Source organism: Mesoplodon densirostris, chromosome 3 (genome assembly GCF_025265405.1).
Source record: "Mesoplodon densirostris isolate mMesDen1 chromosome 3, mMesDen1 primary haplotype, whole genome shotgun sequence".
NCBI lineage: Eukaryota > Metazoa > Chordata > Mammalia > Artiodactyla > Ziphiidae > Mesoplodon > Mesoplodon densirostris.
The window spans coordinates 138,957,007-139,086,818 of NC_082663.1; the positions used below are offsets into that span (position 1 = coordinate 138,957,007).

The 129,812-nt window shown below is 43.5% G+C and overlaps 2 protein-coding genes and 1 pseudogene across 9 annotated transcripts; 2 read left to right on the forward strand and 1 right to left on the reverse strand.

Annotated features, from left to right (window-relative positions):
• The first annotated feature begins 34,766 nt into the window (after window positions 1–34,766).
• On the forward strand, window positions 34,767–48,677 carry ZFP62 (ZFP62 zinc finger protein). The gene is made up of 2 exons (XM_060093744.1): window positions 34,767–34,847; window positions 44,836–48,677. Coding segments are annotated over exons 1-2 (2,718 nt in total). The 5' UTR covers window positions 34,767–34,846; the 3' UTR covers window positions 47,553–48,677.
• MGAT1 (alpha-1,3-mannosyl-glycoprotein 2-beta-N-acetylglucosaminyltransferase) lies at window positions 44,874–110,304 on the forward strand. 8 transcript variants are annotated; one of them, XM_060093768.1, is made up of 5 exons: window positions 44,874–44,963; window positions 56,459–56,538; window positions 90,982–91,025; window positions 92,732–93,164; window positions 107,746–110,304. In XM_060093768.1, the coding sequence occupies exon 5, from the start codon at window positions 107,871–107,873 to the stop codon at window positions 109,212–109,214; it is 1,344 nt and encodes a 447-aa protein (XP_059949751.1). In that variant the 5' UTR covers window positions 44,874–44,963; window positions 56,459–56,538; window positions 90,982–91,025; window positions 92,732–93,164; window positions 107,746–107,870; the 3' UTR covers window positions 109,215–110,304. The 8 variants fall into 8 exon arrangements, with proteins under 8 accessions (XP_059949751.1, XP_059949753.1, XP_059949752.1 ...); XM_060093770.1 differs by lacking the exons at window positions 44,874–44,963; window positions 56,459–56,538; window positions 90,982–91,025 and adding an exon at window positions 91,764–91,781; XM_060093769.1 differs by lacking the exons at window positions 44,874–44,963; window positions 56,459–56,538; window positions 90,982–91,025 and adding an exon at window positions 91,932–92,133.
• Window positions 110,305–122,314: 12,010 nt separating this feature from the next.
• On the reverse strand, window positions 122,315–124,876 carry LOC132485569 (inner centromere protein-like; annotated as a pseudogene).
• Window positions 124,877–129,812: the final 4,936 nt, after the last annotated feature.

Genomic DNA, 129,812 nt, shown 5'->3' on the forward strand with positions numbered 1-129,812 from the left:
GTTGGAAGATTTTTTATCACAGTTTCAATTTCAGTGCTTGTGATTGGTCTGTTCATATTTTCTATTTCTTCCTGATTCAGTCTTGGCAGGTTGTGCATTTCTAAGAATTTGTCCATTTCTTCCAGGTTGTCCATTTTATTGGCATAGAGTTGCTTATAGTAATCTCTCATGATCTTTTGTATTTCTGCAGTGTCAGTTGTTACTTCTCCTTTTTCATTTCTAATTCTATTGATTTGAGTCTTCTCCTTTTTTTTCTTGATGATTCTGGCTAATGGTTTATCAATTTTGTTTATCTTCTCAAAGAACCAGCTTTTAGTTTTGTTGATCTTTGCTATTGTTTCCTTCATTTCTTTTTCATTTATTTCTGATCTGATTTTTATGATTTCTTTCCTTCTGCTAACTTTGGGATGTTTTTATTCTTCTTTCTCTAATTGCTTTAGGTGCAAGGTTAGGTTGTTTATTCGAGATGTTTCCTGTTTCTTAAGGTGGGATTGTATTGCTATAAACTTCCCTCTTAGAACTGCTTTTGCTGCATCCCATAGGTTTTGGGTTGTCATGTCTCCATTGTCATTTGTTTCTAGGTATTTTTTAATTTCCTCTTTGATTTCTTCAGTGATCACTTCATTATTAAGTAGTGTATTGTTTAGCCTCCATATGTTTGTATTTTTTACAGCTCTTTTCCTGTAATTGATACCTAGTCTCATAGCATTGTGGTCAGAAAAGATACTTGATACAATTTCAATTTTCTTAAATTTACCAAGGCTTGATTTGTGACCCAAGATATGATCTATCCTGGAGAATGTTCCATGAGCACTTGAGAAAAATGTGTATTCTGTTGTTTTTGGATGGAATGTCCTATAAATATCAATTAAGTCCATCTTGTTTAATGTATCATTTAAAGTTTGTGTTTCCTTATTTATTTTCATTTTGGATGATCTGTCCATTGGTGAAAGTGGGGTGTTAAAGTCCCCTACTATGAGTGTGTTACTGTCGATTTCTCCTTTTATGGCTGTTAGTATTTGCCTTATGTATTGAGGTGCTCCTATGTTTGGTGCATAAATATTTACAATTGTTACATCTTCTTCTTGGATTGAGCCCTTGATCATTATGTAGTGTCCTTCTTCGTCTCTTCTAGTAGTCTTTATTTTAAAGTCTATTTTGTCTGATATGAGAATTGCTACTCCAGCTTTCTTTTGGTTTCCATTTGCATGGAATATCTTTTTCCATCCCCTTACTTTCAGTCTGTGTGTGTCTCTAGGTCTGAAGTGGGTCTCTTGTAGACAGCATATATATGGGTCTTGTTTTTGTATCCATTCAGCCAATTTGTATCTTTTGGTGGGAGCATTTAGTCCATTTACATTTAAGGTAATTATCGATATGTATGTTCCTATTCCCATTTTCTTAATTGTTTTGGGTTCGTTATTGTAGGTCTTTTCCTTCTGTTGTGTTTCTTGCCTAGAGAAGTTCCTTTAGCATTTGTTGTAAAGGTGGTTTGGTGGTGCTGAACTCTCTCAGCTTTTGCTTGTCTGTAAACGTTTTAATTTCTCCATCAAATCTGAATGAGATCCTTGCTGGGTAGAGTAATCTTGGTTGCAGGTTTTTCTCCTTCATCACTTTAATTATGTCCTGCCACTCCCTTCTGGCTTGTAGAGTTTCTGCTGAGAGATCAGCTGTTATCCTGATGGGGATTCCCTTGTGTGTTATTTGTTGTTTTTGCCTTGCTGCTTTTAATATGATTTCTTTGTGTTTAATTTTTGACAGTTTGATTAATACGTGTCTTGGCGTATTTCTCCTTGGATTTATTCTGTATGGGACTCTCTGTGCCTCCTGGACTTGATTAACTATTTCCTTTCCCATATTAGGGAAGTTTTCAACTATAATCTCTTCAAATATTTTCTCAGTCCCTTTCTTTTTCTCTTCTTCTTCTGGAACCCCTATAATTCGAATGTTGGTGCGTTTAATGTTGTCCCAGAGGTCTCTGAGACTGTCCTCAATTCTTTTCATTCTTTTTTCTTTATTTTGCTCTGCAGCAGTTATTTCCACTCTTTTATCTTCCACCTCACTTATCCGTTCTTCTGCCTCAGTTATTCTGCTATTGATCCCATCTAGAGTATTTTTTATTTCATGTATTGTGTTTTTAATCGATGCTTGATTCATCTTTAGTTCTTCTAGGTCCTTGTTAACTGTTTCTTGCATTTTGTCTATTCTATTTCCAAGATTTTGGATCTGGGAAATAGAATCTTGGATCATCTTTACCATCATTATTCTGAATTCTTTTTCAGGTAGACTGCCTATTACCTCTTCATTTGTTAGGTCTGGTGGGTTTTTATCTTGCTCCTTCTCCTGCTGTGTGTTTTTCTGTCTTCTCATTTTGCTTATCTTACTGTGTTTGGGGTCTCCTTTTTGCAGGCTGCAGGTTCGTAGTTCCCGTTGTTTTTGGTGTCTGTCCCCAGTGGCTAAGGTTGGTTTAGTGGGTTGTGTAGGCTTCCTGGTGGAGGGGACTAGTGCCTGTGTTCTGGTGGATGAGGCTGGATCTTGTCTTTCTGGTGGGCAGGTCCACGTCTGGTGGTATGTTTTGGGGTGTCTGCGGACTTTTTATGATTTTAGGCCACCTCTCTGCTAATGGGTGGCGTTGTGTTCCTGTCTTGCTAGTTGTTTGGCATAGGGTGTCCAGCACTGTAGCTTGCTGGTCGTTGAGTGAAGCTGGGTGCTGGTGTTGAGATGGAGATCTCTGGAAGATTTTCGCCGTTTGATATTACGTGGAGCTGGGAGGTCTCTTGTGGACCAGTGTCCTGAAGTTGGCTCTCCCACCTCAGAGGCACAGCACTGACTCCTGGCTCCTCAATTTGGGATGATGTGTTGTCTATTCATGTATTCCACAGAGGCAGGGTACATCAAGTTGATTGTGGAGCTTTAATCCGCTGCTTCTGAGGCTGCTGGGAGAGGTTTCCCTTTCTCTTCTTTGTTCTCACAGCTCCTGGGTCTCAGCTTTGGGTTTGGCCCCGCCTCTGCGTGTAGGTCGCCGGAGGGCGTCTGTTCTTCGCTCAGACAGGACAGGGTTAAAGGAGCACGGGGACTCTGGCTCACTCAGGCCGGGCGGGAGGGAGGGGCACGGAGTGCGGGGCGAGCCTGCAGCGGCAGAGGTCGGCGTGACGTTGCACCAGCCCGAGGCGCGCCATGCGTTCTCCCAGGGAAGCCGCCCCTGGATCCCGGGACCCCGGCAGTGGCGGGCTGCACAGGCTCCCGGAAGGGCGGTGTGGGCAGTGACCTGCGCTCGCACACAGGCTTCTCGGCGGCGGCAGCAGCAGCCCCAGCGTCCCACGCCCGTCACTGGGCTCCGCGCTTTCAGTCGCGACTCGCGCCCGTCTGTGGAGCCCCTTTAAGCAGCGCTCTTAATCCCCTCTCCTCGCGCACCAGGAAACCAAGAGGGAAGAAAAAGTCTCTTGCCTCTTCGGCAGCTCCAGAGTTTTCCCGGACTCCCTCCCGGCTAGCTGTGGCACATTAGCCCCCTTCAGGCTGAGTTCTCGCCGCCAGCCCCAGTCCTCTCTCTGCGCTCTGACCGAAGCCCGAGCCTCAGCTTCCAGTGCCACCCGCCCCGGCGGGCGAGCAGACAAGCCTCTCGGGCTGGTGAGTGCCACTCGGCACCGATCCTCTGTGTGGGGATATCTCCGCTTTGCCCTACCCAGGTATGTGGGGAGTTTCTTGCCTTTTGGGAGGTCTGGGGTCTTCTGCCAGCGTTCAGTAGGTGTTCTGTAGGAGTTGTTCCACGTGTAGCTGTATTTCTGGTGTATCCGTGGGGAGGAAGGTGATCTCCGTGTCTTACTCTTCCGCCATCTTACCCGGAAGTCAGCAGTCAAACTTTAAAAGTGAAGGCATGGGAGTTCTCTGGTGGTCCAGTGGTTAAGACTCTGCGCTCCCAATGCAGGGGGCCCAAGTTCTATCACTGGTCAGGGAACTAGATCCCGCATGCCACAACTAAAAGATCCAACATGACGAAATGAAAATCTCACACACAGCAGTGAAGATCCCAGATGCCATAACTAAGACTCAACACAGCCAAATAAATAAATATTTTTTTAAAAAATAAAAATGAAGGCAGGGTAGTGTAGTAAAAAAATATGGTGGAACAGGACGTTCCACTTCTCATTCCTTCAAAGAGACACTAATTTAACAACAATATATGGACCGCAGTACATTTATAGGAACTCCAGAAACCAGCTAGGAAGTTGCAGTACCACAGGTGAGTGCAAAACTGAGCACAGCTGTTTTGAACTGGAGAAGAAAAACAGTTGCATTTTAGCTACTACCACCCATCCCCCTGCCAGCAAAGCACAGTTCAAATGGAAGAAAGCACCCAAACTGTGATTTCTCCTTTGGGAGGGAGGGGAAGAGGGAAACATGTGTCCAATATTCTGGTTCTTTGCGGGATAGACTGAGGAACTGGCTTCTGTCTCTCCTGACGTGGAGAACCAAAGGGAACCAGCATAATCTGGATGCCTAGGGGCTTCTGAGAATGAAGAAGGGGGCATTTGGCAGCAGTGTCATAAATTCTGAAGTGCTGCAGACAGACACCAGAGGGAGCAAGAGATTATAAACTCCCGAAAAAAGAAACAGAAACCTTCCTAACTGGGGAAATACAAACACAATCCCAGAGAAGAAACCACCAGAAAAAATTTGAGATGCCCCAGACTCCATAGCAGAGGTGACTGGTGAAGGTCTTCCCCTGCAGGAAGTCAGTCTTCAATTGTCTCTGTTTGCAGATAACATGATCTTATATACAGAAAATTTTAAAGACTCCACCAAAAAAAAAAAAAAAAAAAACACTGTTAAAATTAATAAACAAATTTAGTAAAGTTGCAAGATAGCAAATCAATATACAAAAGTAACTTACATTTCTATACACTAATAAACTATCTACAAAAGAAATTAAGAAGAGACTTCCGGGTAAGATGGCAGAAGAGTAAGACGCGGAGATCACCTTCCTCCCCACGGATACACCAGAAATACAGCTACACGTGGAACAACTCCTACAGAACACCTACTGAACACTGGCAGAAGACCCCAGACCTCCCAAAAGGCAAGAAACTCCCCACATACCTGGGTAGGGCAAAGCGGAGAGATTCCCGCACAGAGGAGCGGTGCCGAGTGGCACCCACCAGCCCGAGAGGCTTGTCTGCTTGCCCGCCGGGGCGGGCGGCGCTGGAAGCTGAGGCTCGGGCTTCGGTCAGAGCGCAGGGAGAGGACTGGGGCTGGCGGCGAGAACTCACCCTGAAGGGGGCTAATGTGCCACAGCTAGCCGGGAGGGAGTCCGGGAAAACTCTGGAGCTGCCGAAGAGGCAAGAGACTTTTTCTTCCCTCTTGGTTTCCTGGTGCGCGAGGACAGGGGATTAAGAGCGCTGCTTAAAGGCCCAAAGACGGGCGTGGGACGCTGGGGCTGCTGCTGCCGCCGCCAAGAAGCCTGTGTGCGAGCGCAGGTCACTGCCCGCACCGCCCTTCCGGGAGCCTGTGCAGCCCGCCACTGCCGGGGTCCCGGGATCCAGAGACGGCTTCCCTGGGAGAACGCACAGCGCGCCTCGGGCTGGTGCAACGTCACGCCGACCTCTGCCGCTGCAGGCTCGCCCCGCACTCCGTGCCCCTCCCTCCCGCCCGGCCTAAGTGAGCCAGAGTCCCCGAAGAGGCTGCTCCTTTAACCCTGTCCTGTCTGAGCGAAGAACAAACACCCTCTGGCGACCTACACGCAGAGGCGGGTCGAAATCCAAAGCTGAGACCCGGGAGCTGTGAGAACAAAGAAGAGAAAGGGAAATCTCTCCCAGCAGCCTCAGAAGCAGCGGATTAAAGCTCCACAATCAACTTGATGTACTCTGCATCTGTGGAATACATGAATAGACAACAAATCATCCCAAATTGAGGAGCCAGGAGTCAGTGCTGTGCCTCTGAGGTGGGAGAGCCAACTTCAGGACACTGGTCCACAAGAGACCTCCCAGCTCCACATAATATCAAACGGCGAAAATCTTCCAGAGATCTCCATCTCAACACCAGCACCCAGCTTCACTCAACGACCAGCAAGCTACAGTGCTGGACACCCTATGCCAAACAACTAGCAAGACAGGAACACAACCTCACCCATTAGCAGAGAGGTGGCCTAAAATCATAAAAAGTCCGCAGACACCCCAAAACATACCACCAGACGTGGACCTGCCCACCAGAAAGACAAGATCCAGCCTCATCCACCAGAACACAGGCACTAGTCCCCTCCACCAGGAAGCCTACACAACCCACTAAACCAACCTTAGCCACTGGGGACAGACACCAAAAACAACGGGAACTACGAACCTGCAGCCTGCAAAAAGGAGACCCCAAACACAGTAAGATAAGCAAAATGAGAAGACAGAAAAACACACAGCAGGAGAAGGAGCAAGATAAAAACCCACCAGACCTAACAAATGAAGAGGTAATAGGCAGTCTACCTGAAAAAGAATTCAGAATAATGATGGTAAAGATGATCCAAGATTCTATTTCCCAGATCCAAAATATTGGAAATAGAATAGACAAAATGCAAGAAACAGTTAACAAGGACCTAGAAGAACTAAAGATGAATCAAGCATCGATTAAAAACACAATACATGAAATAAAAAATACTCTAGATGGGATCAATAGCAGAATAACTGAGGCAGAAGAACGGATAAGTGAGGTGGAAGATAAAAGAGTGGAAATAACTGCTGCAGAGCAAAATAAAGAAAAAAGAATGAAAAGAATTGAGGACAGTCTCAGAGACCTCTGGGACAACATTAAACGCACCAACATTCGAATTATAGGGGTTCCAGAAGAAGAAGAGAAAAAGAAAGGGACTGAGAAAATATTTGAAGAGATTATAGTTGAAAACTTCCCTAATATGGGAAAGGAAATAGTTAATCAAGTCCAGGAGGCACAGAGAGTCCCATACAGAATAAATCCAAGGAGAAATATGCCAAGACACATATTAAAAGAAATTAAGAAAATAATTGCATTTACAATAGGATAAAAATTAAAATATTTTAATAAATTTAAGCAAGGAGGTGAAAGATGTTAAAACCATATGATATTGATGAAAGAAACTGAAGAAGACACAAACAAATGGAAAGATATCCTGTGTTCTTGGAGTGGAAGAATTAACATTGTTAAAATGTCCATACTACTGAAGTGATCTACAGGTTCAATGTGACCCCTATAAAAATTTTAATGGTATTTTTCACAGAAATACAATAAACAATCCTAAAATTCATATAAAACCACAGAAGACGTTGAATAGCCAAAACAATCTTGAACAAGAACAAAGCTGGAGACATCATACTTCCTGATTTCAATATACACTACAAAGCAACAGTAATCAAAACTCAGAACACTAAGGGAATTGCCATGGCTAGACTACCTAGGAACATCCAGAAACAAACAAACAAACAAACAAATGAACTAGGTAGTTAGTGGTCTGCTCACTCAGATCTTGGTGATAGTTTCATGTCCTCTGTGAGTGGCCATGCTGAAATGTGTCCCCTGCCTAACCACAGAGTCCTTCCAGCTAGCCTTACCCAACCGTGGAGCCAATCCCACTGACCCTGCCAGCAGCCCTGTCTGACTAGAAAGACATGCCAGCAGCCCTGCCCAACTGAAGAAACTATGGCTGGTCCTTCCCAGCCATAGAGCACCAGTAATGGGCCCCACTTGACCATGGACCCCACAGACCCCACCATTAGACCCCAATTACCTAAGGATGCTACCAGCTGGTCCACCTAGATTCCCAGGTGAGGCTGACTGGTGAAGGTCTTTCTCAGCTGAACCAGCCTGGAACGACTGAAAGGGGTGATTACTTCCTCAAATGACAGACACCAATGCAAGGATACACAAATCATGAAGAATCAGGCAAACATCACATTACAAAGGAAGCTAATAAAGCTTCAGTAGCAAAAAGTAATAAAATGGAAACCTACAAACTACCCGACAAAGAATTCAGAGTAATTATTTTAAAGTAGCTCAGTGCACAACAAGAGAACACAGGTAGACAACTAAATGAAATCAGGAAAGCCATACATGAACAAAATGAGAAGATATTACAAAGAAATAATACCATTAAAAAAGCACAGAAATTCTATGGCAGAAGAACACAATTACTGAACTGAAAAATTCAGTAGAGAGCTTCAACAACACACTTGATCAAACAGAAGAAAAAATTAATGTCCTCTAAGTAAAGTCATTTAAAGTTATCCAGACAGAGGAGCAAAAAGAAAAAAGAATAAAAAATCATGAAGAAAATCTGAGACTTATGGGATACAATTAAATGAAACAATATATGCATTATTGAAATCCCAGAAGAAGAGAGTGAAAGGGGGCAGAAAGCCTATTTTTAAAAAGAATGGTTGAAAACTACCCAAATTTGGGGATGGAAATGGACATCGAAATTCATGAAGTCCAAAAATCCCCATATAAGTTAATCCAGTAATCTACACTGAGACAGATTATAATTAAGTTGTCAAAGCTCAAAGACAAAGAGAGATTCTGAAAGCAACAAGAGAAAGTGATTCACCATATGCCAGGGAACCCCCAGGAGACTATCAGTGGATTTCTCAGGAGAAACCTTGCAGACTAGGGAGAGTGAAATCATATATTCAAACTAATGAAAGGAGAAAACTGCCGATCATGAATACTACACCCGGAAAACTGTCCTTCAAAAATAAAGAAGATACAGACTTTTATAGATAAACAATAACTGAGGGAGTTTGTCACCACTAGAAGTGCTAAAGAGAATTCTTCAAGTTGAAATGAATATACACTAAACAGCAACATGAAATTATATGAGGGTACAAATTTTCCTGGAAAAGGTAAATGTATAGACAAACACAGAATATTATAACACTGTAATCGTGGCATGAAAACTACTTTTAACCCTAGTATAAAAATTAAAAGAAAAAAGTATTAAGAATAACTATAACCACAAAAAATGTTAATGGATACACAATATAAAAGGAAGTAAATTCTAACAGCAGTAACATAGAGTATAGGGGAAAGAGGAGTAAAAATGTAGAGTTTTCATATGTTATTGAACTTAAGCTGTTATTAGCCTAAAATAGACAGTTATAACATTAAGAAGTTCTTTGAAAGCCTCATGGTAACCTCAAAGTAATAATTAAAGAGAAAAGAATAAGGCACATCACTACAAAAAATCATCAAACTACAAAAAGTAAGAAAGTAGGGCTTCCCTGGTGGCGCAGTGGTTGAGAGTCCGCCTGCCGATGCAGGGGACACGGGTTCGTGCCCCGGTCTGGGAAGATCCCACATGCCATGGAGCGGCTAGGCCCGTGAACCATGGCCGCTGAGCGACGGGAGAGGCCACAACAGTGAGAGGCCCACATACTGGAAAAAAAAATCTCCTACAAATAATAAGTGAGTTAATCTAGATCACTGGGTACAAGATAAGCATACAAAAATTAATTGTGCAATGAACATGGGAGCACTGAAATTTATAATACCATACCACTTATAATTGCTCAAAAAAGGAGAAATACTTTGACTTAAATCGCTTGAAACATGTACAGGACTTGCATGCTGAAAAATACAAAATACTGATAAAAGAAATCAATGAATATTCAAATAAATGAAAAGACATAACTGTTTTCATGGATTGAAAGAATCAACATAGTGAAGATACCAATTCTCTCCAATGTAATATATGAGTAAACCTGTGCATTTGCATCAAAATCCCAGAAAAATAACTTGTATACATAGACAAGTTTATTCTAAAATTTATATGGAAAATCAAAGAATACCTAAAATCAGTTCAAAAAAGAAGAATGAAGTAAAAGGAATCAGTCTACCCAATTTCAACATTTTGTACATAGCAAGAGTAATCAAGACTGTGTGGTACATAAAAATGTGAGGAACCCAGCAGGTTCCACCTCATACCAGAGGGCCCACACCAAAAAGGAGATGGGAACCAGGCACGAGTGACCTCACACCATAGGGCACATGTCATAAAGGGGGTGGGAATCAGGCAGGAGTGACCTCACACCAGAGGGCCCACATCACCAAGGGGATGAGAACCAGGAAGGAGTGACATCACACGAGAGGTCCCTCATCAGCAAGGGTATGGGAACCAGGAAGGAGTGACCTCACACGAGAGGTCTCTCATCACCAAGGGGATGAGGCACCCAGCAGGATCCACCTCACACCAGAGGGCCCACAACAACAAGGGGATGGGAACCAGGCAGGAGTGACCTCACACCAGAGGGCCCACATCATAAAAAGGTGAGAAACCCAGCAGTTGTGACATCACACCAGAGGACCCACATCACCAAGGGGATGAGGCACCCAGCAAGATCCACCTCACATCACAGGGCCCACATCAAAAAAAGGTGAGGAACCCAGCAGTTGTGACCTCACACAAGAGGGCCCACATCACCAAGGGGATGAGGCACCCAGCAGGATCCACCTCACACCAGGGGGCCCACATCACAAAGGGGATGGGAACCAGGCAGGAGTGACCTCACACCAGAGGCCCCACATCATAAAAATGTGAGAAACCCAACAGGAGTGACCTAACACCAGAGGGCCCACATCACCAATGGGATGAGGCACCCAGCAGGATCCACCTCACACCAGAGGACCCACATCACAAAGGGGATGGGAACCAGGCAGGAGTGACCTCACAGCAGAGGGCCCACATCACCAAGGGGATTGGAACCAGGCAGGAGTGACCTCACACCAGAGGGCCCACATCATATAAAGGTGAGGAACCCAACAATTGTGACCTAACACCAGAGGGCCCACATCACCAAGGGGATTAGAACCAGGCAAGAGTGAACTCACACAAGAGGTTCCACATCACAAAGGGGATGGGAACCAGGCAGTAGTGACCTCACACCAGAGGGCCCATATCACCAAGGGGATGAGGCACCCAGCAGGATCCACCTCACACCAGGGGGCCCACATCACAAAGGGGATGGGAACTAGGTAGGAGTGACCTCACATCAGAGGGCTCACATCATCAAGGGGATGGGAACCGGGCAGGAGTGACCTCACACCAGAGGGCCCATATCATAAAAAGGTGAGAAACCCAACAGAAGTGACCTCACACCAGAGGGCCCACATCACCAATGGGATGCGGAAACCAGGGGGATCCAACTCACACCAGGGGGCCCACATCACAAAGGGGATGAGAACCAGGCAGGAGTGAACTCACACCAGAGGGCCCATATCACCAAGGGGATTGTAACCAGGTAGGAGTGACCTCACACCAGAGGGCCCACATCACCAAGGGGATTGGAACCAGGCAGGAGTGACCTCACACCAGAGGGCCCACATCACCAAGGGGATGAGGCACCCAGCAGGATCCACCTCACACCAGAGGGCCCACATCACCAAGGGGATTGGAACCAGGCAGGAGTGACCTCACACCAGAGGGCCCACATCACCAAGGGGATGAGGCACCCAGCAGGATCCACCTCACACCAGAGGGCCCACATCACCAAGGAGATGAGGCACCCAGCAGGATCCACCTCACACCAGAGGGCCCACATCACCAAGGGGATGAGGCAACCAACAGGGTACACCTCACACCAGAGGAACCATGTCACCAAGGGTATGGGAACCATGCAGGATTGACCTCACACCAGAGGCCCCACATCATAAAAATGAGAGAAACCCAACAGGAGTGACCTCACACCAGAGGGCCCACATCACCAAGGGGATTGGAACCAGGCAGGAGTGACCTCACACCAGAGGGCCCACATCATATAAAGGTGAGGAATCCAACAATTGTGACCTAACACCAGAGAGCCCACATCACCAAGGGGATTGGAACCAGGCAGCAGTGAACTCACACCAGAGGGCCCACATCACCAAGGGGATGAGGAACCCAGCAGGATCCACCTCACACCAGGGGGCCCACATCACAAAGGGGATGAGAACCAGGCAGGAGTGACCTCACACCAGATGGCCCACGTCACCAAGAGAATTGGAACCAGGTAAGAGTGACCTCACACCAGAGGGCTGACATCATATAAATGTGAGGAACCCAACAATTGTGACCTAACACCAGAGGGCCCACATCACCAAGGGGATTGGAACCAGGCCGGAGTGACCTCACACCAGAGGGCCGACATCATATAAATGTGAGGAACCCAACAATTGTGACCTAACACCAGAGGGCCCACATCACAAAGGGGACTGGAACCAGGCAGAAGTGACCTCACACCAGAGGTCCCACATCACCAAGGGGATGAGGCACCCAGCAGGATCCACCTTACACCAGAGGGCCCACATCACCAAGGGGATTGGAACCAGGTAGCAGTGACCTCACACCAGAGGGCCCACATTACCAAGGGGATTGGTACCAGGCAGGAGTGACCTCACAACAGAGGGCCCACATCACAAAGGGGATGAGAACCAGGCAGGAGTGACCTCACACCAGAGGACCCATGTCACCAACGGGATTGGAACCGGGCAGGAGTGACCTCACACCAGAGGGCCCACATCACAAAGGGGATGGGAACCAGCCAGAAGTGACCTCACACCAGAGGGCCCATATCACCAAGGGGATGAGGCACCCAGCAGGATCCACCTCACACCAGGGGGCCCACATCATAAAAAGGTGAGGAACCCAAGAGTTGTGACCTCACACGAGAGGGCCCATAACACCAAGGGGATGAGGCACCCAGCAGGATACACCTCACACCAGAGGAACCATGTCACCAAGGGGATGGGAACCAGGAAGGAGTGACATCACACCAGAGGGCCCACATCATAAAAATGTGAGAAACCCAACAGGAGTGACCTGACACCAGTGGGCCCACATCACCAATGGGATGAGGCACCCAGCAGGATCCACCTCACACCAGAGGACCCACATCACAAAGGGGATGGGAACCAGGCAGGAGTGACCTCACAACAGAGGGCCCACGTCATCAAGGGGATGGGAATCGGGCAAGAGTGATCTCACACCAGAGGGCCCACATCATAAAAAGTTGAGAAACACAACAGGAGTGACCTCACACCAGAGGGCCCACATCACCAATGGGATGAGGCACCCAGCAGGATCCACCTCACACCAGGTGGCCCACATTTAAAAGGGGATGAGAACCAGGCAGGAGTGACTTCACACCAGAGGGCCCACATCATAAAAATTTGAGGAACCCAGCAGTTGTGACCTCACACCAGAGGGCTCATATCACCAAGGGGATTAGAACCATGCAGGAGTGACCTCACACCAGATGGCCCACATCACCAAGGGGATTGGAACCAGGCAGGAGTGACCTCACACCAGAGGTCCCACAGCATATAAAGGTGAGGAATCCAACAATTGTGACCTCACACAGAGGGCCCACATCACCAAGGGGATAGGAACCAGGCAGGAGTGAACTCACACCAGAGGATGTTATCTCATCTGCGTGATCTGTCTGCAGGATTGCTAAGGGGGCTTCTGGGTGTAGAGAGCTAGTCATACTTTATTTAATTCTTCATTCCTACTTCTTTAATTTTTTTAAATTTAATTTATTTTTTATACAGCAGGTTCTTATTAGTTATCTATTTTATACATATTAGTGTATATATGTCAATCTCAATCTCCCAATTCATACCACCACCACCACCATCCACCCCCTCCCCACTTTCCCCCCTTGATGTCCATACGTTTGTTCTCTACATATGTGTTTCTATTTCTGTCTTGCAAACCGGTTCATCTGTACCATTTTTCTAGATTCCACATATATGCGTTAACATATGATATTTGTTTTTCTCTTTCTGACTTACTTCACTCTGTATGACGGTCTCTAGGTCCATCCACGTCTCTACAAATGACCCAATTTCGTTCCTTTTTATGGCTGAGTAATATTCCCTTGTATATATGTACCACATCTTCTTTATCCATTCATCTGTCGATGGGCATTTAAGTTGCTTCCATGAGCTGGCTATTGTAAATAGTGCTGCAATGAACACCGGGGTGCATGTGCCTTTTTGAATTATTGTTTTCTCTGGGTATATGCCCAGTAGTGTGATTGCTCCTACTTCTTTTAATCTAGGGAAAGAGTCAACAGATTAGGCAAGTTATTGTGTGCATTTAGTGGAGCATAAGTCAGGAGTTAGGTTAACTGTTACCTAGTGATCTAGGCAAAAAGGAAAGGGGCAAAAGGGCTGCTTATAAATCTCCACTGTTAGACATCATTCCATTTCTATAGAATTAGGGGCAAAGATCCATCTTCTGTAACTTCTTCACGCTAACATAGGGCGCCAGACACTTAGAGTGGAGATGTCGACCTGGGTCTGTAGCATCTCTTTGCTGACAATTTTAGTTGTTCACTTACATATATGGGCAGAGTAAGCTGCAGTTATTTTGATGCCCACAAAGATATAGGTTATTATGACCCATAATGTTAATCCCATTCTCTTGAGGCCAGTTCGTGGAATTGTGCTAGCCACAGACCCCGTACTGTTCAAGATAGAGCAGCTTACGTCACGGCTACAGTCTGGTCATCGTGCAGTTAGCTTTTTCCCTCTGGTGGCAGTTATAGCATCTGTAAAACAACTCAGGAATGTGTATCAGACACTGAAAGATTCTGTGACTCTATTGTCCTAATCATTAACTACTGGAGCCTGCTCTTTTGTGACTCAGGGAGGCCTGGGAGATTTCAGCTTTTCTACAAACAAGAAGCAGGGGACACGGAGGGGCCTCTGTACTTGGCAAAGTGGGGGAGGGTTTTCTCAGTTTCAAGATGTTGGATATTTTTTGATGCCATTATCAATCCGCGGATTTAAATTTATTAGACGTGTTTGGTCCACTGCAGTTACAATTCTCACTGAAGTGCAAATCAGTTTGCCCAAAGCGGGTAGCTTCAGGTTGGCCCCGGATTCCTCTTGCCTGGCCCAGGTGTTTCAGGTTCACTCCCTCCCCAGTCAGCCATTTCTCCAAGGACCCCTAGTTTCTCTGCTTCACTAATGGGATTTATATATTTACCAGCCTTTTTTGTTCCTGGCCCCGACTGGGGATCTCAGAAAATGCTTGTTTCATTCTGCAGGAATTTCAGTTCATTCCTAGAAGTCTACAGCCACCCCTGGTTTTAGGTTTAACTTTGAAACATGGTAAACTAGAGCTCCGAAAGAAAACTTAAATTCTGTGGGTCAGCAGGGCGGCCAGAACCAGTGAGACGCGGTCCTCCCGGCCTCCTAGAGCGAAACCAGAACTTCACCAGAGGGCCTGTAGAGCGCAGCGCCCGGGTGGCTTCTCTGTCTTGGTTCCCTTTGCTCAAAGGTTGGGGTCACGGCCGCAGTTGTTGGGGGTACAGGGCAGGGGCCAAGCAGTTGTAGACTCCGGGACGTCAGATAGGTGCGCAGAGGGAAGGGCTGGAAGAGAACGTGTTCCCCTGCCTCTGGATGCTGCGGAGGGAAAGGGTGGGCAAGCGCCTGTTCATCCTGCGCGGTCCACTGGCTGCGGGAGGGCGGAGCGAGCGGTAGCAGAACTCGCTTAACCCCAAGGAGAAGTGACAGGGAAGCGGTGGGAGCTTGGCTAAGAGGCTTTCTCTGCGCCCTCTCGCAGTCTCCCCGGATGGGATCTGGGAAGTCACACCTGCAGCGTGAGCAACACGGTGTCCTCTCCAGAATCGAAATTTCCGCGTGGCATGGTGGATTTCTTTTTTCCTGGAACGGTGAAGAGTTATTTAAGTGGGGGTAAAATGTAGGAAAGATCATTGATTAACCCTTCTTTGCGTGACCCTTACTACCTCTGGCAGGGACCAGACTATGCCATCCCGAAATAGGCCCCTTCCGCATAAGGTTCGTTTTGAGCTAAAGGCAATTGAGAATCACCAGGTACTAAAAACAAGGCATACATTTCCCCATGGGAAGGTGGTGCTCTGTTTGTGGGTACCTGGAAGAGGAAAGCCACTCATCCCCAAAGACAGAGTCTGCACCCCAGATAAGTCTGCAAAAATAAGCCTTACTAAAATAACCCTTATCTTCTGTTGGTTCCCACATACATTTCCTAGTCACCTATCCAGAAATTGTCCTTTGAGGAGTATCAAGGAAAAGAGGAGATTGAAACTGAGCAGGATGCTGCAGGGCCTTTCTTGTGCAAAATCCCTGCCAGACTGCACCCCCCACCCCTTGAGTTTGTAGGAAAAGGCTTTAGTCTCCTAGCCCTTTCCTGAGTTCCAAAGAACAGATTCAAGCAGTTACTAATTAGGAAAGTGAGGGAATGCAGAAACAAAGGAAAAGCAGTCCAGAAATAATAGTTCAGCATAGAAACAGTACTAATTCCTTCTCAAGTGATATACATATATATATATATATATATACATACATATATATATGTCAATCTATATGTATGTAATAATCTGATACATATCTTTGAATATTCAACAGGAACTAAGGCCCCTACTCAGGGGGCCTTAATTTAACTTAACTACATGCTGAGACCCCAAACTGGTCCGAACCAGAACGTTGATGATTGAGATTCCTGGAATACCACCCTGTTACCTCACCATCAACCAATCAGAAGAAAGTCCTGCACCCTGAAGCCCTCACCCCAAATGTTGCCTTTAAAAAAATCTTCCCTAAAAGCTGTTGGAGAGTTTGGGTCTTTTGAGTACAAGCTGCCCATTCTCCTTGCTTGGCCCTGCAATAAAACTTTCTCTGATCCAAACTTCAACATTTTGGTTTGTTTGGCTTCACTGTGGGTGAGGCATATGAACTTGGGTTGACAGCAGTTTCTTGTCTCTTCTGTGAATTCCTGTGCATGTAAAATTTTAATAGAATTATATACCTTTTTTTCCTGTTAATCTGTCTTTTGTTAGTTAAATTCGTATGCCCTTAGTCATTGAATGTAAAAGGGTAGAGGGAAAGTTATTCCTCCCTTACACTTCTAAATAAATACCAGTTCAAAGTGAGTCTTAATCCTTTTTAAGCTCATGGGATAACTCTCTCCCTTTACAATGCTACTGTTGTCCTAAATCAGAAATAAATCCCAGTAAAGGGTCATGGTTGTCTTAAAGCAAAAGGACAGCTTTATTGTTTGAAAGGTTTGCAAACGAGGGATATGCAGCCTTTGGCTGTGACTGAAAGTACATTTCCCGGGAGTGGAGGAGGCGATGGATTTTTAAAAGCAAAAACCACAGAAGCCACAGTTGGGAGGCTTGTAAGAGACTTGGATGGCTCTTGAAGCCTGACCACAAGTCCTTAGAGCTTGACTGAAACTCCTCAATGATTTGTTGTCATTGGAGCTTCTTGTTAGGGGCTTTCCAGGCAGGATCCTTAGCAGAATCAGAAGTCCTTATAGCTGTGTGATTGTGGTTTTTCTAGGAATACAGAATATATGACTGAACCCCCAGCCTGTCATAACCACCTGGCTCCATTTTATTTTGGGACCCTGTTAGCCACTCTGGGTCCATTTTTTATGTTCCTTCCACAGAGGATTCCTCTTTGTTTTACTTTTCCTTAGGGGATTTTATTTTATCTTTACACTAAGGAGCCCCCCTGTACCTGCAGAATCACAGGCTGCATTTCCCCCCAGAACCTCTGTCCAGTCCCTAAACACTTTTTGTTTCTGTAGCTTTAACTTTTCCTAGGATATTTTATCTTTCTTTCCACCCGAATCTGCACCTATGAGTTGGTGTTCCTAATAATTACACCTAGATCCATCCTCTCTGTTCCTCCTGGTTTTTGTGCCAACAGTATTTACCTCACAGGATTGTTCTGGGGATTAAATGAGATGGTCTGTGAAGTGCTAAGTCCCGCACTTGGCACACAGTAGGTGCTTAAAATGTTGGTTGCAGTTAATGTGGGTGCTGGTGTGTAATTTTCTCTTTATTGGTCCTGCCAGCCCTGCCAAAGGGCCCTGCCACAAGCCAGGGTCTAGATGACACAAAGTCAGTTTTGTCTGTCTTATCTGATTCACATTATCCAGGCTCACAGTTGACAGAACAACACAAATGTTAACTTATTCATTTACAATGGGAAATCTTATGTGTCAGGGACTGAAATATGCACATGGACAGGCATCATGAGATGCCTTGGTAACCAGGAAGCTGGATTCATAGTCAGAAGATCACCAGGATGGGCAAGGACAACTAAGAGAAGGATGTTCTTTTAAGTACATGTATGTTCTCCCCCGCCAAAACTACTAAGGCAGGCTTTGTTTACCGAAGTTTTGAAAAGTTTTGAAAAGCTAACAAACAAAAATGTCAAAATCCCACCACTAGAAATGAATTTCTTTCTAGCCTTTTTGCCCCACTGTAGAGAATGTTCTTCTGCATGTCTCTTTAAATAGGTAAATCATTTACAGTATAATGCTTTTTATCCTGCTCTTTCTTTCAATAGGAGTATTTTCCACGTTACTATTGATATTATGCCTACTGCCTCCCTATTTTCTGCAGTTCAGTGTTTCTCAGAACCTAATAGAATTCCTTGGATGCTTGTGACAAATACAGTCTTAAGTACCACCCAGAGCTATTAAAACAATTTCTGGAGGGTGGATCTTCCCAGGGTGATTATTTTGTACACTGGAGCTGAGAATGAAAGACAGTTCATATCCATTAACCAGGACTATTTAGGAATGCTTTTGCTGCAAGTAATGAAAGACTGACTAAATGGCTTGAACAATGAGAACATTTCATTTTGTCATGTGTCAAGAGCATGATGATGCAGACCAACATCAGGACTGGTGCAGCAGACCAGTGGCATTGATGGAAACTCAGGCTTACCCCATGTATTAGTCAGAGTACTCCAGAGAAACAGAAACAACAGGGGGAGAGAAAGAGAGAGATTGACTTATTATAAGGAATTGGCTCTCACAGTTATGGAGGCCAGCAAGTTCTAAGATCTTCAGGGTGTCAGCATGCTCGAGACCCAAGAGAGCCAATGTTTTAGTTCCAGTCCAAAGACAGGAAAAAAGCCAACGTCCTAGTTTGAAGGCCATCAGACAGGAAGAATTCTCTCTTACTTGGAGGAGGGTAAGACTTTTTGTTCTATTCAGGCCTTCAATTAATTGGATGAGGCCCACCCAAATAAGGGAGGGCAACCTGCTTTACTCAGTCTATCAAGTGTGAATCTCATTCAGAGGTAAAGAAAATGTGGCATATATATACAATGGAATACTACACAGCCATAAAAAAGAATGAAATATTGCCATTTGCAATGATATGGATGGACTTGGAGGGTATTATGCTAAGTGAAATAAGTTGACAGAGAAAAACAAATACTATATGATATCACTTATATGTGGACTCTAAAAAACATTTTTTTTAAACTAATGAATATAACAAGAAATGAAACAGACTCAAAGATACAGAGAACAAACTAGTGTTTACCAGTGGGGAAGGAGAAAGGGGGAGGGACAATATAGGGATGGGGGATTAAGAGGTATGAACTATTATGTATAAGATAAGCTACAAGGATATATTGTACAACATGGGGCTTGTAGCCAATATTTTATAATAACTATAAATGGAGTATAACCTTTAAAAATTGTGAATCACTATGTTGTATACCTGTAACTTATGTAATATTGTACATCAACTATATTTCAAGTTTTTTAAAGTTTTTAAAATGTGAATTTCCAGAATAGAAATATCTGAGCACCAGTCAGTTGACACAAAATTAGCCATCACACTCTATCTTCTGCCCTGCACTCATCAGCTGTTTGCCTTTGGATTCTCCTGTGTGCTGCTTCATGGTTACAAGAAGACTGCAGGTGCTCCAGGCATCATACGGACCTTTAAGCAGGAAGAAGGAGGAACAGGCAGTATCAGCCAGCTTTCTTCTGTGCTGGTTTCCTTCTTTTAATAAAAAACAAAATCTTTCCTAAACCCACAGCAGACTTCCCCTGAACACCTCAATGGCCCAAATTGGTTACCTGGCCTCCTTTGGCTACAAGGGGGAAGGCTGGGAAATTGAGTATCTGAAAAAACAATAAGAATCATTACACCAATCCTGAACAGTCTGGGCATATTGCTGTCCCTTATAATTTGGGGGCTCTGTTAGCCAAGAAGAAGGGAGGTAGAATAACTACTGGGGAAGCGTCCAACAGTATAATCCACAGTCCACAAACTGAAATCCCATCCCAGAGTGCCTCTCTGAGACTGCACTCTTGGCATCATTGGGATTTGGGATATTTATAAGCTCAAACACATTTGTATAGACAATTTCTTGGCTTATCTCCTCAAAACTGATTCTCTTTATTATACTGAAGTTTAGTACTTTAATTCCTAGATGGTAGCCTTCTTCCTCCTGTTTCTGTGTCTTTTGGGGTTGAGAGAGGGTACCTTGCTGTGGACCCCATATGTGGCCAGATTGAAACTTCTCAGGGTAGAGGATGGAGGTCCTGGCACTGACGATCAGCATCGGTGGCCATGTGGTGTCCAGATCCCAGGGGCAAACAGCTCAGTTCCAGAATAGCCTCCCACCCCTTCTGCAATCAGAAGCCTCCCCCTCTCCCCTTCTGCTGGTTCTGACAGATGTCCTGGATGTGCTCACAGGTGATGCCTGTGCCACCTCCCTCCCCCCAACAGCCCATCTTCTGACCCAGTGCCCCATGCTGTGCCATCTTGGATTGGGTGGAGTGGGGGGGGAGTGCACATCTCTACAGGATGCAGATGAGATGTTGCCGCTTCCATGATTCAGTTCTTTCAGCAGATGGTACCCCATGCCTGCAGAATGAAGTCACAGGACCTGAGAATTTGGGATTTCTAAAAAAAAGATGGGATCCAGCTACAATTCTTACTGCCACCTCCCCCCATTCTGATCTGTAAGGAAGTTCTTGTTCTTGAACTCTCCCTTCAAAATACACACACACACACACACACACACACACACACCCGGTTTACCTCACCCTCAGCATGATCACTGCCTAGGCTGAGACAGGGTCTCTATCACGCTAGTTGCTGCTCCCTCAAGGATAGATGGTGTCAAATCCTCTTTTGAGGAGACTTTACTATCCACCCCCACACCCCAACCACTTTATTGTTACACTTAGTAGAATATACTGTAATCATTTATATGTCTATAGTCTGAAGCACTAGGGAATTTGTGGCTTAGCTTTATGATCACTGCAATAATTAATGCTACTTGGACATGGGAATTGCAGACAGGCCATTGCAACTAAATAGATGCCCCATAGCAGAACTTTTTCTATGTAGTAATTTATATGATAAAGTATTACAGGGACTTCCCTGGTGGCACAGTGGTTAAGAATCCGCCTGCCAATGCAGGAGACACGGGTTCAAGCCCTGGTCTGGGAAGATCCCACATGTTGCAGACCAACTAAGCCCATGAGCCACACTACTGAGCCTGTGTGCCACAACTACTGAAGCCCGCACACCTAGAGCCTGTGCTCCGCAACAAGAGAAGCCACTGCAATGAGAAGCCTGTGCACCACAGCAAAGAGTAGCCCCTGCTCCCCGCAACTAGAGAAAGCCCGCGCGCAGCAACGAAGACCCAGTGCAGCCAAAAATAAATAAATAAATAAAGTATTACATATCAACTGGGAAGGTAAATGAGTAAATGGTAGTGGGACAATCAGTTCTTTGCAGGGGAGGGATATTTTCTCTCTTTTTTTTTGGCCATGCCACACAGCTCGTGGGATCTTAGTTCCCAGACCAGGATTGAACCGGGGCCCATGGCAGTGAAAGTGCCGAGTCCCAACCACTGGACCGCCAGGGAATTCCCAGGAAAATCATATTTTAAAATAAATTCTAGGAAGACTGTTGTGGTTTTAAAATATGTCCACAAATTCTTTTATATTCTTCCTTTCAAGAGATGGGGTTTATATGCAATATTTTGGTATGGTGACATATAATAACTAGACTTATCATAGTGATCATTTTGAAATGTATAAAAATATCAAATCACTATGTTGTGCAACAGGAACTAACATAATACTGTAGGTAAATTACACTTCAAAAACAAACAAAAAAATCATAGAAAAAAGATCAGATTTTTGGTTACTAGAGGTGGGATGTGGGGGAAGGTGGAACTGGATGAAGGTAGTCAAAAGGTACAAACTTCCAGTTATAAGATAAATAAGTACTTGGGATGTAATGTACAACATAAAAAATAAAATTAACCCTGCTGTATGTTATATATGACAGTTGTTAAGAGAGTAAATCCTAAGAGTTCTCATCACAATGAAAAATTTGGTTTCTATTTCTTTAATTTTTTATCTGTATGAGATGATGTTCACTAAACTTATATGTGATAATCATTTCATGATGTATGTAAGTCAAATCATTATGCTGTGCACCGTAAACTTATACAGTGCTGTATAATTGTATTTCAATAAAACTTGAAGAGAAAAATAAAGAGATGGAGTTTAATTCCCCTCTCCCTGAATGTGGGCCGGCCGTAATGATTGCTTCTAAATAGCAGGGTGCAACCAGAGACTAAGGCATTAAAAAAAAAGCCTTCAGCGACTAGGGCACTGTGGCTTCTGCCTTGACCTCTCTCTTGGATCACTTGCTGCCATGCCATGAGGACCTTGGAAGGGAAAGCCCCCCACCCCCAAACTTTAAGGGAAGACTCCTGTGTCAATTGAATATAAGTTTTGCCAACTTGTGTAACAAGTAAGGCCACGTTTTGACCACCTCGTTGGATCATGCCAAATGATGGTGCAAGAGTTCAGTGTGGCCATAGAGCCTTTCTCTTTCCCCCTTTTTGAGGTTCCCTGACTATGACAAGACTATTAGTGTTCACCAAATATCCACAAGCTCCCGCACTTCCCCGCCGCCTTTGCAGTTAGAATGGAGCTTTGTGACTTGGTTCTCTCCAAAGAAATGTGGGCGTCAGTGATGTAGGGCACATCTAGGCCTTCCCCTTGAAACACTCCACAGGATCTTCCAGCTTTCTCTTCTTTACAGTGACAACTCTGAAGTCCATGTATTCTAGATGTTATGGCTACAAGATGAAGGAGGGCAGGCTGATCTACACTGAACTTTACATGAGCAACAAATAAATCTTCTTATGTTCAGCCACTGGGATGGAGGATTTATTTGTTAATGTATCCTAGTCTAACCTATCCTGACTAAACCATTGTCTCTTTCTAGTATCTCTCTCTAGGTCTTTGGGATATTCCATGTATTCTCCAGGGCAAGTCCAGGTTGTATGTGTGTCTACACTGCTGTTCCCTCCAGCTTAGTTAGATCGCTTTGTACAAACAGATCATCTCCAGAGTTTTAGGAACACTGGTGCCCACCACGCAGGTAAAAATATGGACCTCAGCCTTTTCTGTAATTTTCTCTAACCCAGCCAAGAACAGGCCATGATGTTTCACAAGACCTCACTATTGGGAGAAAAACCTACCACTGGCTACACTTGATACCCACAGATCCTAGGCAGTCTGGGTCCCTTACAGATACCCCCCTGCTAGAGGCAGGCCTCTCCCTTAAGTGCTTCTCTGGGCTCCAAGAGAGCCAGACCCAGGGAGAAGGAGTCAACATTTGACCCTGCATAAAGCTGCACTTCTAAGACCTCAGGTCCTGTCTCAATATCTTTCTCTTCACTGGGGAATGAAGGAGGACGATCTACTCCCCTCAGGAGCTAATGCCTATAGGAATGTGACCCCAGTAACAATAGTAGTTAATACTGATATAGTGCTTATTATATGTCAGGCCCTGCTCTAACTGCTTTATATATACTAATTTATTTTTCACAACAATTCTATGAAGTAGGTACTGTTATTACCTATTTTCCAGATGAGGATGCTGAGACCCAGGGCAGTTAAGTACCAGCCCAGGGTTACACAATTACCTAGAAACCCAGAGCCCAACACTGATTCAAGAGAGATGCCTTGGAGCAGGGTTCCATTTTCTAAGGGCTGGCTCTCCAAATTAGGGAAATAAAGAGCTCCTTTGATTTTCAACTTCCCCAAAGTCTTATATAACTGTGAGTTAATCCATGTTTACAACAGGAAGTCTAATTCTCTCTCTTTTTAAAAAAAAAATTGGCTCCTACTTGGTCTTGGTGTCCTGTGGTCTGTGAGCGACAAGTGGAGAAAAATGCATCTCCAAGAGGAGATCAGTCAGCTGGGCTTGGACCAGCAGGTGCCAAAGATGTTTTCAAGACAATGTTTCAAAGATGTCAAAGATCATAGCTTCTAAAGTGCCCAGCTGTGTATCCTTGGGTGATTTGCTTACCCTCTTTTTTTCCTCATCTATAGGACGCAGGGTGGTATATACAGTGCCTTCATCATAGGGTTGATGAGAAAATTCAATATATCAATATATGTAAAGCACTTAGAATAGTACCTAGTACAAAATACACACCATAAGAGTGTTCAATATTGTTGATTATCACTGCAGATACAAGTTTCAGCCAGGACTTCTGAAAAAAAAAGATACATCTACTTTTGCCCCAAAAATGAGAACAGTAGGAGAACTACTGTCCCTTCCAGATCTTTTTCCAGGGATTGTGAGTTACCCCTTAAGAGACCCTGATAACTGATGTTTCTGCAGGTTCTTCCCTGTCTCTCTTGCAGCTCAACAGTGCCACATAGGAATTTTACACATCCATTTAAATCTTCCATGTGTGAAAGGAAATCACTGACATTAAAAGGCAAACAGCAAGGAGAATAGCAACATTTATAGCAAATTCAAAAGGTAAATTTCTTTAATACATAATGCTTCCTACAATGTATAAAAACTCCGCAAAAGGTGTCAAGATGATACTTGATCTAAGAAGAGCCAGTGGTCAAAGGAGGAGATCACTATAAGGGTAAGCAAATTAAACAAAATATGATTTTTTGCCTGGAAATTTAGAGAAAAAAACACACCTGTTAAAACCTAATCCTGGAGAGGTGTTTGTGTAAAGGGCTCTGTATTTATGGCTGGGGGCCTCGTAAATTGATATAATCCTTCTTGAGAGTAGTTTAGCAGTCTGATTCCATTTAAGTTTTATTAAGCTTAAATTAAAAATTTGAATAAATACTACACTCTCATGATTCAAAATGCAAGGAGTATAAGAAGGATATGCACTGAAAATTCTCCTTCCCACCTATCTCTTCCAACAACCCAGCTACCTCCCCACAGACAGCCAATGTTAGTGGTTTCTGGTGCAAACTTACAGGGATATTTTTATGTATACAAATATGTACATATTCTTTTCATCCTTTCTTACACAACGTATAGCATATGATAACTTGGAACATTGACTTCTTGCATCTTAGATATTTCCACACCATTTCATAAAGAGCTCCCTATTTCTTTTTTATGGGTGAATATTAGTCTGTTGCATGGTGTTAAGGGTTGTTTTGTATCCCCTTGAAAATTCTTCTGTTGAAGTCCTAACTCCTGACCCTGAGTAGCTCAGAATGTAATCTTATCTGGAAATAGGGTCACTGCAGACATAATTATTTAAGGTGAAGTCACAGTGGAGTAGATGTTTCCAGTTCCAAGCCTGTACTGCTTATTGCACGACAGGCCAATAAATTGAGAGATAAGTTGTTGGGGCAAGGAATAGCGACTTTATCTGAAAAGTTATCCGACCAGGAGGGTGTGGACTAGTGTCCCAAATAACCATCTTAGTTTTCAGGCTTCTTTTATACCAAAAGGAGGGTGTGTGGCTGATGGTTGCAAACTTCTTGGCACTGGAATCCTTTGTTCATGCAACTGTCCAAGTAGGTTTGGTCACAATGTTCCTATAAACCTCCAACAAGACAAAACTTGTTCTCTGTTCTGCAACTTTTTAATGGGAAAATGTTATACCTTTAAAGGTCAGAGCCTTAAGAATGGGCTATCCTGTATATTTCAGGCTATAGGCAACATTTTTTTACAGAAGGTAAAAAATGTGCATGACTTTTACAGAAGGTAAAAAATGTGCATGACTAAGCACAGGCAACAGAGCACAAAGTTTAGAGCTAAAGGAATAGATCCAATGTGGAGTCAGATTTGTTCTCTGTTACATAAGTTGGGCCCTAATCCAGTGTAACTGGTTTCCTTACATAAAGGGGAAATATGGATACAGACATGCGCACAGGGAGAATGCTATGTGAAGATGAAGGCAGAGATGGAGTGATGTGTCTACAAGCCAAGGAACACCAAAGATTTCCAGCAAATCACCAGCAGCTAGGTGAGAAGCATGGAATAGATTCTCTTTCACAGCTCTCAGAAGGAGCCAACCCTGCTGACACTGATCTTGGACTTCTATCCTCCAGAATTGTGAGACAATAGATTTCTGCTGTTGAGGCACCCCAGTTTATGGTACTTTGTTATAGCAGCCCAAGCAAACTAGTACATGTGGATGTACAAGAATTTATTTAATTACTTTCCTACTTTGGACTTTTTAGGTTTTCTTCAATCGTTTACTTTTAAAAGTGCTGCAGTGAATGACTTCTTCACACACCATTTTATGAGTGCATGACTACACCAGTATGGTGAATTTCTAGAGCAGAGTCACCAAGGCAAAGGATGTATGCATATTACTGTATGATATTGCTTATATGAGGAATCTAAAAAGCACAACAAACCAGTGAATATAACAAAAAAGAAACAGACTTACAGATATAGAGAACAAATTAGTGGTTACCAGTGAGAAGAGTGAAGGGGGAGGGGCAAGATAGGAGTAGGGGATTAAGAAGTACAAACTAGTATGTATAAAATAAGCTACAGGACTTCCCTGGTGGTTCAGGGGTTAAGAATCTACCTGCCAATTCAGGGGACACAGGTTCGATCCCTGGCCCAGGAAGATCCCACATGATGTGGAGCAACTAAGCCTGTGCTCCACAACTACTGAGCCTGCACTCTAGAGGCTGTGAGCCACAACTACTGAGCCCATGCACCACAACTACTGAAGCCTGTGTGCCCTAGATCCCGCATGCTGCAACTACTTAGCCTGTGCTCTAGAGCTCGCGAGCCACACTTACTGAGCCTATGCGCCACAACTACTGAAGCCCGCTTGCTCTAGGGCCCGCATGCCACAGCTACCGAGCCTGTGTGTTGCAACTACTGAAGCCCACGTGCCTAGAGCCCTTTCTCTGCAACAAGAGAAGCCACTGCAATGAGAAGCCTGTGTACTGCAATGAAGAGTAGCCCCTGCTCACCACAACTAGAGAAAGCCTGTGCACAGCAATGAAGACCTAACACAGCCAAAAATAAAAAAAAAATTTAATTAAAAAAAATAAAATAAGCTACAAGGATATATTGTACAGCACAGGGAATATAGCCAATATTTTATGAAACTATAAATGGAGTATAACCTTTAAAAATTGTCAATCACTAATTATATATCTGTAACATATAATATTGTACATCAACTATACTTCAATTTTCTTGCAGGTATTGACATTGACATCCAATGTTATGGTCAAGCCATAGCTGACTTGAAGAACTAGTTCTCTCTCTTTTTTTTTTCTTTAATTTTTATTAGAGTGTAGTTGACTTACAATGTTGTGTTAGTTTCAGGTGTACAGCAAAGTGAATCAGTCATACACATACATATATCCATTCTTTTTCAGATTCTTTTCCTATGTAGGTTATTATAGAATATTGAGTAGTTTTCTGTGCTACACAGTAGGTCCTTATTAGTTATCCATTTTACATATAGTAGTGTGTATATGTTAATCCCAATCTCCCAATTTATCCCTCCCTGCCTTTCCCCCTTGGTAACCGTAAGTCTGATTTCAAGATCTGTGAGTCGGTTTCTGTTTTGTAAACAAGTTCATCTGTATCATTTTTTATTAGCTTCCACATGTAAGTGATATCACATGATATTTGTCTTTCTCTGTCTGACTTACTTAGTATGATAATCCCTATGTCTATCCATGTTGCTGCAAATGGCATTATTTTGTTCTTTTTTATGGCGGAGTAATATTCGATTGTATATATGTACCACATCTTCTCTATCCATTCCTCTGTCAATGGACATTTAGGTTGCTTCCATGTCTTGGCTATTGTAAATAGTGCTGCCATGAACATTGGGGTGCATGTATCTTCTCGAATTACAGTTTTCTCCAGTATATGCCCAAGAGTGGGATTGCTGGATCATATGGTAGTTCTATATTAGTTTTTTAAGGAACCTCCATACTGTTCTCCATAATGGTTGTACCAACTTACATTTCCACCAACAGTGTAGGAGGGTTCCCTTTTCTCCACACCCTCTCCAGCGTTTATTGTTTGTAGATGTTTTGATGATGGCCATTCTGACCAGTGTGACGTGCTACCTCACTGTAGTTTTGATTTGCATTTCTCTAATACTTAGTGACTTTGAGCATCTTTTCATGTGCCTCTTGGCCATCTGTATGTCATCTTTGGAGAAATGTCTATTTAGGTCTTCTGCGCATTTTTGGATTGGGTTGTTTGTTTTTTTAATATTGAGCTGCATGAGCTGTTTGTATATTTTAGAGATTAATCCCTTGTTGGTCACTTCATTTGCAAATGTTTTCTCCCATTCTGTGGGTTGTCTTTTCATTTTGTTTATGGTTTCCTTTGCTGTGCAAAAGCTTTTAAGTTTAATTAGGTCACATTTATTTATTTTTGCTTTTATTGTCATTACTATAGGAGGTGAATCAAAAAAGATCTTGTGATTTATGTCAGAGAGTGTTCTGCCTATGTTTTAGTCTAAGAGTTTGATAGTGTCTGTCCTTCCATTTAGGTCTTTAATCTATTTTGAGTTTATTTTTGTGTATGGTGTTAGGGAGTGTTCTAATTTCATTCTTTTACATGTAGCTGTCCAGTTTTCTCAGCACCATTTATTGAAGAGGCTGTCTTTTCTCCATTGTATATTCTTGCCTCCTTGTCATAGATTAGTTGACCATATGTGTGTTGGTTTATCTCTGGACTTTCTATCCTGTTCCCTTGATCTATATTTCTGTTTTTGTGCCAGCACCATACTGTTTTGGTGACTGTAGCTTTGTAGTATAGTCTGAAGTCAGGGAGCCTGATTCCTCCAGCTGTTTTTCTTTTTCAAGATTGCTTTGACTATTCGGAGGGGGGGGTTCTTTGTGTTTCCATACAAATTTAAAAATTTTTTGTTCTAATTCTGTGAAAAATGCCATTGGTAGTTTGATAGGGATTGCATTGAATCTGTAGATTGCTTTGGGTAGTATAGTCATTTTGACAATATTGATTCTTCTACTCCAAGAACATGGTATATCCCTATATCTGTTTGTGTCATCTTTGATTTCCTTCATCAGTATCTTATAGTTTTCTGAGTACAGGTCTCTTGCCTCCTGAGGTAGGTTTGTTCCTAGGTATTTTATTCTTTTTGATGCGATGGTAAATGGGATTGTTTTCTGAATTTCTCTTTCTGATTTTTTTGTTGTTAATGTACAGGAATGCAAGAAATTTCTGTGTATTATTTTGTATCCTGCAACTTTACCAAATTTGTTGATGAGCTCTAGTAGTTTTCTGGTAGCTCACTATACCTCAATTTAAAAAAAAAAATTTTTTTTTTAAAGGATGCATGCATGGTGATCCGTACTGCCCAGTGCCTTCCTGGGCATTAGGAGAGTCTGCACTTCCTCCAGCACAGCAGGAGAGGGCTGCTTCCTCCCTTTTCCCACCACCACAGTGTGTTCTCAAACTTATGGATCTTTGCCATTCTGATAAGAGAAAAATGGCATCTCCGTGAAGTTTGGGTTTGCATTGTTATTATGAATCATTTGTACATACGTTTCTGTGAACCCACTTTTCTATCAGATTGTTGGTCTTTCAGTTTTGGAAGAGCTCTTTGTGTAGCAAGGAAATTTACGCTTTGTGATACAAAATGCAAATACTTTTTCCCAGTTAGTCATTTGATTCTTCACTTTTCTTATGGTGGTTTTAAAATAAAATCTATTTGTGTGTATTTGAATTGATTATTCTTCACTTTTATGGTTTCTGGATTTTGTTTTAGAGCAACAAAGAAAAAAAACCTTCCTCATTCCAGTATGATCTAAAAAATGTCCTGTGTTTCTTTTTTCTAATATTTTTATGGAGGTGCTAGCAGCAGCAGTGATGGTTAGTGTGGGCAAGTTTTACATTTAATTCTTTGACACATCTGGAGTTTATCCTGGTATAAGAACAGAGGTTTGAATCCCAACATGCTTTTTTTTTTTTTTTTTTTTGAGGTACACGGGCCTCTCACTATTGTGGTCTCTCCCGCTGCGGAGCACAGGCTCCGGACACGCAGGCTCAGCGGCCATGGCTCACGGGCCCAGCCGCTCCGCGGCATGTGGGATCTTCCCGGACCGGGGCACGAACCCGCATCCCCTGCATCGGCAGGTGGACTCTCAACCACTGCGCCACCAGGGAAGCCCCCAACATGCTTTTCTAACGCTTGACAGTTGTCCCCACACCGTCTTTTCCCCACTGATATGAAGTGCAACATTTATCAGACTCTAAATACCCATGACTCTTTAGGTCTATTTTCAGACTTTATGTCTCATAATTACACCAACTTAATTGTTGATATTCTGTAACAGTGCTCCCCCATCACATTTTCTTTTTCTCAGGCATTTTCTAGCTAGAAACAAACAAGTAAGAGCTTGTCCATTTTCCCACATGAACTTTAGAATAAATGGTATGTTGCTAAAGAAGATTCTACTGCTATTTTTTTAACATCTTTATTGGAGTATAATTGCTTTACAATGCTGTGTTAGTTTCTGCTTTATAACAAAGTGAATCAGTTATACATATACATATGTTCCCATATCTCTTCCCTCTTGCGTCTCCCTCCCTCCCACCCTCTATTGCTATTTTTTATTGGGATCATTAGTTACAGATTAATTTACAAATGACATTGTTCTGATGCTGAATCCATGTCTGTGAATGGTGCATCTGAGAATCTTTCCATAAGTTTAGCTAATCTTTTGTGACCCCGGGAGCAATGTAACTTTTCTTCACATAGGTCTTCACATATCTTGTTAATTTCTGGGTATTTGGCCTTTTGTATATTTGTTTCTACTGTAAACATAATCTTTCCTTCCATTATTCTAATTCTAGTTTGTACATAAGGAAATGATTGGTTTCTGTATGTTAATTTGGAACCACACCCCTTACAGAATTCTCTTCCTGTTTATTCTAGATTTTTTTTTTTTGGCTGAATCTCTAGGGCTTTTCAAAATGAAATCTTTTAATCTACAAATAGGATAATGATACCCCTGCTTTCCAGTGTTTATATTCTGCTTTCTTTTCCCTTATCCAGCTGCAGTGGGAAATAATGGTAGGAGGGGGTAACATCTTTGTCCAGTTCTCTGCTCTGATTGCTTCCAATGCTCCTTGACTCTTCTTACTAACTATTCCAAGGAAAACATAGAAAAGGCTTTTGCACACTACTATGTATTACAGCACCGATTTATGTTTTTTTTAAAAAAGACTTAGTAAGAACTTAAATTATTAAAAGCAGAGAAGGAAGAGATTATAGGTCAGTAGAATATCACAAAGAGTAACAACACGGAAAATGATAATGTATAATTTTATTTGTAAAAACGCTATCTAAAAATTGGAGATATAGTACAATTATAACTATCTAAAACTGAAAATTGGCGATAAAAAGGGAAAGAAGTTTACCAAGATGTTAACAGTGGTTGCCACTGGGTAACAGGATTAAAAGTGGTTAGTTTTCCTAATTTTTCTTTTTTTTCCAAATTTTACATAACGAGTTGATATTATGCCATAGTGGAAGAAGGACTTTTGACCAAATTCAAGGACTAAAAGTGGAGTTGTAAGCAAGCTCCTTTGGGCATAGCTCAACATTAATCTCTACTTGAACCACTCCAAAGGGGGCAGATGAACCCCAAAGGAAGGGCAAACTCTGGGCAGTCATTGCCGTACCTTTTGGCCTTCTAGAGCAGCATCTAGAAACGTAATCTAGAAATGTAATGCCAGCCATGTATGTGATTTCTGATTTTCTGGTAGACACATAAGTAAAAAGAAACAGGTGAAAATTCATTTTAACAGTATCTTTTATTTAACCCAATAAAACAAAAATATTATCATTTCATTATGTAATCAACATAATAATATTTTACATTCTCTTTTCCTACCAAGTCCGAAATCCAGTATGGATTTTACATTTACAGCACATCACAATTCAGACTAGCTGTTTAATATGCTTACCATATGTGGATAGTGGCTAACATAGTGGACAGGGGAGGTCTAACTGCTCTGATTTGTAGATTTACAGAAGAGACAGGTGTTGGAAAAGGTGCGCGCCTGCGTGTGTGTGTAGACACAAGGCCAAACAAAAGGTGCCTGGAGTATAGCAAAACTCACAGAGGAAAAAAATTACCTAAAATGAAAATCAAGATTATGCGGGCTTCTCAATGATCCCTGTCTCCCACTCCCCACCCCACCAAATACCTTTCACTGAGCAAAGCCACCCAGCCTGGACATAAATATTTTTCTACTTTGCTACATAAAGGATAAAAACAGTCTTCCTCTGCCATGTATGGTAGGCAAGCCCAACATAGCAACCTTCAATCTAGAGTGTGAATCTTTCTGGAGGCATGTGAGGACTGCCCAAAGCAACATCTAGAGCCTTGCTGTCCAGTAAGGGGCTATTAGCCACATGTGACTATTTAAATTAACTGTAATTAAAAATTCAGATGCTCAGAGAACTAGCCACTTTTCAACTGCTCAATACCTACATGTGTTCTAGGCTACTTTTGGGGGTAGCTAAAAATCCCAGTCCTCAACATGTGCATGTGCTTTTGCCTAAAACCACGCAGCTGAAAAAGTCCTGGGACTCTGCTCCCAGGGTTTGAAGCTGCCTGGGTCTTTTCTATGACAGAGCACACCTCGTACTGATATGGAGCCAAATGGATCAAAGACCCATTGCTACAAGGAATCCCCTTCTATTCCCACTATTTACCTGCATCTATAAAAAATGTAAAAGAAGTGTGGAAATGATGCTGAACATTTGCTCACTCAGAGCAGGCAGATAGCTAGATATGATCACAGAAAGGAGGGGCACAGGCCAAATGGCAGGAAACCATATATCTTCTGAACACCGGGGCTCCTTGGGCAAAGAAAAGCAGGAACCTCCAGACTGACAGGAAACCACATATTTTGGGGTGATGTGTCCTGGAGGCAAAGAAAGGTGAGAAAAGGTGGGAATTTCCAGTGTCCAAATGTAACTTTTTGCTCAATATGCCCTCATTACAATAAAATTAGCCTTGCAGATAAAAAGTTCCCATCATGCACCAAAGCCATGACACTACCATCAAGGCTAAATAAGGACAAAAATCACTCCTCTCCTCGGGAAGGTGGAGCTGGGATGAAAATCAGGAAATACGACCCCAAACCTCTCCCTCCCCAATGAATATTCCTTCCATTCATTTCTGCACCCCACATCACCGGCTTGCCAAAGAAACTCAGGGTAGCTACTCACCTGCGTCTGCCCGCTCTTCCGTTCAGAGCCTACCAGCTAGCGCTTAAATCCTCACTTTCTTTCTTGACCTCCATGTCTCATCTCTGAATTTTTTCTGCCGTGAGGCAAGAACCTACTCTCCTGTAACAACTACAGCGGTAAGTAACATCCATCCAAGTAACTTGCATATATTGAACTATTAAAAAATCCATCTTATTAAAAGTTGTGCTTCCAAAGCATTTCACTTTTTGTCTAAGAATTGATAGTAATATTGCGCAATAGATATACTTTTATTAATAATTCAGAAAATATTTAACACGAGAAAAAATTGTAAACTTCTAATTTTGTTATGGAAATGCATGCTAGGGTGAACGATAAGACTTAAAGCACAAAACTATTTTACATTAGAATCAAATTCAGTGATGCGGGCTTCCCTGGTGGCGCAGTGGTTGAGAGTCCGCCTGCCGATGCAGGAGACACGGGTTCATTCCCCGGTCCGGGAAGATCCCACATGCCGCGGAGCGGCTGAGCCTGCGCGTCCGGAGCCTGTGCTCCGCAGCGGGAGAGGCCACAACAGTGAGAGGCTCGCGTACCACCAAAAAAAAAAAAAAAATTCAGTGATGCACATAGAACTGAAATATTTTAGATTAGGATAAAAACCCTGTGAGGGACATAAAGATATAGGTTCAAGGAAAATACTCAAAAAGATGTAAAATTCCTGACTGTATAAAGTGGATAAAGTATCAAATCGTCACGTATAATAGCTGGTAATAGTATCAAATCGTCACGTATTTAGAGTCCTTTGGATGCATCTTAAAGAATGAGAAGCAATTTGGTGGTTGTTGTTTTTTTTTAATGTCAGTATTCACAATGTGCCCTCAAAATGTGTTCTGCAATTACTTAAACTTAAAAGATATTTAGATGCTACTTTAAAGAAAGGATCGCTTTTCAGTCATTTCAAGCTGGGGTTTCAGAAGCCGACACCGGAGGTCACTGCCCTGCTGCCGCAGCTGCAGAGTTGGGGTCAGGTCTGATCCCTGAGCTGCCCGTCCGGGAGCGCTTCGCTTCGCTCTGAGGGCAAGAGCTCTCCAGCCGCCGCGCCACCCCTGTTAAGACCCTCAGGGGCCCCAGTCCCCGCCCTCTCCTCTGCCCTCATTCCTCCCTCCCGGGGTCGCCCACGCAGCCTCACTTTGTAACAAATTACGTTTAAATAGAGGTCTTCGGGTGTTTATTCTACCGAGCCACTTATTTGCTTTATTGTCTGCCCCATCCCAGAACGTAAAGTCCTTGAAAACTGGAGCTTCGCCAGTTCGCCCCTGCTCGCGCCACAACGAGCACTGGATTTATCTTGATAGTAAAGGAACAACACTCCCTCTGCGCCCACGCAGTCGCGAAGCACCTCGGGTCACGTGCCCGAAACGGGAACTATCATCGAGTCAGTCCTCCAACCTCCCAGAGAGGACTCGGAAGTGCCCCAGAGCCGGCGTGAGTTATTCCGGCCGGGCCGTCAGCGCTTTTGTCCCGCCGGCGGCCGGGCTCCCGCGGTGCCCCCACAGCCAGTACGTGAGTCCGAGGCCGCCCGGGCTCCCGCCCCCGGCCCTAGCCTGCCACGCCCTTCCCTTCTTGGCAGGGTCTTAGCTACCCCTCGGGTCTCGGGCGGGATCCGGGAGGAAGCGCGCCCCTTCCCCACACGTACATCAGGAAGCGCGTTCGGGGAAGTGGAGGGGAGGGAAGATTTCGGGCCGGCCGAGGGGTTTAGGGCGCGCCCCTGGAATATAATGGGCTCCTTGCGCGCCCCACCTCCGGCTGTCCGAGCGGGTCAGCGCCGGGTTGGGGCTGCCCGGTGCGTGCAGAAGGGCTGGGGCCTCGCACCCGTGTTTTTCAACTCTTCGCTGCTGTTTCGGGCGGGAGGGGAACCCTGAAAATTAGTGCTCTAAAATAAGCCCCTGTGGCAGTTCAGTTTGGCCTTGGGATTTGAGAGTGAATACAAGAGTTGGAGGGACCCCCCCCACACACACCTTTATTTTTCTTTGATGGGGCAGTGATGTTGAGAGACTCTTACCGCAGGTATGGATCGAGCTGCTGGGAGGCGCTTCTCGGCCTTCGCCCTAGGGGAGCTCACCTGTTTTACAGACAGGGGATCAGGCTGCCTGTAGCTGCCTCTCTCAAGATGAGAAGGAATTGACTAGGTCCCAGGGAGAAGAAGGTCGAGGGGGCTCCTAGACCTGGGGACAGCCTGTGGGAGCCCAGGCGTGGGGATGTGAATTAGGAATGGGGAATGCCGGGGCTGGGTGTGCTGCTCTAAGACTTTTGGACTAGGAGGCCACCAGGAGTGTTTTCTTTTTGAAAGCACGAGGATTTTTTCTTAAATAAGTTTTTGACTATGTAATGTATTCATATGGTTCAGATATTAAAAATATGAAAAGATGTCAGTGAAAAGGTTTTCTTCTGCCCAACCGTCTGCCTAGGCCCAACCCCAGTAGATAACCAACCACATTTGTTAGGTCATTTGAGTGTATCTTCCCAGAGTTTCTTTATGCAAACACTGGCAGATTTGAATGTAGTTAGTTCCTCCTTTTTTTACACAGGTGGTAAGGTACTGTTCAGAGTTCTGCCCCTTGCTTCTTTTGGTAAATCTATGTTAGAGGTCATCAGAACACAAAGAGCCTTTTTTTTTTTTTTTTAATACATTGCTGTGGTATTGGACTGGACATTGTTTGGATGTTTTGGATGTCCTGTAATTTTTTAGATCTATTCAGGCCATTTGCGTTGTTTCCAGTTTCTTTGTTACATCAAACAATGGCACACCCGGGGACATTGTACCAGGGCTTATCTGAGCAAGGGTTTTTAAAGAAGGGATTAACAATGATAAAAAAATTTAGTTTTACATTAACTCTGCCCGTTATTGGTAGATTGTTAAATATGTCAATACATTATTATCATAAGTCATGTAGAGTGTTTAAAGAACAAATTAAACCAAGTAGCTTTTCTCTCCTGAGACTTGTGTTTATGATACTTAGCCTTACAGTAGCCTAATCAACCATCTATTAATGACTGTCTTCAAGCCAGTCTTTGCCCCTTTAGCTTCAGAAAATCTCCTTTTCTTACCTTATTCCTTAGGATGACTAGAAATCTCTTCTCCCCTACCAAGTTTGAGGCTGCTCTATTTCATTCTTTACTTTAAGGAAAAATCACCTTTAATCATAAGGATTAAGCAGTAGAACCAACTTACGTTAACCAATTACAATTCTGATACTCGTAAGCTTAATGCAATAACTAAGTCACAAATCGTACTCTCTCTTTCCATCTGCATATCACTTTTCTCACTCCTTAGTCTCATCTTTCATTTGTCCCATACTCCCACTTTTGTCTTCTGAGTTGGTAAGCATTTTGCCCTCACATTCCCTCTTATTTTCTCTTTTTCTTTCTCTGGTCACCTCCAAGTCCAGTATAATATCCAAGAACTTAAGACATAATTCACATGGTAGATTGATTTGTGGAATATGGTTGGTACTCTGAAAATCCACGGTAGCTGCAGGTGTTGCACCTGTTGCTTATTGAAGTCTGTTGTTAAGGCAGGAATTTTCAACCAGAGTGAGCCACAGTTCCTCTCTTGTGAGTTGTCTACTCTCTTGAGAAGTGGCTCCTGACTCTCCTGGGCAAGGATAGTAAGAATTACAAACAGATTCTTACTATCTGCATGTTCTTTTCTAGGCATTGGTGGTAGAATATGAACAACATGAAGCACACATTTGCCCAGAGGTGTGGGTCATGTGTAATTTGGAAGGAGTGGATGGCTTTCTGTGGGTGAAACTTTTAACTGATGTAACTAGGTTATTAGGATGTAACCAGTTCTCTCTCTGTTGAAAACTGATTAGAGAGGAGTTCCCCATCATCAGCTTTGAGAACTTTTAAGAAATTAAACCTGTCTGTCCCTCTCTCTATGCAGGAGTTGTGCTTTTGGAGTGATTCCTTTCTTGTGTCATAGGGGACACATGAGCTAGCCACCACATCAGTCTTGATTGGATTATAATAACCTCCTTCTAGACTGCAGGACTCAGTTCTCCCCCAGCCCCCCATCCATTCTCCCATTGCAACTAGTATGAGTGATCTGTATTTCTTTTAATTTTATATTATGAAAAAATGTAAACATTACAGGAAAGTAGAATAGTACAGTGAACTCCATACATCCATCACTCAGATTCAACAATTATTAGGATTTGGCTACATTTGTTTCCCTTTTCCCTTTTTCATTTTTCTTTGTTGAAGTATTTTAAAGGAAATTCCAGACATCATGCCATTTTATCCTAGCATACTTTAGTCTTAAAAAAAAAAAAAGATAATGGCCACAGTGCCATTATCTCATACCATCCTAAATTAATTCTGATTCCTTGATTTTATCTAACAGAAATTGGTAGACTTCTGGGTCTGTGGTCTGTTTTTGTATGGCCTGCAAGCTGAGAATGGTTTTTACATTTTTTAAGGGATGTTAAAATGCAAAGCAAAGAGAAAAAAAGGAAAAGAAAAACAAGTAATAGAGTTGTATGTGGCCAACAAAACCTAAAATGTTTTCTGTCTGGCCCTTTACTAACTCCTGATTTGATCGAATAAGTGATCTTTCAAAATGCATATCCGAGTTTGTCCCTCTTTGCCTAAAACCCCTCGGGATCAAGTCTGGACTCCTTAGTATGATGGGCAGGGCCTGGTGCAGCCCTTATTTTTGCCCACTTATCCAGCTGTGCCTGCCAGCTTCTGTTCCAGATGTCCAGAGGGTGGTGGACACCAGCCCCTTTGCACCTGCTCTTCCCTCTGTTAGAACTATTCCTCTCTTCTTGAAGCTCTTCCTAGTTCTTTGAAGCAGAGTCTATCCCTACCCCTTCTTCCCTCATCCATGACTAGTGTCTGCCATTTTTATCGTGTGTTGGTTGTTTTCCTGCCAGACTCTCATACTAGTTTGCAAGTCCTTATTGGCCAGGACTTGTTTTATCCATCTCTGTGTCCCTAGGACTAGCCCAGTGGCTGGAGAGAAAAGTAGGATATGGATCATTATATAAGTTTGCTGGGAAACACTCAGTCGCAGAGATAACTGAGATACTAGAATGTATCTTCAGTATTGTTTGTAAGGTTAACTTAATATTTTGTTATTCTCTTGACTGTCTTTACAATTTAGCAGCTGTCTTAGTCCTTGTGGGCTGCTATAACAAAATACCACAGACTAAGTGGCTTATAAACAACAAATTTATTTTACATAGTTCTGGGTGCTGGGAAGTCCAAGACCAAGGCCCCAAGGGGTCTCTGTGGTATCTCTTTTCTAAGAACACTAATCCCATTCATGAAGGCTCCACTCTCGTAACCTAAGTATCTCCCACAGACTTCCCACTTCTAATACCATCATTATGTTTTAGTGCTTTTCTGCCTGTGTTTTTGACTGAACTTTTCTTAGTCTTAGTATTGATTAATATGAATTTCATTGCAAACCATCTGTTTTCAATGAAGCTACACATTTATATTGCTCTGTTTTGATTTGTCATTATAAGGGGATTGGATGAATTACAGTCAGATGATGGGAAACTCTGCTTCCACCCAAACAGAGGAGGTTAAGCAGGGCTAGAACAGGGAGACTCCTGGAGTCTGCCTAGGTTAGAGAGGTAAACAGTGAAGTATTTGTGATTTCATGTAGACCCGGCCAGTCAGCAGCCAACCAAACAAGGAATCCGAGAGGACATGAAGGGAACTGAGAATTAGCCTGTCAGAGAGAGGGGAAAGGGTCCATCTGGGTCAAGCATTAGTAAGTGTGGTGTCAGCAAGGGGTGAATTAGCATGGCCCCTTTGGTGTTTAGCAAGTCATTGCAGCTGGCCAGATGCAGAAGGCTTCAAGCACACTAGGTAGCCTGGGAACACCCACTGGGGAGTGTTCACGTGTGCATTTTACAAAATTCTTGACAGTTATTGGAAGAGAATTGGAAAGGGATAAGAACGAAGGTAGGGAGAATATGGCAGGAATTCAGAAGGGAATTTAGGAGGGCTTAAACTAAGGCCCTAGCCTAGCAGTGGGAATGGAGTTGGGGTGGTGACATGAGAACTGTGTAGGCAGTGGAATCAGCTGGTCTTAAGCGGTCTTTTGGATGTGGAGTGGCGGGGGAAAGAGAAGTGCCCGAGACGGTGGACATGAGGCTCTATAATTGAAGAGAGGAGTGTGGGCCAGAGTTGAGGTTCTACAAGACAGCTTGTAGGAGCCACGCATATATATGGGACTGCCCAGGGAGAGCATGTAGAGTCACAAGAGGAGAGGTTCAAGATGGAACAGGGAGCCAGGAACATCCAAGGGCTAGCAGGAGGGGGAGTCAGCACCTGGCCCTGAAGAAGCTAATGCAGCATGGTCTGAGTGGAAGAATTCAGATTAAATAGATGAGGCATGAGGGGAGACGGGACGTGAAGACCACTTTTCCAAGACACAACTGTGAACAGGAGACAGGATGGCGAAAGCAGTACCTGGAGGGGAAGATATAATTGAGAGAATTTTAAATTTACATTTTGACATTTTAAAACTTTTTATTTGGAAATAATTTCAAATATATAGAAAAATTTCAAGAGTAAGAATAGTGAAAAAAATACCCTTTACTCATTTACCTGTGGTTAACATTCTACTTCATTTTGTCTTCTCTCTCTTGCTCTTTCATGCATATCTATCCATCTGTCTATCTATCTATCTATTTTTTTCCTAAACCATTTGAGGGTAACTTACATACATCATGCATGGCCCTTTATCCCTAAACACTTCAGTGTATATTTATAGGGATATTCTCTTGCATAACTACAGTATAATTGTCAACTTGAATAAATTTAAATTTGATATTACTTTTGCCTAACTTATCATACATACTCCAGTTCCATCAGTTGGCACGATTATTTTTTATAAAGCTTGTCCCTTCACTACATATCCAGGTGAGGTCAGGTATTGAATTTGTGGTCAAATCTCTGCAGCCTTCTTTCATATGGAACATTTTTGTAGCCTTTCTTTGTCTTTTATGAAAATGACATTTTTGAAGAATACAAATAGCTTTTAGTAGAATGTTCTTTATTTTGGATTTATCTGATCTACCTGATGTTTCCTTGTTTCATTTCAGGTAATGCATTCTTATAGGTGATGTGTCCTTCTCAGAGCATCACTTCTGGAAGCACATGATGTTTATCTGCCCCCACTGGCAATATTAACTTAAGACCCCTAGCCAAGACTCTCCACTGTGTAATTACTATTTTACCCCTTGTGGTCTATGGGGGAATATTTTAAGACCATGCATATATCCTGCTCCTTGTCAGAATTTCCCCCTAGATTTAGAATCCATTGATAATTCTCCCCTGATCCAGTCTTTACCTTGATAGTTGCAGAATGCTGAGTTTTTTCTTGCAACTCTACTACTCCCTCCACATTTATCAACCAGCCCTGGCATTCTGCTCTCAGCAAGAGGCCTCCCTTTCTCCCCTATGTGTGCCTGTATGGACTCATGAAATCCTATTTTCAATGGCTTACAATTCTTTACATAATTATGGAGCCTAAATTCGATGTTGAAGCTAGATCTTGTGCCCACATTTTTCTTTTGTTTTAAGCATCTCCTTATTTGCTGGCGTAACAGGATGTCTCAGCTCCTTTTGTACCTATCCTGCCCCCAGCCTGGAATCCTCCTGCTTCCTTTTACTAGATTATGGTAGTAGAGACACAGAACAAGGTGCTAGATGTGTGCTCGTTAACTCAGGTATTTTTGCTTCTTAGCTGTCAGCAGACAGAGCTAGAGAATATATGTACATTTACACATGTATACATACAAATTTAAATACATGTGACTATACATTTATATGATGTGCACATTTATATATAATTTAGAAATCATGAGTTTACACCAGTACCTCCAATTTGTCCACAAAGGGTTCTTTCTTATCTTCCCCTGTTCCATATTTTTATATTCCTTCTTCCTCCAGGAGGGCCCTGGCTCTCAACTAAATCAACACATTTACTCAGTCTCATAATAGATCTAAAATTGTTTGTGAATTGCTTTGCCCATTCCACTACAGAAAGCAAACCTGCTAAAAAGGATTGTTTGCAGCCCTTCCCCACTTCCCCCTCCAGCCTTCCCAAGACTGAGAGTATATAGTATAGTCACATACTATGTACCCAAGTGACATGGGTTAGTTCTTTGTTTCTTTTTGTTTCCTTCTTGTTATGGTATTCATGTGAAACACAAATGAGTTAATTTGTTTCTGTTCACTTTCTGGTTTCACTTTCCCATTTTCTCACTGATTTAATTTTATTCTTTGAATCTGCAGAACATGATCATGCTTCCATGAGTAAAGACTATACAAAAAGCTGTACTCTGAGCATCTCTCTCCCCTCTCCCTTCTGTTCTGTTCCCCCGCCCTACCCCTTATAGGTAACAGGCTTCACTGTTCTGTGGATTCTCTCATTACTGAAAAGATAAGCAGTTGTATGCTTGGTTTTTTTTTTTATTTTCTTACGTAGAATGTAGCATATATGCTTTTTTTCACTTTACAACCTATCATGGAAATTGCTTCCTATCAACTTATAGAAATGTTCCTCATTCTTTTTTAGTTCTCCAGCGTGTATATGTGCTGTAGTTTATTTAACCAGTCTTCTGTGCATGGACGTGTAGGTAGTTTTCCAAATTTTGTAATTAAAAATAAGGCTACGATGAGTAACTTTGTGCATATATACTTTTGTATTGTTGGAAGTGTATCTTTGGTTTGAATTCCTAGATGGGATTTCTCGATTAGAGAATAATGCATAATAGTTGTGTAGACATTGGCAAATTTCCTTCAACAGGGGTTATGCCAGTTTGCATTCCCAGTAATGGATGAGAATGCGTGTTTCCCCACAGCCTCACCCCCAGAGCATATTGTTAAGTTTTTGAATATTTGCCAATCTGATAGATGAGAAAGGGGATCTTTGTATAGTTCTTATTTGCATTTCTCTTATTACGAGTGAAATTGAAAACATGTTTAAGGGCCATTTTAGTTTTTCTTTTTGTGAATTGTCTTCATGTCTTTTGCCCATTTTTCTGTAGGATTTTTAGTCTCTTTTTCTTCAACTTTTAAAAATTCTTTGTATATTAGAGATATCACTTATATAAGCACTTATATATGATGTATGTTGCAAATATTTTCTTCCACCTTGTTATTTATGTGTTGATTTTGCTTATGGTATTTTTGCCATACAATTTTACTTTTATTTCTATATAGTCCAATTTATTAATCTTTTCATTTATTGCATCTGGGTCATAGAAAACTTTCTCTATACTTAGGTTATGAAGGCATTCGCCCATGTTTTCTTCTAGCATTTGTATAGTGTTTTTAATATTTAGAGATCTGCTACATTTGGAGTTTATTCCTGTGAATGGTGTAAAGAATAGATCTAATTTTATTTTTTTCCAAATGGCTTTATACTTGTTCCAACACTATTAAAAATACCGTTTTTGCCTCAATAATTTGATATACCATCTTTATCATATACTTGATTTCTATGTGTAATTGGGATTATTCTGAATTTTTATTCTATTCTGTTTATTTATATACCAATACCACACTGTTTTAGTTATAGCAGCCTTTTGGCATATTTAGATATCTAGTATGGTTAGTTCTCCTCCCTTGTAGCTCTTCCTTTTCTTTTTTTCCCCCTGACAAATTTTGTGTGTTTCCCTGGCAGTTTTAGGGGATTAGTTTTATGGCTGTAGAAACTTGAACATCTTTCTCTTCTCGGGGCTGAGGGTGAGTAGAGGTGGAGGGGCCAAGGCCAAAGGGAATGGATGGAGCAGGGTCCCTGATGTGATGGGAGCAGGATTCAGATGAAAGGTGTGTTGCTGTTGATGGTCTGGAATTCCACTGCCCACCCAGTAGCACTCACATTTTAAATGGCATGGACTGCTCTGCCCAAGGAAGTAAAGAAAGGGAGCAAGGAACTAGGTCATGCCAGCATTCCTCAGTGACTTCTAATGATCTCTTACCTAATATTACTTAATAGTCATTTTGTGAAGCTTTCTCAGATGAACCACCTTTTTAAAATGTCTACTGAGTGATTCTTTGTTTTATCTTCCTGGTGATATTCTGGGTTTCTAGCTCCTCCTGTTCTGTACATTTTCATTCAGAGTCCATCATTCCAATCCCATGAGAATAAGTTCGATCATGAGTGTGATTCTTTATATGTGTCTACTCCAGAGTATATATCTTACTTTTAGTGCCCTTGCTTTCTCGTCACATGTTCACATATAGTTTCTAAGTAGAACTACAGAGTACCAGCCAAGAGGGTCTGATACCCAGGGTAAGAGGGAAAGTCTGAATTTTAACTAAGTCTAATCACAAATGTCTAAAGTTGGGGAACAACTAGTTTAGAAGTGTTTCTTTTGTTCTCAAGAGTTAGTCTTTTAGCAGGTGGATGCTGATGGAGTGCCAGCTGTGTGTAGAGTGCCTTCAGGGGAACAGAGAGTCACTGCCTGGGCCCTAAAATCTGCTTTGAGAAGGGGTTTACCTTTCCTGAGTCCTGTGGTTTATCCTCAGGTTCTAGCCCTGATCCAGTAACCTGACCTTGATTAAATAATAAAGTAGATGGTATAGCATATAGAACTACCCAAGTGACTGGCATTGTTCTCCATACCTTATATATGTTATTTATTTAATGTAATACTCAAAACAGTTCTGTTGCCCTCATTTTACAGATGAGGAAACTGTGGCATAAAGAGGTTAAATACCTTTCATACAGGTCATACAGCTAGGTATTTGAACCTAGGCAGTATTACTATCCTTTGCTTGATGGTTTGTGTTTTAGCTTCTGATCTTTGATATGCTCTGACTGCAGTTAGCCTGTTCATAAAGTAGGAGTGAAAGCCTCTGCCTGGCAAGCCAGAGTGTGTTCTTCCATATAGAGTTCCTCCCTGACTAACTGCTCTCCAGGGTCAGTGTTTTCCTTGGAAGGGAAATCTAGGAGGGCCACACCAACGACAGGCAGCAGCAGCTTGTTTTCCTTCTCATGTCTGACATGACTGTCCTCATGATTTCATAACCAATTCCCCAATACCTCTACACATGTATTGATTTCTCCTTTAGTTTTGCTTGCCTGCCCTCTGCTGATTATGTCTTCTTGGCTTTTGTTTTACTACTCTTTCAGTCTCCTGTTTTTCAGAAATTACTTCTACCCACTGTTTGTTTTTCCAAGACTAGGTGGCATTTTTCAGAAATTGATCAATGTTGCCTTTGGTTCTGTGCGTCATTCCAACCCGTTTCAACTTGGCTTCATGCTAAGCTGTTATGCAAGAATAGAAAAGCTCTCTGTTCCATTGACAATCCAGGGCTCTAGCATTTTAGCATTAGCTCCACAGGGACAGAAATTTTGGCATGTCCACCACTGTATCCCCAGCAGTTAAAAATGGTACCTATCACACAGCATGTAGTCAATAAACATTTGTTGAGTGAATAAGTGAATTTGGATATAATTCCTTCAGTTTCTTCTAAAGTGAAGGTATCATTTTCATTTTCTTGGTTTAGTGTCACATTTGAAGACGAGGGGCACTGAGGATGAGGAATCAACTGAAAAGTGTGAAAATATTGGAAATGCAGAATCTGTGTGGCCAAAAGTGGAAGGTCTTCACAAGGATCATATGCAGAAATCTAAGGTTGGTGAAACTTGTGATTGGGATAGCAAGGTAGAGAATCAGATGGAAAAGCCTGAGGGAAAAAGAATGAAGGAAGACAAAAGTGGCATCAGGGAAAAGATTGGCAAAACCAAGAATACAGCAAATATAAAGACAGAACAGGAAGATGAGGCATCTGAGAAAAGCTTACATCTGAGCTCAAAACATGTTACACACCAGCCTGTCTGTATAGAACAGAAAAGCAGTGAACAAGGCAAATGTGTGGAGAGCATTAATGGAAACTCTCATCCCATTCTACAGCAGAAAACCAGTGCTGTTAAGAAATCACATAAATGTGATGACTGTGGGAAATCCTTCAAATATAATTCCCGACTTGTTCAACATAAAATTATGCACACTGGTGAAAAACGCTATGAGTGTGATGACTGTGGGGGGACTTTCCGGAGCAGCTCGAGCCTTCGAGTCCACAAGCGGATCCATACTGGGGAGAAGCCGTACAAGTGTGAGGAATGTGGGAAAGCCTACATGTCCTACTCCAGCCTTATAAACCACAAAAGCACCCATTCTGGGGAAAAGAACTGTAAGTGTGATGAGTGTGGAAAATCCTTCAATTATAGCTCTGTTTTGGACCAGCATAAAAGGATCCACACTGGGGAGAAGCCCTATGAATGTGGTGAGTGTGGGAAGGCCTTCAGGAACAGCTCTGGTCTCAGAGTCCACAAAAGGATCCACACAGGTGAGAAGCCCTATGAATGTGACATCTGTGGGAAAACCTTCAGTAATAGCTCTGGCCTTAGAGTCCACAAAAGGATTCACACAGGGGAGAAGCCCTATGAATGTGATGAGTGTGGGAAGGCCTTCATTACTTGCAGAACACTTCTAAATCATAAAAGCATCCACTTTGGAGATAAACCTTATAAATGTGATGAGTGTGAGAAATCATTTAATTATAGCTCTCTCCTCATTCAGCATAAAGTCATCCACACTGGAGAGAAACCTTATGAATGTGATGAATGTGGAAAGGCCTTCAGGAACAGCTCAGGCCTTATAGTGCATAAAAGGATCCACACAGGAGAGAAACCTTACAAATGTGATGTCTGTGGCAAAGCATTCAGCTATAGCTCAGGCCTTGCAGTTCATAAAAGCATTCACCCTGGGAAGAAAGCCCATGAATGTAAGGAGTGTGGAAAATCATTCAGTTATAACTCACTTCTTCTTCAGCATAAAACGATTCACACTGGAGAGAGACCTTATATATGTGATGTGTGTGGAAAAACTTTCAGAAACAATTCAGGACTCAAAGTCCACAGGCGGCTTCATACTGGGGAAAAACCATATAAGTGTGATGTGTGTGGAAAAGCCTATATCTCACGCTCTAGCCTTAAAAATCACAAAGGAATCCATCTTGGGGAGAAGCCCTATAAATGTAGTTATTGTGAGAAATCCTTCAATTACAGCTCTGCCCTTGAACAGCATAAAAGGATTCATACAAGGGAGAAACCCTTTGGGTGTGATGAGTGTGGAAAAGCCTTCAGAAATAATTCAGGTCTTAAAGTACATAAACGAATCCACACTGGGGAGAGACCTTACAAATGTGACGAATGTGGGAAAGCCTACATCTCACTCTCAAGCCTTATAAATCATAAAAGTGTACACCCTGGGGAAAAGCCCTATAAGTGTGATGAGTGTGAAAAAGCCTTCATCACATACCGAACCCTTATAAATCACAAAAAAATTCATCTTGGGGAGAAGCCCTACAAATGCGATGTGTGTGAGAAATCTTTTAATTACACCTCACTCCTTTCTCAACACAGAAGGGTCCACACTAGAGAGAAACCTTATGAGTGTGACAGGTGTGAGAAGGTCTTCAGAAACAACTCAAGCCTTAAAGTGCATAAAAGAATCCATACTGGTGAGAAGCCCTATGAATGTGACGTGTGTGGAAAAGCGTACATCTCACACTCAAGCCTTATTAACCATAAAAGTACCCACCCTGGCAAGACACCCTACACATGTGATGAATGTGGAAAAGCTTTTTTCTCAAGCAGAACTCTTATAAGCCATAAAAGAGTCCATCTTGGGGAAAAACCCTTCAAATGTGTTGAGTGTGGGAAATCTTTTAGTTACAGCTCTCTCCTTTCTCAACACAAAAGGATCCATACAGGGGAAAAACCCTATGTGTGCGATAGGTGTGGGAAGGCATTCAGGAACAGCTCAGGCCTCACAGTGCATAGAAGGATCCACACAGGTGAGAAACCCTATAGATGTGATGAGTGTGGGAAGGCATACATCTCACACTCAAGTCTTATCAACCATAAAGGTGTCCACAGTGGGCAGCAGCCGTATAATTGTGAGTGTGGGAAATCCTTCAATTACAGATCAGTCCTTGACCAACACAAAAGGATCCACAGTGGAAAGAAGCCATACCAATGTAACGAGTGTGGAAAGGCTTTCAATATCAGATCAAATCTCACCAAGCATAAAAGAACCCATATTGGGGAGGAATCTTTAAATGTGACAAATATGGGAAGTCATAGTAGCGCATCACAGAAGAGAACTCACGAGGGAGGGAATGCTCTGGATGGGACCAGGATGAGCATGTCTCTGTAGGAGGCAGAGCTTATCTAGCATTAGAGAACCCAAATGGAAGAAAAATCTTATGAGTATAAGAGTGTCTGAGGTCCTTGTTCATGGCTTATAATTTACATAGTATAAGTGAAACCATGAGTAATTTTTTTCTCTGTGATTTTCAATCATAGCCAGCAAGGAAGGTTCCAGTGTCAAAGTAGTTGAGCCCTTATGGAATATAAAATAGTTCGTACTGGGGATAAAACCTATCAAAGTTACGGAATATGAGAAAACCTTCAAAATAAGTAGGTGTTTCTGGACATAAAAGACACAGATGAGAAAAAGACTTCAATTAGAAGTCCCATAGTCACCATCAGAAAGTTCTTATTTGGGTAAATTATGTGAATAGAAATGTAAGAAATTCAGGTATAGCTTTGAATTCCAATCACCATTGGTCAGTGGAAAAGATTCAAGAAGGACCTCCAGTAGGCAAATTCAGGGAGAGGCAGGCTTCAGGGAATATAAATTAATATCGTAGTGATCATGAAGAATAACTTGGATTTAACTGATTTGCTGGGAGTGATGACAACTTCTGAAACAAAATTTGGATTTCATTGCAGGAAATGTAAAAAGTGTAGACTTATAAATCTAACAGGAGATGGGAGAGAGTCACTCATAAATAAATTCAAGTTGATTGGACTGTTGTAATGTTGTGCTATACATTATTGAATGGGTGAAACTTTAAAAATTTTCAAAGGAACCCTCTCAATGAATGATGAATGTGTGATAAGTGAAAACCTCACACATTATGCTACAAATGAAGAGTTCTACCATGGACAGAAATTCAGCACATTCAATAACTAATGGAACACATCTTCAACATGACTTTGTACCTTACACAAAAAGAATTGATTCAGGGATTCCTATGAATAGGAATGATGAGAAGGAGAGCATTTTATTGCAAGAGCTAAAAAGCTAAGTAGCTACCAGTAATGGAGGAATAGGAGGAAATTCATGCTTCTTAATCCTGTTAAATGTTTGATTGTGTTACTGTAAAGATTCCATGCACTGCGTGTGTGTATTGTCTGTTGTAAAATGTTGTGAATACTTTATTCAGGGCTCACTCTCGGCCATGAAGAGCCAGATAGTTGTGGCAAGGTAAGGTGAAACTCCAATAAAGGAATTCTTCAAAAGTAAACAGGCTGTGACATACTTTAGGTGGAGTATCATACAGAGAGAGCCATTTGTGTTTCTTATCTTTGGGGGGTAAGTTATACCAGATCCAAACCAAGGAGTGCCCAGAGGACTCATCCCACAGGGCTAGTAGCTCACATTTCATGAGAAATTAGGTTGTGCCTCCACCAGGAGAAGTGCAAATTGGATTAATCCTCATACTAGGGCTGGATCATAACCCCTGGGAGTGGACAGGCTGTGTGAGTGAGGAGTCACAACATAGAAACAGTTCTCTTGGGAACAGATAGAATTTAACAAAATATTGTTAACTATGTATAAGACTATTAACTAGGTAACTCGAAGAGTGAAAAGCGAGTCTTCTGAGAATTAAGTAACCTGTCTGAGAATACTCCACATGGGGCTTATCAGTAGAGACCGAGTTGTAAGTCAGGTCTCTCTGGCTCCAAAATCCACTCTTTACAAGAGAATAGTCTCTGGTCAGATAGTTTTCTGATTCTCTCTAGGATTCCTGTTTCCATACATACAGTTTCCATGCCTCTTTTTAGAAGTATTTCTTTCACTTTGCCTCCAAACAAGGTAAGTTTTGATGGAGGAGGGTGGAGGTGGGGGAGGGATGGTTGTAGAAAAAGGAGAGGGAAAGAGCATTTCCGCCACTCAATTCCACTTTGAAATGTCATGACCACACTTGCTCTTTGTCCTTCTCTACATGCAGCACTGGCAAACCTGACCCTATCCACAGACTTGTATTAGTTTATTCAGCAAATCCTTGTTGAGGATCTGCTAGGCGCATCCATTGTCCTAGGTACTAGGAAGCAGGAGTAGATAGAGGAGAGAGACCACAGCAAAGCCACCCTAATGGATGCTGAACTAAACTGGGGGCTTTCCAAGGAAAGTGACTTCCACCTACTGGGAAGGGAGGCACTGATGACATCTGAGCAGGATGTTGAGTTGGGTCCTTTTAAGAGAAGAATGGGAAAAATAGGATGGCCTGATCAAAGGGAGCGTTGGAAATGCTCATGCATTGTCCAGAGTGGCTAGTCCCTGGCAGTTCTGGTGTACAGTGGGCAGAAAGGAAAGAGGCCATGGAGTATTGATTCCCAATAGTCACTGAGCATCGACCAATCTTTTCATTGGCTGAATATAGGGCCAGCTCTAACTGTTTTAGATGATCAGGTTACTTAAGGTTTCCATGTGGCCTGGGCTGTTGGTGTGCCTGTGGCTTGAAGTCCCCAATCCCCTCACACACACACTCATCTACATGAGCTCCATGTGGACCTAATGCATCACCTACTTTTGAAAGAGACACAGGTTAAATAACAAGGGAGAAGACAGCTACCACAGGAATGGGGATTCTGAGTGCCCCAGCCCACTGAGCACCTCCTGGTGCTCATGTTCCTATTACAGCCTCCATTGACTTGGACACATGGAAAATGGGCCCACAGTCTACCTAGGGCCAGATATGTAGTGCTTGGACTGATCCCAGATGAGGAGGGGTCTTCAGGTGTCCAGCCACTCCAGGCAGACTGTGAAGAACAGATCCAGTGAGCTGGTGCAGCTGCATCTGTTCAAGCCCACCTCAGGACTTGAGCTAGTTTAGGGACCACCAGCCACCACCACCTCCCAGAGGACGTCTGACATGCAAGAAGAAAAATAAAATTGCCAAGGTGTAGGTAAATTGAAACACTGTGTTTTTTAAAATGCCATGTCTAATTCTCAAGGCTAAAAGATAAGTAGAATTGGAATATTGGACAATAGTAGGTAAATTGGAAGCTGGGACATCTGTGTGAAAGCAGGCTAAAGTGCTTGTATTATTTAGGAGGAGGGTAAAGATGCTGTTTAACTCTAGATTTTGTTGAGTTAAATATGGTAAAATGTCATGGGCAAGCACTAGAAGGATAGAAACAAAGTATATAAATCTAAAAATCTGGACTGGAAAATCTCAAAGTCTAGAAAAGAAAAAATGATGTTGAAAAGATGAGACAGTACTTTGTTTCTGGTGAAGGTAGTCTAGGTTCTTTGGATCAGTTTCCCACCTGTTTTTTAAAATGCAGGTGGTGTGCCCTCCCTTCCCCTTAAAAGAACATGGAGGCTGAAAAGACTGCAGTTTAAACAGGTAGAGCTGTTTTAAGATGGGATCTCGTCATCAGAGGTGAACACCAAAGCAGCTTAGGCCACAGACTGTGTTGATGATGCAGCGTTAGGCACCATTTCACCAGCCACAGAGTGAGAGAGAGAGAGAAGGATGATAGGGCCAGGTTCACCCAAGATGATGAATCTTATAGGTGACTTTTCTAAAGTTAAACTGGGTTCCCAGAGTACTACACCCTCAGGACAAAAAATCCAAATCTAGACCCATCCCCCTCCCCATCCCCAGGGTACCTTAGAGACTGACCTCGTTACTGAGTATAGCAATAGGATTGAAGAAAAAGAGAACATCCTGACAATTTGTGGTCCCTGACCAACCCTTACAACCCAGGTAAACACAACCTGAGGCCTGGCAGAAGCAAATAAAACTTCCTCAGAAGAGGACTCCTTCAATTTAGACCTCAGGTAACAATTTTTCAGGGGAAATAGTCAGCAAGCAGTCAAAGATAATCAGGCATATAAGGAAAAAGGCAGCATGACTGGAAACCAGCAGAAAAACAGACTCACGCAGATGTCACATTAGAATTATTGGGTGCGTTTGTGAAAACGACTGCTTAAAATATTTAAAGATGTATTTGGCAACAGATGGTGAAACAGGAGGAATGAGAATTGGTGAGCTGAAAGATAGGTTTGAAGTTATCCAGAATGCAGCATGGATATAGAGAAATATGGGAAAACATAGAAAGATGGGATGGTCTCACTAGGAAGTTTTAACATATATTTAACCACAGTCTTAGAAGGCAAAGACAGAAGAAAAGGGACAAAGGTAATTGGGCTGAGGATATTCCAGAACTGATGAAAAATAACAGGTCTATAGATTTAAAAGCTCAAAGAACACAAATAGGATAAATTTACAAAGTTATATCTATGTGCATCATAGTGCAACTGCAGGAAATCAAAGAAAAAAAATTAACAGCCAAAGATTTAAAAATTACCTTCAAAGGAACAGACTTCTCAACAGCAACAATGGAAGCCAAATGAGTGGAATGAAAATGTCAGTATAAAGGTAGAAAATAACTGTCAACCTAGAATTTTATACCTGATGAAGATACCTCTTGTGAATGAGGACAAAATAAGCACATTTTAAGACAATTTGTTTCATTCATTCCCTGCTGACCCTCACTAAAGGAAATTTTAAAGAATGCACTTTAATATAGAAGGAAAGTGATCCCAGGTGGGGTTTTGAGATGCAAAAAGAAAGAACAAAATATGTGAGCAAATGTAACAACATTTTATACCAAACAATAAAAATGTAGAGTTGTTAAGATAGGCTTAAAATACCAGACAAGACTGATAAATAAGAGAGAGTAAAAAGGATTGCGGTATTAGGGTGAAGGTTTTGGTTACTTTCGTGAATATTGTAAAATCTAGAGGAATCATAAAAATACAACAGATTTCAATACTAGTAGAATATTTTAAGCAAAAAGGTAAATTTAAAAAGAAGGGTGACACTACTGGGCATATACCCTGAGAAAACCATAATTCAAAGAGACATGTACCAAAATGTTCATTGCAGCTCTATTTACAATAGCCAGGACATGGAAGCAAGCTAAGTGTCCATCATCGGATGAATGGATAAAGAAGATGTGGCACATATATACAATGGAATATTACTCAGCCATAAAAATAATTGAAATTGAGTTATTTGTAGTGAGGTGGATGGACCTAGAGTCTGTCATACAGAGTGAAGTAAGTCAGAAAGAGAAAAATACCGTATACTAACACATATATATGGAATCTAAGAAGAAAAAGTCATGAAGAACCTAGGGGTAAGACAGGAATAAAGACACAGACCTACTAGAGAATGGACTTGAGGATATGGGGGAGGGGGAAGGGTAAGCTGTGACAAAGTGAGAGTGGCCTGGACATATATACACTACCAAACGTAAAATAGATAGCTGGTGGGAAGCAGCCGCATAGCACAGGGAGATCAGCTGAGTGGTTTGTGACCACCTAGAGGGGTGGGATAGGGAGGGTGGGAGGGAGGGAGACGCAAGAGGGAAGAGATGTGGGAGCATATGTATATGTATAACTGATTCACTTTGTTATAAAGCAGAAACCAACACACCATTGTAAAGCAATTATATTCCAATAAAGATGTTTAAAAAAAAGACCAAAAGAAGATGGTAAATCTTCCACAAAATACCAATATTTACATTTAATTTAATTTCACTAAATGACAAAGATTGTCAGACAGTGTCTGTTCGGGCTGCTATAACAAAGTACCACAGACTGCGTGGCTTTTAAACCACAAAAATGTTAATTCTCAAGTTTAGGAGGCTGGAAGTCCAGAGTGATTGGAGATCAGCATTGTTGGGTCAAGGCTTTCTTCAGGGTTGCAGACTTCTTGTTGCATCCTCACATGGCAGAAGGGGCTGGGGAGTCAGGTGGGGTCTCTTATAAGAACACTAGTCCCATTCATGAGGGCCCCACCCCGATGACCTAATCACCCCCCAAAGGCCCCCACCTCCTAACACCATTACACTGTGTATTAGGGTTCCAACCTGTGAATTTTTGGGAAACACAAACATATAGACCATAGCACATAGGGCGAAAGTACAAAACCCCACTATGTTGCTGCTTACAAAAGACTCAAATATAAGGACACAAAGTCTGAAAGTAAAAGAATGGAAAGAAGTTATATGAAGCCAGTAGAAAACTGGTGTAGCTCTACTAATATTAGATGGAACAGGGACTTCAAGGCACAAACCATTCCTAGAGATAAAGGGAGGTGTTACATTAAGACAAATTTTCAGGGAAGAAAAAACACTGGGAAGATAGAACAGTTATAAGTTAGTATCTACCTAATAAATATGTAGAACTCAAAGGAGAAATATAAAATCCACACTCATGATGAGAGATTTTTTTTCACCTCTCTTTAGTTAATAGGACAAGCAGACTACAAATTGGTAAAGACACAGATTTAAACAATAAGATTAACAAGCATTCTAACACATATGCATGGAACTATGCACCAGTGTATCAAGGATGCATATTTTTTGTCAAGAACACATGAAACATTTTCAAAAATTGATCTACACAATGGCATGTGTCAATTATATTCCAATAAAGCTGGGGGTGGGTGGGGTTGACATATATGCTGGACCATAAAGTAAATCTCAACAAAATTTAAATAATTGAAATTAAATTAGAAAGTAATAATAAAAAATAACTAGAACATGTCTATTATATTCAGAAATTTACAAATACACTTTAAAATCATGGTTCAAAGAAGAAAGTATTTTCAACTGAAGGACAATGAAAATACTACATATCAAAAGCAGAGGGATATTGCTTAGGCAGTGCTTAGAGAGAAATTTACAGCCTAGAAAGATATTTCAGAAAATCAGAAAACCTGGTAATCACCAAAGCAACATCTCAAAAAGTAGAACAATCAAAATAAATCCTAATGAAAGTTAAAATAAGGAAGTAATAAAGAGCAGAAAAAAACAAAATAGAAAAATATAGAGAACAGAGCCAAATGTCTGTTTCAAATCTGGTGAGACTGATCATGAAAAAAAGAAAGCATGAATAACCAAAGTCAGGAATAAAAAGGGGGAATGCAGAGAACTGTAAATTTTTCTTCTCTGAATATACAGTGACCTCCTTGCTCTCTGCTATTCTGAGAGAATAGCTCACTCCTAAATTCCTGAGTCAACAATTCCGGGAACAGGATGTAACAGGCACAATGAGCCAAATCAGGAAGTAAAACTAATTTCTGTAAGATTGCAATACTGACCTGACCAAAACCCACCCAAATCGCAGTGTTCAGTGCTGCTTTTGTTTCTTTCCCCTATAAAACCGCTTTCATTCCTCAAGTTTGATGAGACATTCCCTTTAAAACTCCCTGTTGCAACAGTTTGAAAAAATTCCCTTTTAGTTGAAGTCTCAGCAAATTTCTAAAGTTTTATGTTACAAATGCTACAGACATTAAAACAATAAGATATTATGTCACATTTTTTTTGCCAATAAATTAGAAATTTTATGTGAACTGAGAAAATTCCTAGGGAGGGGAAAAACTTAACCAAAACTTACTAAAGGTCTCACAGCTTATGGATGTGGGGAGTATGGGAAAGACTCTGAAATGAGTTCAGTTCATATGGAATTCACAGGAAGGGCAAGCGGAGGGAGGAGCAATAAAACAGGAAGAGAAAACCTTAATAAACAGTGAGTTTAGAAAAGGCTTCCATAGGAGTGTGCTCTCTATTTCTAGCAAATTTGTCGGAAAGTGAAAGCCTGAAAAATAATTTCATCTTGGTTTATGTACAGAGACACTAAGGGTGAAATGGTACTGAATACCAGTCATGCAATGCAAGGAATTTTTCCCTTATGAGATTCAAACTGAGAAATGGTCACCTGAGGATCAGTTAGCTGAGGACAGACAGTGGGGACGTGAAGTCTGCATCAGGAACTTAAGGTTTCCCATGGAGTTCCCTGGGAGGTCTCTCCATGCCTCTTCCCCAGCCTCAGCTGAGGGCCTTGGCTGGAGACAATGCAGAAGGAAGTCAGAACACTTAACTCGATTCTTCTTTCCTTTGAGTGTTCCCATTTAGACCTGGCAGTTCTTCTCAGGCTATGAATAGTATCAGTTATGCTCAGGAAGGAGTTTGTGTGAATCCCTTGTAGAGAGGTGACATAGTGTAGTAGCCAAGAGCACAGTCTCTCCGCCATGAAGCCTGGGTTCAAATAAGGACTCTTTCACTTATTCCCGGATGACTTAGACAAGTAACTAAACCTTCTGTTTTTTGCTTGTGTGTCCTCATCTACCTCTTCTTGGGATAATAATAGTAACAACCTCAGAGGTTGTAATGAAGGTTGGAGAAGTTAGTGTTATTAGAGCCCTTAGAAATGTGCCTGTACTGAGAAGCATTTGTAGAAGGGTGTGGGAAGTAAGTCTGGCAGTGTGGTGACCCCTGTCCAAGGACTCAAACATCTGGACACTCAGGCAATGGACTCTAGGCCCTTCCTCAAGCCAAGAAAATCCTCCAAGGGCCACCCTACACAATATTTGAGAAAAAAAATTTTCTTGGATAAGTTTACTCAGTGGTATCTTGCTTCTAAGCAAGAAATCCACTGTTTCTAAGCAAACATGCTTTGTCTTTTTTATTCTGGAAAAGGGGTCAACAGGAGGAGCCTCCAGCTCTAGTCCAGTGATCAAGAGTATGGGTGGGTCAAGGGCAGCTTCACACTTTCCTTGCTGGCTAGGCAGCCTGCCCACTCATGTTGTACACGCTTTGCTCTCCACTTCCTCCCCACCTCTATGTTTTCTTGGCAATAGATGTGCTGGCGATTACTGAAGTAAGGGTTGGTGAGAGCCAAGCTTCCACCATCTTAACCATGGGGTAAGTGTTCCTTAAGTTCTCAAAGAATAAAAGGAGGCCCTGGGATGGGCAGGAGAAGTTCCTCTGGTCTTGGATGCAAACCTTAGGGCCAGTATTTCAGTGAATGCAATAATTATGTCTATAATTTCCCCATCTGTAAAATGAGGGAAAAGACCCAACTCACAATGTTGCTCTGAGGATTAATTAAAAAGCACTTTGTATTTTTGTAAAACTTCATAAGAACATTATTGTCAAGTTAACTAATGATCTATCCCATTTTTTTTAAAGTTAAAGGAAGGTAATAACGAAGATGAGAGCAAAAATCAATGAAACAGAAAGCAACACAACAGAGAGGATCAAAGGTCAAGGTTGGTACTTTAAAAAGAGAATTAAAATTGATAGACCTCTGGTGTGATAAGAAAGAACAGAAAGCACAGATAATTACAACAGATCCCATAGGTTTTTTTTTTTTTTTTTCTGTATGTGGGCCTCTCACTGCTGTGGCCTCTCCTGTCGTGGAGCACAGGCTCCGGACGCGCAGGCTCAGTGGCCATGGCTCATGGGCCCAGACGCTCCGTGGCATGTGGGATCTTCCCGGACCAGGGCACAAACCCGTGTCCCCTGCATCGGCAGGCAGACTCTCAACCACTGCGCCACCAGGGAGGCCCCCACAGGTTATTTAGAAGTATATTTTTAATTTCTAAACATATAGGGACTTCTTAGTTATATTTTTTGTTATAACATTGTGGTCAGAAATCATACTCTATATGATTGCTATGCATTGAAGTTTGTTGAGATTTGTTTATGGCCCAGTGTGTATTTGACCTTAGTGAAGGTTTCACAGGCACTGGAAAAGAACATGTGTTCTGCAAATGCTGGGTGCAGTCACCTAGATAAAGACATTAGATCAATTTTGTAATGTATTGTTCAGATCTTCTCTGCTCATGAATTTTTATCTGCTTGTTCTATTGATTAATGAGATCATTGTTGAGTTATCCATTTCTATTTATAGTTCTGTGAATTTTGCTTTATATATTTGAAGTCGTTATTAGGTGCATGAAAATACAGAATTGTTATATCTTCCTGGTGTATTGAAACTTTAAGAAGTAAAACTCTATCTGTAGTAATGCCTTTGGCTTATTTTGGCTATTTTTTTCTGGTATTAATAACATCAGCTTCTTTTTGGTTATTGTTACCTGGCATAGCTCTTTCCATACTTTCACTTTCAGCCTTTCTGTGTCCTTATTTTAAATGTGCCTCTTGGAAATAGCATATAGTTGTTGCTGTTTTAAGTTTGATAACTTTTTTTAACAAGAGCATTAGGCCTTTAATATACAACTTCTGTTATGTTTTGCTTTCAATCTTATTCACTGATTTTATTTATCCCACATAATCTTAAGCCCTGTTATCTCTTTTCTTGCTTTCAGATTGGATTAGAATTATTCTATTAGAATTCTATCACAATTATTCTATTATTCTATTTTTCCCTCTGTTGATTTGGAAGTTGTACACTTTTTCCATTCTTTTAATGGGCAAGGAATTAAAAGATCCATTCTTGACTTATCAAAGCCTAGTGATAATTGATACTTTTATCTTCATCCTAGACAATGCAAGGATCTTAGAATACTTTAACTATTTATCTCATCTTATATGCTATTGTTTTGTGAATTTTAATTATGTATGTATAAATGTATAGATATGTATTAAAATACATTATTATTTTCTACACCAAATATTTATTTAGATTTATCCATATATTTACTGTTATAATTACTTTCCATTGCTCTTCATTCTTCTCTCCCTCCCTAACTTTCCTTGTGCAGTCATTTTCCTTGTGTCTGAAAAACTTTCTTTAAAACATTCTGTCCTGTTAGAGGTAGAACTTTCCAACTTTTGTTTGCCTAAAAACAGCTTATTCCACTTTTGTTCTTTTTTTTTGGAATTGAATAATGCCATTTATTTATTTATTATTACTTAATTAATTTGGCTGTGTTGGGTCTTAGTTGTGGCATGCAGGATCTTTCGTTGTGGCACACAGGCTTCTCTCTAGTTGTGGCACAAGGGCTCCAGAGCATGCGAGCTCAGCAGTTGTGGCCCACAGGCTTAGTTGCCCTGCATCATGTGGGATCTTAGTTCCCCAACCAGGGATCGAACCCACGTCCCCTGCATTGGAAGGCGGATTCTTAACCACTGGACCACCAGGGAAGTCCCCCACCTTCGTTCTTAACAGTTATTTTTTCTGGGAATAGAATTCTAGGTTGAGCATCACATTCTTTTGTCACATTGGAGGCATCAAGCCACCAATTTCTGACTTCTTCTCTAGCTGTTCATCTGCCTGTTTAATATGTTCTTTTGTTAACGGCTTCTTTAAGATTTTTTCTCTGTCTTTAGTTTATTCCAGTTTTACTATGATATGTTTAGGTATGGATTACCTTTTTAGTAAGTAATCCTGCTTGGGATTCTTAGGGCTGTTAAATTTGTAGATATGTATCTTTCTTCAGTTTTGGTAAATTTTCAGCCACTGTGTGCTTGAATATTTGTTCTATACCATTATCTTTCTCTTTCCTTCTGGGACTCCAAATAAAGGTATGTTAGACCTTCTCACTGTAACTCTTATGCCTCTTAATCTCTCATTTCCATCCCTTTGTCCCCTCACTCCCTACCCAGGCTTCATTCTGGATATAATTTATCTTCCAGTTCACTGTGTAATCTGCTATTAAATATATACTCTATTTTTCAGTTATGGACTTTCCATCTCCCTCCTTTCTTATAATTTGCCAAATTCTCAAATTTGTCTTTTATTTCCTTGAGCATTGTTATTTTAAAAGCTGTATCTGTATCAGCTTTCTCTGATCCCTGAGTATGTCACCAATCCCTTGCATTAGATTCCCTCCATCCAAATACTTAGAGTGGTTTATATGTTCCTGGTTGGAACCTGACTGTCACACTGCTATCTGCCAAGCTCTCAACCCTGCGCCTTATAACTTTCTACAGAATTCTTTCACAGCCTTTCCTTAGACTTTTTAAATCTTTTAGCAAAAGGGAACTTGGTTCAAGACCTTTAGAAGTTGTGGTCTAAAGCCAAGTAACTCACTGCATATTTTATACCATAATTTATTTAACCAGTCACCTAATGATAAACACTTCAGTTGTTTCCAGTTTTTTTCTAGTATAGAGTACTGCAATAAAATATATTTCCTTACCCTCAGCAGAATTGTTAAGAAAAATTTGCTTTTAAATTTTTGATAGATATTGTAAAATTGCCTTCCAAAAATATTACAACTTATAATTCCAACCATGGTGTGTGAAACTTTCTGTTTCCCATACCTTCACCAACACTAGGTGTTACACATGTTTTTCACCTTTGCCAAGCTGATATTTGACAAATGGTATCTTGCTGGGGTTTTTTTTTTCAAAATTAAAAAAAAATCTTGAAATAGTCTCAAAGAAAAATGGAAATTATAGTTTAAAACTGTTTTTTCCCTGAATCATTTGAGAATTAAGTTCCTAACAAGGCACCTCATTACATCTGAATACTTTTAGTGTATATTTCCTACAAGCAAGGACCTCCTACATCACCACCACACAACCATCAAAATCAGGAAATTAACATGGATTCATTACTATGAATGCTCTGACTCCATCCAGATTTCTTTAATTGTTCCAATAATGTCCTTTGGAATAAAAAGACCCAGTTTAGAATTATGTGTTGCTAATTCATTTTTGCTTCTTTTTAGTTTCTTTCAATCTAGAATAGAGCCTTAGTCCTATTCTCAAACTTGAGCAAATGTCAGAATCACATGGAGGGCTTGTTAAACACGGACTGCTGGGCCCCAGAGTTTCTGATTCAGTAGGTCTGGGTTGGCTGAGAATTTGCATTTCTATAAGTTCTTAGGAGAGGCAGATTCTGTTGGTCTGGGGACCACATTTTGGGAACTGCTGTTCTAGAACCTCTCCACATTAAAGTCCTCCAGCCCTGACTGGTTCCCGAGAGTTCATGAGGCAGTCAATAGGCTTGTGCATAAGGTGGAAAGTCAACACATAGTCTTGTCTTCTTAAAATTTAAAATAACGCTTCATACCATTAATAGGTACTTCTTTAAAAAAGGAATTACCGAATTTGGTTGTATTAGTTTCCACTTGCTGCTGTAACAAATCTCCAAAATTTGGTGGCTTAAAACAATATAGATGTATTATCTTAGAGTTCTGGAAATCAGAAATCTGAAATGGGTCTGAAATCTGAAGTTGTGCTAAAGTCAAGGTATCAGCAGGAGTTGTATTCTTTTTGGAGGCTTTAGAGGAGAATCCATTCCTTGTCTTTTTTAGCTTCTACAGGCTACCTGAGTTCCTTAGCTCATGGCCCCCTTCCATCTTCAAAGCAAACAATGGCCAGACAAGTCTTTCTCATGCTGTATCACTCTGATACTGACTCCTACCTCCCTCTTTCACTTACAAGGACCCTTGTGATTACACTGGACCCAGGGGGATAATGCAGAATAACTACCTCATATCAAGGTCCTAAACATCTGCAAAGTCCCTTTGCCATGTAAGGTAACATATTCACGGGTTCTAAGGATTAGGATGTAGACATCTTTGGGGTCCATTTTTCTGCCTACCACAGTGGTGAAAACCACTAGCTGTGTATCAAACTCTGTTCTCTCCTGTGGGCACACAGCTAGACTAATATCTTCCAGCCCTTTTTATAGTTGGTTGAGGACACATGACTAAGATCCCTCCAAAGGAATGTGAACAGAAATGTGTGTTCCTTCCATGCCAGGTCCATGAGAACCTCCTTTGCATGCTCTGCATGTTCTTCCCACTTTCTCTAGACCTTAGAGGATGGTGGAGCCTGTGTGCCTTAATGATCAACAAGAGGGGAACTACCCACTGACCTGAATACCCATCCTGGACTGCTAACGGTAAAGAATTAAATTTCTATAGCATAGAGGCTACACTGTAGAGCCATTGTATTTTGAGTCTACTTGTTATAGAACTTAGTCAGTCCTAACTAATACACTAACAAATGAGCATATTTCTTTTTTTTTGAATTTTATTTTATTATTTTTTATACAGCTGGTTCTTATTAGTTATCTCTATTATACATATTAGTGTATATATGTCAATCCCAATCTCCCAGTTCATCCCACCACCAGAGAATATTTCTTGATTCTCAATGCCCATTTTTCATAAGACCTACCCTCCTATTTCCCTAAGAAGACTGAGGTCATCTGAAATAGGCAACCACAATTTTTCACCTCTCCCCTTCAAACATTTATTGTGCAACAGGTACAATACTACAGGGCAGGTACACTACTAAGACCTGTGATGCCTGCTTTTTTATGTCTCTTTGAGCATACTTTACTTTCTTGTTGCCTTTTCTAAACCAGGTCCCCTTCCTTCAACTCTACACCCCTCCCCACCTTCTCAACTTTCTCCTCTCCACTGGCTCCCTAGCTTCCACTTTCAAACATGCTGGCTTTGACCCCAGTGTTAAGTCAGCCTTCCTTTACTCTGTTGTACCCTGAAATACTTCCCTTTTCACGTGCTTCCTTGCACTGTCAGACTTCAGGGAAGAGTGGATGGCAGCTGGGGCCTCACTTTTCTCCCGCTCTACACCTCTTTTCCACCATTCAGTCAGGTTTCCACATCTGCTTATCTAACTGAAATTTCCTGAGTCCCTCCTTGGTGCTAGAGATGAGGCAAGAATGAGAGGGTTGCTACCTTTATGCTGCTTCATTCCAGTATGTAAAACCATTAGATGGTCATGACAGTGACAGGGAGACAGGTAAGCAATGGTGGCAGAAATGATAGAAATCCAGAGTTAGGAGGGAGTGGAGACTGACCTGGTTTGGAGGTTCAGGGAAAGACAAAATGAAGAGGCAGTGTTCAAGCTGACAGCTGAGGGCTGATGGCTGAGGTTGAGTAGGTGTTAGCCAAGCAAAGGAGGAGGGAGAAATTTACAGGTAGATGGACGCACAGCTGGAGAAAGACTGACTTTGGAAGGCACCAGCAAGCACACATGGTAATTGGGGTCAAGGACGGGTGTGAAAGAGAGGAGAGTACTCTGGGGATGGGGTAGGGGATGGGAGCTAGGAGTTGGTGGTGGGGTAAGGAGAGGAGTTGTTAGGGAGCAAGATGAGGCATGGGGGGTCTGGGGGGGCGCTCCTGAAGTCATAGCTCAGACCCCGATCTCTGCTGCTGCGCTTTCGGAGCCTCCAGAAGTGCAATCCAGACCACCCTCCTCCCTGCTCCACAGCTCAAGGAAGCAGGGGACTCAGATTTTGACTAAAGGCCCATTCTAGCTTATCAAACCATGAGAGACACCAAGAAGAAGGATGAGAACTGCGGCTCCTTTTCTCCTAGCTTGTTTTCCAATGATTTTTCCCCTGGCTGCCCTGTCTCCAGCAGAGGAGAGGGCCTGCATGTGCGGGGCTGCTAGCCAGGAAGCCCTGGATCTGATTCGCTCTCCGGAGGTCCTAAGCGCCAAGCTATCCTGGGGCTGCCCCACAAAGATCCCAGATATGGGAGTGAGGTGGACTGTGAGCACTGCAGAAGGAGGTCTTGGTGCATAACGACTCCACCCATATCCTGCATTTAGAGACAGACAAACACTAGCATAGTTTTTAACAGCTCAAGGCCATGTCCCTGAGGATGACTACTCCAGCCCCCTGAAGTTCCTGCCTGGGAAAACTCAAAAGAATGTTCTGTTTGTTCCAGCCAACACTTGAAGATAGGGTCCCTGTCTCCCAGTCTCTGTAGGAGGGTAGGAGCCTAGCTTCCGTAAACGTCAGTTAGCAAATCCCAATGGCTTAATCCCGCTTTTTGTTTGTTTCCATTTCCCTGACTCTGCTCCCACCCTTCCTCATTTCCTCCTCCCTACTCCCTCATTCTCCCTTTAAAACGCCCAGTTTTACACAAATTGAAATAGAGTTTAGTTTACACTGGACCCTCTTCCCTATTGCAATAGTTATCGAATAAAATCTGTTCTTACTGCTTTGATTAGTATCTAGCTTTATCTTTGACAGCTGGAAAGTAGTATTTCACCCACCTCCCCCATCACCACCAATTAGGATGGTGATGGATGCTTTAAGTGAGATCTTAAATGAAGGTAGCTTAGACAAGATGAAGGTCTGAAACAGCAGCTCAGGGCTGCTATGGTGGCTCTGCAATCTTCAGGGACTCAGGCTCCCATTATCTTGTTACTCAGCTTTCTCTTGTGCTGCTTCCTTCCTGTGGGCCAAGGAGGCTACCCCAGATCCAGCCTGCATTCCAGTCAGCAGGACCTTCCTGGAGGAGCAGGATGTGACAGGCACACTTGGCTCAAGGGGAGATCAGCATTTGCCTTGAGGGGAGTCCTGGAAATGGGGTGGGGGCAGCCATGACACCTGACAAATACTATTCTCATGTCAGAAGAAGAGCCAAATATGGGGATAACTAGCCCCCCTCCCATCCCACCTCACCTAGTACCTCCGAAGACACTGGGTGAAGGGGGACTTTGGTGGTAATTACTGGGGGAGAGTGAAGATGTAGCACATCCATTGTGAAGACATTTCATGAGGAAACCCAGTAACTGCCCTTGAAGCAAAATGGAATTTTTCAATCTTGGTATTCTTGGTATCTTCTCCTGAGGTTGAGAACTGTTAGGTATGAGTGTGGGAGAGAGATTGGGTGGGGGGAGGGTGGGAAAGCAGATGAACTTCCTATGTGAGGAGGTGGAGCCTGGCTGTGGACAGTCCCACCACCACTCACCTCAGATTCCTCTGACTGAGTCAGACTGGCCATGGCCGGGGGTTCAGGCATAGTTCCAAGTTGTAACAAGTGCTTTTGGCTGAGTCACCTCACTGATTTGAGCGTCTCTCTTCTTTGTAAGCAGAAAAACGAATTTCTCAGATAGAAATTTAGATAGAAACCTCAAATAGGTGATAGGGGAGCTTCTCAGATAGAGAAGAGAAAACTGGGGTGTTGCCCACTGGGTCAGATTCTTATGAAGGATTTGAATAACCTCCAAAGAATTAGGTATGGCAGAGACTCCTAGCTACTCAGAGGCACCCAGTCTTGCCTTCTTCCATGTAGTAATCAGATCCCTCCCTGCAGTTTTTGGCAGGGCATGTGCCCAGCTTCCCTTCAAGCTTTTGGACAAAGGGATGTGAGCAGAACTGAAGGACAACTTCCAGGTAATGTCCTTTAAAAAAAAGCTTTTTAGCCCTCTGCTCGTTCTGCCCCTTCCACCTGGCTGGGAAAGGGGACAACTGAAGTGGCACTGGAGTGACATCTTGGATCCACAGGTAGACGCCATGTATTGATGATGGCAATGCCGACATTCCTGCCTCCGTACCCAGTGACCTTGTGGAGCAGTTCAGCTAGTACTCTGTACCGTCTACCTGCCCATCTCTGTACTGTTAACTAAAAGGGAAACGGAGGCCTGTCTTGTTAAAGCCAATGTGTTTGGGGTCTTTTTGTACAAGTGGCTTAGCCAGTTGCCTAACTAGGAAACCAAGTCTAAAAGGAGCACTGTTTGATACCCTCTACATTACTTACTCCAAGCCTTCAGCAACACTCAACTTACGAATGACGATGTTGCTTATTATGGCACATGTCCCCATGTGGCTTTGGCCCACTTTTAAAGCTTCCTGAGTTCCATCCCAATGGAGAAATCTGTAGCCTGGCTGGATGAGAGTATCAGAAAAGTTGGTTTGTCCAGTCAGTCAGATGCTAATTTATAAACTGACACAAGAACACAAAGAAAATTAGTAGAAAATATGATTTCTGTTCCTTTTTCTCCTTGCATCATTTCCTGCCAACTCCCACCTTTTCTTTATTCTTATCACTCTTCCTCACTTCTCTTTCCCCTTGGTTTTTCTCTGGAGTACCTAAATAAGTTGTTCAAACATGTGCCATTCCATGGGTCATCAATGATGGCTCATGGAAAATTAGGAAGGCAAAGCATCCAGGACACAGCTGACTGCTGGCAACTCAAGCACCAGGAGATGGCAAAACCACATGAGAACTATACACTGTAGCAGGGAATTTTCTTCTTGTTGATACACTGCTCAGTTTCAGAAGGAAAACAAAAAGGGCAGAGAGTCACCTGCAAATAAAAAGCGTCAGTAAAAATACTGATACATAGAGTGTTCAATAAACCTTCTTTTCAAATTGAAAACTTAATAATTGTCACCATTTGTCAGGCGTAAGTCTAGGTGTCTCACATATATGATCTCTTAATTTTTACAGATCCACTCAAGGTAACCATTCTTATTCCCATTTTACAAATTAGAAAACTTGAGTTCAGATGAGTAAGATTTGGGATTTGAACCCACCCTTTGACTTTTTCCCCCCATATCACTCTGCCTCCCACTTTAGACAAGAAATATAAAGTGTTAAAAACTAGCCTTGGAAGATGTGATGTTTAATTTCATGTGTCAGCTTGGCTGGGCCACGGTGCCTAGATATTTGGTTAAACATTATTTTAGATGTTTCTGTCAGAGTCTTTTTGGGTGAGATTTACAAATTGATTGACTTTAATATGTGTGGGCCTTGTCCAATCAGCTGAAGGCCTGTATGGTGCAGAAAGACTGACCTCCCCTGGGCTAGAAGGAATTGTGCCAGCTGTGAGCCTTTGGACTTGAACTGCAACATCAACTCTTCCCTGCAGCTCTCCAGCCTGCTGGCCCACCCTGCAGGTTTTGGACTTGCCAGCCTCCATAATTGCATGAGCCATTTCCTTAAAATCAATCACTCTCTTCTCCTTTTCTTCCTCCTCCCTCCTCCCCCTCCTCCTCCTCCCTCCTCCCCTCCTCCCTCTCTTCCCCTTCTTCTTCTTCTTCCCCTTCCTCTTCCCCTTCTTCTTCCTCTTCCTCTTCTTCTTCTCCTCCTCCCACTCCTCCTCCTTCTCCTTCTTCTTCTTCCTCTCTCTCTCTCTCTCTCACACACACACACACATGCACGATAAGTAGATAGACAGACAGACACATGCTCTTTATTCTGCTTCTATGGAGAAGCCCAACTTACGAGGAGGAGAGAGAATTATAAAATGGAGGGAAGAAAACAGTGTTCTCAGAAATGAATGGTGGTAGATTGGAACCGACAAGAATCAGAGAAAGTGAAGGAAGTTGATTTACCGCTGTATGCTGCTCTGAACTACTTTCCTGCAAATTTCAGGGATTACTCTGAGAATGGCACAGCCACACACATACTCAGGAGGTAAGTGAGCTAATCTAAAAAGGCTGAGGCCAGAGCAGAGTCCTCTCCTAGTTTATAACTATGCATCTGTGGCAGAGTTCCTCTTCCTGGCTTTGTAGGAGGACTACTATTCCCACTTTCCTTTGCAGTTAAGGGTGATCATGTGACTGAGTTCTGGCCAAGGAAATGTGGATGGTGTGATATAAGCTACTTCCTGGCTTGGCACGTAAAAAATTCTGTAATCTTCCAGCTCTCTCTTCCACTGTTCCAGAAACCTGGGAAGTTTATATTTCAAAATTAGTTGACTAGAAGATGTAGGAGGGCCACCAGCACCATATTAGACTTTGCATGAATAAGAAATAGACTTTTAAGCACATTAACTCACTGAGATTTGGTGTTTATTTGTTCCCTTCTCTAGGCTACTCTGTCCTAAGGAAGGCAACATCCATTAGTCTCTGTCTTGCTTTTGCCCATTGTCACTTCCTCCAAGGCCTAGCACAATGCTTGACACAGAGAAGACACTCAGTAAATACTTGTTGAATGAATGAATGAATGGTGTACTAGCTAACTATGGTTCTAAGATGCCGTAACAGAGATGCAAAAATCCAGCAGTGTAAATGACATATGTGTAACAGTCCAGAGGTAGGACTGGCTGTGCCATCTGCCTCTGGGCCAGATGACTGCCGCAGTCCCACCATGCCCCCAGGTGATGGGCAGGGGAAAGACAGGGCATTTCCGATCCTTACAAGGGGAAGGCTGCACACATTGCTTCCCCTCACATCCCTTTGGCCAAAACTTAGTTGCAAGGACACACCAAGCTGCAAGGAAAGCTGAGGTCAATTGAATGATCTGCCTGCAATTCTTCCTCTCCTCCGCGCTCTTGGCGATGTTCACCCAGATGGAGAGTACTTCCCTACCCCATTGATTTTGGGCTTCGGCCAGAGGCATATGTGGCAGAAGTGACAGCATATCAGTTCTGAGCCGAGGCCTTAACTGGCCCCTTGTGTTTCTGTTCGCCCTACGGGCACAGCTGTCACCCTACATTCAGAAGAGCTTGCCCTAGGTAGCCATTGGTCCAGAGGATGAGAGACAAGTGGAGCAGCCCTAAATCAGTTAGCCTCTGCTGATCTGAAAGAAAAATAAATGGCTTTTTTGGGGAAACTACTGAGATTTGGGGGTTGCTTATTATGCAGCATTAATGCAGCAGAAACCTAATGCTGTGGTCATGAACTCAGCCTTAACTGAAGAGTTCTACTATTAAATAGGGGGAAATGAGCATTATTAGTGTACTATGACCATTCTGTGGGTATAAGAAGGACACCTCCCTGGATGGAGCAGAAACAACCTGACCTGTGGGGGACTCCTTTATGAGTCCAGAGCATTGCCTAGCCAGCCTAGTTAGCATGAATATAATGTGAGGTGGCACGCTTTCCTGGGACTCTGTCATGGGTGGAGGCACTGAAGGTTGGCTAACCTGGGGCCAGTCACCTTGGTGAGAGCAGAAGAGGGCGTGGGGGTAGCAATTCTGTCTGGAGGCATCTTGGGAATAAAGTGCAAGTTGTGGGTAGGAGGAATGGTGATAATAGAAAATTCTGTCAAAACAAATGCAATAGTCACATTAACAAAACAAGTTTGGGAGGAGTTTTCCCCATGAGTCAAGAGGTGGTGCGAATAATAGAAGCCTGAAATAACTGTGTATATTACTATATTTGTTAATTCGTGTCTATCTGTTGCCAATACAGCTGTAGAGAATGATGCTATTCCTATCTGAATCCTATACGAGATTTGCAATGCATGGAAAAGATGACTGATACCTCTATCAGATCAATCAAAATTTACGTCTAAAATACATTTTCTCCATGGTGCCTCAGTGCCTCAGTACTCACAGTTTACGCCCTGGAAAGGTTTTTCAAAGGAAGCAGCTCTGTACTGCTCGCTGGTTATTCTGCCAACTAAGAATTGAGGTGTGCGTAATGGCATCAAATATTTTCTCCTTGGGAAATTGCTAGAGACCTGCAAGAGGTAAAAAGCTTTTGAAAGCATAGCAATTTGGGTGTGACTGTCCATTTTGAGGTGGATGAATTAATCCCTGATAAAGTATTGGCTGCTTACTGGAAACTGAGGAAAATAAAACGTGGTTTAAAACATTTCTTCAAATGTGAATATATCCTACATTTTACCTAGATTTTTTCGGTGTTTATCTCCCAACATTTTATTGTGAAAATTTAAAAACACTTAACAAGTACGTTATGCCTTCCATCTAGATACAATGTTTATTTATTTATTTATACAGCAGGTTCTTATTAGTCATCCATTTTATACACATCAGTGTATACATGTCAATCCCAATCTCCCAATTCATCACACCACCACCACCACCAAGCCTCCGCCACTTTCCCCCTTTGGTGTCCATACATTTTTTCTCTACTTCTGTGTCTCAATTTCTGCTCTGCAAACCGGTTCATCTGTACCATTTTCTAGGTTCCACATATATGCGTTAATATACGATATTTGTTTTTCTCTTTCTGACTTACTTCACTCTGTATGACAGTCTCTAGATGCACCCACATCTCTACAAATGACCCAAGTTCGTTCCTTTTTATGGCTGAGTAATATTCCATTGTATATATGTACCACATCTTCTTTATCCATTCATCTGTCAGTGGACACATATTTAAATATTTTTAATTGTCCCTTAAAGACTTCTATGCAGTTTCACCTGTGATCTAATCAAGGTTTGTGGGGTCTATCTGGAGGTTAACCTAGAAAATCTCCCCCACCTTAACTTCTGTTTGGTTTTGACTTATGACATCGACTTTTGAAGAGTCCAGGCCAGGGGTTTATAGAGAGTTGCACATTCTTCATTTGTCTGATTGTTTCCTGACGGTGTTCTTTAACTTTTTCTTTTATGCCTGTATTGCCCTTAAAATGGAAATTCAGTCTGGAGGCTTGATTAGTTTTGGGTTAAACGTCATTTGCAAGAATGCTTCAGAGGCATCTCATGAAGAGGTTAACATGTTGGGTTTTTCCACTACGAGTGATGCTAAAGGTGATGACTGGGTTGAGAAAGTGACTGCCATACTTCCATGGAGAAGCACTTGCCTGGGAACAGAGACCGAGGCAAAGTTTACATGCTAGTGTTTTATGATGGGTACGATCCCATGGGAGCCAAAAAGGGGAAAAAGAATTAAGGCAGAAAAGGAGGAAAACGAATAAAAGGTGGTTCATTGCTGAGCTGGCAATGGCTTCATAAGCAGCCTGGCTGGTCACTTGGTCATGTGCGACATCTTCAGAGTTGCCGTGTGACACTGTTACATCCTGGAGGACTCCTCCAGGATAAAGCCTGTGGGGTGTTGATGTATCTGTACTTCTGGACTGTGTTACTAGGTGCCTCTGGGCAGCCACTGGAAAAACCAGGGCCTCCATGGGTCCTGCTGCATTGGACCTGGCCATGGGAGCAGCTGCAGCTTCGGCCCTGGAAGGTGTAATGGCAGCCTTGCCAAAGCAGAGACGTCTGTCATTGTAGGAGATGAGGTGACAAGGTGGAGGCCGAAACTTTACAACCATCACTGAGGCCAGCTTATCCAGCAATCAGGGCAAGTGGGTCCTGAGGGACAGGCAAGGCCAAATGCATCTGTGGGGGTGGGTGTACATTGCATCGGGTACCAAAGGAACATCTTTCCCTTTGAAATTAATAATGATCTGTGGAGTAGTACTTCGCCCCTGTGGGAATAACCTATTGCCCAACCACCTTTCATGTAGTGATTGTAGTACCCATTTGATTATTCTTGCCTGTGCCAGTTATTATATTGGGAGAGGCAAGACAGGGGGGCTAGTTGGACTCATTGCCACTAGAGTGTTTTTTCTAGGCTCTTTTAGGAACACAACTAGGAGACCATATATACATATATATATGGGGGGGGAATATGAATTGTATGAGTTCATATTGTCATTGGCATTCAACATAATTTTTTTTCTTAAATTCTCTTTTATTTTATTTTTAACCTCTTATACTGGAAATTCCTTGTTCCCAATAATATTACTGTATGTACAGTCAGAGTAGATTGTTTAGGTTACCTCAAATAAGTTTCTTTTTCATTGTTGTTTGAATAACCAGTTTCATATAGAATTGGGCCATTTGTTTCTTTTAAGGTCCAACTTTAGGGCAGCCATTTGTTTCTTTTAAGGTCCAACTTTAGGGCGGCCATTTGTTTCTTTTAAGGTCCAACTTTAGGGCATTTTTCCTTTATGATTTACTCTTATTTCTGAATATGTAAACTACATGGTTCAAAAACCAATATTGTATAAACACGTTTAGTCAGAGAAGTCTCACTCCCATGAATATCATGTCCACCCTGTTCCAAGCTACCCCTTATAGATAACCATTTTTATTAGTTTCTGGTTTCTCCTTTCCTATACTTTTTTTTTGCAAAGATAAGCAAATACATATGTACATCTTAATTTCTGCTTCTTTCTTATACAAAATGTGGCATAGTATATATTGTCTTGCTTTTTTTCTCTTAATATATATCAAAGGACTCATTCCATACTTTAAGGTTCATAGATAACTTAAATGCTAAAGTTTACTAGCTGTTTACTATCTATCTATCTAGTCTATATCTCTCTATATATCTCAAGTGTATTAGTCAGAGTAGGCTAGTCAATGCTGCAGTAACAAATAAACCCCCAAATCTTAATGACTTTACAAAGAAAGGTTGATTTCTTGCTTATATAAAGTCTTATGTGGGTTGGGCAATCTTCCTTTGTCTTGTAGCCACATGAGCTAAAACATGTGCCCCCATAGTAGCCAGGTTAGGTAGCCAGGCCTAGAAATAGCCCACACCACAGCCCAGTCACACGGCCCCAAACTAACTACAAGGGAGGTTGAAAATGTGGTGTCAAGTTCATAAAGAGGAAACAGAAATGGAATTTGGTGAATGTATAGCATTGTCTCTCCCATGCCAGGCTTTATATTTATTCTCTCATATAAACCCACAACAGCTCTACAGGTTAGGTACTTTGGTTTTTCCCATCTTACATTTAAGGATGTTGAGGCTCCAAGGCCTTATGTGCCTGTCAAAATCACAGTGTTCCTGTGTGTTAGAATTAGTTTCAAATCCCGGTGTATCTGCTTCCGAAGCCTGTACATTCCATGGCCAACCAGTATTGTCCACTGAAAAAAGCATGGCAAATCCATTTCATCCACACATAAATGTAAAATTTGGAGAAACAGAGGTTGGAGCAATTGGTACAGGACAATAAGTATTGATACTTAAGATTTATAAGCTATTTTCCTACAAAAGAGCTCAAGATAAAAATTAAATCCCTGGAACAATAAAGACTAAAACATCACAGGACACAATGTTTTAGTAACAGTGGATGATAAAATAGCTTTATTTATAATTTCTGAATCAAGAGCTAATTGTTATAGGAATTTTTAAAAATTTCAAAGTGAAACTGCAAACATTTTTTCTTCCTCTTTCTAAGTAAAAGCATCATATATTCTTTGCATGAGAGAAATTATGACTCTTTCAAAACAATTTAGGGTAGCTTTGGGGAATTATCCTAAGTAATCTCCATGGATTTCAAAGTCGAAAAGCCTTCCCTTTAGAGGAGGAAATAAAACAAATGTGAAAAACCACTATGGCCATTTGGACAGTGCCTTTAGTTCCACATTAACACTTATATTTAATGCCTAAGATTGGGTACAACAATATATGATTCCAATGTACGCTTTTAGTAAGCGATTACAGCAAAATGAACAACACTGGGAACTCTTAAGTGATTTAAATGAAGGATTGGCCATCTATATGCAGAGACTGCAGATTCCATGAAAAGATAAGGTGGTTCCAGAGGGTGATTTTTCCAGAACAAGGCAAAGCTTACCCTATCCTGTGAGTGTGAAACTAAATCATCCTGGCTGTTGATCCAATACAGTTTTCACAATAATGCCCTGCAAGTCTCAACATCATATCAGTACCTTTCAAACATTTTGGACCATGACCACAGTAAGAAACATCATTAACTATGTACATGCACAGTGACTCACAGATACAGAAGATTTTTTTGAGATAAACTGCAGGCAGTACACTCTGATTGCCTCCCCTAACCCACCCTACCCCCTACTCAAAATGCTGGCATGACCTGGGTTCACAACCTGTAGGAGTTGTGACCCGCAGTTTGAAACCCCTGAGCTATTGCCTATTGCTTTGGCTGGCCAATCAAACTAGGCTGTGTAGAATAGTTCTTTTCTCTTTTTGTCTCACAGCTCCCAGAGGGAAGAGGGACCCAGTGCTTAGAGAGGGAACTGTCACCTGGGAGTTAGTAACCAAATCCCAGAGCCTGGAGAAGTCAGCACCATTTGTGGAAGCTCCCACCTTTGCCAAGACATGACAAGACCCTACTACTTTAATACCATCCTCAAAATGTTGAGGTTCACTTAGCATGTTGTCCTGTTACTAGAAATGCCAGATTTAGCAAAACAAATTTTTTTAAAAAAGGACACCCAGTTAAATTTGAATTTCAGATAAACAAGGAATAGTCTTTTTTAGTGTAAGTATGTCTCATACAATAGCAATTATTCCTTGTTTGTCTTTTTTTAGTGTAAGTATGTCTTATGCAAAAACAATTATTCCTTGTGTGATGTTCAGATTTAACTGGTTGTCCAGTATTTCATCTGGCAACTCAACTGGTTGCACGCCCTGTCCCTTTACTTTGAAGGTCCTCAATCTGATGGATGGATCTAGGCTGGACAGGATGTGGGCACTGCTGCTGGGAGGAAGGGGGGACACCTAGTTCAGTCTCCTTCTGCTCCCCTCAATTTTCATTGCTGGCTTCACACCCCGCAGCCCCTGAAGGGTTCCCTCATCTGGAGGGCAGTGTATTTCAGTGGATTGGCAAGGTGGCACAAACCCTGCTCCTGCTGTGTCCACTTGACTCCTCAGTCCTCCTGGACCTTGGCATGCCAAACCTCTGGGATATATACTGTCCCACTGCCACCTGTAGCTCAGTGGCAAAGGGACAGTCACCAGCCCTATCCAGCTGTTGAACAGAACTCCAGTCTCTCCTTCGTGTAGTCACTCCAGTCTCTGCAAGTGATCCGCTCAGTGAGGGAGAGCCCACTGGGAGGACAGGAACTCACTTCCTACTTCACTCCTCCAGAGCCTACATCCCCAAGCCCCCTCTGCCTCCCCTTGCCCCCAATTCTTTACATCCCAAAGGACAGTCTTGCCTTTTCCATCGAAGCACACTTTCTGTCCCACGTAGGCCAAGTCTATTCATCCCCTCAGAATTAGGACCACTGGACTTGGTTTTTCTTCTCACTTCCCCTTCCCCACCCCCTGGCAGATAATTGGTTACTTAGAAATGGCTCACAAATGGATGGTTTAGTGAAGTGACTCGATCTTCCCTGCCTCCCTGCTGTTCCCAGCGGTTCCCTTAATGTTTGATTAACAAGAAGGACAAATGTCACCTCCTGGTCAAAGCTTCAGGTTGAGTTCTGAGCTCTGGGGCTTTGCAGGGCCTCCCTCCATGGCCTGGGTTGTGTTGTGAGGCTGTTGACCTGTCTGTTTCTTCAATGGGCTGTGAGCAGCCCGAGGACAGGGGCTCCACATTTGTGGAATCACACATGAAGTGGAGTCTGCTGTAGCTGGACAGAGAGGGGCAGTTGAAAATTATGGGCCATTGTCCTTGGTATACCTTCTGTTTGCTTTCATCAAACTTTTTCAGTAAACACGCCTTCTTCCCTCTGACTACCAAGACCCAGCGAGACCTGCTGCCCAGGTCACAATTCCTTCTGGGGCCTCCTCTCCCTTTGTTAACACTTACTCATCCAGACCTTTCTGCCAGGGCCATCTGGGTCTTCCAAAGTGGCATTAAAATAAATAAATAAATGAATAAATAAATAAATAAATAAATGAGTCGTTGCTAATGTGTAAATGATTGTCATTGGGGTACATTTGAAATTTTGTATTTTAAAGAAACTAACAGGTATTATTAAGCTCTGCTATATGTGCCTCACATTGTTAGTGTCACGTAAGGTTAAGGCAGAAGTTCCTGCATTCAAGAGTCATACTGGAAGACAAGATTTAAATACATAAAAGCCCGTTTTAAAACGACCCAAAGAGACTAGTAGGTAATAAAATGCATTTCAAGTGGCTTATAAAGGTCATATAATGACACTGTGTTTCATCATCTGTGGAGGACTTGATAAGGTTATTCCTGAGGTTTCTTTATTTGTTCCAAATAAATCACCAAGTAGGTCTTTCAAATTTTATAATAATAAAGTAACATGATATTGGTACTCACTATGTGCCAGGCACCATTGCTGGCAACTCCTTCAGTCCTTACAAGAGTACCATGAGGTGGCCATTATTCATTTCCCATTTGGCAGGTGGGGGGAACTTAGGCATTGAGAGGTTAAATAATTGCCCACGGCACAGAGTTTTGTGGTGGAGCTGGCAGTTGAATCCAAGGCATGAGGACCTTGAGTGTGAACATAATGGCTATGCCATGCATGGCGTCACTCTACACAGACCTACACTTGCACTTTCCCATACTTTTCAGATGGCACTTCCTTACTTTTTAAATGGGAACACCATGTATTATTCTTGGAATGCCTATTCTATTTTCCATTAACCCACAAACTTGGCCCTCTTTGTTCAAACCTGTACAATCTGCAACCAAGTTTCTAACATTTCTTGGCTATCTCTTCTCTAGGGATTTGGTTGAGTGGAATCTATAAATTTCATTCAGATTTGAGCCCAAAGTCCTGCCTCATCCACTACACCACATTTCTTCTTTTTCTCAAAATTTATCAGGTTAAATCTTCAACCTTTTGTATTTTTCTTTTCTACCTTTCTTAGTTTCAATTCCACAGCCTCCCTGGGAGGATTTCCATGCTAAAGGGCTTCACTTAAACTTTGATTTCTTCTGTGGCTGCTCACACTCCACCGGAGTCTCTCGAGATACTGCTGGGGGTGAGGTGGAACTGAGGGATGAGGAAAGGAGTGAGACTAGGGACAGCTGTACCACAATGAATTCCAATGCACGGCAAAGAAGAATCAGCACTGACAGCTACTAAGGTTTCAAGGAGGGAGTGACATCTGAGCTGGTAATAGAGGACTTCTGAGGACTTTGGTGGGTGGAGGAGGAAGAAGTGGCACCCCAAGCTGAGGGAGGGGAGATGAATCTGGAGTCTCTGTGCTCCTCAGACCAGCCATCCCCGATCTCTTCCCTGGAGCAAACTGCCTCTGGTTTTTCAGGTACTGACAAAGCCCAGAAAAAAAAAGTAAATCAAATGTTTTACTTGAAATCTCCTCGCTCTGGGTTGCAGCTGAGTAATGCGTTCCATTTCATACATCACACCCAATTCTCTACTGAAATTCCAATTATTTTTCGCCCACTCAAGAAGGCATGTCAGAATGCAAGTTTAATATTCCCCAAGACGTGACCTCAAATGGGTCTGATTTATTTAAAAGCAGCAATCATCTGAAAAGCTCAGTCCTTTAACAGTTACCAGGAGTGAATCAGTGCATGACACAATGCAGAGGTGATTGCCACACAGCAGTGAGATAACTGGGAGGTGGCAGGCAGAGGAAGGAGGGGATTAACTCCAAGAACCTGGTGGCTCCTTAAAAAATTTTTTAACTTTTTGCCATGAACAGTTTCCAGATGATACCTAATGAGTGTTTGCTAGGGGTGTTGGATTACCTTTAATTTCTGTTCTTCCATTATTCTGGAGGAGTCTGATATTGGTTTGGGGGTGGGGGATAGGGCATGTGAGAACCACACCTTTGTCTCAAAACAAGGTGGAAAACAGTGAATCACACACCTAGCAAAAGATCAGAGATGGTATTTTTTTTAGTATTAAAAAATGTATTAGAATGGTTCAAATATGGTTGTAATAGTTTCAAGGTGGAAATGCTATGATTTCCTGAGTGCTAGTGTATATTTCCTCATGACTCAGAATTTTTTTTTATACAGCAGGTTCTTATTAGTCATCCATTTTTTACACATCAGTGTATACATGTCAATCCCAATTTCCCAATTCATCACACCTCAACCACAGCCCCTGCTGCTTTCCCCCCTTGGTGTCTGTACGTTCGTTCTCTACATCTGTGTCTCAATTGCTTCCCTGCAAACCATTTCATCTGTACCATTTTTCTGGGTTCCACATATATGCGTTAATATACAGTATTTCTTTTTCTCTTTCTCACTTACTTCACTCTGTATGACAGTCTCTAGATCCATCCACGTCTCTACAAATGACCCAATTTCATTCCTTTTTATGGCTGAGTAATATTCCATTGTATATATCTATCACATCTTCTTTATCCAGTCATCTGTCGATGGGAATTTAGGTTGCTTCCATGAACTGGCTATTGTAAATAGTGCTGCAATGAATATTGGAGTGCATGTGTCTTTTTGAATTATGATTTTCTCAGGGTATATGCCCAGTAGTGGGATTGCTGGGTCATATGATAGTTCTATTTTTAGTTTTTTAAGGAACCTCCATACTGTTCTCCATAGTGGCTGTATCAATTTACATTCCCACCAACAGTGCAAGGGGGTTCCCTTTCCTCCACACCCTCTCCAGCATTTGTTGTTTGTAGATTTTCTGATGATGCCCATTCTAACTGGTGTGAGGTGATACCTCATTGTAGTTTTTATTTGCATTTCTCTAATAATTAGTGATGTTGAGCAGCTTTTCATGTGCTTCATGGCCATCTGTATGTCTTCTTTGGAGAAATGTCTATTTAGGTCTTCTGCCCATTTTTGGATTGGGTTGTTCGTTTTTTTAATATTGAGCTGTATGAGCTGTTTATATATTTTGGAGATCAATACTTTGTCCGTTGATTCGTTTGCAAATATTTTCCCCCATTCTGAGGGTTGTCTTTTCATTTTGTTTATGGTTTCCTTTGCTGTGCAAAAGCTTTTAAGTTTCATTAGGTCCCATTTGTTTATTTTTGTTTTTATTTCCATTACTCTAGGAGATGGTTCAAAAAAGATGTTGCTGTGATGTATGTCAAAGAGTGTTCTTCCTATGTTTTCCTCTAAGAGTTTTATAGTGTCCGGTCTTACATTTAGATCTCGAATCCATTTTGAGTTTATTTTTGTGTATGGTGTTAGGGAGTGTTTTAATTTCATTCTTTTACATGTAGCTGTCCAGTTTTCCCAACACCACTTATTGAAGAGACTGTCTTTTCTCCATTGTATATCCTTGCCTCCTTTGTCAGACTAGTTGACCATAGGTGCGTGGGTTTATCTCTGGGCTTTCTATCTCGTTCCATTGATCTATATTTCTGTCTTTGTGCCAGTACCATATTGTCTTCATTACTGTAGCTTTGTAATATAGTATGAAGTCAGGGAGTCTGATTCCTCTAGCTCTGCTTTTTTCCCTCAAGACTGCTTTGGCTATTCAGAGTCTTTTGTGTCTCCATACAAATTTTAAGATTTTTTGTCCTAGTTCTGTAAAAAAATGCCATTGGTAATTTGATAGGGATTGCATTGAATCTGTAGATTGCTTTGGGTAGTATAGTCATTTTCACAATATTGATTCTTCCAATCCAAGAACATGGTATATCTCTCCATCTGTTGGTATCATCTTTAATTTCTTTCATCAGTGTCTTAGAGTTTTCTGCATAGAGGTCTTTTGTCTCCCTGGGTAGGTTTATTCTTAGGTATCTTATTCTTTTTGTTGCAGTGGTAAATGGGAGTCTTTCCTTAATTTCTCTTTCAGATTTTTCATCATTAGTATATAGGAATGCAAGAGATTTCTGTGCATTAATTTTGTATCCTGCTACTTTACCAAATTCATTGATTAGTTCTAGTAGTTTTCTGGTGGCATCTTTAGGATTCTCTATGTATAGTATCACGTCATCTGCAAACAGTGACAGTTTTACTTCTTTTTTTTTTTTTTTTTTGCGGTATGTGGGCTTCGCGCTGTTGTGGCCTCTCCCGTTGCAGAGCACAGCCTCTGGACGTGCAGGCTCAACGGCCACGGCTCACAGGCCCAGCCCCTCCGCGGCATGTGGGATCTTCCCGGACCGGGGCACGAAGCCCCAGTTTTACTTCTTCTTTTCCAGTTTGTATTCCTTTTATTTCTTTTTTTCTCTGATTGCTGTGGCTAGGACTTCCAAAACTATGTTGAATAATAGTGGTGAGAGTGGACACCCTTGTCTCTTTCCTGATCTTAGAGGAAATGCTTTCAGTTTTTCACCATTGAGAATGATTTTTTCTGTGGGTTTGTCGTATATGGCCTTTATTATGTTGAGGTAGGTTCCCTCTATGACCACTTTCTGGAGAGTTTTTATCATAAATGGGTGTTGAATTTTGTCAAAAGCTTTTTCTGCATCTATTGAGATGATCATATGGTTTTTCTTCTTCAATTTGTTAATATGGTGTATCACATTGATTGATTTGTGTATATTGAAGAATCCTTGCATCCCCGGGATAAATCCCACTTGATCATGGTGTATGATCCTTTTAATATGTTGTTGGATTCTGTTTGCTAGTATTCTGTTGAGGATTTTTGCATCTATATTCATCAGTGATATTGGTCTGTAATTTTCTTTTTTTGTAGTATCTTTGTCTGGTTTTGGTATCAGGGTGGTGGTGGCCTCATAGAATGAGTTTGGGAGTGTTCCTTCCTCTGCAATTTTTTGGAAGAGTTTGAGAAGGATGGGTGTTAGCTCTTCTCTTAATGTTTGATAGAACTCACCTGTGAAGCCATGTGGTCCTGGACTTTTGTTTGTTGGAAGATTTTTTGTGTGTGTGTGGTACGCGGGCCTCCCACTGCTGTGGCCTCTCCCATTGCGGAGCACAGGCCTCGGACGCGCAGGCTCAGCAGCCATGGCTCACAGGCCCAGCCGCTCCACAGCATGCGGGATCCTCCCGGACCAGGGCACAAACCCGTGTCCCCTGCATCGGCAGGCGGACTCTCAACCACTGCGCCACCAGGGGAGCCCTTGTTGAAAGATTTTTAATCACAGTTTCAATTTCATTACTTGCAATTGGTCTGTTAATATTTTCTATTTCTTCCTGGTTCAGTCTTGGAAGGTTATACCTTTCTAAGAATTTGTCCATTTCTTCCATGTTGTCCATTTTATTGGCATAAAGTTGCTTGTAGTAGTGTCTTAGGATGCTTTGTATTTCTGTGGTGTCTGTTGTAACTTCTCCTTTTTCATTTCTAATTTTATTGATTTGAGTCCTCTCCCTCTTTTTCTTGATGAGTCTGGCTAATGGTTTATCAATTTTGTGTATCTTCTCAAAGAACCAGGTTTAGTTTTATTGATCTTTGCTATTGTTTTCTTTGTTTCTATTTCATTTATTTCTGCTCTGGTCTTTATGACTTCTTCTTTCCTTCTGCTAACTTTGGGTTTTGTTTGTTCTTCTTTCTCTAGTTCCTTTAGGTGTAAGGTTATATTGTTTGAGATTTTTCTTGTTTCTTGAGGTAGGCTTGTATTGCTATAAACTTCCCTCTTAGAACTGCTTTTGCTGCATCCCATAGGTTTTGGATCGTCGTATTTTCATTCTCATTTGTCTCTAGGTATTTTTTGATTTCCTCTTTGATTTCTTCAGCAATCTCTTGGTTATTTAGTAACGTATTGTTTAGCCTCCATGTGTTTGTGTTTTTTACGTTTTTTTCCCTGTAATTCATTTCTAATCTCATAGTGTTGTGGTCAGAAAAGACACTGGATAGGACTTCAATTTTCTTAAATTTACTGAGTCTTGATTTGTGACCCAAGATGTGAGCTATCCTGGAGAATGTTCTGTGCACACTTGAGAAGAAAGTGTAATCTGCTGTTTTTGGATGGAATGTCCTATAAATATCAGTTAAATCTATCTGGTCTATTGTGTCATTTAAAGCTTGTGTTTCCTTATTTATTTTCATTTTGGACGATCTGTGCATTGGTGTAAGTGAGGTGTTAAAGTCCCCCAGTTATGGTGTTACTGTCGATTTCCTCTTTTAGAGCTGTTAGCAGTTGCCTTATGTATTGAGGTGATTCTATGTTGGGTGCATATTTATTTATAATTGTTATATCTTCTTTTTGGATTGATCCCCTGATCATTATGTAATGTCCTTCCTTGTCTCTTGTAACATTCTTTATTTTAAAGTCTATTTTATCTGATATGAGTATTGCTACTCCAGCTTTCTTTTGATTTCCATTTCCATGGAATATCTTTTTCCATCCCCTCAGTTTCAGTCTGTATGTGTCCCTAGGTCTGAAGTGGGTCTCTTGTAGACAGCATATATATGGGTCTTGTTTTTGTATCCATTCAGCAAGCCTGTGTCTTTTGGTTGGAGCTTTTAATCCATTCACGTTTAAGGTAATTATCGATATGTATGTTCCTATTACCATTTTCTTAATTGTTTTGGGTTTGTTTTTGTAGGTCCTTTTCTTCTCTTGTTTTTCCCACTTAGAGAAGTTCCTTTAGCATTTGTTGTAGAGCTGGTTTGTTGTAGAGCTAGTGCTGAATTCTCTTAGCTTTTGCTTGTCTGGAAAGCTTTTGATTTCTCCATCGAATCTGAACGAGATCGTTGCTGGGTAGAGTAATCTTGGTTGTAGGGTCTTCCCTTTCATCACTTTAAGTATATCATGCCACTCCCTTCTGACTGGTAGAGTTTCTGCTGAGAAATCAGCTGTTAACCTTATGGGAGTTCCGTTGTATGTTATTTTTCGTTTTTCCCTTGCTGCTTTCAATAATTTTTCTTTGTCTTTAATTTTTGCCAATTTGATTACTATGTGTCTTGGCGTGTTTCTCCTTGGGTTTATCCTGTATGGGACTTGCTGCGCTTCCTGGACTTGGGTGGCTATTTCCTTTCCCATGTTAGAGAAGTTTTCAACTATAATCTCTTCAAATATTTTCTCGGGTCCTTCCTCTTTCTCCTTCTGGGACCCCTATAATGCGAATGTTGTTGCATTTAATGTTGTCCCAGAGGTCTCTTAGGCTGTCTTCATTTCTTTTCATTCTGTTTTCTTTATTCTGTTCCGCAGCAGTGAATTCCACCATTATGTCTTCCAGGTCACTTATCCGTTCTTCTGCCTCAGTTATTCTGCTATTGATCCCTTCTAGTGTATTTTTCATTTCAGTTATTGTATTGTTCATCTCTGTTTGTTTGTTCTTTAATTCTTCTACATCTTTGTTAAACATTTCTTGCATCTTCTCGATCTTTGCCTCCAATCTTTTTCCGAGGTCCTGGATCATCTTCACTATCATTATTCTGAATTCTTTTTCTGGAATGTTGACTATCTCCACTTCATTTAGTTGTTTTTCTGGGGTTTTATCTTGTTCCTTCATCTGGTACATAGCCCTCTGGCTTTTCATCTTGTCTTTCTGTCAATGTGGTTTTTGTTCCACAGGCTGCAGGATTGTAGTTCTTCTTGCTTCTCATGACTCAGAATTTTGATCGCTCTCTCTTGCCTGTTTTAGCATGTAGATATCTATATTTCTCGTCCTATTAATTACTTAGACCTCCTTCACTGACTTCCATCCCCAACTTAAATATTTCTCTTTCATTCCGTCTCCCTTCTCAGCCTCTTTGTTTTGTTCGGTCCAGTTATGTTATTGTCCCTCACATGCTTTTGCTTGCTCTTTTCTGCTGTTTTTTTTTTAAATACTAAAAGGGCCTAATATCAGAGATGGTACTTTCAAAGGCTAATGTATGTGTTTCTCTTTTTATGATTAATAAAGACTATTACTGACAATTATTTAAAATGTTTCTAACAATTAAAAATAGTTGTTCTGGTTTAATACCCATTTCAAAAAAGATAAAGGAATTATGAAAAGGTTGTAATTTTGGTTGGGGGGGTAACAGTTGTAATTGTTTTCCCCAAAGTACTTTTCAACTGCTCTTGCACAAGGAAATGCTTTAAAGGATTTGATGGGGGTGTGTGAAACCTGGTCTCTGCAATCAGGACAAGCATCCAAGCTCCTGGCACGAGGCCCAGCTTAGATGATAAGGATTAGAAATATTCCTATTTGAGCTTGGTTCTACTTGAAGTAAGGGAGGATTTATGACACCTAAACCAGGGGTTCCTCTCTCCTGGTTCCCTTCAAGACCTTGCTGGTGCGCCATCTACCCTCAGGAAGTATTCCTAATTTAAGTTTACATCCCTCTAAACACTTCTTTATTCTTTAAACCAGCACTTCTGCATGTCTTCAGTGTTTTACTTGTAAGCTTCTTTGTTCTTTCTTGAGAACCAGTCTCCTCTCTCCCTGTGAACTGATACATCCTGAAGGCAAAAGACACTTTTATTTCAGAGTGTTCTCACTTGACTACCCTTTCTCCCTCTCCACCCCTCTCCCCATCACTCCCCACCAGTGGAGGCCCGTACAGGAAAACCTCAGCTTCCTGGCATCAGTATCTGAGGTTTCAAATATTCACTAGGTAACTGGACAACCCCTGCTGATGGAGCTGGTCTAAGGGAATACTGACCTGAGAAAAATGCTTCTGATTTAAATGCAAATTCAGATTTAAAACCAACCAACCAACCCACCAACCCACCAACCCAGTGACAATTAGAGCTTATAATATTGTTAAAGAAAGGTGTTTAAAAGCAGACTGGTTTTCTCTATAACATGATAACACTTTGAGAGCCCTGAAAAAGGGAGAGGCCAGGTGAGAAACAGAAGCAGCTTCCTAAGGGAGGGGATGCTGAGGGCTTTCTCTGTTCTCAGATGGAGAGGGCATTGAGGGGTTCTCCCCTGAAAGCTCAAAGCTACTAGCACCCTGACACTTTCTGATTGCTATCTGGAAACTTCTAAACACAATAAATATTTACATAGCTCTTTTCAGTTTTAAAAGGGTTCTCACAGTCTTGGTTTCATTTGATCCTCATGAATGCCTTGCCAGGAATGAAGGACAGGTTTTACAATCTGAGCCTTGGGAAAGGAAATCGAATCTCCTGAGTCCACTGAAATTAGAGGAGCCAGAATCTGAGCTGGCAGGTAAATGTTTATTGAATCGAACAAATTCAGGAATATATGAGTATGATAAGGTAAACAGGGTCTCTTCCTTTCAGAAGCTCATAATCTAGTTGGGAAGGAATGCCCCAAATTAACATAATTAAAATAATACTAGGATGAAATAAGGGAAGACCAGACACAAGATAGTAAGTTCATCCTTCATTGTGAAATGAAGCAAGAAAGTGCTATGATCTTAAGTGTACTTAAATAGCTTTCATCCCATGATTGAACTGAAATTCCCAAGTGTCCTCCATCCACCACCCTGCCTTCATCCTAAGTCTCTGCTTAATATTCTGAGTTTCACTCAGATTCCTTACAGCATCTACACAGTTTTCAGCTTTACACCTTAGCTCTGGAGATGTCTGGGCTTGTCACATCCTCTTCAGTTCCATATTTGCAGTGCAACTCTGGGCCCCCACACCCAATTATTAATTTATTTATTTACTTTTAGCCACAAGGAACATAAAAAAGGGAATGGGGGTTATCTGTCTTCAGTGTTCCAGAAAGTCCACCCTCACCTCCTGGAAGTGCTGAAGGGAGCAGATTTTAGAAAATGGTATAATGACTAATAAATCACACATGAAGAGAGACCTATAGGCACAGGGCATTTCAGGAAGGAAAACCAACCAGGCCAAGGACAGAGTGAGTGAGAAGACAAGGGGAAAGTCAGAACATGCCTATAGTCAGGACTGTGTCTCCACCTGACACAGAAGAAACATGGTGTGATGATTATGTGCATACTAAGAGTAGGGATAACAGATCATTTAAAATTGGGATTTCCCCACATCTAGGAGGGCACTGGCCCGTATCCACTGCTTTCCAGAAAACAGGAATTCCTCCCAAATACCTTTCTTCATCTGGGGATTCTGTAGGCTTTTATGTGGAGGCTGTGGTCCAGTCTCTTTATTCATTCCTTATATCACACTGGGAAAAACAGATACTACACAGTGGAAACAAGTTAAATATCCATGAACCAACGACTGAATAAACCACATACATACAGTGGAATGTTATTCAGCCACAAAAAGGAACGAAGTGCTAATACATACTATAACATGGATGAACCTTAAAAACTATGCTAAGTGAAAGAAGCCAGACACATAATGTCTGATGCCATTCATATGAAATGTCCAGAACAGGCCAACTGGTAGAGATGTAAAGTAGATCAATGGTTGCCAGGGGTGAGGGAGGCAGAAATGGGGAGCGACTGCTAATGGACATGGGGTTTCTTTCAAAGGTGATGAAAGTGTTCTGGATTAGTGGTGATGGTTGTATAACTCTGCCAGTATACCAAAAACCACTAAACCATACACTTTGGAAGGATGCAAAAAAAAAAAAAAAAAAAAAAGGTGTACAATGTTAGAGTTTTAGTTATCAGGTTAATACAATTTAGTATTAACTAAATTGTATTAACCTGATATTTGCCTGCGAACATTAGAAACATCAAAAATAGAATAAGCATAACTAAAAAACTATCCATAAAACATGAAAAATGGCAAAGAAACAAAGACATAAAATGAGGGAGGTGGAAGATAGTCAAATGAGTCCCAACATATACAAAATTGGTATTCCTAAGATGAGAATAGAACAAATGAAACAGAAAAAAAAGTAAAGAAGTACTAGCCTGAAACTTTTCTGAATTAATCGTAAGAATAGTAACCGACATTTACTGAGCACTTACTATATACTTTGGGCATAGTTTGAAGAACTTGACATGCACGATCTCATTGAATGCTCATGATAATTGAATAATGTTAGGTAGTGTTATCATCCCCACTGTATTCATGAGAAAACTAAGGCACAGAGAGGGTTAGTAACTTGCTAAAGGAAATTCTGCAGTAAGTGGCATAACTGAAATAAAATAAAACTCGTACCTGCAGATTTAAAGGGTGTAATGTGTCCAGGAAAAACTGGTATAACTAAGTCATTCTGGTTAAGTGTACTGCACTTCATGGATAATGGAAAACCTACATGGGCAACAGACTGAAAAATCTGTTTCTCCCAAAGGGAAACATCAAGTGGCTTCAGATTGCTCCTAGCATCAACTCATGTCAGAAGGTCAGAAGGTTGAGCAGGGCCAACAAATCTTGAGCAAGTGTCCTCCAAGACTTTTGTCCTTTAAGTAGAAAATCTGAAACTATCGCCATTCATGCTTGAGCTTTGCTACCTGAGAGAAACTTACTCTGAATTCAGCAAATCTCAGGAAGGAGCTGGCTGGCCAGGCTTGAGTCCTGTGTGACCCAATTCCTATGGTCACAGTATGAGCTGTACTGACTGGCCCAGGTTGGGAAGAGACAGAGAGAAGCGCATAGTCATGAAATAATTGGGAGATGAACTTTGAGGGGTGTGCTGATTGATTGGATGTGGGAACTTTGTGGAGGACTTGGATTTCTGGCACAAGCATTTGGCTGGATAAGGGAGCTACTCACTGAGAAGGGAAATACTGGGAGAGGAGCTGGGAGGAATACTGTGAGTTCAGTTTTGGACACTTGAATTAGAGCTATCTGTGAGGGGACCAAGTTAAGATACCAAGCACAGAGCTGGATATATGGGCCTGGAAGACGGAGGAGAAGGGACCTGGGGGGCTTATTTGGGTGTCTCTGACACAGAGTTGATAATGGAAGCCACGTGACTTCTGTGGGATTGTAAGCAACTTTTGGCAGGAAAGAGCTCTTTGCAGGAAAGAGCTCTCTGCGGGAGGCCCCTTTTGTCTTGACACTAACATTAAACCTGGCATCCCCATGCTCTACTCATCTCTGGCCCTAGCACACCTTTCAAATCTTTTGATCACATAATACCTTGCCTAACATGTGGGTTCTTTCTGTAGATCAAAGAAGTAGAAGTGAAGAATAAGTAACCGATGACCAGATCTCTTCCCTAGCTTCCCCTTCAGTAACCTCGCGAACAAACTGTGTGAACAAGATAGCACCTAAAGAAAAATCACAGGAAGTCGACAAACATGCACACAGTGGGAAGTCGCCGATTCTGACCCCCTGTTTCAGTGGTTAACTGAGATTCCTTCCTTTTTTCCCTTTAAAAACTTTCATGGCTGAGCAGAATCTTCAGAGATGGCTTTGGGGGGAAACTGAGTCCACCATCTCCCCAGATTGCCGGCACGCGGATTAAAAGTAACTTTCCTTTCTACCAATATTTGTCTCTCTTGAGTACTGATTTTTGAGCAGTGAGCAGCCAGACCTGAGTTTGGTAACAGGATCATCTAAAGAGAAAGTGTTGGGTACAGAATAAGAGGGAGGAGGAAGAAGCTCGTCAGGAAGGCTGAGAAGGAGTGGTCAGAGAGGGAGGAGGGCACCCAGGAGAGTGTGGTGGCATGGGAGTCAAGGGGGAAGAGTGTTGGAAGGAGAGGTGCACAGTCAGAGGTGCACAGATGAGTGGGTCAGAAGTTGCTAAGAGGTACAATAAGATAAAAGGAGAAAATGAATATGGCTGTTTCCTTATGGGTCAGAATTCTAAAATACATTCCAGGATAAAAGAACATGTGACAAATAGCAAATATACAAACTGACTTTTGTATCTATCTGACTTTGGACTAAAATCAGTACAAAGAATACTTGAAAAGGTTAGGAGGAGCCCATTAAATTATAAAAGAGTATCTAGCTTCTAAAATGAATCCAAAATAAGTATCATCTGAAAAATATATGTTGGAAAAAATATATTTGTGAAAATATCCAAGAAAACATCGAAAAACAAGATAATAGGGAAGACTTAAGATGGTGCTGGCAGGGTGTGAAGAAAAGGACCCTCCTGCTCGCTGGAGTCAAAGCAGTGACACCTTTCTGTAGGTCTCACATGCGTCAAAAGCCTTCAGCAGTGACTGCACCTTTTGACAACAGTTTCAGGATTTTATCCTGAGGAAATAATTAGGGATATGCTCAGACATTTAGCTACAAGTAATTTCGTAAAAGTAAAAAGTTGGAAACCAAATGTACAAAAACAGGGACAATAATTATGGTACATTTGTATCATGGGAGATCACACAGTCATTAAAAATGCCATAGAGGTATATTTTCTGATATGGAAAAACGTTTACAATATATAAAGCAATAAAAGCTAATTATAATAGGATCTCAAATATGCATATATATGAACAGAACAAACATTATTTCTGGCTGCTGGCTTTACATATGGTTATTTTTAAATTTTGCTTATTTGTGATTTACTATTTTTCTGTAATGAATATATACTTCTTTTACAATAATTTTTAAAAGCCTGGTAATTTTGTAAAGGTGAAGGGAGAAAAGAGTTCACTAGAATTAAACTATAACTGATCATTAATAAATAAGCAAATCATAAAGTGCTAACATTTATCCTGAGTTAACCAGATTCAGTTTTTCTGCTATCAGAGGCAATGAGGCCTAAAAATAGAAACTGCCTTGTGTTATACAAAATAAAGTTACAGTTCAGTCATACTTGTCTTTGAACTGTGACATCTGTATCTGTTACATATATATGTGGGTATGGAGAAAATATTTGGAAAGATATCCACTAAATTTAAAAGTAGTTCCCTTCAGCAGGAAGGGATTAGTGGAGGTGGGACGATATTAACTTTTTCTTTACACACCTCTGTTGTTTGCTTTATTATAACAAGCATGCAAAAAGTCTAAGTACGTTTTAAAAAGTGGTTATAATTTTGAAAGTATTTAGAAACATGATACTATTTTATGATGATAAAATATCATAATGCAAAATATGCATACTATATGCTTATCACTATGTTCAGGTATCTGCAGGATAAGAATATTCCATGAAAATAGTTGTTCAAGTTCATTCATTCATTCCACAAATGTTTGTTGAGCACCTACTAAGGGCCAGGCACGTGGCCCTGTTCCAGGGACTTAGGATACAGCAAGGAATCAAACAGCCAAATATGCCTCCCCTCATGGAACTGACATTCTAGTGGGGAGAGACAGAAGGGAAACAGTAAGCATAATAAATATGTTGGGAGTTGGTAAGTGAGTGCTACTGAAAAAATTGAGCAGAGTAAAGGGAAACTGGCAGTGCTGTGGGTGAGGGGCAGGGTTTAAATAGGTTGGCCAGGGAAGGCCTCACTGAGAAAGGTGACATTTGAGAAAATATTTGAAAGGGTAATGAAAGTATCCAGAAGAAGAGCTTTATACGCAGAGAGAACAGCTAGTGCAAAGGCCCTGAGGTGGGTTCAAGGAATAGCAATCAGGGTAGTGTGGCTGAGACAGAGTAAGCAAAGGGAGAGCAAGTTAGGGGTAAGCAGGCCAGTTGGTGTTGGGCTCTGTAGGCTGCTGTAAGGACTTTGGCTTTTTATTCCAAGTGAACTGGGGAGCCACTGTGGGCTTTTAAGCAGAGAAATGCCAGGATCCCTGCTGTGTGAAGACTAGGCTACTGGAGAAGGGGAGTAAGGACAGAGGGACCTGGTTGTCCAGGTGCGTGATGAACGGGGCTGTGAGAATGCTGAGGTGTTGAATCCTAGACAGAGCTTGAAGATAGAGCCAACAGGGTTTCCTGACAGGCTGGATAGAGGACGTAAGAGAGGAAGATGAGGATGGCTCTTGGCATTCCGGCCTGAGAAAATGAAGTGGAGTTAACATTAATTCAGATGAGAAAGCTTATTGCGAAAAGATCAGGAACTTATTTGTGGACCTGTATTGTTTGAGTGTAGCAGCAATATAAATTTTGTTTTAAGAATGTTTCTAATATTATGACATCCTTCCAAATAAAAAAAAATCAGGACTTCCCTGGTGGCGCAGTGGTTGAGAGTCCGACTGCCGATGCAGGGGACATGGGTTCGTGCCCCGGTCCAGGAAGATCCCACATGCCGCGGAGCGGCTAGGTCCGTGAGCCATGGCCGGTGAGCCTGCGCATCCGGAGCCTGTGCTCCGCAACGGGAGAGGCCACGACAGTGAGAGGCCGGCGTAGCGCAAAAAAAAAAAAAAAATCATTTCATGACTCCTGACCTAGCAACTATTACACTCCCAGTATTGAAAATATGCAAGTTGGTCACTGCTAGTAATCTGGAGAAATCACATGGATAGAAGATATTCCAGAAGACTGGAACCTAGGTTCCAGTTTTCAAAAAGGGGGGAAAGACAGACGCTGTAAATCTGTCCATAGTCCTGGCAAGATTCTAGAACATGTCATTAAATGGATGAACTCCTAAAATTAGTAGTAGCTCCTCTTGGATTCAGCCTTAAGAGCAAGTCAGATCAACGTATGTACTAGAAAAACCCAGTCTTTTATCCTGTGTGTCTTCTTTACTACTCATACAGAGTACTTAACTTCTGACACCAAATGTGTGGAGGTTTTCTCCCACCAAGCAGTTCTCTGTGACACCGGCTGCTTGTCCTACAATTTAACTCAATTCTGACACAATCTGGAATAACATCAGATCCCACAGGTTAGGGGCTCAGTACCACCAGACTGACTCCGCTTCAGATAGCAATTGCAAGTCACAACTTCTGTTCTACCTGGAGGTTCCCGTGACCTCCTACCCCTTGGATTCGATTATTTGCTAGAGCAGCTCACAGAACTCAGGGAAACACTTATGTGTATTAGTTTATTAAAGGATACAGATGAATGCCAGATGAGATACAGCGGTCAAGGCCTGGGAGGGTCCCGAGCACAGGAGCGTCTGTCCTTCTGGAGTTGGGGGTGTGGCACCCTCCCGGTTTGTGGATGTGTTCACCGACCTAGAAGCTCTCTGAACCCCATACTATTGGGATTTTAATGGATACTTCATCACCTAAGCCTAATCTATCATTAGCTCCATTTTCAACCCTTCTCTCATCTCAAGAAAATGGCGGGGGTGGGGGAGTGCCTGGGGAGGGGTTGCTTAAAAATTCCAACCTTCTAATCACAGCTTGGTCTTTCCAATGATCAGCCCCCATCCAGAAGCTATCCAGGAGCCCACCCAAAGTTGCCTCATTAGAAAAAATGACACTCCTATCACCCAAGAAATGTCAAGGGTTTCAGTGGCCCTGTGTCGGGAACTAGGGTCAAAGATCAAATATTGGAACAAAAGATCCTCCTAGTGCTCTTATCACTTATGAAAATTCCAAGGATTTTAGGAGCTCGGTATCAGAAACTAGACAAAGACCAAAGAAATATATTTATTCTAATAAATCACAGTATCAAAGAAGATATGCCAGAAGACTGGAGCCTAAGTTCCAGTTTTCAATAAGAGGGGGAAAAAACAAAGGCTGCGAATCCGTCCATAGTCCTGGCAAAATTCTAGAACACGTCATTAATTGGATGACGTATGAACAAAGATTAGTAGTAGCTTCTCTTGGATTCAGTTTGAAGTCAAAAGCAAGTCAGACCAATACATTTAGAAAAAAGCAACCAGGGAAATTTTGGAACTTGGAAGTCCAATGTTTGAAGGTGTAGAAAGGTTTAAGAGGAGACTGGTCACAGGTGGCACACGATAGTGGCAACGTAGGTTAGTGTCACAGACTGGGAAGTTCGCGTCCAGCCTCTATCACTTTCTAGCCACGTAACCTCGGGCAGAGCTCTCTGCTGCTCAGGGAATGGTAACCGTGGTCCCGACCTGTGGGTACTAATAATTGAAAAGTGTTTCACACGAGGCGTGTACAACAGAGAGCTGTCCTGGGGACGCGCGGGGCGGGGGGGGGGCTTACTTTATGAGTAGTCTCACTCTTTTCTTTCTCTTTTCAGACCCAAGGAAGGTCCTGACTCCGTGAGGGATGCAGCGAGAAACAGTAAGCAATGAACAAAACAGCTTTCCTTCAGTACGGCTACAGAGCTCTCAGCACAGGAACGGGTGAACACAAGCCTTGGTGCTTCCAGAATTGCTTCTCACCAGGACTCGCATCCAGAGAGGGGGGCACTCTGGGCTTTCTCCAGAACCCTGAACAAGCGGGCGGTTGCTAAGCTACCCTAACACCGAGGTAGACTAGGTGAACCGGCCCCAGGACGGCTCCGCCCCCACTTCCGGGCTCCTCGCTCCGCCCCCTTCCCGCCCAACTCCCTCCAGGCTAGGCAGTCCAAGCACCCACCCTCGCCACCCGACCGAGGCGTCGTGACGCATGCGCTCTTCTTCCCGCGCGGCTCCACTTGACGCGAGCTCCCGCTTTCCGCCACAAACTCTGTCCCGCCCCTTCTTGCACGGCCGTTACTGTCGTCCCCAGCTCCGTTCTCACTCACACCCTGTCCTGCCCACGCCTCGTCCCCAGTCCTGTTAATAGTGACTGCAGAGCAACCTCAAGTCCTGCTCCCTTGGTGACGGTGGTGATGGGCGGGGGGGCAGATAAGGCGGGTGACGGGTGGTGGCAGTTGCCACGGACTCACTTCCGGAGGACGGGCGGAAGTGGCTGCGGTAGATGGTGGGAGGGGGAAAGGAGTGCGAGGGGAGGGCCGGGCCGCCAGGGGTCGAGGGGGTGGGGCCTGGGCGGGCAACCGGGACCCGGCCTGGGCCCTGGAGTCTGACCTGGGGCGGGCCGCGGCTCCCTGCTGAGGTTGGGGAGGGGATGGGGGCGGGACCCAGGTAAAGACCCAGCGCAGATAGGGCGAGGGTCGTCTGGGCAGCGGAGGGGTAGGGGTCAGAACCTAGAGAGGGTCGCGTTGTCACCCTCTTTCCCCGTGAACACCGAACGCGGGGTTCTGAGAAGGGTGGGAGGAGTTAAATTCTTGGCTGGGTAGGGGGGCGTTCTTGTGGGCGCCACGCCCCTACAGGAAGGAAGGGGGAGAGAGCGCGCGTTTGTGTGTGTGTGTGTGTGTACGTGTGTTTAGGAATACACTTAGAAGGGAGGGGGCGGCCAGGGTGGGCCACCGGACTGAAAAATTGGAACATCACTGGGGCTATTGCTGGTAGGACTCAGGCTTCTAACGTTTCAGGAGGGTGCTCTCAAGAGTTGGCCCCGGGAAGGAGTTTGACGGAGATTGGGAATTACATCCATGGCACAGTTTTAGAAGCAGAGGGGGAGGTGCGGGTGAAGGGAAGGGAGCAAAAAATGCTTGTAGAAGGTGCCAGCATCTAAGTGTGGAATGGATTTAGTTCAGACTGGGAGAGCTGGCCGATTAAAACACTGCACACCCTAAGAAGCTTGGGAGATGTAGGGCGATTAGTGTGTGGCACTAACAAGGCGAGAACAGGAGGAGAATGTTCTTTTCTGTATTTCTTAGAAGACAGTCTCCACACACTAGTGCTTTTGGTTACTTTTCCTATAGTGCGGTTAGGTGCTGTCTTTCCTTTATCTTGAGCCTTATATGTGTATACATAATGATGAGATGACTGTTTTGGGGTGCAATATGTGAGTGAGGCAGGAACTTTGTATAACCTTGTGGAGTGTTTAAGGAAGAGTTTTTGATGATAGAGTCAAGGAGTCTAATTTAGGTAGGGAGTCTTAGAAATCCCTTTGGGTATATAATAGGTTAGAGAGTGTCATGATGTTTAAATATTCTGCAGGTTAACACAGAAATCAGCCTCCTGGACCATGTCGGTTCTAAGGCCTGTTTCCTCTCATGAGCCTCAGCAGAAGACGGACTCGCCAGCCCTCACAGTGGATGACTTCCCCTCCCTGAACAAGAGATGGGATAGTACTGGGGATCTGCCAATCACCAGACTCTGGGCTTAATAAACCAGCTGAATGAAGGGATGTAATAGACCTCTGGGAGGGACACTGAAGCCTGCAGTGGGGGGGGAGGGGCCTGGACATACCCCTTCCCCCCCCAGACTCCTCCCCCTCAGAGTCCACTCAGCCATGGACTTTGGACCTGGACAAGAGGAGAAAAGCCCCACTTTGTTTGTTGTATCTGATTTGGGATTCTCAGTTTGGAAATGGAGTGCTGGATGGGGGTTTGATGATCTCCAGGGGAGCAGCTGAGAGAAGAGAAGAAAGGTAAGGTTCCTGTTTCATTTCCCACTTGGTGTCTTGCTGCTCCTGTGCCGAAAATGTTGAGTGGGGTAAGTCTGGGGACACTGTCATTGAGGAATTGCCGTGATGGGAACCCTTACCCTGAGGGGTACACAGGAAACTTCACCTCTCCTTCACTCCCGGGGTGCAGGCTTGTTCCCAGCTGCTCCTTACCCAGGTAGGAGTACCTTGTAAGGGGTTGTGAGCAATGGCAATTGTGAGGTTAGACCAAGAAGAACATGAAAATAATTTAGGCCTCTGAAGGGAGGTTGTGTTAGATTACTTGTAAGGGCTTTTTCAATGCTGAGATAGTAGGATTCCAAGTCAGTCTGGGCTAAGCACAACTCTGGAACGGATTACCCAGGCTGAGGCAGGCTGCTGTGTTTGGGGCAGCTAACTGAATAGAACTGCCTTGGGGGGCAGGTGGCAGATGGTCTAGGTAACCTCCTAAGTTGCCTCTCCTCCTTCCCCTATAAGGGAGTGTAGGCCATGAAACCTCATGGTAAGAGCAGAGGAAGAGAGCACAGGTTTGGGAATCAGGATTGTGTTCTAGCTCTGCCTTTCTTAGGGTACACCCCTAGGTATGTTGGTTAAGCTCTGCCATGTTGTCTTCACTTGCAAAATGGGGATAACTAACTTTCCAAGTCCCTCACAGGTTGTTCACAAGGAACAAATAAATGATAGATTTTGAGAAGTATCCAGGGCCATGTACATGTAAAACAGTAACATTGCTATTGCTTCATACGCTTGTATAGTTACATAGAGAAAAACTCTAAATTAGGAGTTTTGTTCTTTTATTGAAATAGGGTTCTGGCAAAAGCCTTATTTGTCCTTAACTAAAAGCCTGCCCTGAATTTGTCTCATCCTGTTGCTGTTAAACAACACCTGGGATCATGAAGGGTGGCAAAGGTGCACGGGTTCAAGGAGAACTGAAATTGAGGGATTCTGCCAGATACCTTGTTGACTCTCAGAGCTCTCCAGTCAGCTTGGCAAGTGTGCCTCTTTGGGGTAGCAGATTAAAGAGGGGTGGAGGAAAGTGGAAGTCTCAAGGACCACGTGTCTGTTTAGGAGATGGAGCACTGGGCCTTTCCTTCCTGTGCCATATCGTGGTCTTCTCTCCTGCTCTTTAAGATGCCAGAGTTTTTCAGACTGCCATTTTTTAGCCATCTATAGGCTTTCATGGTTACCTTCTTACTTTCAGCTCACTCCTTCTTTGAACTCCAGTTTACCTCTGCCAAGATGCCTGCTTTTCTCAGTGACGGTAACAGCAGAAGGGAGAGGTGTTGGGAATTTTGACAGACAGTGGGGTATGGTGGCCTGGGCAAGGGGTAGGAAGCTTGGCTTCTAGCATTTCTTTGCCTCTCACTAGCTGTGTAACACCTGGGCCTCACATACACTGGGTGCTGGCAACAATAACAGAGGTCGTTTGCAAGCTGAAAATCACATATTTAAGACTTAATTTCTGTTTTCCCTTCCTTCCTCGCCATAAGAGTCCCTGAGTCCTCCAGTGGCCTGAGGGCTGGGCAGGCAGACCTGGGTGGAGTTCCTGGCCCTAGATGTTTCTTCTCTAGTTTGATGCCTCAGGCAGCCCCTTTGAGGCCAGGCTTCTACTTTAGAAGGTCTGGGTTTCAGGGTGGACCTGCCACCTCCCCTAGCTTTGTCCAGCAAATTCCTGGTGCTAGTCTTTGCTTAGACACCGGGATCACAGTGATCCCTCAGGGATGTGTGGTCCCAGGATGCCTCTGCAGCCCTCATCGTGCCTGGGAGGACGGTGAGTGCTTCGAAGCACTTGAAGTACCACAGAGTCGTGCTGTATTTGTACAGTGCTTACATTATGTGAAGTATCCAGGCTGTTGTGTTGTGTAAGTTTTTCGTCACCACATTGTTGTGGGGAGAACAGAGCAGGGATTATTCTCCCAGTTTGATACATGAGGGGAAGCTACAGAAGCCTTGATTAGGAAGGGCTTGCCTAAGTGTGCAGTGGCAGATGCTGTGATTGCCTGCCCAGTGCTGTGCTGCTCCTACAGCATCTGACCTGAGAAGGGCCATTCGGATTCAGCTGCAAACCTCCAGGGAGGGGAACTCAAGTGCCCTGTCAGACAGCCTCTCTGGTAAGATGTTTCTTCCCTGGAGTGAGCCAGAATTCCTCTCTCCTGTTGTTTCCACCAAAAGCAGTAGCCCTGCCCTCAGCCTGACCCTTCCACAAGACAGTCCTCTCAAGACAGTCACACCCTTCTCACAGGGGTACCAGGATGTCAGGGCACAGCACTCACTGGGTGTCCAGCTACTTATCCACAATGATAGACTGAAACCACATATTGTGTGTGTGTTGTAATTGAATTTATTTATACCTTTTTTTTCCCCAAAAGCAACTGTAGGTGTCTAACCAAAAGTTCCATTTCACAGACATTGCTCAATGATTATTGTATTAATCTTTTCTCTTTTCTTTTATCTTAATGAACTGAGTTTCTGGGTCTTTATGGGGAGTAGGGATATTGAGAGGAAGGGAGAGGGAAAAATAGATACATCATTGATTTAAAACTTTGCTTTTACCGCTACTGATGGTTTCAGAGGATGAATTCTTAAGTTCAGAGCATGAATTCTTTCCAAATTATACAAAAATTCAGGGTATCGTGGGCATTGTTTATGGGAGGGTAGTTTCCTGGAACAATTTTCACTTCCTTCTTATCTCTCCTCTCCTCTTTTGGAAGTAGTTGGGGTTGGCTGGGACCAGATCTTCCTATTCCTTCCATTTTCACATAATCCATTAACAGTTTCATCCCCAGAATTCAGGCACCTGGCTCCTTGTTTCTGCCCTCCTTCCCCTATAACCCTTCTGCATGAAACCTCCATCAGGAGCCCAGGGCCTCTTTTCCCAGGTCAATTTGGCACTCATCACCCTGTTTCTTGCCTCTCAGACCAAATGTTTTCTCTTGCTTCCATCCAAGAATTCAGCTCATTCTTATTCTCTAACCAGGCCCTTTGTTTTGGGACAGTCATGGAATTTCTACTCTTAGATCTTCCTGTGAGCCTTGGAATTTAAACAGAGGACTATAATGATGGGACGAGAGTTTTGGTACACAGTTACCTGTCCTGTTCCCCATTGAACAGCCTTAGATGGAGAAGGATTATTGGTAGAGGTGAGAATCTGACATCTCATGGGCTGGTTTCCCGACCTTTCAGCATCCCACTGTGGCCTTTGTCCTGGGACAGTGATTTTAGCTCCTGATATCTTGTCTCTACAGTGTTTCCCAACTTTTTACATTTTAAGAAACTGGTTTTCCCTCTTGCCTTGACATGGAGTGTTAGTATGTAGGCCTTCCATGTCTCCTACATGAGGAAAAGCTTAGAGAAGGGGCAGGGGTACAGAAGCATTGGCTGCTGGCTGGCACATGGGAGCTGGCTGGCTCCCATCTCCTGCCACAGTCCACACAATCAGCTAAACTGGAGACCTTGCACACACACACACACACACACACACACACACACACACACACACACACACGAGTCCAGCCTCACTGAGGTGTCCGCTCTTCTTTCACTCTTCTCCTTCAGGGCTGGGCTCCAACTGCAGGATTTCCCTGCTGCCCCACTGTGTGCCTGTCATGCTGGACACACAGCTATAACAAAGAGCACTTGCACTCAAGGCTGCATGAGGAGAGGGAATGAGTGTCATCTTTGGAAGCAGGAATGCCTGGGTCTAAAACTTGGCCATGACCCTCATTAGGTCTTGTGACCTTCAGCAAGTCGGAACTTAGCTTGAGTCTCAAACTCTTCATCTGTAGAATGGGATGACAATGTGTACTCTGCAGAGCTGCTAGGAGGGTTAAAGGAGAGGCTGGGGGTGGGGCAGGATGCAGGTCTGGCATGTGATGGCCTCTGTGCAATTTTGTTTTAGCTCCTCAGCCCCACGCAGGGACCTTTAGGGCATGTCCTGCCTTTGTTTCTCTAAAACCCCACCTAACTCCTAGTTTCACCTAGAAACAAGTTAGTGAGTGAAGTCAGTAACCATATACCACAAAGTTCTGGCCTGCTCTGTGCTCCCTGCTCTGGAACACAGGGGAGGGAAGTGGATGGGGGCACGTGCTGGTGCCAGAGTGTGTCCTGATCACATGGTAGGGCTGGCCCTGGACTCAGTCCTTCTCAGGAAAGTCATCTGCATGAGTAGCCAGTAGTTCTCAGCTCCCCACCCTCACTTGTTAGGGTCAGATACGGACATCTAGGCTTTTCCAGGGTCCTCCCTCACCCCCTTTCACAGGGCTACCACAAAGCCTGATTGAGGCCTTTCCTCTTTAGGTCTGGAGGGTCTACCCTAGGGAAAGGTCTGTCTCTCTTTGCCCTTTTGCTCCAAACTAACAGCACTCATTACCCACCCCGAAAGGAAAAAACAAACAAAACAAAAAACAGGAAGAAAAAAAAAAAAGCCAGCTTGCTCTTTCTAGATTTTTGGCTGCAGGTGTTTCCTCCTTGGCTTCCTTTTTGGCATCCTGGTTCTTGTTCTTACTTCCCTGCACCCTCTAGCCTCTCAAATGCCCTGGACTCCTCCCTCCTGGAAGCCAGGGGTTGTGGGGAGGATCCTTGGCTTCGGGTTTGGTAAACGCACTACTGAGGCAGGCTGCTTGGCCTACCTCTGGCAGGGCTCTTCCCCTAAACCCCACGAGGCCCTGGGCTCTGGGGCTGGGGAGACGCGAGAAGTCTGACTGGAATGGGTTGAGTGTGGTTGGGTTGATGGGTATCGACCCGTGGAGTTGCGATTGAGAGCGGCAAAGGGCTCAAAGGTAACAGCTGTCTCCACAGCATCTCCAGAAGTTGGGGACCCCGGAAAACTTGGGGTGTCCAGACCGCGAGTCGTTCTGAGAGGTCGGGCTTTGGAGGCCAGCCGGGGAGAAGGGGTCCCGGGCGAGTAGGGGCAGCCGGCCCCGCCCCTCGGCCTGCCCCGCCCCGCCCTCCCCGGGGAAGGGCCACGTTGCCCGCCCGGCGGTCCGGCCCTCGAGCGCCGCAGGAAGAGCCTGCCTGGCGGAAGGCGCCGGCGGCCTCCGCGCTAGCGCCTGGAACGCGCCGGGGCACCGGGCTCGCTCCCCAAGCCCCGGGGCGGGCCAAGTTCAGGGCCGGGAAGTTGGGAGGACCTGGTGAGTGGGGGCCGGGGGACGCCAGCGTCCGTCAGTTCTCGGGCTTGTCCCCGGAACGGGACCGAGGTCTGACTGAAGGAGGCCCCGCAGGAGCGGAGAGGGCGCTCCGGGGCTGGGGTCCCGGCTTGGGAAGCTGTCCCTTTCCGAGCCCTCCGTGTCCCCCCGACAGCCCCGGTGCCCGACAGAGGGACTTGGCCCGGGCCGCCCCGGGTCCCGGCCACGGGCCCCTTTGGAGCCGGGAAGTGGAGCTCTGCGTTCCGCTTTCGGAATCCCGGGCCTCCAGCTGGTGAGAGAGGGCGGGCTCCGCGGGGAGGGGGCTGGTCGTGAAACTCAGCCTCTGGGCCGACGTGGGTGTGGGGCCTGGAGGAGTTGGGGGTCGCTGGAGAGGGTTTGGGGAGCGGAATGCGAGGTGGCCTTTCCCCAGACCCCACCCGCGCGTCCATTCCAAAAGTTACTAGGGGTTCTTTCTCCTCTGCCGGGAGGAAGAATTGACTCGATGTAGAAATAAGTAAATTGTCAAGAAAACTTTCTCCTACTTGTTTGCTGATGTGTGTGGAGTAGGGGGCCCCTGAGACGTGCAGGGCCCCATCTTATAAACCCTGGAGCACAGGGGCTGTGGCCGGCTGGTCTGTGTCCCCACGGGACAGTGAACCCTGGAGTTAGGTTCCACCTTGGTTAACCTTTGACCCTGTGATGTGTTTAATTAGTCCTCCCTTTACGAACATCACTGGCTGAGATTGTCCAGCTTTATTTTCTGTCGTTTATAATACTTTTCAGACCATGTAGACTTTTCTTTTAGATGCTTACATCCCCCCTGCGTCTGCCTCGAACTGTGAATCACCCCTGCCTGACCCCATTACCCGAGACCATTGAGGCCTCTCAGATCTCCCCTGTCCTTTTCTCAGATTAGAAGGCAATGTAGTATGTCTAACCTCAGTGGCATATGTGACAGGTTAAACTCATTTCCTTGTTTGGGACACTGGGGAAATTGTCACTGTCCTTTTCATCATCAGAGCCCAGGGGCCTTGGAGATGATCCAAATCAACCCTCTCCCTGTTCAAATGAGGGAACTAAGCAACAGGTGACTTGCTCAAGGTTACTTGGTTTCCCAGGTCTTCATGCTTTTTGCTGCACTAGCATCATATATCCCTTTAGCCTGCATCCCTTTCCTCTAGGTCTTATTCTCTAAGTCCTTCAATTATTTAGTGTATCTTCTCCGACTCCCTTTCAGTTCTAACATCCTTTTAAAATTATGGATCCTGGTACAAGGTACAGGAGTCTAGCAGAGGTCTAATGAACAAGAAAGTGATGCAGTTAAGTCTCCATTATCTTTGGCATGTTCTATACTTTCTGTTTTTTTTTTCAGGCAGTGCTTTTTAACGTACTAAGCAACACAGAGATAAAAAGGAAGGTCTGTCAACATTCCTTCAACTTCCATACTTTCTAAAAGCTAAATAAGACTTCTCCATTATTGCTTACAGTGAGAAGTTGACTATCTGGTGTTCTCTTGCTGTTTAAGAAACATTTTCTTGTCACAGAGAGAGAACTGGCTAGAGAATACCATAGGAATCAGAGTTTTAAAAAGGGATCTCACAGCTCATAGGCAGTTCTTCAAAAGAAGAAACTGAGCTAAATGTCCATCAACAGAGGAATGGATAAAGAAGATGTGGCACATATATACAATGGAATGTTACACAGCCATAAAAAGGAACGAAGTTGGGTCATTTGTAGAGACGTGGATGGACCTAGAGAGTGTCATACAGAATGAAGTAAGTCAGAAAGAGAAAAGCAAATATTGTATATTAATGCATATATGTGGAATCTAGAAAAATGGTATAGATGATCTTATTTGCCAAGGAGAAATAGAGACACAGACATGGATAACAAACATATGGACACCAAGGGGGAAAGGGGTGGGGTGGGAGGAATTGGGAGATTGGGGTTGACACATATACATTATTGATACTATGTATAAAATAGACAACTGATGGGAACATACTGTATAGCACAGGGAACTCTACTTAATGCACTGTGGTGTTCTAAATGGGAGAGAGATGCAAAAGGGAGGGGCTGATTCATTTTGCTGTGCAGTAGAAGCTAACACAACATTGTAAAGCCGCTATACTCCATAAAAAGTAATTTGAAAAGAAGAAGCTGAGACCCACGGGAGTTGGTGGAACCTGCCCAGAACCTCCTGGGTTTTCGTTGAGGGTCTTATTCACTAAAAAGGCTCACTCTGCATCTCCCACCACAGTGCAGATGACTTTGTACTTGGTGGTGTGGACCAGCTATGTGACTTCCCTGAAGCAGTTGTGAAAACTCTGGCAAAAAAAAAAAAACTAGTGTGAGTTTGTGCCTTGCAGGCAAATGTCATTAATAACAGAACATCAGGTACTCAGGTCAAGGTTAAGGACTGTTCTTCTATTTTAGAAAAGGAAGATGTGGCAAATTGTATTTTCCCCAAATGGCCACAACTTTAAATATCCCACTCTACATTGTTACAATAGGACATTGCCCTCCTCCCACCCGGTGGTGGGGAATCTGTGTTCCTTTTCGCTTGAATGTAGGCAGCGACTCGTGATACCCCTGGCCTGTGAGTAAGTCAGAAGTGATCCAAGGTTTTGGATCACTGTGGTTTTGCTCCTGGTCTTTCATGTAGTTGCAGTCATATGTGGCTGGGGTTGGAATCATCTGGAAGGCTTCCTCCCATGTCTAGTGGCTGATGCTGACTGTTAGCCAGACCTTAGCTGTGGTTGTCAGCTGGAATACCTAGAGGTATCTGTCCACATGGCCTGGGCTTCCTCTTACCTTGGTGGCTGGGTTCCAAGAGCAGGCATCTCAGGAGCACCAAGTGGAAACTGTATTGCCTTTCATGAACTAGTCTTGTAAGTCACATAATCATCACTTCCTCTGTAGTCACAGATCAAAGAGAGGGAACATAGACCCCATCTCCCCCAGCTCTAGAGGGAGGAGTGTCATTGTCACTTTGTAAGAAGAACATGTGGGATGGGATATTTGGTAGTCATCTGCGGAAAATGTAATCTTTCACTGCTAGGCTGCTAGTTTGGTCTTCTTTCTTCCCGATTTAGTGAATAATGCAAGCAGCCCTCCATCTAGCTACTTGAACTTTGTACATGTGCCAAGCACTGTCATAGGTATACAGATCATAGAGCCTTTTTTCTAAGGAGTAAGGTGAGAGCCAGGTAGGTACAGCCACAGGTTCTGTTACAGTGTGGAGAGGAAAGACAGGAGGTATGGAGAGAGTACGGTGGGAGTATAGCTGTGGGAAGCCTGGCTCTGCCTGGATGTTAAGGAACTGGGTTCTTAAGGATGTATAATGCTTGTAGGTGGGGCTTTGGATAATATTTCAGGATGCGGGACCAGCCAGAGGAAAGAAAGCAATGTACAAAGGGTACTTATTGAGGGAAAAAGTAGCCTGTTGAGGCCAGAGTACGGGGTTCATGGGGTTAGTGGTTGGAGGTGAGGTTGAAAAGGAATGTTTGAGTCAGTTTGTTGTGAAGGCCCTGCGTGTCATAATAATGATTTTGAGTTTTAGTCTGTGGGCAGTGGCAGTATGGTTTTTAAGGCAGGTTAGTGTTGTGACCAGTTGTGTACTTTAAGAAGGATGCTCTGTTACTGTTGGGAAGATTGCTTAGAGGGAAGCAAGGTGCATGATAGGTGAACCAGCTGAGGAGCCACATCAAGAGTTCAGTATTTAATAATAAGGAAAGAGAGTTCAGGTTAAAGCGTTTGACATCTTGAAATGGGATGATGGCAGTGAATGAGTAACTTTCTCTTCCATTCTCATAATTCTGAAATTCTTGGGGCTGGATATGTTTCAGAATTTAGAATTTTTTGGATTTAAGAAAAATGATCTGGTGCATTTATGGTGTAGTGAAGGTCTGGAGCAGCATACGATAATCCAACATGTTTATTTCTGTAGCAAAACATATAAATGGGATAAATGAAGACTGTAAGTAGCCTCACGTTAGATCAGATTTCTCCAAATGAGGTTAAGCCAAACAAGTGTGGAAAACTGTTTTTCAGCACTTTTTGGACTTGGGAATTGCAGTTAAGTGATTGTGGGTGTGTGGCATCCACATGGAAGCCACTTTTTTGTTGCAGGCAAATCTGAATGTCAAGGATCCTAACATAGCAGGTTGGCAGCACTGGGGGAGCGGGTCCGCCTCCTCAGGTAGCTGGTAGTAGAGGGGATTTGACAGATGTTGAGCACAGCGTTGTGCTGGTGCTGTTGGTTGTGAAGGGGAGGTGGACCTCACAGGGTACGAAAGCATCAGGAAAGGTGTCCTGGCGAGGTGTGAGTCAGAACACACTAGGTGAAGAAGAGAGAGAAGAGCCGACCAGGCACACCGGCACATGCACAGGCCCTGAGGCAGGCTCGAGTGTTTGGGTCCTGGAAGGAATCTAGTAGAGTGGAGTAAAGAGAGCCAGCGAGAGAGGGGACTGGCTAGCAGAGTGACTGGCTAGCATTTATGCTGTCATATGCTGGGCACTGTTCTAAACCCCTGATGTGAATTATCTCACCCAGTCCTCACAGCAACCCAATGAGGTATTCCGTTATGGTTTCCATCTTAGAGGTGAGAAGACTGAGTCTCAGCGATGTACATCGGAGCGATGCCAAGCATTGCCCTGGGCTGTTTGACTTGCCCTTGTTACTGCCACACCCTCCTGATGGTAGGACTCAGAGCAGTGCTTCCTGGATGAGTGCATGGGCTCTGCTGGCCAAAAGCTGGCCTTCTGGACTTGCTCATCCCTCAGGCACAGCCAGCTGCTGGAGAGTGCCTGCGCTTGTGTATTCACACACCACTAACTTCTAGACAGAGTGGAGGATCCTGCCCTGGAGAATATGTGGAGAAGCAGTAGAAAATGGCACTGGGACTCTGGGTGAGTCCATGTGGAGAAGGGGTGGGGCCTGGGAATAGGTGCATCACGTACTCCTGTGGCAAGAGAAGCAAGTCCTGTTTGAGAATTTAGAGAAAAGGGTTGTGGGGTGGAGAACAAGGGCCTGAGGGCTAAGGTGGAGGCCTGGCTGGACTGGGGCAGCTGTTTCCTGTGGGCTGTCTAACATTTCTCGAGGTTTATAGACTTGCTAGGAATACAGTCTGCAGAGAGGCTGAGAAGATTGCTTTGATCTGCCTGGCTTAGAAGGTGTTGGGAGGTCTTCCAGGCCTCAGGGTAGTGGGTGTGGGCCACCTAATTCTAATGTCTGGAGCAGGGTGCAGGGTAGAGAGGATGTGGTCCCGTGGGGTTTTGCTACCACTCTGAGAGCCTGCTGGTTTGAGGTGGCTCATTGTTAAGTCAGAGACAAGCCTGCTCCTCCCGCCCTGAAGCCAACACTTCCGGCTGATGGAGTCAGTTTCTCTTTTCTTTCCCCCATCTCTTTATCTAAAGACTATTCCTGCCCAGTCAGCTGGGAGGCAGGATGTTGGGGGTTAGGGACTCCAACATTGACCACATCCTGAGGGGGAGTGAGGAAGAAACTGGAAATCTGTGTGTGTTTCTCTTCTAGGAAACCCTAATTGGTATATGAGCACTAATAAAATGGAAATTTAATGACACAGTAAAACTGAAATGGACTTGAGGTTTCTGAGAAGACTGCTGCTATGGAGTTGTCAGGGTGTATGGTTTCTAGGAGGGGGTGGTAGTGCTTGCAGGGGCTGGAGGGGTCTCTGAGGAGGGAGGCAGAATCCATTCCCTTTAGAGACTCTTAAAGATCAGCCCTTTGATCCTTGGATACTGGATCTGCCTGCTTGAGAGTCCAGGAGCACAGGGATGAAATCTGGGACCCAAGGTTTTAGCTAGGGTTAGAGAACTGGTCTGTGAGGCAGAGGGGAACTGGCAGAGCAGTCAGCACAAGAGAGTGCAGACCTGAAGCTTTGGGATATGAAGTGTTGAGACCAGAGGCAGGAATGCCAGGGAGAGAGTTGCATGGTCAGGAATGGCAGCTGTCCTGGAATGGGAGGGTATGGTAGATCCTTTCAGTAATGAGGTCTGGTAGAGTGAGGGGGTTGGCAGGACCATGCCTTTTTCTTGTTAGATGTGTGTCCCAGTCCCTTCCCAGAGCCTGGCAGAGAGCAGGTGTGTGATGCATGTCATGGCGTGATTGAGGAGTTCAGGAAAAATGGACTGTGTCCCAGTTCTTCTTACTGATGTGCCCAGCTGGGGCCATATTGGATGAATCTAGTCAGAGCTGTGGGCTATGTCCCTATATTTGATTTTAAGAAATTTTATTTGACAATAACTTCAAACTATAAAAAGTTGCAAGAATAAAAATGGTATAAGAATACTCATATTCCCATTGCTCAGATCCATCTATTAACATTTTGCTCCATTTGCTCTTCATATACATACATGATATTTTTGTTCTGAACCATTTGAGAAGTTGCATCTACCATGGCCCTCTACCCCTCATTACTTCAGCGTGTACTACCTAAGAATTGGGATATTCTTTTATATAACCACATTATGGTTATCATTCAGTCAACACTGATACTTTGATCTACTGTCTATATTCTAATTTTGTCATTTGACCCAATAATATCTTTTTAAAAAAGTTTTATTGAGGTATAAATGATATACAGTAAACTTTACATAGTTAAAATGTACATTTTCATAAGTTTGTACATATGTATATACCCATGAAACTATGATCCCACAAAGTTTCCTAGTGTCCCTTTGTAATACCTCCCCTGATGTTCTCACTGCCCCCATCCCCAGGCAGCCACTGATGTGCATGTACTCTTTTACATCTTGAATAATTATTTTGAGATTCGTCCATGTCTCATGTGTATCATTAGTACATTCCTTTTTAATTGCTGAATATTATTCCATTCCACGGGGAAAACCACAATTTGTTTATCCATATTCCCATGTTGATGGGCATTTGAGTTGTTTCCACTTTTTGGCAATTATGAATAAAGCTGCTATAAACACTCCATATAGGTTTTTGTATGGACATATGTTTTCATTTCTCTTGGGTCTGTATGTAGGAGTGGACTTGCTGGGTCATATGGTAACTCTCTGTTTAGCATTTTGACTAGCTACCAAACTGCTATAAAAGGACATTAGTTCCATATCTCACACCATATACACAAATTAACTCAAAATAAATCGTGAACCTAAATGTAAAACCTTAAACTATAAAACCTAAAAAAGAAAACATAGGGGAAAATCTTTGTGACTTTGGCAAAGGTTTCTTAGATACAACGCCAAAAGCATGATTCATAAAAGAAAAAACCCTGATAATTGGACATCATCAAAATCAAGAACTTCTGTTCTTCAACTGACTCTGTTACGAGAATAGGACAAGTGTTTGAATTTTTGCCAGTCTGATGGGTGGAGAAATGTTATCTTAGTATAGTTTTAATTAGAATTTTTCTTATCATGAGTAAAATTAAATACCTTTTCATATGTCTAAGGACCATTTTAATATTTTTGTGTGTGAGTTGCCCTAGTCTTATAGACGAGAGTTTTGGCCTTTTTTCCCCTCAGTTTTTAAAAAGTTCTTTGTCTGTTAGGGTATTGGTTTATTATTTGTGATGTATGTTGCAAATATTCTCTCCCAGTTTGTTATTTGTCTTTTGACTTGGCTTATGGTGTGTTTAGCCATGCAAAAAGTGTTTTATTTATTACTGCATCTGCATTTTAAGTCATACTTAGAAAACCTTTCCCTATACTAAGGTTATAGAGGAATTGACATATATTTTCTTTTAGCACTTGTATGGTTTTATTTTTCTACTTAGATGTCTAGTCCACTTGGAATTTATTCTTGTGTACGGATCTTATTTTTTTTCCCCAAGTAGCTATATAACTGTTGTAACACTATTAATAAGACCATTTTTTGTGCCAGTAATTCTAAATATCCCCTTTATCATACACTAGATTTCTGCGTGTAGTTGAGTGTATTTCTGGAGTTTAAATTCTATTCCTTTGGATGATCTGTTTGTTTACATACCAACACCACATACTTTTAATTATAGAGGCTTTGTAATGTTTAGTATGTTAATATCTGGTAGGGCTAGTCCCTCTTCACTGCTCGTTGGTTTTCATCATTTTCCTAGATGTTCTGTTACGAACTTTTGTCTAGCTCTATAAAAAAGTATTTTTATTGAGACTTTTGATGATGCTGAGATGTCCTAACCAAGAACAAGGGATATTTAAGTCTTATTTTGTGGCTTTTTGGGAATTATAGGTTCATGTAGGTTTTTGAATATTTCTTGTTAATTCCTAAATAGTTTTTATCATTTTCATGGCTATTATAAATAGGGTTTTCTCATTTGTTGTTTTTTAAATGAATTATTATTTGTGGATATGAAGGCTATTGATTTTTGCATGTTAATTTTTATATCCCACTACCTTGCTCAATTCTTTGATTGTTTAGGTTGGATTTATCATTGATTCTCTTAGAGTTTTCCAGGCATATTCTCATAGCATCAGTACATTGAGATACTTTTGCTTCTTTCCCACTTCTTCTGCCTATAATTGTGTTCTGCAGTCCAGTTGCATTGGCTGATCCCTCCAGCAGAATGTTAAATAGTCGTGTAGATCTGGGGTGGCTTGGCTTTGCTCCTGACCTTTGTGAGAATGCCTCTGGTGCTTCCTTATTAGGTTAGGTGCTGGCTTTAGCCCTGAGGTGTGATATTAGAGTTTTAAAATCAGTAATCTTTGGGCAGTTTGATTTGAGGCATGGGAGGCTGATGGTCTAACCCCCACCTCTCCTAAGCTCTGGACAGAAGATGGTAAACAAAATCTGTCAGGTAGGGAAGGGGGAAGTGGGATTCCTTTGCTTCCTCTCTTCCACCAACATCACTCTCTACACCCCTCCACCCCCAAAAAAACCACGTTGCTTTTCAGAGGACTCATGAGCTCATTTTGTAGTGCAGGAACATGCTCTCCTAATCCTTTTCTTCCACACAGATTGACCCTCCAGATTAGGGAACAGGCAGCTATCTTTTTTTTTTTTTTAAGAAGATGTTGGGAGTAGGAGTTTATTAATTAATTTATTTATTTTTGCTGTGTTGGGTCTTCGTTTCTGTGCGAGGGCTTTCTCTAGTTGCGGCGAGCGGGGGCCACTCTTCATCGCGGTGCGCGGGCCTCTCACTATCGCGGCCTCTCTTGTTGCGGAGCTCAGGCTCCAGACGCGCAGGCTCAGCAGCTGTGGCTCACGGGCCTAGTTGCTCCGCGGCATGTGTGATCCTCCCAGACCAGGGCTCGAACCCGTGTCCCCTGCATCAGCAGGCGGACTCTCAACCACTGCGCCACCAGGGAAGACCAGGCAGCTATCTTTTAAGACAGCTTTGGAGTTAGCCTCCTGGCCTTCCTTGTCCTGCACTTTTTCATCTGTTTCTGTGCCCCATTCTTCCACTCCAGGGCAGTCCCATGCCTTGTGATGATGGTTGTTTTTCTCCTCTCCTCAGGTGCATGGCTGCTTCCTAATCCTGGAGCCCAGAGGAAACATCCCTAGAACTGTGGGAGTGTGAGCCAGGCAAGCCAAGGGCAGCCTTGAGCCCCACCCTTGCCCGCCTCCCCCGTGGGGGCCAGGATGCTGAAGAAGCAGTCTGCAGGGCTTGTGCTGTGGGGCGCCATCCTCTTTGTGGCCTGGAACGCCCTGTTGCTCCTCTTCTTTTGGACGCGCCCGGCACCTAGCAGGCTGCCCTCAGACAGTGCTCTCGATGACGACCCCGCCAGCCTCACCCGTGAGGTGATCCGCCTGGCCCAGGACGCTGAGGTCGAGTTGGAGCGGCAGCGGGGGCTGTTGCAGCAGATCAGGGAGCATCATGCTAGGTGGAGCCAGCGGTGGAGGGTGCCCACCGTGGCCCCACCTGTCCTTCCGCGCGTGCCTGTGACCTCTCCGCCAGCTGTGATCCCCATCCTGGTCATCGCCTGTGACCGTAGCACTGTCCGGCGCTGCCTGGACAAGCTGCTGCATTATCGGCCTTCGGCAGAGCACTTCCCCGTCATCGTCAGCCAGGACTGCGGGCATGAGGAGACAGCCCAGGTCATCGCCTCCTACGGCAGCGCCATCACGCACATCCGGCAGCCTGACCTGAGCAACATCGCAGTGCCACCCGACCACCGAAAGTTCCAGGGCTACTACAAGATTGCTCGGCACTACCGCTGGGCGCTGGGCCAGGTCTTTCACAAGTTTAAGTTCCCAGCGGCTGTGGTGGTGGAGGATGATCTGGAGGTGGCTCCAGACTTCTTCGAGTACTTCCAGGCCACGTACCCGCTGCTGAGGGCCGACCCCTCCCTCTGGTGTGTGTCTGCCTGGAATGACAACGGCAAGGAGCAGATGGTGGACTCAGGCAAGCCTGAGCTGCTCTACCGCACAGACTTTTTCCCTGGCCTGGGCTGGCTGCTGTTGGCCGAGCTCTGGGCTGAGCTGGAGCCCAAGTGGCCCAAGGCCTTCTGGGACGACTGGATGCGCCGGCCAGAGCAGCGGCAGGGCCGGGCCTGTGTGCGGCCTGAAATCTCCAGAACGATGACCTTTGGCCGCAAAGGTGTGAGCCATGGGCAGTTCTTTGACCAGCACCTCAAGTTTATCAAGCTGAACCAGCACTTCGTGCCCTTCACCCAGCTGGACCTGTCCTACCTGCGACAGGAGGCCTACGACAGGGATTTCCTTGCACGTGTCTACGGTGCTCCCCTGCTGCAGGTGGAGAAAGTGAGGACCAGTGAGCGGAGTGAGCTGGGGGAGGTGCGGGTGCAGTACACGAGCAGGGACAGCTTCAAAGCCTTCGCCAAGGCCCTGGGAGTCATGGATGACCTCAAGTCTGGTGTCCCCAGGGCCGGTTACCAGGGCATCGTCAGCTTCCTGTTCCGGGGCCGCCGTGTCCACCTGGCCCCACCCCAGACCTGGGACGGCTATGATCCTAGCTGGAATTAGCAGCACCTGCCTGTCCCTCCTGGGGCCCCTCCTGGCCATATCATGGCCTAAGATGGGACCGCAGTCCCTGGGCTGCATCATCCTCTCTGTGTTTCTCTCTTGGGTCCATTTATCTTTTTTTTTTTTTTCTTCTTCTTCTTTTTTTGAGTGGCATTCAAGTGCACAGATGATAAGGTGAGGGTTATTCTCCCGTTCTCAAGGGGGTCAAATCAGGGGAATCTTTCTGGGGTATGTTGGGCGAGTTATTAAGCAGGAAACCACTGTGTGGTAGGGAGAGACTTGGGCTTGTTGGGGGCCACAAAATCCACGTTCCAGGTTTTCTCCTAGGACATCTGTGGAGAGGTTGGCAACTTTAGTTCTCTTGATCAGGCCTCTTTTCCCTGTCCTGGCTATCCTAACCAGAGTATGAGCCCTCCTCCTGTACCTGTCCCCCACCATCTCCACCTTCCCCCAACTGGAGCACGGTGGGAGGCTGGATTATGTGAGAAGGAGATGTATTTGTGGCCAAAATGAGACTAACCAAAGGGGTTTCATCGTCATCAGGGTCTGGGCAGAGCTGTTAGGTTGTCAGGGTTTACTCCCTCCTGCCTGTATTTCTCTTCTTCCCCCTCTCCTTTATCCCTGACTGCCTCTCAGCTCTTCTTTCCCTGCAGCCTAGCAGGTTGTGATCCTAAGATGAAACGGTGAAGGGGAAAAGCAGAACCTCTCCTCAGCTCACCCGCTGGGGTGGGGGGAAAAGCCTTGGGTGCTGGGGCGCCCCTCTCTCATCCTTCCTCCAAGAAACAGACTGCCCCCTATCCCGTCCTTTCTGAAAACCAGTCCTTTCCCCGTCGCTCTGGGACGGTTCATGCTAGCCCGGCCCGTGGCTTCTGGAGGCCCTCTCAGTGTGAGGTACAGCAGCCAAGACCATTCAGCCCAGCCTCCTTCCCTCCTCCCCCAAGCATTCCCTTCCCGTGTGCACAGGTTAGGACGCAGATGGCGGGTTGGAGAGCAACGTGTGTGTTTTTCTTTCTTGCCTGACCTCAGTTCATGGAAGAAAGTTGAAGCTACAGAATTATTTTCAAAAATAAAGCCTGAATTGTCTGAAAAACTGTGTGTGTTTGTGTGTCCTGGTAAAGGAGTTGGGGGTGGAAAAGGGAGGAGAAAGGTGGAGGAAGCAAGGAAAAGAATGAGGACTAAAGGAGGGGGCTGCATAGGCGAGAGGAAGTAGGTCAGTTGGAGGAAGGAAAGCAGATGACAGGAAGATAGGAGAAAAGGCAGAGGAGAGCTAAGGAGGGGCCTAGGCGGGAAAGGAAGGCCAGGCTTGGAGGTGGAGAGGGCCCAAGGCTTCACTCCCCCCGTGCTCATCTTCTCTAGAGGTGGGCTGTGGGGCCCTCGAGCCCTGGTCCCAGAGAGAATGCAGGCAGTCCCTCCTGAAATGGGCACCTTGGGTGGGATGCCCTCCGCTGGCCCAGGCAGCATTCGCTAGGCATCCTCCAGCACCTTCCAGGACGCAGAGCTGACAACTGGATCAACACTGGCAGTAGCACTGAGAGTGTGAGGATGCCTTTTACACTGCCACCCAAGACACCCACACATAGATGGCAAACTTTGCCTGAAACTATCCTGCGAGTTTCTATTTTCCACTCTTTTTTTTTTAATGCTGCTTGTGACCTACCAACTTGATTTCATCAGTGGGTTTGAAAACCCTGGGCTAGGTGACTTTGTTGACAGAAACCATCCTCGAGCTTCCCACCAGATGGATGAGTTGTGGAGAAGGGGGTGTCACCAGGTCACTGAGGGAGCAACTCTGGCCTCCCTTCTGGGCTAAGGGAACCAGGGTCAGACATTCATCTTAACCTTTTAGATTGTTATAGAGCTAGTTTTGTCTTCCCACGTGCTCTTAGATGGATGTTTAAACCCTGTTTGGGGGTAAAGAGATGATCATTATCCGCCATTTGCAAGGCTCTCCGTCTGGACACAATTGGACCAGGTGTGCTTTGGCTGCCAGAATCCATGTTCTTAGCACTAAATTAACAGTTGCTTACCAAGTGCATTGTTCTGAGCGCTCCACAAATTAAAATGAACTCCTTTAATCCTCAAAGAGATCATGGGTAGTTAAGTACTGCTCCGTTTTACAGGTGAGAAGCAAACAGGGCACAGAGAGGGTCCTTTGCCCGAGGCCACACACCTGGTTGGGGTGGAGCCAGGATTTGAATGGAACCCTTGTTAATCACTACTTAATCAGGACCCTTCCCTTTCTCTCCTTTACAGCCTTTCCTCCAAGGCCGTCTGCTCTGCCTTCCTTGTACTCTGGTCTCCCCTCCCACAGGCTCCAGGTTGGTGGGTGGGTCTGGGCTCCCAGGCCAAACAGCAGGTGGGGTGGGAGGGCAGCCCTCCCAGGGAGATTGTAGAGGAGGAGACCCTCAGAAGATTCAGGCTGGTTTCTCAGGTTTGTCCTCAAGTGAGGAGCACTTTCAGGAGTCTCTGTGTCCTGTTTCTCTTCCTTTTGATGCGGGTCCCCAGAGAGGCCACATTCACTATGCCAAGGCATCCTCAGGTGTGACGCATATGTGCATGGCTGCCAACCCTCATAGAGCATGATCCTCCTGTGGATAACAAAGCAAGCGGACATACCAAATGGAACAACATGGTGTCATTAAATCCTTCAGGAATTCTGCTAACCTTGACTTTGGAGATTAAAGATAATACCAAAGAGCTCACCCAGCTCAACACAGCTCCCTGGCCAGGTGGGCCCGATCTCGGGAGAGGGCAGTGAGTGGTGGCTTAAAGCAGGGTCTTAGTCCCCTGCCCAGGAATTGAACCTGGGTAACCTGGGTGAAAAACCAGGAATCCTAACCGCTAGACCACCAGGGGCTAGAGACTAAAAGCAAAGTTCCCCTGGCTCTTGCCCCATTTGAAAAATGAATTTCTCAATGAGGCAAAAACTGTAAAAAAACAGGTACAAAGTTTATTATCAGAGATAGAGCATAACATGTGGGAGAGTACACAGAGAAACTGTTGATTTATTTAAGACAGAAGCAAGGCAGAAATATACACCAGGAGAGAAAGGGTGTAGGTGTCCTCCCTGGTGGGAAGGAGCACAGTAAAAAGGCAGTTAAATCATTTATATAGGGCAGTTTTTCCCGGTCTTTGTTTACCTTTGTCCAATTATCTTGTTTCTTTTCTCACACCTGACCTGCCCTAGGACCCTCCCCATATGCGTGCACAGCATTTTGCCAAGATGGATTCCAGCATGGAGGCCTGTGGGAGTTTTGGCATCACCTATTGTGGGGCGGCACCCCCTCCTTTTTGACCCCCTAGGAGCCTTTCTGCGCATGCGTAGTCAGGGAGGTCTCCTTGGTCTCAGGAGTGGTCCTCTTATCTCTTTACTCCAGCAGAGCTCAGCTCCTGCCATTAACTTTGGCCTTGGAGTTTCTAGGGGAAAAAAGCTCCAATTTTACTCCACTTGACAAATACCAGCTGTCCAGCCCAGGGGCCCATCTGCCTCCTACCTCAGGCCCTCACTGAAACGTTGGTGACCGACTGGCCAGGTGCTTGCAGGTTGCAAGTTCCCGTGAGCGGAGGGTTTGTCAGCGTCTCAGCTGCCCACAGGAGGCCTCACGGGGACCTGGTGTGTTTGTGGGCCCAGAAACGGCTTGGGCCATCCCACCACTCCTGCGCCTTGGCCCTGGCCCTTTAGCCTCTGCCAGGGACCCAAAGCCCTTCCTCCTCCACTTCCTGCCATTCTCTCCAATCACTGCTGTTTCCACCTTCCCTCCACTGCACAAGTCTCTTGGCCTAGGTCCTCTTCTCTTATCTGGGTCATTCAGGTGGGATTTTATTTGTGGGCTGAGTCATCCTGGTGTGGACAGTTGTGTTGGATAGAGTCTCTGGCCAGGGTCCCCCTGAGCCTTGGGTTGATCCCCTGGGGTTTGTTCAAAACCGGACCAGGGCTGGGGGTCGCACCTGGGGGCGTGGTAGGGGGCCAGGTGTAGGGCTGACGGCGGACTTGAGGATGGGGATTGGGACTGGTGGAGGTGGGGTGGGGGGAAGGGGAGCTTGGGGGCGCGTGTGCTGAGTTTAGATTGTCGATACAACAACCTTTTAAAGTGAAAGTTATCATTTCCTTTTTTCTTGTTACAAAAGCGAAATACATTCATTTCAGAAATCAGAAAGCAGATAATAAAACATTCACACGTACATTCCCCACCCCCAGTCCCGTCTCTGTTTACTCCTATCAGGCATCTTTCTCCTATATGTAGATAAATAGGTAAATCATCTATAAAAGCCATAAATTTACATAAATATTTATTTAGCTTTATGTAAGTTAAACATTTACATATAACCATGTCAAATATTCACCTTCACCATAATTTTAATCATTTACCCTCTTCCTTAAATATCTTTAACAAACACTTGGGACTTCAGGCTACCTGAAAGGATTTCCTTAGAGATCAGGGGTTTGCCTACAGCCCAGTCGGGGCCTTGAATCTCTGTCTGTTCTCCCACACACCCTCCACCTACGAGCAGAGGTCAGGGCCCTTGCTGGTATGGGGACAGACACCACATCTCCTGTCTTGAGGCACAGAATCTTGCTTGACTGCTTTCCAGTGCTTCTGCATTTTCTCACTTCTCTGATTAAATTTGCTCTTTGGAACTCAGGGAAGGCCTAGAAGACTAAAGCTTTTTCACAACAAGAGTGGGGGTGGTGGAGATCTGTCCCCAGAAAGGCCCCACGGGGTCCTGCTCTGTTTCACAGGGATCTGTGTGTCCCTTCCAGGAGATGCACTTGTATTAAAAGCAGCAGACTTTTACCTTATAGGGTATCGAGTCTGGTAGCCAAAACACAGAAATGCAACACGATGGGGGCCTAAATAAGATGTTTTATTTCTCATTGACTCAGAAGTCCAGGTGGGTGGTATTTTGAGGCTGCTATAGCAGATTCACACCCACCAAGAACTCAGTCTTCCGTTTCTTTGTCCTACCATCTTCAACACATGGTTCCCAGCACCCAGTCAAAGATGGTGCCCTGGCTCCAGTCAGATAGGAAGGAAAGAGAAGGGGAGGGCAAGCCTTTCTTTTTAGAATGAAACCTAGAATTTGTGCATATCTCCTTCCCTCATCTCCCAGTCACCAGAACTTGGTCTAGTCCCCCCAGTTGCGGGGGAGACAGGGAAATGGAGAGGCAGCCACATGTTCAGCTAAAACTTCTCTTACCATGGTGGTACTAGCCACTTTGGCCTACACGAAACCATGCAGTGGGCAGGAGTGAGGCCCCAGGTCATAAAAGGGGAGCTGGGTTCTGCCTCGTTTGCTGGACTGCACAAATTCTGAGCCTTGAGCTGTGTGGAGCTGCCTTGTAAGAAGTCCAATGACCCTGAGACTGCATTGCTGGAGAGGCTACAGACCTGTGAGTCAGCCACATTGCATATCCAGCCCGGGGCGGGGTGGGTGGGTGGGGGTCCTTGGACGTCTGCTGCCCTGCTGACATCTACCTGAAACTGCATGGGACACCCCAAGTGACAACTGCCCAGCCAAACACTTCCTGAATTTATGACCCACAAATAGGGAGCAAAATAAAACAGTTGTTTTATGATGCCAAGTTTTGGGGTAGTTTGTTAAGGGACAGTGATACCTGGTGGCCTTAGGTACTATGTTCTGTCACTGAAATGTAAGATTTTATGTAACCAAAAGGGAGTGTTTAAACAAATATTTTGAGAATAAGAATTTTTAAACATTTACTCATCAATTCCTAAGGGTGAGGATATTGCTATCTAGGAGACTGGCTCTATTTTTTAGGTAGAAGTGGTCCTTGAATTAATAGATGTGAATATCTTTTATTTCCTCCCCAAGGTTTTTTTTTGTTTCAAATTTATATTCAAAATATTCCCCAAGTTTTTATTATGAAAATTTTCAAGCCCATAGAGAAGTTGAAAGACTAGTACCAAGAAGACTCATATCACTTCCATTGAGATGATATGACAATTAATATTTTGTAATATGGCAAATATATATAACTTTCTATACCATTTGACAGAAAATTGCAGAATAAATCTTATTTTCACATAATTTTGCTGATCTCATAAGTAGTGTATATTTGCATTGTATAACTCTTGTAAGATGTAGAAAAATAAAAAGAAAACAAAGTTCATCCATAACCCTACTGTCCAGATTAACTGCCTTGAAGCAAGTTTTTAATTTGCATTTGGTCTTCATTGGGCAGGGGCGCCCTCTGCTGACAGTAGTGTGAATTGTCAGGGAGTGGAATTTTCATTTACATAGTCTCCTGGGGATTTTGGTTGCATTGATTCCTCAGATTTATGAATAAATCAAGAAACCTGAGTTTCTGAAACTGCAGACCTGAGCCCCATGGCCACCTACCTGGGGATTTCACCAAAGTCTTGGGCGAGGCCTCACCTGAAACAGCTAGTCTGACCTACCATTCCTTGTTCTGTTTCTCCCTTTTATTGTACAAAAGAGATGGACATCCAGCCCCAATCCACACCCAGGCAGTTCTACATCCGGTTACACGGCACACACATGTGGTTCCAACACCTCTCTCCCCAAACTGAACTGACTGTTTTTTCCTAGATTCTTTTTTTTCCCTTCCTTTGATTCATCTTCCCTATCCCCTTTTCTCCAACCACATCTTGTCTTCTTTATACTTCCCACTTTCTAGGGCCTCTGGTGTAAATTCACTTCATGTTTGTTCTTTTTTTCTATCAACTTCTGCCTTACTGAAAATGAGCAAATTCACGTATTCACATTTATACAACAAGGCCTCTATAAGATTTATAAAAAGAATATTCTCCTTCTCTCCTTTCCTATTCTTCCCTCCCTCCCTCCCCACAGGAAGTCACACTTTCCCTGGAAGTAGCATTCTGCCTGTTGCTTCAGGAGTTCCAAATAGCCATCGCAGTGAGCTCACACTGACTTACCTTGTTGTCTGCCTCCATTCCACGCTAGACAGGAACTGAAGTGATTTTAAAGATACAGTGAATGAATAAAGTAATTAAACATTTTCAAGGTTGATTGTCATACCCCTTCTATCAGGAAAAATTCAAGGAAAATAGTTCTGGCTTTGTGGTAAGAGTGTGGGGAGAGAAGTGAAGGAGGGAATGAGCTTTTGAACATTCCAAACACTGGAAGCATCAATGTAGAGTGGGCTGACATGCAATGAAGAGATGGGACCGGGTCACTCTCAGCTTTTTTGGCCAACAGTCTTGTCTTGCTGCCTCACTTTGCCTTATGTCACACAGCTCCTTCTCAAGGGGCTCCAGAGCCTCATACTATGGAACGTGAAACAGTCTCAAACCCTCTGCTTGTTTGGCACATGGCGATCCATGACGTGACATCTAGAGGAGATGCATCTCTCTCAGTGCTCTCCATTTAAGCTGACCTGGACCTGCTCTCATCTTACCTCCACTAGCAGGTGGGAAGCCTTCTTAAATACCTGACCTCTGCCACTGCTCACAATGTCAGACCCAGTTTTCAGTGGGTACCAGACAACTGCCCTGCCCCAGGCCACACAGAGTTCTTTGAGCTACAAACGTGTGGAAATAGACAAGCTCCACCTAGACAGGTCTCCGACCCCCATTCTTGTTTTTCAAAACACCTTCCTTCCTGGTCTACTCCGATGTTCGGCAAAGTCACATAGACAGTGAATACTTTTTTTTTTAATTGAAGTATAGTCGATTTACAGTATTATGCTAGTTTTAGGTGTACAATATAGTTATTTGATATTTATGTAGATTATACTCCATTTGAAGTTGTTATAAAATATTGGCTATAGTCTCCGTGCAACATATTATATTGTATCTTATTTATTTTATACCTTGTATTTTGTACCTCTTAATCCCCTACCCCATATTGCCTCTCCCTCTACCCCTTTTCCTACTGGTAACCACTAGTTTATTCTCTGTATTTGTGAGTCTGTTTCTGTTTTATTACATTCATTTGTTTGTTTTTAGATTCCACAGATATGTGAAAACATGTACTATTTGTCTTTCTCTGACTTACTTCACTCAGCATAAAACTCTCCAGATCCATCCATGTTGTTACAACTGGCAAAATGTCATTCTTTTTATGGCTGAGTAATATTCCATTTTATATCTATCTATACCTATGTCTATAACAAGGTATATAATTATATGTATAACTAGATATATAATTATATGTGTGTGTGTATATAGATAGATAGATAGATAACTATATATATATATATATATATATATCACATCTTCTTTATTCACTCAACCATTGATGGACACTTAGGTTGCTTCCAAATCTTGGCAATTGTAAATAATGCTGCTATGAACAATGGAGTGCATGTATCCTTTTGAATTATGCCTTTTGTTTTCTTCAGATATATACCCATGATGGAATAGCTGGATTTTTAGTTTCTTGAGGAACCTCTACACTGTTTTCCGTAGTGGCTGTGTTAATTTACATAACCTCCAACAGTGTATTAGGGTTCTCTTTTCTCCACATCCTGCCAACGCTTGCTATTTTTGGTCTTTTGATGATAGCTGCTCTGACAGGTATTAAGTGATATCTCATTGTGCTTTTGATTTGCTATTTCCTGATGGTTAGTATGTTGAGCATCTTTTCGTATGCCTGTTGGCCATCTGTATGTCTTCTTTGGAAAAATGTCTATTCAGGTATTCTGCCCACTTTTTTTTCACTTTGATCTCTCAAATTCCTTTTTTCTTTTCTTTTTCTTTTTTTTTTTTTTTTTTGCGGTACGCGGGCCTCTCACTGTTGTGGCCTCTCCCGTCACGGAGCACAGGCTCCGGATGCGCAGGCTCAGCAGCCATGGCTCACAGGCCCAGCTGCTCCGCGGCATGTGGGATCTTCCCGGACCGGGGCACAAACCCGTGTCCCCTGCATCAGCAGGCGGACTCTCAACCACTGAGCCACCAGGGAAGCCCCAGATTCCTTTTTTTAATTAAAAAAATGTGAAGTATAGTTGATTTACAATGTCGTGTTAGTTTCAGGTGTACAGCAAAGTGATTCAGTTATATACACACATATATCTATATACATATATATTATTTTTCAGATTCTTTTCCCTTATAGGTTATTACAAAATATTGAGTATAGTTCCTTGTGCTATACAGTAGGTCCTTGTTGGTTATCTATTTTACATATAGTAGTGTATATGTGTTAATACCAACCTCCGAATTTATTCTTCTCTGCCTTTCCCCTTTGGTAGCCATAACTTTGTTTTCTGTGTCTGTGAGTCTATTTATGTTTTGTACAAAAGTTCATTTATTTGATTCCACATATAAACAATATCACAACTTCACTTAGTATGATAATCTCTAGGTCCATCCATGTTGCTGCAAATGGCATTATTTCATTCTTTTTATGGCTGAGTAATATTCCATTGTATATATATATACCATATCTTTTCTTTTCTTTTTTAAAATTATTTATTTATTTATGGCTGTGTTGGGTCTTCGTTTCTGTGCGAGGGCTTTCTCTAGTTGCGGCAAATGGGGGCCACTCCTCATTGCGGTGCACGGGTCTCTCACTATCGCGGCCTCTCTCGTTGCGGAGCACAGGCTCCAGACGCGCAGGCTCAGTAATTGTGGCTCATGGGGCCAGCCGCTCCCGGCATGTGGGATCCTCCCAGACCAGGGCTCGAACCCGTGTTCCCTGCATTGGCAGGCAGACTCCCAACCACTGCGCCACCAGGGAAGCCCTCTGTTTTTTTTTTTTTTAGAAGGACAATACCATTTATAACAGCTCCAAGAAAATAAATACTTAGCTATAAATCTAACAAAACTTATATAGGATCTGCATGCTGAAACTACAGAATGCTGATAAAAGAAACCAAAGATGTAAATAAATTAAGAGATATATCATGTTCATGGATTAGTAGACTCACTATCATAAACATGCGAATTCTCCCCAAACTTATATAGATTTAATGTAATTTCAATCAAAATCCCAACAGTGTTTTTGTATAGATAAGCAGATTCTAAAATTTATACAGAAAGGCAAAATTGATAGAAAAGCCAAAATAATTTTGAAAAGAATAAAGTTGGAGAAATCACACTACCAGATTTTTTTTTTTTTTGGCGGTACGCGGGCGTCTCACTGTTGTGGCCTCTCCCGCTGCAGAGCACAGGCTCTGGACGTGCAGGCTCGGCGGCCATGGCTCACGGGCCCAGCCGTGCCGTGGCACGTGGGATCCTCCCGGACCGGGGCACAAACCCATGTCCCCTGCATCGGCAGGCGGACCCTCAACCACTGCGCCACCAGGGAAGCCTCACTACCAGATTTTTAAGACTTATACAAGCTACAGTAATCTTGGCCATGTGGTATTGGTAAAAAGGAGAGACCCATAGATCAATGAAAGAGAATACAAAGTCTGGAAATAGACCCATACAAATATGGCTGACTCTTGACAAAGATACAAAAGAAATTCAGTGAAAAAGAATAGTCTTTTAAACAAATGGCTCTAGAACAACTGGACATCCATCTATATGCTCCCCAAAACAAAAAACATAAACCTCACATTTAAAAAAAAAATTAACTCAAAACAGATCATAAGCCTAAATGTAACATATAAATCTATAAAATATTTAGAAGAAAATATAGGAGAAAATCTTTGAGAACTGGGGCTAGACAAAGATTTCTTAGACATGAAGCCAAAAAAAGTACAATCCATAAAAGGAAAAAAAGTTGATAAATTGGATTTCATCAAAATTAAAATGTTTGCTCTGTGAAAAATAGGGTTAAGTGAATGAAAAGACAAGTTGCAGACTAGGAGAAAATACTGCAAAGTACGTATCTGACAACAGATTTGTATCCATAATACATAGAGCTTCTAAACACAACAGTAAGAAAACTAACGACTCAATTTAAAAATGAACAAATGAGGGACTTCCCTGGTGGTCCACTGGTTAAGACTCCGTGCTTCCACTGCAGGGGGCACAGGTTTGATACCTGGTCCCCTGGTTGGGGAACTAAAATCTCACATGCCATGTGACATGGCAAAAAAAAAAAAAAAAATCACAAGGCACATGAAGAAAGAGGGAATCATGGCCCAATAAAAAAGGAATGAAAAAAGAAAAAGAACAAACACTTTGCCAAAGGAGATACACAGATGGCAAGTAAGCACATGAGCAGGTGTTCACCATCACCAGCTATTAAGGAAATGCAAATTAAAACCACGATGAGAATTCACTACGTGTCTATTGGAATGGCTAAAATAAGAAGCACTGACAATATCAAGTACTAGTGAAGATACAGCACAACCTGTAAATACCTTTTTGCTGAATAACAATTTTTTTCTCAAACACACTATAAAAATACACACTATATAAATATGTTTTTATAAGAGGTAATATTTTGACATTGACATTGTGGTTTCAGGCAAAGACACACTCACCAGTTGACTCAACACAACAGTTTCTCATCAGAGAACATATGGAACAAATTTAAATTCGCACCATATTTGAATGAACTGTAAAATGATTTTCTTTGCTGGTGGAATCTTCTAGATTTCAGCCGGTTGTGTGCATTCACTCTTTACTCATTTTAAAAAGCTCTCTTATTTTTTTTTATAAATTTATTTATTTTATTTATTTATTTTTGGCTGTGTTGGGTCTTCGTTGCTGTGTGCGGGCTTTCTCTAGTTGTGGCAAGCAGGGGCTACTCTTCGTTGCGGTGCGCGGGCTTCTCATTGCAGTGGTTTCTCTTGTTGCGGAGCACGGGCTCTAGGCACACGGGCTTCAGTAGTTGTGGCACGTGGGCTCAGTAGTTGTGGCTCGCGGGCTCTAGAGCGCAGGCTCAGTAGTGGCGCGTGGGCTTAGTTGCTCCGCGGCATGTGGGATCTTCCCGGACCAGGGCTCGAACCCGTATACCCTGCATTGGTAGGCAGGCGGATTCTTAACCACTGCGCCACCAGGGAAGCCCAAAAGCTCTCTTATATTCAGCCTTGATTTTGTCCTAAAGCAGGGTCAGCAAACATTTTCTATAAAGGTTCATAGTAAATATTCTCAGCTTTGCAAACCATAAGGCCTCTGTTGTAACTACTTAACTCTGCCCTCAGCAGAGTAGCTGGAGACAACAGGAATTCATTTCTACTGGGTGGGTTCCAATGAAACTTTACAAAAATGGACTGCGACTTGATTTGGCCCATAGGCCCAAATTCACCAACCCCCATTCCAGGGGCTGGAGTAGGAGATGATGAAGCTGTGGCACGTTTAGAACATGGTTGGCAGTGATGGGGCAGGGCCAGCTTCCATGAACGCTAAGCATTAAATTAGCAGCTGCCTGGATTTGTTGGAGAAACTACTTGCACGTACTAGTCCTGAGGGAGTTTCAAGAGATGTTCCCTTCCTAACCCAGATCTCCTGCTTCAGCAGCACGTCCACGTTCTTAAGTCCTTTCACCATCCGTGCAGCAAGGGCGGGTGGAGCCTGAGGCGTGGAGGGGCTCAGGGCCTCTCCTAAGTGGCAGAGCTGTGTCAAGAGCCCAATTCTCCTGACCTCAACTCCAGGTCTTACCACTGAATGAGGCCCCCTTTACAGGCAGGGCGCTCCCCAGAAAAACAGGAAGTATTGTCACCTGCCCCAACATAAAAGTAACTGAAGTGTTTCTCAGGGTTGTCCAGGGCTGGCATCAGAATCACCCACTCCATCAGCATCTCTGGGGGTGGGACTCAGGTGACCTTGACGCACACCCCAGGAGAATAAGCAGTTCCTATTCCTCTAGCCCATCCAGCAGCCCGAGACGGGGGCCAGGGTCCAGGGCTTTCTGCAGAGAAGCCCAGTCTTCATGATACTCACAGCAGGCTTGAAGGAACAGACTTTATTACTCTAGCTCTCAAACACTAGAGGCTAAAATTCAGCTGAACTCTAACAATCTATTTACAGAGTGCTGTCAGCAGACCTGGCAAGGCTGGGCCTGGGTCTTCCCCGAACACCCAACAAGCTCAGCCTCCCAACAGGCCCGAGCCGCCTTCCCCCTGTAGCACACAGAGGACGTTTATATACACTTGACCGAACCCTCAGCGACAGGATACCAGGCAGGATGGCACCAGAGACACAGACATATAGACACAGATGAAGGCTGAGACTGCCGAGCAGGCCCGAGGGCCTGGCTCAGTGCTTCTTCAGGCTGTAGGCCAGGCTGCCAGGGACCCTGGTGCCCTGCAGGGGCGGCGAGTTCCACACGGCAGAGCTGGTGCGCTTATGGTAGCGGGGCTTGCTCTTCTTGAAGATGTCCTCCAAGTCCAGTGGGCGAATGGTTCCGAAGAGCTGCAGGAGGTTCCGGGGGTGGTAGTACTGCTGGATGATGGCTAAGCTGGGTGCCTCTGGCCCAGTTGGGGATGGGCTTCCGGGGATGGGCCTCGTCATCGGGGGAGTCATCGCTGTTCAGATCCATCCCGTAGTTATCTGGGCTGATCTTGGTGGGGGGCGGAGGGGTGCCCTGTGGAGTCATTTGATGCGAGGTCCAAGCTGGAGACTGCACGTCCACGGTCACGTTCAGGCTTTTGCTGGCCACCGCGGCCTCCTTGGCTTTTCTCCTGCTCCTGCTGCAGCCGCTGCTCAGCCAGGCGCTGCTGTTCTTCCTTTTTCTTCTTCTCCTCCAACTCCCTCTGCAGCCGCTCCTTCTGGAGCCGCAGAGCCTCCACCCTCTCCTGCAGCTCCCTCTGGGCCTGGAGCCGCTCCCGCCCGCGCCGCCGCTCCCTCTCCTCCTCCTTCCTCTTCTGCAGCAGCTCCTGGGGGCGCCTCCCCTCCTCCTCCTGCTGTAGCCACCTGAGCCTCCGCGCCTCCTCCTCCTCCATCTTCTTGGCCTTCTCCTCGGCCAGACGCTCCTCCTTGGCCTTCTCCGCCTTCTCGTTGATTTGAGCAAACTTCCGCTCGATCTGCTCCTTCTTCTCCTGCTTCATCTGCTCCACCCGTTCCCGGGGCCTGCAGCGCCTTAGGGAGCCGCTCCTCACGCTTCAGCTTCACCTCTCCAGCCGCCGCCGCTTGTCCTCCTCCACCTTCCGCCCGCGGAGCTGCTCGGCCTCCTCCTAACGCCGCAGGTTCTCCAGGCTCTGCCGCTCCTCCTTGGGGTCCACGTGCAGGGGAGCGTTGCGCTTTAATGAAGGATTTCATGATGCTGCTGTTGGGGGTCGAGGTTGGGGTCGTGAGCAGCTCGTTCCTCTGCATGGTCTACAGGAGGGGCCGGAGGGGCCGCACCACCTTGCTGGCGGGACAGGGCGGGGAAGGGGTCTTGCTGCTGGGGGGCTGCAGCTCCTCATCCTCCAGCTGTTGCTCCTCGTCCAGCTCACTCACTGCCTGCTTGTAGCTGCGCTTCCTCCTGACACTCGGAGGCGGCTCCTTGGGGCCATCTGCTTGGTCAGTCTCGGCCTCCTGTCGCCCTTCAGAGGGCGTTCCCCGGCCACCGGCTGCAGACTGAGAGCCGGGCATGCTAATGGCGATCTTGGTGGCACTGCGGAGCCGCAAGGCACTGCCATTGCTCTTGGGGACCTCCGGCTCGGCCGTCTCCTCCGGCTCAGCTTCCTTGCTGGGCTCCTCCGCCTTGGGGCTTGCTTTCTGGGGCACCTCGACATGCAGGAGCCTCTCCAGGTAACTGTGGCAGATGATGCGGGCGGAGGCGACCGGCTTTTTGGTGGCCTTCCTGGCAATCCTTCTGCTTGATCTTCGGACGGTGCTCTTCTCTTTGGAAACCAGGGAGTAATTCTGAGCCAGCGAGACCTGGGGACCCGGGGAGGACGGGGCAATCAGGCTGCGCCGCACCGACCCGCGGCCCCGTGGGCGTGGAGAAGTTATCCGGCAGGATGGGAGCCAGCACCCGCTCCCGCCACGGGGAGGCCGGAGAGCTGGGCAAGTCCTGAGGGCCTGGGGAAGTCGTGGCAATTCTGCGCTTGGAGGCGAACCTTTCTGCCCCGCCCCCTCGGCCCTTGGGGTCCTGGGGTGTAGTTATCAGGGAGCTCACGGGGACAGACTCCAGTCTCCCGGCCTCTGTCTTCTGGGGTGTTGAGTCCTCCGAGGTCAAGGTGATCTGGGAGGCCGAAGCCGTGGCCGGAGACGGGGTGGGGGACGGAGCCTGGGCAGACTGGAGCTGGCTGAGGTGCTGCTCAGCGCTCCGGCGCTTGCTGATGCCAGTCTCCACCATGGGTACCAACTGGCACTGGGCCAGGCTCTCCTTGGGCTTCTTGGTCAGCACTGTGGGAGACTCAGGGGTGGGCGAAGGGGCGGCTGCCGCGGAGGTCGCTGCAGCTGCGGCCGCAGCACGGGTCACCCGCCGCAGGACGGAGCCGTTCTTCCCCACCACTGTGGCCAGCTTGTCCTTGTTACGGAGGTGCCGGGAGCTCTGACGGCTGCTCCGCGTCTTTCTGTGGGACAACCTTCTCCAGATGGGGTCTCTCTTTTCATCCTGAACATAAGAAATCCGTCTCTTTTTCCGTCGGTTCTTCTGAGAAGGTGTTTTGGGCATCAGCTCGGGCTCTTAGCTGAATTCTCTGGTGAACGTGCGCTCAGCCTCCTCCTCGATCTCCTCCAGCCACACTATGTCCTTATTGTCCACGTTGTAGACAAGCTCCATGAGCTTCTGGTCACAGAGCTCCAGCAAGTGAATGGGCCCTGGGGCTGTCGTCCCCATGATGGCTCTGTTCGACTGCACCGTGTCTCCTAAGTGCTGCTCCGATACAAGTCCGGTGCCCTTCCCAGCACAGATCTCAGCCCACCCGAGTTCCACCGCTCCCAGCCTCCAAAGCTTGCGGCTGCAAGGAAGCAACCTACCATATCTTCTTTATCCATTCATCTGTCGATGGACATTTAGGTTGCTTCCTTGTCCGGGCTATTATAAATAGTGCTACAATGAACGTTGGGGTGCATGTGTCTTTTCGAATTATAGTTTCTCCAGATATATGCCCAGGAGTGGGATTGCTGGATCATAAGGTAGCTCTATTTTTAGCTTTTTAAAGGAACCTCCATACCGTTCTCCATAGTGGCTGTACAAATTTACATTTCCACCAACATTGTAGGAGGATTCCTTTTCCTCCACACCCTCTCCAGCATTTATTATTTGTAGACTTTTTTTTTTTTTTTTTTTGCGGTACGCAGGCCTCTCACTGTTGTGGCCTCTCCCGTTGCGGAGCACAGGCTCCGGACGCGCAGGCTCAGCGGCCATGGCTCACGGGCCCAGCTGCTCCGTGGCATGTGGTATCCTCCCGGACCGGGGCACAAACCCGTGTCCCCTGCATCGGCAGGTGGACTCTCAACCACTGCGCCACCAGGGAAGTCCTGCCCTTTTTTTTTTTTTTGCTCCAATTAACTTTTTTTATTTTTGGCTGTGTTGGGTCTTCGTTGCTGTGCGAGGGCTTCCTCTAGTTGCGGCGAGTGGGGGCCACTCTTCATCGCAGTGCGCGGGCCTCTCACTGTCACGGCCTCTCTTGTTGCGGAGCACAGGCTCCAGATGCGCAGGCTCAGTAGTTGTGGCACACGGACTTAGTTGCTCCACGGCATGTGGGATCTTCCCAGACCAGGGCCCGAACCCATGTTCCTGCATTGGCAGGCAGCTTCTCAACCACTGCGCCACCAGGGAAGCCCCCCTGCCCATTTTTTGATTGGGTTGTTTGTTTCTTTGATACAGAATTGTATGAGCTTTTTGTATATTTTGGATATTAACCCCTTATTGGACATATCATTTGCAAATATTATCTCACATTCAGAAGGTTGTCTTTTTGTTTTGTCTATGGTTTCCTTCACTGTACAAAAGTTTTAAAGTTTAATTTGGTCCCATTTGTTTATTTTTGCTTTTGTTTCCCTTGCCTGAGAAGACAGATCCCCCAAAATATTGCTAAGACTTATGTCATAGAGTGTACTGCCTATGTTTTCTTCTAGGAGTTTTATGGTTTCTGGTCTTACATTTTCAGGTCTTTAATCCATTTTGAGGTTTTTTTTTTTTAATACAGTTTGAAAAAATGTTCTAATTTTATTCTTTTACATGTAGCTGTCCAGTTTTCCCAACACCACATATTGAAGAGACTCTCTTTTCCCCCATTGTATATTTTTGCCTCCTTTGTCGTAGATTAATTGACCATAGGTGCATGGGTTAATTTCTGAGCTTTCTATTCTGTTCCATTAATCTATGTGTCTCTTTTTGTGCCAGTACTCTTTTGACTACTATAGCTTTATGGTATAGTATAAAGTCAGGGAGCATGATACCTCTAACTTTGTTCATTTTTCTCAAGATTGCTTTGGCTATTTGGGGTCTATTGTGATTCCGTATAAATTTGAGGATTATTTGTTATAGTTCTGTGGAAAATGTTATGGGTATTTTGATAGGGATTGCACTAAATTCTTAGATTGCTTTGAGGAGTATGGATGTTTTAACAATATTAATTCTTTCGGTTCATGAACAAGGGATATCTTTCCATTTCTTTGTATTATCTCCAGTTTCCTTCAGCAGTATTTTATAGTTTTCAGAGTATAGATCTTTCACCTCCTTGGTTCAGTTTATTCTTTGGTATTTCATTCTTTTTGTGAATGGGATTGTTTCCTTGCTTCCTTTTTCTGATAGTTCATTATTAGTGTATAGAAAAGCAATAGATTTATGTATATTAATCTTGTCTCCTGCAACTGTACTGAATTCATTTATTACTTCTAGTAATGTTTTGATGCAGACTTTAGGGTTTTCTATATAAAGTATCATGTAATCTATAACTAGTGACAGTTATACTTCTTTCCTTCCAATTTGATGCCTTTTCTTTCTTTTTTTTTTTTTTTTTTGGTCTGATTGCAACATTAAATAGAAATGGTGAGAATGGGCATCCTTGTCTTGTTCCTGATTTTAGAGGAAAAGCTTTAGCTTTTCACCATTCAGTATGATATTATCTATAGGTTTGTCATAAATGGCCTTTATTATGTTGAGATATGTTCCCTCTATAGCAACTTTGTTGAGAGTTTTTTATCATGAATGGATGTTAAATTTGGCAGATACTTTTCCTACATCTATTGAGACAATCATGTGATTCTTATCCTTTCTTTTGTTAATGTGGTGTACTGCATTGATTGATTTGGGAATATTGAATAAATCTCATTTGATCTTAGCATATGATTGAATTTACTTTGCTAGTGTTTTGTTGAGGAATTTTGCATATATAAACATCAGATATATTGGCCTGTAATATTACTTTTTTTTCATGTCTTTGTCTGGTTTTGGTATCAGGGTAATGATGACCTCACAGAATGAAGTTGGTATTTCATGGAAACAGAAATGACAAGAAAGCAGGGTTAGCAATACTAATATAAGACAAAATAGACTTTAAAACAAAGTCTATAATGAAAGACAAAGAAGGGCATTATGTAATGATAATAAGATCAATACAAGAAGAGTATATTACACTTCTTAACATATAAACACCCAATACAGGAGCACCTAAATATGTAAAGCAAATACTAAGAGACATAAAGGGAGAAATTGATGATAATATAATAATTGTAGGGGACTTTAACTCCCCCACTGACATCAACAGACAGATCATCCAGACAGAACATCAATAAGGCTACAGTGGTCTTAAATGTCACAATAGATCAGTTAGACTTAATTAATAGCTACAGGACTTTACATCAAAAACCAGCAGAATACACATTCTCTTCAAGTGTACATGGAAGGTTCTTCAGGATAGGTCACATGCTTAGTCACAAAAGAAGCCTCAACAGGGCTTCCCTGGTGGCACAGTGGTTGAGAGTCTGCCTGCCGATGCAGGGGACATGGGTTCGTGCCCCAGTCCAGGAAGAGCCCACATGCCGCGGAGCAGCTGGGCCCATGAGCCATGGCTGCTGAGCCTGCGCGTCCAGAGCCTGTGCTCCGCAATGGGAGAGGCCACAACGGTGAGAGGCCTGCATACCGCAAAAAAAAGAGAAAGACTATTACAAGAGACAAAGGGCACTACATAATAATCAAGGGATCAATCCAAGAAGAAGATACAACAATTGTAAATATATATGCACCCAATATAGGAGCATCTCAATACATAAGGCAAATGCTAACAGCCATGAAAGGAGAAATTGACAGTAACACAATCATAGTAGGGGATTTTAACACCCCACTTTCACCAATGGACAGATCATCCAAAATGAAAATAAATAAGGAAACACAAGCATTACATGATACATTAAACAAGATGGAATTAATTGATATTTATAGGACATTCCATCCAAAGACAACAGAATATACTTTTTTCTCAAGTGGTCATGGAACATTCTCTAGGACAGATCATATCTTGGGTCACAAATCAAGCCTTGGTAAATTTAAGAAAATTGAAATCATATCAAGTATCTTTTCTGACCACAATGCTATGAGACTAGATATCAATTACAGGAAAAAATCTGTAAAAAATACAAACACATGGAGGCTAAACAATATGCTGCTAAATAACCAAGAGGTCACTGAAAGAATTCAAAGAGGAAATCAAAAAATACCTAGAGACAAATGACAATGAAAACACGACAACACAAAACCTATGGGATGCAGCAAAAGCAGTTCTAAGAGGGAAGTTTATAGCAATACAATCCTACCTCAAGAAACGAGAAACATCTCAAGTAAACAACCTAAACTTACACCTAAAGCAACTAGAGAAAGAAGAACAAAAAAACCCCAAAGTTAGCAGAAGGAAAGAAATCATAAAAATCAGATCAAAAATAAATGAAAAAGAAATGAAGAAAACAATAGCAAAGATTAATAAAACTAAAAGCTGGTTCTTTGAGAAGACAAACAAAATTGATAAAATATTAGCCAGACTCATCAATAAAAAAGGGAGAAGATTCAAATCAATAGAATTGGATATGAAAAAGGAGAAGTAACAACTGACAATGCAGAAATACAAAGGATCATGAGGGATTACTACAAGCAACTATATGCCAATAAAATGGACAACCTGGAAGAAATGGACAAATTCTTAGAAAAGCACAACCTTCTGAGACTAAAACAGGAAGAAATAGAAAATATAAACAGGCCAATCACAAGCACTGAAATTGAGACTGTGCTAAAAATCTTCCAACTAAAAAAAGTCCAGGACCAGATGGCTTCACAGGTGAATGCTATCAAACATTTAGAGAGCCACTAACACCTATCCTTCTCAAACTCTTCCAAAATATAGCAGAGGGAGGAACCCTTCCAAACTCATTCTATGAGGCCATCATCACCCTGATACCAAAACCAGACAAAGATGTTACAAAAAAATAAAACTACAGGCCAATATCACTGATGAACATAGATGTAAAAATCCTCAACAAAATACTAGCAAACAGAATCCAACAGCACATTAAAAGGATCGTACACCATGAACAAGTGGGGTTTATCCCAGGAATGCAAGGATTCTTCAACATAAACAAATCAATCAATGCGATACACCATATTAACAAATTGAAGGAGAACAACCATAGGATTATCTCAATAGATGCAGAAAAAGCTTTTAACAAATTTCAATACCCATTTATGATAAAAACCCTCCAGAAAATAGGCATAGAGGGAACTTGCCTCAACATAATAAAGGCCATATATGACAAACCAACAGCCAACATCATTCTCAATGGTGAAAACCTAAAACCATTTCCTCTAAGATCTGGAATAAGAGAAGGG

Bases quoted from the DNA above. Each gene is read 5' to 3' on its own strand.
- MGAT1 (XM_060093768.1), top strand. From the start codon at position 107,871: ATGCTGAAGAAGCAGTCTGCAGGGCTTGTGCTGTGGGGCGCCATCCTC.